This window comes from Arvicanthis niloticus, chromosome 3 (assembly GCF_011762505.2).
Source record: "Arvicanthis niloticus isolate mArvNil1 chromosome 3, mArvNil1.pat.X, whole genome shotgun sequence".
Taxonomy (NCBI): Eukaryota; Metazoa; Chordata; class Mammalia; order Rodentia; family Muridae; genus Arvicanthis; species Arvicanthis niloticus.
Window position 1 is genome coordinate 42,312,831 of NC_047660.1, and position 144,179 is coordinate 42,457,009.

At 41.2% G+C, this 144,179-nt stretch overlaps 1 protein-coding gene across 12 annotated transcripts; it reads left to right on the plus strand.

Moving 5' to 3' along the window:
* Positions 1–5,504: 5,504 nt before the first annotated feature.
* On the plus strand, positions 5,505–77,297 carry Dnajc15 (DnaJ heat shock protein family (Hsp40) member C15). 12 transcript variants are annotated; one of them, XR_013109253.1, is made up of 9 exons: positions 5,505–5,665; positions 26,059–26,110; positions 29,595–29,668; positions 37,472–37,548; positions 41,693–41,763; positions 58,460–58,541; positions 65,430–65,491; positions 71,911–71,987; positions 76,549–77,297. XR_013109253.1 is itself a non-coding variant. In XM_034498020.2 (7 exons), the coding sequence occupies exons 1-6, from the start codon at positions 5,564–5,566 to the stop codon at positions 58,531–58,533; spliced, it is 450 nt and encodes a 149-aa protein (XP_034353911.1). In that variant the 5' UTR covers positions 5,505–5,563; the 3' UTR covers positions 58,534–58,541; positions 76,549–77,297. The 12 variants fall into 12 exon arrangements, 3 of the variants coding, with proteins under 3 accessions (XP_034353911.1, XP_034353910.1, XP_034353909.1); XR_013109257.1 differs by having other exon boundaries at positions 65,450–65,491; XR_013109254.1 differs by lacking the exon at positions 76,549–77,297 and adding an exon at positions 72,928–75,940.
* Positions 77,298–144,179: the final 66,882 nt, after the last annotated feature.

The window sequence follows — 144,179 nt, forward strand, 5'->3', positions numbered from 1 at the left end:
CTCATCCTATAATGAAGCACATCTGATTAGCCCTTCATAGTTGCCCTCAGTTCTGGTTTTTCTCACTCCTTCCTTGGAAAGGCTTCCCCTATACTTTGTCCTATAGTACAGCCTCTTTGCTGACCAAGGTAAGGGTTGGTAGGTGAATTGAGAAAAATCAATTATATCTGAAATTATAACACTAATGAAACACACTTTGCACATTATTTTTTAATATCACATATAAAATGATAGTATGAGAATTTTAGTTTCTTAAAAACACAGAAATATTATAAGAATGTGTTTTCCATTTTAATCCCAAGTATGGGATACAGGGCTGCTTCAGATTGTCCACAGCAGCTGACTATGATTTGCCTTGTGCTCTAGCAGGGGCATGATTTTGCCAGCTGCAGGTAGGTTCTGTGGGTGTGTGACATTTGGAATTCTGGGGGCTCTTCAGAGGGTATATAAATGCTAGAACCTTGAGAGTTGGTTGGTCATTGTTGGTTGCTGTTGGTTGTGGTTTGTTAAGTAGTCATGAGCAAAGAAGAAACAATAACAAAGGAAACTAGATATCCTGAGGGCAAAGATCAAACTTGCCCCAAGGAACGTGATGTCCCTAATCAACAGGAAATAGTCCAACAATGGCATTGCCCCCTTTCTCCTCTATCCTTTTTTCTTTCCCATCTAGTATTGGGAGGTTGGAAGGGTAGAAAAGGGGTGGAGAAGGCTGGAAGGAAAAAGAACCCACAGAGTAGCCAAAATTCTAGGCACATGATTTTTCTTTCCTGTGTTACCACCAAGGAACACCTTTAGATATTTCTTTTCCTTTTGACATAGGGTATCATGTAACCCAGGAGTGACCTCAAACTTGCTATGTAGCTGAGGATGACTTTGAACTTGTCATTCACATATGGAGGCTAGAGGTTGGTGTGGCATGTTGAATGTTCTCCTCTATTGCTTTCAATATTTTTGTTGTTGTTGTTTTACATTGTTATTATTATTTATTACAGTGTAGTAGTTTGAATGAGAATGGCTCCCATAGACCCAGGTATTTGAATATTTGGTCCCTAGTTGGTGGAACTGCTTGGGAAGGATTAGGAGGCATGGCCTTGTTGGAAGAGATGTGTCACTGTAGGTGGGCTTTGAGGTTTCCAATTTCCAGTGTGCCTTTGCCTACTACTTATTGTTCAAGATGTGAGTTCTTAGCTGTTCCTTTTGCCATACCTAACCCTCAGAAACCATGAGCCCAATTAAATGCCTTCTTTTTATAAATTATCTTGATCATGGTATTTTGCCCCCGCAATAGAAAAGGAACTAAGATACACAGAATGTAGGGTCTTTTTCTCTCTAAGTAATTGGACACATGCCCCCAACATTATAGGTCACTGCCACCCCCCTTGGTTACCTGTCAGAACTTAAAGGTAAGGTCCTATTGCTGAAAAGGCCACAAGTCTTAGAGTGTTGGGTCCGGGATCACACAAATGATGAGGCCCATGCAGTACAAGTCAAGAAGGAACAGTTTGTTTACAATGGATTCCTAAAGCTAATTTACTAGGGACGTGGCCAGACTCAGGAGCTGGAACCATGACCCCTAGCAAGCAGCTATTGAAGGTCTTTTTAAGAAAACAAAATGAAACAAAACAAAACAAATACACAAAAAACAAACAACAACAACAACAAACCACACAAGCAAGAAAAAGGGGGCAATACTGGCAACTTGTCCTTTATGGGGATTGGCTGTGTCTGTGTCAGCAAAGAATTGATTTGCCATGGCTAGTTCTTGTAGTTTACTCAGGAAGGGTGTGGGGGTGGGGAAGGACTGATACAAGCTAAGTAGGGCAAAGGGAAAATGGAGGAGTTTAAGACAAAATAGAGTTAATTGGTCCTTGCAAGAGGAATCAAACTGGTACTGACCTAGAAGCCTCCTCCCAGAGGTCTAGATTTCATATTATTGGAAGGTGTTATGCAAATCTTGTCTAGGTCTAAAGCCTGTGAACCACAACGATGACTAGCCCAGAAAAACAATAGTGACATTTATATCTTCAGGGTTACTATCAGCTGTCTAACTGAACTTACAGCCTGCTCAGTATGAGGGTACCCCTGCCTGATACTGTCAGCTTAGCCAAGAACCCATGACTAAAGATGTAGATTTTAGAGGAAAACCCACTACCAAAAAGTTATAGTATCTAACTGCCCTCTAAGTACTTGAACTCACACCATAGATTAGTGTAGCTCTCAGCCCTCATCAAAGACAGATCTTAGTTCATCAGAGGATGCTTTAGAGATTCTTAACGTGTCAAAAGGCAGAGAATAAATAACTCTGGGATGCCTAGCCATAATTGAGACGTCTTCACCCATAAAATCCTGGTGCCTAAGGCTCAGGGAATATTCTGGAAGTTGGAGCAGCAAGATTGTAAGAGCCAGAGGACTGGGGTAATTGCTGGAAGATGGTGTCTTTCAGAAATGACGGTGATGCAGCACCCATGAACTCTCTCTCAATAGAAGTGCCTGCAAAAGACCACGCCAATCAACCTGCCAATGTGGGTGGGGGAAATTCAGTAAGGCTACCCATTGGTTAAAAGGCCAGAGGTAGTTCCTGGATTGTCAGGGTAGGAGAATCAGCTTTCTCTGGGACAAGCTTCCTGAAAGATGATAAAAGTGGTCAGCCATAAATATATCTACATACTGACAACATAACTGGATGGTGTGTGTGTGTGTACACTCGCACACACATGCAAAACAGTGTTATAGAAGAGGTCATAGATTTGAGGGTGTTTGGGGGCATGGTGTAGTTGGAAGAGTAGAAATTATGTAAATACAGTATACTTACATATGAAACTTTAAAAGAAGAAATAGTAAGAAACATGTTTGAAGAACTTACTAGATTTCAGCCAATTAGTTAAGTCCCCCCCCCCTTTTTTTTGTTCTTGTGACAAATACCAAAGAAGAATAGATGGCTCCAGGGACTTCTTTTATGGTTGGCTAGACCCATTACTATAGGTCTACAATGAGGAAGACCAAGTGCAAGCTTGTGTTAGAAGGGGTTGCTCACCTCACGGGAGCCAGACAACCTTATATAAGATATAAGCCCAACCAATCCAGTGATGCTCTTCCTCCAACCAGGCCCTACTTCAGAGTCCAACAATGGTGTCAAATTGTGAATCCACCAGTGCATTGATCCACTGATTAGTTCAGTTCCTTCATGATCCACTGGCTTCTCAATGAGTGGATCCACTCACTGGAACCAAAACCTTTTGGAATAGCACTTACATTCCAACCCGTAATAGCCATCATTCTAAGATGGCCACAAAGCCGACTCATTTAATGCATATAGTGGAGGTGATGCTGATAATCAACTTACTAAAGAGGAAGCGATCCCGAGAGGTTACGATGTGTGTTCTTTTCCTGAACATCCTAACAAAATGTTAAACTTTTGACTGAGACATTTCCAAATATATTACCAATCTCTGCTTTTGTTTTATAAGGTCCATAGAACAGACTATAATCTGTCTTTGAGAAGGTAGAATTAATTAAGAGAAAACCAATAAAAATTTAACACACTTCTCTTTTATTAGTCACAAAACAACATTCATCTTTATTCTTTGTTTGTTTGCTTGCTTGCTTGTTTGAGACAGGGTTTCTCTGTGTAGCCCTTGCTGTCCCGGAATTTGCTCTGTAGACCAGACTGGGCTGGAACTCACAGAGATCCTCTTGCCTCTGCCTCCTCGGTGCTGAGATCAAAGCTGACACCACCCCACCCAGCTATTTATCTTCCTTCTTAGGGAAGCCAGGAAAGTGAGTTGAGCTAAACCCAGAAGAGATCCTTGAGCGGTCAGGAAAGGATTTCGCTGCTTTTGATTTCATCTTTCTTGCTGGTAAGGTTGAGCCTACTAAAGAACCAAAGGCTGAGAGCAGAGTAGTCACTGGGGATGAGATTTCCCTCTAACACTGTCCACTTCTGTAGAAGAAGCAGTGGAAGGAAGTTCAGTAAAGTCTGTAAGCAGCCAGTAATGTACTCTCCATAGACTGAAGTCTGACCTGAAATGCAGCAGGCTGACTACCCCACCCCCTTGCGGCCTTCTCTTCTGCTGTGTTTTCCACCCCAGCCCCCCTTTTCTCCTGGCTTCTGCTTTGGAAGGTTTTTCCCAGCTCCTGAGCAGGTGCACTGTTCTAAAAAGAGCTGGCGCACTCCCGTCTTGTTCTAATTGCTTGTTTGCTCCAGGCTAGCAGCCTATGGCTGTTAGAGTCCAGCTGCTAGGATACATCAGTAGCTTCCCTTAGACTGTAACTCCAAGGACTTGGCGACCTTATTTGTTTACTTGATGCTAAAGGCACCGTGCCCCAGCACTGTGCCTAAAACTTGACATATGCTTCAGTAAGTTGAATACACTGAAGAAATGCATGATGAATTAATGATATGTAGGCTTCTATCCAATTCATTTGTTTTGACCACAAATAATCGTGGATTGGCTTAATAAAAATAATTTATGTAATAAAGCCACGTTTCTGAAGAGTTCCAAAGTACTTTTACACACTATTACATATCACCTTTTTAATTCTTGGTGTTTATTTCCATGTGGAATTTCTGACCCTTTTCTTCTTCTAACTGAAACAAAAAGCATGCTCCTTACTGAACCGTCAGTGGCTGAGCCTCTGAGAAAGCCTTAGTGACTGTTCTTGTTCCTCTTTGTGAACTCTGACGCTGCCTTTGCTTTCATTTGCAGCCAAGCTAGCATGCTCTTGCTCTGGTATATGGCACTATCACCGTGTTGGTGTAATCTTTCCTTCCTGACTCTAAATTCCTTCAGGCCCTGAGCACGAGAATAGTATTAAGTATATGGAAAAATTAATAGGTTTTATAACTTTTGATGTAAGAATGGAAAAAAAAAAACATTACCTTCTCGTAGGCTGGACTGCCAAGTGTATAAAGGGTAAGACAACAGCCAAGTTGGTACAGGGGTTAGAAGGCATATTAGCTTCAGTTGTTGCCTAATATCTGTTCGAAAAAGCTTGACCTAACAATTGATAATGAAGTAAGCCTTTATGTATTCAAATTAAGTCAAAATCATCTGCGGTGAGCGCAAGTAACTTGATCACTAGTTTCTCCCCAGTGATTTCACTAATATGTGAAATCATATTCATTTCTGGCTGGGAAGGTCAAGTTAGGAAGCCCCAGCCTTGTCTCTACTCCCAGGCACCACCACACGGGACTTTGGAGTCTCTTCCTGCCTGGTTTTAGAGGAAACTCAAGGTAGACCTAAGAAGGCCCTTCCTCTCCAGGCTTGGTGGTTGTAGTGGAAGGTGTCACAACATGTCCGGCCCCAGGAAAATAAATAAATAAATAAATAAATAAATAAATAAATAAATAAATAAAAATAAGCTAGGCCCTTTAAGGGTTTGACCCTGGACTTTGACAGGGTAAATTTATCGGAGATGGAGTGAGAACCGGACTTTCTGCAGCCAAGTCTTCACTAATAAAACTGAACATCTACCCAGAGCGCGAACTTAACCCGCCTGCACTAGTTTGTCCCCGCGGACGCCTCGTAGTCAGCTCAGTGCGTCCTTGGAGTCCTGCACTGCTATGGCTACCGGTGGCGGCGTGACCTCCAGAGAGGGGCTGCGCTACGCCGAATACTTGCCTCCTTCTGCCCAAAGGCCGGACGCCGACATCGACCACACCGCGGTGAGTCTGCGGGCCGCCACTGTCGCGCACCTCTAAACCCCAAGACCTCCCATTCCCACCCGCTCGCCCGGCGCCTCGGTTAAGCCCAGAGGCTGCCGGTGCTCGGCAGGGTAGACAGGCTGTCTTCCCAAAGTGACACGGACCACAGAACAGGCCGGCGCACATCGAGTAAAGAGACTCACGAGTCCCCCTAGGCAGAGGGGACTCCTTGGGGAAAGGTAGTTAAGAACCACGGCAGTTAGGACCCAGCGAAGGGAGGCGGAAAAGGCGCTTCTCTAGCATCCCCAAAGTCTGGATGGAGCAACTCAACCTGGGTCCAGTCAGAAAGTGCATGCGGTTTATTCAGGCCAAAAGAGGTGCCTTCTTTCCTTCAACTCTGTTGCTCCTGGAGATCGAACTAGCACCTCCACCGGCTGAGCCACCCCGCCGCCGCTTCAAGTCTGTAAGAGTGTATAGGAGTCAGGATATATACGTTAGGAGGTCTTTTTAATACCCAGGAATGCTAGATTGTGCGTGGGTCTTCACCAGTCCACGCCGTGGTCCTTTCTATAACAGGAACTTTAAGTAGAAATGTACCTGTGATATCCTGACATGAAATTAAAGTTTTTAAGAATCAACCGAATAGTCAAATTGAAACATAAAGGTGAAGTAGGTATCTTCTTAGTAACGAGTAGCTGTTTGAATTTGTAAATGCATTCACGTTATTACGTTAGAGGCTGCAATGAAGTGGTCATATCGCGCTTTCATTGCAACAGTTGTATGTGACAGCTACAAATGCAAGCCACCAGGATTTTATTTTTTGAAAGGACTCGCTGTATATCCCAGGCTGGCTTGGAGCTCATGATCCTTCCACCTCAGCCATCTTACCTCCTGGCCTATCAAATATTGGCATCCTATTGTTATTTTTATTTTTTTCCCCCTAAAAGGTGAATACTCTGAGGTAAATTGTTAAAAATGTCTCCTCAGTTTACAGGGTAAATTCACTTATGGAAAATTAAGCCTGTGCTAAAACAGAGTAGAAATGGTTATAAATGGTTGAAAGTTCTTAACAAAACAAAGATGACCACAAACTGGCTGTTCCCCTACTAAATGTCACTGGTATCTTGTAAAACTTTAAGAGTTAGGGATGGTTCTTTATTTCTGTGTTGGCTGGCCTTGTACATGTTAGGACTTCTGAAATCAGAAGTCCATCATCCACAAAGTACTCTTCCTCTTATGCAAATTATTGTGGAAGCTCAAAAGGGCTTCACAACACTTTCAGAATGTCCCTGAGGGATCGATGTTGACTCTGTTGAGAATACTTGGTCTAAATCAAACCAATGAGGTAGGCAAGATTATTGATAATAACGTTAGGTAACTGAAAATAATGGGGAACTGACAAAAGGGTGTTAGGAAAGGAAAAAATGGCCTTGAAAATAATCAGCCTGGTTGACAGAGCCAGTTCCAGGTCAGCCAAGGCTACACAGAGAAACCCTATCGGAGAGAGAGAGAGAGAGAGAGAGAGAGAGAGAGAGAGAGAGAGAGAGAGAGAGAGAGAGAGAAGAAAAAAAAAAAGAATTAGTGAGCAGATGGTGTAAGCCTTCAGCACTCAGGAGGCATCGGTAGGCTGATCTCTGTAGGTTTGAGGTCATCCTGACTACAGATCTAGTTCCAGGACAGCCAGGAGGACACAGAGAAAGTTTCTTGAAAAACAAAAACAAAAGAAAAAAATGGTAGATACTGATATTTATTATGAGTTAAGGGACACCTTTTCATTTTACTCAATTTACTTTTATGTAAATTGTAGACTATACCTCCGCTTCTGTACTTACCAAATAGTTCTCCTCGTGAGGCTTATGTTAATAGACTGTATGTTAATTTACCTGTATGCAGGACTAAACGGATCAGGTAAAATACATATCTAGTTACCTTTGATAAAATAATATTCTACAGTTGTTTGATAGAGGGCATTGTCAAATGTGTTTCTAGCAAAATTGCTTCTAATGGAAAAGGAGAAAAGAAACTTTAGTTAGGAAGAGAATATTACCAATACTTAAATGCTTAGATAAAACCCAATTTGAAGTGGTAGTCTTTGAATTCTATTACTTTTCCAGAAAGCATAATTTATTACATGTAAGACAAGTAGCCACCTATGTTTCATTATAACCACTACCTAAAGGCTAAAACCTATCAATGTCTTAGCTAAAGACATTGTGTGTGTTAGCAAACATTTGTTCCTCCCAAATAATGGACCACTCCAATCTTTCCATTAACATCTAAAACATATTTGAACATACTTGGACACTTGTCCTGGGAATCGCATGGATTCTCTATTGTGTATTCATATTTTAGCCTTGATTCTGTTCTTGCTTTACTATGCTACAAGTTGTATTTACAGTTTGCTGTGACTGTCCAGCGTCTCTGTTGGGACTTGATATGCAGTAAGTATCAGGAACAGAAATGCTATTTTGGAATAGGAAGAGATGAGATGAATGATTTTCTCAAGGTATAGAGAGTAAGAATTTCCCGTTGCCTATCAATGAGTCCTACAAACAAAACTACAAAAATTTAAGTTCTCTGAACTGTGATTCTTATCTGATCTGTCCTCAAACATGCCAATTCTCCTGCTATTTCCATGTCTTGATAAAGCCATCAACTCTACTTTCTCCTTTAATTCTGACCTTGAACCCTCTAGGTTTAGGCCCCTGATTTATTTCTGACTCTTCATTGTCAATCTCTTAGTCTTTATTATTTCTCCTCTGTAGCAGAGGATTCCCTGTTATCACGTACTTTTACAGTGGTCTCTTTGTCTTGATAACTTACACTCTCCAAACATCACACTGCCACCAGTTACTCAGTAAAACACAGGTTAGTCATGAGGCCACTCCTGTCTCAAACCATGTAGCTACCCAGCTCTAAACTTTAGTCAGGGTGGGATACATGACTGTTCATGTTCTGGTCCTCAGTGGCTTGCCCAACCATGTTTTCCGTCCTTTGGAGTACACATTACCCTCATGCTGTGGTTAATGTGGGTTTCAATTTCCCTTATGAAAAGTCTTACTTTTATGACATTTTTTTTTAAAGCTTTTTCTTCTGACTAATATTCTTTGCTGAATAAACCCCTCCTTCCTTTTTGAAGACCCAGGTCTTCTGGATCTAGGTCCCTAGCTTTCCCTGAGCCCAGTTTCTCTTCTGTAGTAGGAAAATTTGTCTTCTATTTATTTGCTTAGAACGTTATACAGGCTTTTATTATAGCTTATTATTATATCTTTGTTGGTTAATCCCTACTCTTGGCTTCCCTAGATTTAGGTCTCCCAGGAAACACACCTGTGGGGGTGTCTGTGAGGTGGTTTGCAGAGAGTGTTAACTGAGGAGAGAAACGTACCCTGATGTGGATAGCCCATGAGATGAGTCCTGAGCCACATAAGGAGGAGGTGTCCCAAGTGGCAACTTTCATCTTTCCGATTCCTGACTGTAGATTCCTTGGGATCAGCTGCCTCCTGTTCCCTGTACCAGCATGCCTTTCCTGTCAGGATGGACTGTAGACCTTCAAACCACGAGCCATGAATCCTCCTACCATTGAATATATTTCCACTGAACCTCTTGCCTCTAACTGCAGAGTGCTAGGATTGCAGACATGTGCCACCATATCTCGTGCATGCTTAAGTTGCTATCCTTGGATGTTTAGTCATAGCAACAGGAAAAGTAACAAATACATTATCAAAATTATTTATATCCATATTTACATAAGCACCTAAAATGTATGTTTTCTAGGGTATTGACATTGGAAGATGGTATTCAAAGAAACAGTTATTGTCTCTAGGCATGGTTGTGCACTCCTTAAATCTCAGCCCTCAGGAGGCAGGGCCGTCTCAGTGAGTTCAAGGCCAGCCTGGTCTACAAAGTGAGTTCCAGAGCAGCCAGGGCTACACAGAGAAACCCTGTCTTGAAAAACAAACAAACAAAACAATAAAAATCAAACAAAACTAGTTTTTGTCTTCTGTTACTACATAGCTAATAATGTGTGAGTATTTGAGTCTAACGTCGTATTGGTACATAATTTTTCCTGTAGGTTGTAAAGAAGGACAGAAACAAGAATAAGTACCTGTCTTGCTCAGTATTCTTTCTCCAGAACTTAGCACAAGGCCTGGCATGTTTATGTGGTAAATGCCAATAAATAATTATTTAGTGTATGTTCCATCCTTCCTTTTTCTATCCCAACTATCACTCCTTGAGAAGAAGATTTTTTTTTTCTGTCTTTGTTTCCCTCTGGCATAATTATTGTCTTTCTTGAATTCAAGTGATGCAATCCCAAGACAGATGTTTTAGCATTTTATAATACTTAGGCAATTTGTATCTATCTAGATGATAGTTATTTACTACTTAGACTGTTAGGGAGAATAAAATGCCACAGAGAATTTTTAAACAATTTTGATATCATTAAAAAAAATCAGCAGTGGCAGCTGTGGTGGGGTGGGCTGCTTTTCTATTTTTCTGATTTGCTTTTTAATTTGTGGTAGTGGAACATTTGAGTAATTTCACATCCCCAAGACTCACATAGGGAAAGTAGGGGAGCAGCCCCATGAGTTGACCACTGACTCCCACATGTGTAGTGGTGTGCCTATTACCCCCACCAAACAGAACCCCAAGTTTGCTGACTTTTGTGTAATAGATTGTTTGGTAAACACCAAATATATAAATGATAGAAACTGGGTTTGTGTATGCAGACTGTGAATAAGCCAAACTTTTCACCTCCAGGGCCAGAGGACAGCAAGCTTGTTTCATAAGCAGGGACTACGTGTTTTAGGCTCTCCAACTTTGTTATAAGTACTTTTATTATTATAGTTACCACTTAAGGATAGATGTGTTAATATTGTCATCTTTTCACTCTCAGTGCGTATTTATGAAGCCTTTACTTGGTGTGTAAGGTATCTAAATGCTTTAGTAAGTACAAAGTCAAATCAAATATGAATTTTGTCCTTAGGAGACTTGCTCCTCGTGATTCTATCTGATGCCCTTCGACAGCCCCCTGGGGCCAAGCCACCACAGAGCAGGTTGTAGAGTCTGTTTTTTCAAGGACAAGATATCGAGGAGCTGAGCCAGGTGTCATGGCAGACGCTTTCTGTGAGTTCAGACTCATTGTTTCTAGTTTAGGAAATCAACAAAGTCATAGAAAAGTCAGTGAATGAGCCCAACTTTGAGAAAGGGGAAGAAAGTGAGTTAACTGGTAAATTATTTAGCCTTGCCTGCAATTAGAGAAGCCCTTCAATCTTTGGCAGTTTGCAGTTAGAATATCATGTGATTTATAATTATTCTCATTTTTAAGTTTCAATAAAAACTATTCTTCCTATTTCTAACAGTAAACTTACTGTTTATATTTTCTCAGTATGGTAAGTATTTTTGACTAAGAGATTTTTATAGATGTTGCTTTAGGTACTTTTAGCTACTATATGTTTTTTCCCCTGATTTTGTTTGACCTAAAAAACACTTTTGCACAACTCTCTCAAATAAGTTATTTTATAATATAAAAATGTTCACTTCTGTCTCTGTGTGACTCTGTTGTGTATGGGTGCCTGTGGAGGTCAGAAGAGGGTATCAGATCCCCTGGAGCCGGAGTTAAGGCCTCCAGACTTGGGTGCTGGGAATGGAATTTGGATCCTCTGGAAAGGCAGTAAGCATTCTCAGCCAGTAAGGCATCTCTTGAGCCCTGGTGTTTCTGTTCTTATTCAGTATGTATAAATAGTTAAGGAAGAAGTAAGCCAACATTTAATAACTGTCTGCTATGCACCAGACACTGGTGGTACTTTCTCTTCATATAAGACTGTGTGGAGTTTCATGCGATTGTTCTTTGTTTTACACATAAGAAAGTTGAGACTTAAAGAGGTTAATTAAAGTCTCTCAAGGTTACACTGATAGTAAGTGGCAGGATTGGAGAAGGAAACCAGTCCTTTCGCTATAGAAATTACCATTCCATCATTTAGATAAAAGAAATGGATGGACTTCAGTTCCAAGAAATGATTTGTAGCCTTGGCATTTATGATAATTTTCAGGGTCTTCAGATAAACCTAGATATGTTTATAAGTTCTTAAGCTTCAAAGCAGATTGATTTGAAATGAGGAAGGGATGAATAATATGTTATGAAAATTAAAAGCTGTGAATATGGTCCATCTAAGCAATTCTGTCTATAGTAAAGTAGGTTCTGGGAAGGGAGGAAGAGTGGTTTCTGGAAAGGAGATAAATTCCCAAGTAAGAAATAAGAAAACCTACAAAATGCTGTAATAAGATATTTAAGGTGTTTCAGTCTTATGAAATTACCCTCAAGATATGGAGTCCTACTTTTAATTCTCCTGCAGCAAGAGATTATTCACTGGACTACTTTACTGGATTTTCAGACTATGAGCTGTTGATTAAAATGTTTTTCTTTCACTGGGCATGGTGGCACATGGCTTTAATCTCAGGGAATTTGGGGGGCAGTATGCCTTTCATTATTAGGAGGTTCTGAACTTGCACTATGACATATTGCCACATGGTACCAGCTGAAAGAACATTTCAAGGAAGGACTAGTAATGCTACTTCTAAGTGTATCTAACCGTGAGTCTGTCTTTATGTAGGGTATTACAATGTACTTTGGGTGAGGGAGAGGAAGATGACATTATAGAGAATTATAATGTGTTAGGATATCAAAGGCCAATGCTAGTCTCTAGTTTTAGTTTAGCCAAGTTGATACTGTACTCTAGGCTGCTTTTTAAAAATGACCCAGTGAAGAGTTGTTTAAGATATTTTATAAGATTTTTATGAGTGGGCATTAGAGTCAGATAGATGTTTCATTGTGAGCTCACCTTGAAAAGTAATGATTATTTAATTTTTTATAATCTATTGAATATCCTTTTCCTTTTAAGGAATGCAGGGGTACTGGTGCCAGTGTGCAATTAGGTTGAGTTCCAATTCTAGTGCAGACAGAGCTTGAGTTTGTAAAACATGACTTCTAGTCCTCAGTGTCTTTCTTAGAGATGTGGTTTGACTAGGTCTTCCTTTTGTGGCACAGGCTTACTACAGTCAAAATGTCAACAAAACAATTTGTTTTTAATTTTTAATAAAATTTTATTAAAAATTTAATAAAAATTTTTTAATAAAATGACCTTTCTGTACTAAAAATACTGCATATACTTTTTATACTTCTCAAAATAAATAGAAATGAAAAACTTCCCCAAAAGACAACAAATCAAATTTATAATTGAGTATTATGGAGCTGGGATGTTGTGGGGAGATGGCAAAAAAAAGGCTGTTTTGAATATAAGTGTATTAGTAAGCTGGTTTTGCTTGTTTGTTTTTGTTTCTGTTTGTTTTAAGGCAGTGTCTGACTATGTAGCCCTTGGCTGGCCTGAGACTCATATGTAGACTGTTCTCAACCTCAGAGATCTAGCACCCTTTGCCTTGAGAGTGATTGGATTAAAAGTTATTGGTCACCATGCCTGGCTGTATGAATAACTGTTGCATTGCTGTTGTCATGATTGGTTCATGACAAAACAACATAAGGATTATTATTAAGACCATGTTGGTTTAAGAGTTCTCAGGGCTCACCCGTGGGCACTTGGTCCTGGGTGCTTGGCAGATCAAGTTGATGGCAAGAGCATGTAGTAGAGAGAAGTTCACTTGTTGGACAAAGGGACACAGAGATCAAGACAGGAAGGGGGCAGTATACCATACTTCCAAGGACCCACTCCCTGTGACCTTTTCTTTCAGCTTGACCTCACTTCCATAGTTCCCTCAATCTAAGGGACCAACATTCAGAACATGAGCTTGTCAGGAACATTTCAGATTCAAACCACACCACAACAGTAGCAAAATAGCTTGGTACTTGGATCATAAATAATTTAGATCTATTAGTTCATGAAGACATTAGACAATAATAGTAATAATGATAATAATGTCAAACTATTAATACAATGACAAAGGAATTGGTTAGGCGAAAAAGGCCCCTTTCTTCAGATTATAAGGATGTAAGATAATAGGAAATTGAGAATAAAGCCCAAATCAGAATTGATGTTTACCAACATAATCTTTGTCCTCTCCCTGTGCTTTCTTTTGTCCAAAGCCCTTTGTCCTAACTTTGACCTCACTGTCCTTCATTTTTATTTCTACTTTTCTCAGAAGGAGTCTGACTTAGAGGCAAAACCCCATTGTCTAACCATTTGTGTATCCATTTAGGTAATTACTCTTATTTAGCTCATGCTGAGAATGAAAAGGTGAACAGAGCCTGCTTCTTGCTCTCCAGAACCTCATGTGTGTGAGGGAGACAGATTTTGCAGTGTGGTCTATGGTCAGAATGGAGAGTCCAAGGACAAGAGAATTAGAAAGCAGAGCGGTATGAACAGGGGAGGCTGGGGAGTGGCATAGGCTTTTTACTGTTTGGATGCTTATTGGATGCTGCTACTAATACCAGAAATACCAGAAATAGACAAAGTCCTTGGCTCAGTCACCTCACAGTAGTGGTGGGGGTAGAAAGGATCTTTCTTTTGATGGTCTCATAAGCAAGCTCAGGCCTATAACTTGTCTTCAGACTGTGTACAGATAGAAGCAAGTGACATCAAAAGTTTAAAAGACCATGAATCCAAAATAAAAAAAAAAATCTGAGGAATTATTATTTTACAGATGTCATACAAAGAAGGAGGTCAAAACATACAATGTAACCCAAAGACTGGCTCTTTAGCATCCCTAGTAAGCTGGACTGTAATGTCTCTCAGAAAAAAAGGAGGAGTGTGGTTCCTGGAGGGCTCTGTGCACAGTTTTAGGGATGTTTGGTCAGCCGGTCAGCATCCTTTAGATTTATGTCAAAGAGAGACATAAACCAGCTTTAGAGTGGGAGGGATTCTTCTCTGTCCTCCAGGTCCCTTTGCTGGCCTTGTCCTTTTATCCTGCTCAGTGTGAGTATGGTGTGGTTGAGACCATAGATTATCTATAGTCTTTAACTGATACTAAGTGTTAACCACACCTACAGAATTTCCCACAGCATCTTCAAGACTACCCCAGTATTTTAGTCTAGCCAAGTCCACACAGGAAATTCACCCTCAGTGTGTATTTGGGTTAAGAAAGAACCTGAAGCAAATTTGCAGCTTAGTTGGAAACTTGCCACAGCCTGTCTCTCCCTATGGCTACCATAACTGGTTTGTATGTATGTTTGTTCACTTACAGTTCAATGTGAGCAAAGAGCTTTTTATGTTACTAGGAGAAAGTGTAGGCAAGACTCGCAACATTATTTTGAATAAAGCCAAAGTAGTATTTAAAAGATTATTCCCAAGAAATCATTATGTAGTAGAGTTTTGAGTTTGGGAAAATTTCATTTATTATACTGATGAATGGACTACAACTCAACTGTGTCCTGTGTTTGACGTTTGATTTTGTTACAATGTCGTCATGCCTCCCTCACGCCCCATTTATCCATTAGTAGTGTTATAGAGTTTAATGCTTGCTTTTGGTTTAAAAGAAATTAAGTGGCTTACAGGCAGAGTAAGTCGAACTGTGCTAGCTGTGCTTCTGCTTTTTCATGGGATTATCTTGAGACATTAGTGGTCTCAATGTGGAACAGCATTGCTGAGGGCCGAATAGGTTAACATGGATCTGCCAGTAGAGATGAGAAATTCATGCAGCTTGAAAGTTTTAGGGAAGACAATTGTAAAATTTCTCTTCCCAGTGTCTGTATTTGTAAGGGCTGACGTTTTTTTGTGTGTGAACCCAGGCCCTCACACACTATGCCTGCTTTCTACCTCTGGGCTAGCTCAGCACACTGCTCTTCCATACTTAGAAGCACTCCTATGTCTGTCCCCCAAATCCTGCTGAGTCAGAAGCCTTTGTTATTCCCTCTTCATGTTTCCCCTTATACTTGATGTTGTTTAAATTCAGAGAGCTCTCTTTGTGGAAATTGAACCAAATAATAAGACAATATAAAACACTGAGTTCAGCAAAAGTGATTTGCTTGCGATTAACCCTTGAGAATTGAGACCCTGCCAGGAAACAAAGAAAGAACGATTTTGCTTAATCCTGCTCATTCTTCTTTTCCTTCCTTCTCAACCCAGTGCTAATGAATTCCAATACAATTTATCTTCTTTATCATAGCATCTATTTTAAAGGAAGCCCAGAGAGAGTTCCTCAGATTTCCTACTTCCACTCCAGCGCTTTTAGTCTGACCCCTCAGCAAAAGGCAATTTCATTTTTGTAGTTGTTCAAGACAGTAACTTTGACATTTAGATTTTTCACTCATATACCACATACAGTATCAGAAAACCCTTTTTTACATTCAAAATACAGAAATCCTGAAGCTTACCATTTTTATCACTAATCACCTATTTTTTTTTCTTAGATTATTTTAATGTACTTGTAATTTATTTCTATGCCTCTGTTTGACGGTATAGTTGTTTTTTGTTTGTTTGCTTTTTCAGCATGCTGACTAGAGCTCCTCAGAGTTCTGTGGTAGTGTTAGGTCTCTGCTGGAAATAGCAGGGCAGCTGAAGTTCTGAGGTTCCCTGAAAAGTCTACAATGGGGTGTCCACCATGGCCTTCACACAGTTTGGCCCAACACAAATTATAAACTTACTTAAAATGCAAGTTTTGTTTCATTTTTTTTGTTTGTAACTTGATTGCATGGTACTTGAATGTGAACTTTTGTAACACTTCATGTTGTGATGTCAACAGGTTGGAACGTGTGTGACACTTGACCTGTCTACATAATCCCTTATTTTTTTTCTCTCTGTTTTGTGCCTGCTGGCCTGTTTATTCCTCACACCAGCTCCTGCCTCCTTCAGCCTTGTTCCCTTAGTCTGTGGTGGTCTTTCTTAGATGTAATCATGGCTTCTTCACTTTCTACAGCTTTTATTTTTTAGAAGTCACTTGTTCAGTGAAGCAGATCTCTGGGGTTCACAAGTAGTATTTGGTGTGTTCTAGACCAGTAAGAGACCTATCTCAAAAAAAGAAAAAAAAAGTCATTGTCGTCTAAGGAACATTACCCAAGGTTGCAACTCTGTCTTCTACTTACATACACACACACACACACACACACACATTTCCACATCCACATGTGAATATGTACATACATACATACATACATACATACATACATACATACATACATTAAGGTCAAATTAATCTCCTCTGTATGAACTATTTGCCAGACTAAAGATTGACTCTCTTATATTTCCTGTTTTCTCCATGTGGAATTAGAAATGTGGCTTCCTCTCCATATGAGTCATTCCCAGGTATAGAGGATTAGAAAGAATTGTTAGTAATTTATAACTCACTGTGCTTCAGAAGAAAGACCAGGTGCTATATAGATAGTGAGGAGTACATCTGAGTTCAGTTCCTAGCCGATATGTTGAGTACCTCATAACTGCCTGCAACTCTAGCTCCAGGAGATTTACCTTTCTCTTCTGGATTCCCTGGGGACCTGCACTCACATGCACAAGCCTCTTTGCACATATACAGATAATTTTTAAAAAATAATAAAAGGACTGATGGACTTAAAAAAAACCAAGACGAAAATTTTTTATGTAGCATAAGCTGACTTCAAATTCCCTCTGTAGGCCAGGCTGGCCCTCCAACTCTAGCTGCTGCTTTGCCTCCCAGATGCTAGGATTACAGGCCCATGCCAACCATGCTCACCTCCCAATGGCAGGACCATTTTAGTGAATGAAAAAGACAGGCAGTTGTGTTTCCTAGGATGTAATATTCTATATCAACTCAGCTTTGATTTAATTCTGTTTATGTCTAACATTTTACTTAACATTTCCATATTTAACTTGGTTAAAAGTACTTATTCTAACTTTAGAGTAGAAAGCTAGTTGTGTAGGGTATATATACATTTTTCAGATTGACTTCAATTTCTATTTCCCCCTCATTAAATACTTCCTTCATCAAATTATCTTCAACAAAATCATCCACTTACTGTGGATGTGCTATCAGCTGTTTATGCTATACATAAACTGTTGAAATTAATTAATATACTTAAAGAGATAATTCAGATATTTTTCCTTTCCAATAGGGCATTTTAATTACAGTAAATAAAACGGGTTTTTGAGTAGTCATGTCATGTTTGCACAGTTTTGATCATTTACTTACTGAACGTATCTAATCTCGTGATCTAACTTGCATTTGTTTGTTAGTGTATTTAAAAGTCATAAGCCCTTTTTCACTTCTCCCTTTATAACAACTTTTGATACCTAAAAAGCTAAAAGAGACAAAAGCAGTCTCTATATACAACTTAAAGTAATAAATAGATTGATTTTAATAAGGATAGAGTATTGTAAATATTGTAACAAGAATAACAGTAAAGATCTTTGGAGACTCTCATGGAGAATATATTGGAGGCCTACTATGTGCAGGGTCCTTAATAGCACACATTTGACAGATACCCTACATATATGTATGCATGTAATAAAGTGGTGGGCACATTAGTGAAAGTTCTAGTTGTAATAAGTGGATGATTTTGTTGAAGATATTTTGATGAAGAAAGTTATTTGCTGAGGTGTGGGCAGGAGAAGCTAATAAAAAAGAGATAATAAATCACTGAGAGAAACAAGAGTTGGGAGTGTCCCTCGAGTGAGGAGGCAAGAACTGTGACCAGAAATCTGAGAGTTCAGGCGTGAAGAAACACTCATTCAACCGACTTACAGCACAGGAAGATCAAGGCAGAAAAGGAATTGGGCAGTTGTATGCTATTTCACCTTCATCCTATTGTCAACCAGAAGCCAAAGGGCGAGAGTACTGAGTGGTAGAGTTTTAGAGATAAGGGAAAATACACAACTAGACAAAGGCGGATAAAGGATGAGCCTGGGGAAGCAAGTAGGGAATAATTAGAGTACTCGATGCTTAATTAAATTAAATTGGTTTGTTACTTTTAAATACAATATAGTTACACAAATTATTAGAATAAAGTGATTGCCTGGGGGTTAATATTTTCTAATAAAATACTTTTAGTACTGAAATAAAATCTCTTTGTGATTGTAGAGGCAACTGCTAGATTTCTGAAGACATTGATAAAGAGACCAGAGTCTGACCTCACTAGATGGAACTGTTTATTGGCATACAGCACGGGGCAACCTCTCTCCCTAAGGAAACTGAGGGGTCTGCCAAGAGAAAAGCTGGTAGAATGAGGGGCTTGAGAATGGAAAACTGTTGCAGCTATGGGGGCCTATGTGTCTCTCCTTCAGTCTATCATTCTGAAATTGCTCAACCAACATTCATTTCTGTATTTCTTTCATTCAGCTGATTCTCTCAGCTGATAAGTCTGACCAAGGTCATCTGTAATCTCACGGGAATCCCTTTTTAGAATAGAAGCTTTCTGCCAGCAATTATTTGTCTCATATATTTTTTAATTCTTACATTAACAAAATGTTGCAATAATTATCATATAAAAAGTTTGAAACTAGAGTAACTCTGTTATGTAAAAGAGAAGCCAAGGAGCCCCAAATCCTTTTTGTCCACAGTATTGATTTCATGGTAAAAGAATTTATAAGTGGACATTACAGGCCAGAAAGAAAGCATTATTTAGAAAAGAACTTGAGATGTGCATGTAGAAGCAAAAATGTAAGACTCTGGCCAGCAGTAGCAGGTGGCCTTGCCAGGCAGGACCTCATTGGGCAGGTGGTGGAGCTTGTTACCTCATTGTGTCTATGAGTGGGCTTGATTATAATCAAACATTTAAATTATTTGTGCATATGTGGCTAGTTAGGACTTAGATCATTCTCTTGTTAGTAGTGAGGAAGTCACATGGACTATGCAGATGATCTTGGAGGCCTTTAAGAAACTCAGTGTAACAGTCAGATGTTCCCGGTGGAAGGTTACTGAGGGCTCATTCATCTTGAGGCTGGCAATGATTTAAAATGCTCCTCATTTGTGATTGAACAGAGCAGGCAGTTGATCTCATTAAGTGCAAAACAAGGAAGAGATGTCTTAATGGGGGAGGAGAGTTCTTTTGTTTCTGATCCCTGACTCCCAGCTTGCTAATTGTCTCACCTCATTTTTTTCTTTTACTTTTTTATTTATTTTTTATTGAATATTTTATTTATATTTTAGATGCCATCCCTTTTCCTCATTTTCCCTCCCTAGAAAACCCCTATCCCATCCCCCCTCCTCCTTTTTGCTTTTATACAGTTTTTTTTTAATGTTAATAAGTTTGGTAATGCTCAATAACAAGATGCCCATACAATCAGAAGTGTAACCCAATACCCAACCTAGATATATCAACTATCTATGATTGGCAGAGACACTCAAAGATCCACCTCCATGCCCCCCCCCCATCACCTAGCTCCTCCTCCTCTTCTTACCCCTTCTCTTCCTCTCCTTACTCCTCCCACCTTAGCTCCTCCTACATATCACCCTTCCTGTAAAATAAAACTTTTCTCTCAAAATACAATTAACTATACCAATTTGTGTCAGTAACGTACAAGATAAACCTAATACCCAGTCCATCATTTTGTTGATTAACCAGAACCTCTGTCATCTCTCCTAACTAAAAGACTTAGTTCTGAACCTGGCTTTTCTTCTTGACTTTAGAATAAATGTCAGCTGAAAACCAGCCTCTCAAATCTTTTCACTCAAAGTAAATAGCTGGGATTGGCTATGAGACTATAAGTCTTCAACCCCATCAGAAATCCAGAATGACTGAGTTAACTGAAATTATGGGAAGCACAAAGCATAGCTTCTAAAACTTAGCCAATTTATAGAGACTGCTGAACACCTGGACAGTCCCTATACTACAAAACATTGGAGCATCTTGATCTTCAGCCTTCTGGCCCAGGATCATCTGACAGACCTAGTGAAGCAGAATTATTAAGGGCTGATTACTCTGTCTTTGCAGATATAATCAGTCGACTTTTCTGCATGTGTGTCCTTTTCTGGACAGTAATTTATCTCTAGATGACAAGAGGCAATTCTTGCCTAGTGGCTGTCTCACCACACCTGGAGTTAACTCCAAAGATGCTCAATTTTTTTCTTAGAATCCAAGAAGCTGTCAGGAGCAGACAGGTCTCTAATCAAAATGAACATTAATACTGAAGTGTTTGTAACATCAATTCTGTGGACTTCTGACGTTTTGAAAACCAACTATCCATGTAAGGCAATCTGGACTGTTGTCTGTTAACTCCTCTCAGCTATTTCTAAATAAAATATAGAAAACACCCTTACAATAAACTCAGAGCCATGAATTTGCTATAGGCCCTTAACTCACAGGCTAAGCATCTCAAATTAGTTAAAAAAAGTTAAAGAAGGACTGGGTCTAAGCCTTGTATTCCTAAATGTGTTATATAGGCACAATGCCTATGAGAGTAACAATATTCATCTCACTTTTATATCAATAAGAAGCTTGTACCAATGAAAACCTTAAATTTGAAATCAAAGTAAATTTTGTACCATTTAAGAAATTATAATTTCATCTTAATAACAATTATATATATTTCTACCAATAGGTTATGGCTATACAATAAATCCTAGCTAATCCTCCCTGTTCCAACAAAACCACTACTTTTCCCTAGATAGACAGCCCAGTATTAACCACCTTAGTCCCCAATCCCAGGGAATAGGGGCACCGACTCTTCATTAACTTCTTCAATCTGATTACAGGCATTGAGATATTGGAAGAGGGGCAGGGGGAAGAGTAAATTGACAAGCCTCTGACACTGTGTCTTTACCGCATCCAGCTGGAATTCCAGGACATCAGAGGTTTGAGCTGGTCTGCTCAGCTTGCTTGATGAGTAGATTAACCAAGGCTATGCATTCTGCAATATACAATTTTCAAAACAAATTTTAGTATCAAGGTAATTTTTTGTTTGAATTCTGGAGTCTAGTCTTCTGGCGGCTTGCCTCTGTCTTGTCTAATCCGTATAATTCTGGGAGTTTCTATGAGGGTGTGCTCCCACCATCCTCCCATTCCTGCCTCCCTGCTCTCAAATTCCCCAACACTAGGGAATCCAAACTTTCAGGCACCAAGGCTGTCCACTTCTACTGATGCCTGGCAATGCCACCCTCAACTACCTATACAGGTGGAGCCATGAGTCCTTCCCTTTGTGTTCTCAGGCTGGAGATTTTAGAATGGCTACTCCAGCTTGTTTCTTAGGACCATTCCCTTAAAAAATTGTTCTCCAGCTTTTTAATCTAAGGTAGAGTCTGTCTTTGTCACTGAGGTGGGTTTCCTGTATGCAGCAAAATGCTGGGTCCTGTTTATGTGTCCAGTCAATTAGCCTATGTCTTTTAATTGGAGAATTGAGTCCATTGATGTTAAGAGATATTAAGGAACAGTGATTGTTACTTCTTGTTATTTTTGTTATTAGAGGTGGAATTATCTTTGTGTGGCTATCTTCTTTTGGATTTGTTGGAAGAGGATTACTTTCTTGCTCTTTCTAGGGTATAATTTCCCTCCTTGTGTTGGAGCTTTCCCGCTATTATCCTTTGGGTTTGTGGAAACATATTGTGTAAATTTGGTTTTGTCGTGGAATATCTTGGTTTCTCCATCTATGGTAATTGAGAGTTTTGCTGGGTATAGTAGCCTGGGCTTGCATTTGTGTTTTCTTTGGGACTGTATGATATCTGTCCAGCATCTTCTAGCTTTTATAGTATCTGATGAGAAGTCTGGTATAATTCTGATAGGTCTGCCTTTATATATTACTTGGCCTTTTTCCCTTACTGCATTTAATATTCTTTCTTTGTTTTGTGCCCTTGGTGTTTTGATTATTATGTGACGGGAGGTATTTCTTTTTTGGTCTAGTTTATTTGGTGCTCTATAGGCTTCCTATGTTTATGGGCATCTCGTTCTTTAGGTTAGAGAAGTTTCTTCTATAATTTTGAAGATATTTATTGGCCCTTTAAGTAGGAATGTTCACTCTCATCTATATCTATTATCCTTAGGTTTGGTCTTCTCATTGTGTCCTGGATTTCCTGGATGTTTTGTGTTAAGAACTTTATGCATTTTGAATTTTCTTTGACAGTTGTGTCAATATTTTCTATGGTATCTTCTGTACCTGAGAGTCTCTCTTCTATCTTTTGTATTCTGTTGGTGATGCTTGCGTCTATGACACCTTATTTCTTTCCTAGGTTTTCTATCTCCAGAGTAGTATCTCTTTGTGATTTCTTTATTGTTTCTACTTTCATTTTTATGTCCTGGATGGTTTTGTTCAATTCCTTCACCTGTTTGGTTGTGTTCTCTTATAATTCTTTAAGGGATTTTTGTGTTTCCTCTTTAAGGTCTTCTACCTGTTTACCTGTGTTCTCCTCAAATTCTTTGAGAGTGTTATTTATGTCCTTCTTAAAGTCCTCTACCATCATCATTAGAAGTGATTTTAAATCTGAATCTTGCTTTCCTAGTGATATGGGGAATTACGACTTTCTTGTGTGGAAGAACTAGGTTCTAATGATGTCAAGTACCCTGGGTTACTGATTCTTATGTTCTTATGCTTGCCTTTTGCCATCTGTATCTCCTTAGTGCTACCTGCCCTGTCCCTGACTGGAGCCTGTCTTTCCTATTATCTTGGTTGTATCAGAAGTTTGTGGGGTGGGTGTAACTACTGGGGTAAGCACTGGGGCCCAAATCTGCTCAGTGCTCAGGTGCAAACAGGAAGGCACCAGTGCTCCAGGCCAGGAGTGACTTCCTGGGTCCTAGTGGGTCCCAGTTATTCCCTGTTTGTAGTGGGTGTTGCTGTCTCCTTACCTAAGATACTGCCTGGGTTAGAGCTCCTGGGAGGCCTGCTTCCTCTGTGTTCTGTGAGATTGGGGGGAGAGCTGTTGCCCAGGATCTGCTCAGTCATCTTATCTCAATTTTAAAGCTTTATAAATGATTGTGTATTTAACCTAAGGAAGATCAATTAATTTTCTGGTGCCTTCCTTAGAAATCAGTTCTTTGAATCTTTGTGTAGTTAGACAATGTAAGGGCCAAAGGACTCTGCTAAGACTTCTGTCACACCGCTCACATTTGATATTGGAGAGTTATTTTACTGATTTTATTAAAGTGGTTGACATTTACTATTTAACATGTGCCAGCCCATTGTGCTAAGACCTTTATAGATATTCATACACTTTGTCCTAATAATAACTGTAGAGTGTGTGAAGACTTGCTAGCAGTTTGGAATGCATCAGTAAGTTCTACAAATAGTATATAGAGCTTTACATTCTGGCAAGAGTATTTTCTTACCATTTCATTGTTACTGGTATTCTCTGCTTATTCTTGAACACTGTATCATGTTTATGAGCCATTTAGATGTAAGCCCTATTCCACACAAGCACTTTGAACCCAAGACCTTTTCATGTAGGCACATTGTCTAAGAGTTTTGACTCTAAAATTTTTTAAAAAGATGAAAGCCCCTGGCCTAGTATCCTGCCTGCTCTTACTGGATTGATTCTCTTTTGTTGCTAAGTTGGAGGAATTCCATTTGTATATTGTATATATACTTCTTGTTGTAAAGACTTCTGCCAGTCTATAGAAGATTGATGCTATAGTATTATTAAGAACAGAAAGGGTTAGTGTAGGCATAAATGGGTGTTTCTAATGAGATGAAGATATAAAAACTATAAGGGTAATAGATTTTCCAAGGAAAAAAAGTAGTTTGATTAAAAGGAGGTCATTAAAGAAGATGTAGAAAGTTCATAACACCAGACACATAGCACCAAGGAAAGCTCTAAAAAATAGCAAAACCATATATGGTCTTTCAAATATGCTTAGCCCAGGGAATGGCACTTTCAGGAGGTGTGGCCTTGCTAGAGAAAGTGTGGCCTTGTTGGAGGAAATGTGTCACTGTGGGGGTGGGCTTTGAGGCTCTCCTCCTAGCTGCCCGTGAGACCAACTTCTATTTGCCTTTGGAACAAGATATAGAACTCAACTTCTCCAATGCCATGCCTGCCTAGATGCTGCCATGATAATAATGCACTGAATGTCTGAATCTGTAAGCCAGACCCAATTAAATGTTGTCCTTTATAAGAGTTGTCTTGGTCATGGTGTCTCTTCACAGCAGCGGAAACTCTAACTAAAGCACCATACCTCTCTAGAGCGTCTCCTATGTTTAATTCCCTTCTGTTTAGTAAAAATGAGGCTAGGTAACCTAAAAGGAACGTTGAAGTTTCTCTTGCCTCTGAATAGTTCAGTGCTTTTCCTCATCTGCAAAGGCGTGAGTAGTCTTTAACTAGTGTCATAGGCTGGTGGAGATTGAGGTGGGCTTGAACCAGGATGGCAAGACTAGGGGAATTTGCTTTCCTATGAAGATCTCTAGATAGCTGAATAAGTTACTGGGCATTAAATTTTGCACTATTGTGCAGCTGCCCCTTCTGATCTTATAATTATCATTTTAAAGTCAAATCATGATTAAGCTTTGATTGCTAAAGACTTAGGTGTATCTTTCCTCATAGAACTTGCAGGCTCACTTTTGTGTAAGTTTTGTGCAGGTAACCGTAGCTTTTGGTTTAAAAAACAACAACAACAGAAATCTAAGGGAGGTTTGGAATGAATTAATGACTAAAGAGAAATTCTTCACTCTAGAAGACAAGGAGATCCAAGGATACTGAGTTCAATTATTGTCTCTGCCACACCCTCTTTTTTATGGTTGACATATTTTCCTAAGATGTTTAAGGAAAAAAACTTAGAATGATATGGACATATAACCAATTTTAAGTAGATCTTTTTCATCAGAATTAGCTCATTAACTTTATGACATTCTGAATTAAAAACTCTTGCTATAAAATAATTTTACCTGTCCTAGAAGAATAGAAAATTAATTTAAAAATAGTTTGTTATTTTTACTAATTTTTGAATTTTTATTTCTTTTCTAAAGATGTATCTAAGGTTTTATTAAAATTCTAAATACAGCAAATACAATTGAGCATTCAAAGCATAAAGTATTACAGAGGAAAATATGTGTTTTTATCTTTATGGAAATAAACATTAAACCCATTATTGAGAATAGTCTATGGAAAAGATTTTAAGAGCACATAATATGAAACCCTTAGGTAGAATGAGCTCAGAAATTAAGTGAAAATCTGGAAATATTTTAGGATGCTAAAAATTAGCTGATAACTGGGAGGTGGTGGCACTCAGGAAGCAGAACCAGGCAAATCTCTGTGAGTTCAAGGTCAGCCTGGCCTAAAAAGTGAGTTTCAGTTCCAAGAGAGTCAGGGCAACACAGAGAAACCCTGTTTTGAAGACCCATGTTGGGGGTGGGATGGGGGTTTTGGGTATGGGTAGGGGAGGGGCTGGGGATAAAGAATGAATTAGCCAATAAAGCAAGCGGCATATAGAATCCCATAGACAATATAGATTTTTAAGTTGTCTTCTTCAAAGTGGCACTTGAAGAAAATTTATTTACTGTAATTATCATTGTTACTGAGGTGATTTACTTCCATAGCATTGTATGCACGACTCTAAATGATAATATTTTTTTCTTCTGCAGGGAAGAAGGTTGATAGCTGTAGGACTAGGTGTTGCAGCTGTTGCATTTGCAGGTATGTTGTTTTGGTTTTCAGACATAATACATTCCCCACTGTTGACAGGTAACCTAGCAGTAATCAGTCAAGCAAAACATAAATAAGCTTTATAGTAAAGAAAATTGTTGGTCAGTGAACTAAGAAATCTGGCTGCATAATGGTTGGTATTCCTGCATGTTCTTGTCCAGTTTTATTTACAATATACAACAATAAATCTTTAGTATGGACTGATGAGGTGGCTCAGTGGCTAAAGCACTTCTATGCAAGCCTGAAGGTCCAACTCAGACACCAGAACACATGCTAAAGTCACACAGTTACTCATGTAATCCCAGTGGATCCTTAGAACTCCTGGACCAGTCAGCTTGGAGTATGCACCAGTTAACAACAGAAAGACTATGTCAAACCAGGTCAAAAGTGAGGCCCAGCATGCTAGGTCATCCTCTGACCTCTGCATACCTGCTGTGGCACATACGTTATCCTCCCCCTTTCCCCCCCCCTCCCCCCCCCCCCCACACACACATACACATGATTAAGAAAGAAAGCCTGCTGGAGAGATGGCTCAGCCCTTTGGAGCACTTGCTGCTTGCTCTTCCGGAAGACCAGGGTTCAGCAGTTCCTTGGTTCCTTGCACCTACATCAGGCAATTCACAACTGCTCTAACTCACCTCTAGAGGAGCCAACTCTTTTTTTTTTTTTTTTTTTTTCTTTTTTTGGCTTTTGTGGATATATGCTCACAAATATACCTAAATAAATAATAAAGTAAATATTTTAAAAAAATAAAAATATTATGGTTTTTTTTTGCTATTAACTAATCATGTGTTTGTGTACATGTATGACATATGAGTCTGAGCAGGAGTACATAGATGACTTTAGGGAGTCACTCCTTTTTCTACCTAAGAAGTTTCAGGATGGAACTTGGGTTGTCAGGTTTGAACAACAAGTACTTTTACCTTCTAGCCATCTCTCTGGCTCTAAAATCTTTAATACAATGCAATATAGGTGATGGAGTTTCCTTTATGCTCTCATGTTTATATGGGCTTAAACATTTCAAGGTATTGTTTTCTTCTGAAGAATATAGCTGTTCCTTAACTACTTAGTCATCTTGTAACTGTTGATAGAGTTTTTTCTTTTTTCTTTCTTGATTTTTTTTTTATATAGCTTTTTGTTTGCTTATAAACTTGGGAGAATTTAGTTCATTACCAGAATTATCTTATTAGAAAAGGTGGTTTTAAATGTCAAAGATACTTACTCAATTATTAACTTATAACTTTAGATTACATAGCTATTCCCTCACTAAATGTTAATCTGCCAATATTTCCTTGTGTTAATTTTGTTTGCTGTTGCTTTGTTATAGTACCTTGATAAACAACTTGGGGGAGAAAGGGTTGTTTTAGCTCAAAATTTCAGATACAGTTATTATAGCATGGAAATCAAGGTGCCAGAAATTTAAAGGTGCTAGTCATATCCACAGTCAAAACAGAAAGAGAATTATTGTATGCATGCTTGTCCTCAACAGTCTTTCTCCACCCTTAATCAGTTCAGGATTCTCTGTCTAGAGAATGGTGTCACCCATAGTGGGCAGTCTTCCCACACCAATGAACATAATGAAGACATTCTACAGACATGTCCGTAGGTCAACCTGAACTAAGATGGTCCTTTATTGAAACACTCTTCTCAGGTGATTTTTAGAGTGTGTCAAGGTGACAATTAAAATTAACCATTACACCATGTTATTTAAATTTTTGTTTCTAAATTCTATGGGTTCAATAATGTTAATTGTATTTTTTCTTTGGACAAAGCTACATTCCATTGGGTGTTAATACACTTAAATTCCAATACAAAATGACAGCTTTATTTGGTTCTATACAGTATTTAGTTTTACACAGTTCTCATGACAATGACAAGAACTTGTGTGTACATCTTATAGAGAAAACGTTCATGTTACAAATTAGAGTAGCAGAACAGGCCCACAGCTTAATAAAGCTGAGTAAAGAGCTTAGGAGAAGGTTTGCTTCCATTGTTGCAACTAGATCTTCTAGTTTATGTTTAAATGAACCTTCAAATATCACTTCCTGAAATCTTTATCTTTGTGCCTGATTGTGGTTTTCAAGAACTTTGAGGTGACTTGAAAGTGATATTTTATATATGGAGTAAAATGGTAAATTGTCCTGAAAGGTCCAGGTAGTTGAATTTTCCCACTGGAATTTTTAATTTGCAAATGAGCTTCTGGCTAGTATTCGAATTTAGGTTTGTGGTATCTTACATGGTTTTCTAGCAAGACCAGTGGGAAGGGCACAAGTAGAAAGTGTGCCTTCTGATGGCATTCTTGGGGGAAACCCTCAGAATGACTTAGGATCTGTATTGCTGTAGATTCTCACTTGTCAACCCAAGGGGCTATTAGGACCTTAACAAAGGGAAATTGAAGCCAGAGTTTAATCTTTCTTCCAAAAACTCAGGTATGTTTTTAGAACAGAAATTCATATTAAATTTTGCATCTTTGGTTAATTGTTAGAAAATCTCTGACAAAAATCAGTTTAGCAATTTTGATTTAACAACTAACATTTCCTCTCACAGAGTTTCTTATTATTTCTCTAAGTATAATAAAAGCATGTGTTTTCTATTTGGTTTTTCATTTCCTAATTCAATTTTGCTTCTTAGTGATTTGATTTGATCACTTTCTAGTAATCAGATTAGAGACATTTACTCCAATATGTACACGTAAAAATGTAAGTTTGTGTTTAAATAAACTGAATCATTTTACCTTTCAATTTCAGTAGTAACTATAATCTAAAATATAATAGTAATTATAATCTTTTGATCACCTTGGAGATAGTTTCCAAACTCTTTTCAGGCACCTTGGAGCTAAGAGTGATAGTAAGTTTTATGGATGAGAAATCACTGGAATCTGGCAATTTCTAAATGAGATTAAACATTTAAAAACCAAAAAAGGAAAAATAAAGTAAGATTTTAGAGAAAGTAAACATCCCAAGTGAGGAAACAGATGAACATTCCTTTAGGATGCAGCTTTGCATGCAGTTGCCTCCTTACTCTCCAGGTCATTCTAAGTGCATTCAGTACGTGTGTCTTCAGAAGTGTTTGTTTTCTGTGTAGTTCAATGTGATTATCATCATAAATGGCAATATTAATTAATAATTAATTAATCTGTTACAAACAGTCACTTGTTCAGTTTATTGTGGAAGGAATATTAAGATGTTATTGAATTCTGTAACATTTTATAAGTATAAAATATTATACATATAAACACTGAAAACTAATTCTATTATCATGAGCTAGAACTTGATATGTGTGTTGGCTATAATAATATTAAAGTCAAAGTCTGTCTATTTAGTAAATTACAAGTTTGAAAAATAATAAATCTTTTTGATAAAATTTGAAATAGCATTTATAAGATAAACTATCAATAACTTATGTATGATAAGTACCTTAAAAGTAATGACTGACATTCATTATGAAAAATATATTTGTTTTACTTACTGTTTAGGTCGGTATGCATTTCAAATCTGGAAACCTCTAGAACAAGTAATCACTGCAACAGCAAGGAAGATTTCCTCTCCAGTAAGTTAAATGAGGCTGTCATTAGGAAGCTCCTATTGGTGTTCACTGTCGCACTGCAGAGCAACTCCGAGCAACTCCCAGCATGTCTTAGGCTTCCCGCCTGGAAGTTGGGAAAAGTAGATGTTTGCTTCCCTCACATCACTTATGAGTCTGTCGAGTTTATGGATTTAAGTTTCTTAGTCATATGATTTTTCTACATGAACTTCAAATTCTGGTTTTAATGATTATTATATTCTAGCTAGGGTTGGATAGACTGTCAGGTTTGAAGCAGGCTCTCATGTAGCCCAGGGTGGCCTGAGCTCTTTGCTCTTCCTGTTCCCATCTCCTGAGTCTCTCTGGCTGTAGACATGTGCCACCATACCTGGCCTCCGGGTTTTTGGTTTTTTGAGATAGCATCTCACTATGTAGTCAGTGTTGACTTTGAACTCTTGATCCACCAGCAAGTATTGAGATTACAGGCATGTGCCACCACACCTGGCATCTCTTCTCTCTTTTTTTGTTTTTTTTCGAGACAGGGTTTCTCTGTGTAGTCCTGGCTGTCCTGGAACTCACTCTGTAGACCAGGCTGGCCTCAAACTCAGAAATCCACCTGCCTTTGCCTCTGCCTCCCAAGTGCTGGGATTAAAGGCGTGCACCACCACTGCCCAACATCTCTTCTCTTTTTAATGACTGTTTATTTACACAATAAACACTTAGTGAGAGCCCACCACTTACCAATCCCTGTGCCAGGAAGTGAGAATAACAGCCAAATAAAGCAGACAAAACCTTTGCCCTCATAGAGCTTATGTAGAGTGTATTTCATCTTGATACCCTGTCTCACTGCACTTGACCATCTCAAACATAAAATTGCCAAATTCCAACCATGAAACCCTATAGGGCTATAAATTTATTTAACAGAATTCTAGATATTCTTCTACACTTAATAGAAGTGCAGAGTAAATGAAAATACGTATTTAAAAACTATAGTGTATTGGGAACTGGGGAGAAGGCTTACTGGTTAAGAGCCTGGTTGCTCTTCCAGAGGATTCAGGTTCAATTCCCAGCACCCACATGGCATCTCCCAAGTGTCTGTAACTCAATTTCTAGGGCATCCAGCCCCATCACACAGACAACAACAATGCACAAAACCTAAATCAATAATTTTTCTCAAAAATTGCTACAGTGTGAATAGCAGTTTGTGATCACTGAAGAATATACCATGAGGATTCACTGAATCACTGCAATATAAACATTGACTTATGGAAATTAGAGTCAGATTGGATTGGATCAACTTGGTTTGTAGGAATTTGAGAGTGAATGAGTTGTTTTAGCAAAGACATTACAAGCCGGTAGGGCTCAGTTGATGACGGCCCTTTCAAAGGATGACATAATGGCAAGTAATTCAGCCCATGTTCAAAAGAACTGCAAGAGATTTTTAAAAATCTGAATGCAGTTTATAGAATTTATAGCGTCTATAGAATATAGTTTTGTTTTCTGTTTCCCATTTATATTTGATTTGGCTAGCATTGGTAGATAGACATGTTAGCACTTTTTAGTTAGTACTCAGTGCGTGTCTGCTACATGGCAGACACTGTGGCAGTAGAGTGTACTCGTAGACTTTAGATAGTACTCACTGCCTGTCTGCTACATGGCAGACACTGTGGCAGTAGAGTGTACTTGTAGACCAATGACACTTCTCTCTAGGAGCTTACTTTTTTACACTTAGTGGACATAAACAATTTAAAACATGGAGATTTCCAAAATTATCAAGTGTCCTTAAGAAACCCAAACCAGGATAAGCACCAAGAATAGCAGAGGAGAAGGGACATGTGTATTACCCAGGCCAGACAGAGCCTTTTAGGAGATGGGGACATGGGCTGTATGAGTATCTGAAGGAACGGTGTGGTGTTCTGGGCAGTAGGAGCACTAGAGCTTCCAAGAAGGGATGTGCTTAGCAGCAAGGGTGATTCCATGGCAACCGCAGACAGTCCACCAGCCGGGGCCCAGGTCTCTCACTGCCTAGGACCATGGCAGCGCCTCTCTTCTTCTTTCTCTTTTCTGAGTATGAAAGATACTGAATAGGGGAAGGACAGTTTGACATGCTTTTTAAATATTTGTCCTGCCAAATCTTCAGAGTGTAGACCAGAGTGAGCCAGAGCTCACTGTGAAGGTAGTTGAGAGGTAATAGTGCTAGGTAATAAGGGTGTGTGACACAGTGACAGGAATGGGAACTGTAACAGGGTTCACTGAGTTTATGTCAGCTTTGTCTTTCCATGTGTGTCACTTATAACTGAAAAAAAATTAGAAATTATCTTGCTTCTGTTATGGTGATCTTCTGTAAATATATATACACCACAAATAGAAAACCTTTAGGTTTTATGGAGCATGTATTATTTGATGCTACAGAAGAAGGAAAAGGCCTTGAGAATGTCTTCATCATTGCACTGCTCAGGAGAGGCCTGCAGCAGGCCAGGCCAGTTGGCAAGCACATGCTGGAGGTTGTTCCTAAGGAGAGAGGCATGAGAGTGTTTGATGTACCATCAAACCATCCACCCTGTGGATGTGATAATGACATACAGTTATTCTACCTTTTAGTAACCCAACTTGGTTCAAAAGTTAGTACTTATCAAGTCCTGTAAAGAAAGAAGTGTCTAGCTGGCTTATCTCATTTGTTGTTGTTGTTCCTGGCTTTTTCTTCTACATTTCATAATTCTTCATTTTGCAAATCACCAGGCTGGTGGTTAGCAATGGCCATCTTTAATTCAATTCATCTGAATTTTATGTAAAGGAAATGTTTTAAAATGTCTTTTATTTTTAATTATGTGTATGTATGTGGATTGGTCCACATATGAGTACAGGTACCTAAGCAGTACAAGAGCCAGTGTTACATCCCAAGGCTGGATATGGGCAGATGTGAGCTGCCTGCTGGGAGTCTTCTGCAAGAGCCTTCCTGTTCTTAACTGCAGGCTTAATCTCCTCAGCCCCACAGGAGAAAACTTTACTTTCTAAGAGGTCTTTGTTCATTGTCGTTGTCATTGTTGTTGTTTTCATTAATTTATCTATTCACTTTACATCCTAATCACAGCTCCCCCTCTCCTCCTGCCCCTCCACAGCCCCTTTTCCCTTCCCCCTTTCCCCTTCTCCTTTACAAAAGGGTATCAACCCACCCTGACACAACAAGTCACTGCAGGACTAGGTCATCCTCTCCCACTGAGGCCAGACAAGGCGGCCAGCCATTTTTATTTCTTCTTCATGGCAATGTATCTGTTTGTTTTTTTCTTAGTCAAAAGGGAAAGCTCACAGGCTCTGGGCTTTTAGGCTAGAATTTAGTGGAGTATAGTGATGGTCTGGTTTTGCCCTTTACCTCAATACTTAAAAAAGAAATGGCCTCCGAACTTAATGTTTTTCTTGGTTTCCTAGGAGGAGTTTATCTTTACTAGTGTGTCTGTTTTGTTCTGTTTTCCTGATGTTTGGGTCTGTTGTGAGGGTTTCCCCTGTAATGCAGTCCTTCACATCTTAGATGTCACTATTTGTTTAAGCTTTGTAGCTTACTACTTATTTCTCACTTTCAAAGTCAACTTTTTTTCTTATTTAAAATACTTACTTTCTCATTTCTAAGACACTTTGGAAGGCAAAGGATCTTCATGATTGTCTTAGGGTTTCTTTTGCTATAAAGAGACACCATAACCATGGCAACTCATACAAAGGAAAACATTTAATTGGAGCTGGCTTACAGTTCAGAGATTTAGTTTATTGTCATCAAGGTGGGAAGCATAGTGGTGTGCAGACAGACATGGTGGTGGAGGAGCTGAGGGTTCTACATCTGGATCTGCAGGCAGCTGAAGTGGAGTGACACTATGACGAACGGGCTTGAGCATCAGACCTCAAGCCCGCCCCCACAGTGACACACTTCCACCAACAAGGCCACACTTCCTAATAGTGCACTCCCTGTGGGCCAAGCATTAAAACAGGAGCCATTCCTCTTCAAACTACCACAGTGATTCAGTCTGTTATTTTGAAGTAATGCCCCTTTGTTTATTATTTAAAATATATAAATGAATACTAATTGGTTCAACAAATGTCTGATTACTCCTAATTTGGGGATAGAGTCCTGAATCATTTATCTTCTTCGAGGCTTTTAATTTTCTAGTTGTAAATTTGTCTCTTTATTTGAAGTCATCCTTCTATGGTTCTATAACTCAAATCATTCTTATTAGTTTCTATGATGTGTATTTCGTCACCTCATCCTGTGAACGATAGCCACTCTCACCTGCTTTTCTGGAGGGTTGTTCCTGTTACTGACCGAATGACTAATGAAGATCTGTTCAGTTGAGCTGTGTTAGCTCTCCTTTGACAGTATGACCCTGCATCACTTTATCCTAATTTCAGAGAGAAACGAAGGTGATTCCTGCTGTTGCTTGTGTGTGCTACTTGAATACAATAACACAGAATAATAATTTGTATGTTCCAGGATGTTTCCAGTAGACGGCATCTTCTCTCCATACTTGATCACATAATTGTTACTTGTAATAATCTTGTGTTAATGGATCTGCACATTTCCATGGGATTGCAACATTTTCAGAGTAGGGACTGCAGCATCTTATCTCTACATCCTAAACAATTCAGTGTTGCTATATCTTATCTTGCCTCAGACAGCCTTTGAGTTATTATTTAATATTAGAGGAGAGAGATACTGAGTTATAATTTTGTGCCTGCTTATAATACCAATAGTAATTTAAAGATAATAGATTAGTATTTTATAAAAAAAAATATTTTAAATTGTCTAATATGGAAACCTAAACTTGATAGTTTTAGAAAGCAGGATTTTCTGTGCCTATAGTTTAGTAGTTCAGCAACATAAGCTTCCATTTTCACTTGTCTGTTTTTCTGTCTGTTGACCACGCTGGGTTAAGTGTCTGTCCACAAAACAATGTTCTTTTAGAGATGTATGATGACTTTCAGATATGAAGTTCTTGCAGACACTGGATTTTGAGGAAACTTCTGTGGCACCATTTCCACATAGTAAAAAAGAAAATAGCACAAGTGCCAGTGTTTGCTTTTAAGGGTAGTGACTTGGGACTATAGAGGGAATGGCAGTTTGGGAAACAGTTTATCTTATGCTGACTCAAAGTGTCAGAGCTCCCTAAGGTAGATAAAGACTCACTGCAATACCTCTGTAAAGAAAAACTTTATCAGCCTTAAGCATGATTTAAGACCAAAATAAGAACAAAGGTGCTCCTGTAGAAATGGTGGCTGTAACCAGCGGCTGTAAGCAACTCAAATAACCTGCTCTTGTCTAGCAGTAAGGTTTGCATGTCGTAAAGACTTTGGTCTCCTGCGAGAGCCTTTAGGCCCATCTGGTCTTCCTCTATCAAGTACCCAGTTTCTCTCCAGCTCAGGCTTGAGGCTTACTCCCCTGTCCTCTGTAACAGTCTCTGTGTGTTTTGCTTCTGTAGTGGGTTGAAAATGATGTGGTACTTGGATAGGCCATGTTCCTCCTCATTCCCTGTTTGATTTTTGGATCCGTATCTATGTGGTAATAGATAGCCCTTGACATGACTCGCAGCCAGTCATCAACATGGAGGGGGAAGTTGCTTCTGTACTAAGCACATACACTCTTTTCTTTTGTTAATATTCTTTAAACAATTACAGTATAACCACTACTTATTTGTGTGGCATTTACATTGTTTTAGGGACCTACGGGTGATTCAGGGTGTATAAGAGGATAAGGTAGCTTATATACTGCTATTATGTTGTCATTTTATGTAACATACTTGTACACATAAGCATTTCAATACAATCAGGGTTCTGGAATCGATCCCTGATATATATTTATAGTCAGTGACTATAGTTACTTATTATTCCTTATGAAAATACAGGCTTCTGTCTAGAGTTGTGTATGTGTGCAATCATATATGCCTTATGTGTTTCTCTAAAACTTGAGTTCATGTACCTACTCTGTTTAGAGCTCCTGAAAATAATTGCCTTCCCTTGCTGTCTCCTCTGATTTCTTCTCCTCTCCTTTCCGATCTCTCCTTTTCTCTAGTTTGAGACAGGATGTTGTTCTGTAGCCAGAGGGAGCAGTGGTGTGTGCTTCTCCTGCTTCTCCCTCTGAGTGCTTTGATCACAGCTGTGCACCACCATACCAGCTGACTCAGTTGGCTTCCTTTGCTCCTGGTTTCTGAGACGGATCTCTATACAGCCCAGGCTGGCTGGGCTGCACCTCAGTTCTGCTTCTCTGTTGACCTTCTCTTTGCTAATTTCTGGTGTTTTCTTGGATCACATTCTCTTTTACCCATCAGAAGCATTTGAAACCATTTTTCATTACCTCACTTTTGGCTTCTAATTTTCTTTCTATGCCGTAGTGTGGTCAGTCTTAGTGTTTTTTTAGTTTTCTTTGGTTTCAAGCTTTGATGCAGACGTAGGCTCAGTCTCTGTACTTGCACACCTTTGGGAGTCTGGTTCAATCTCTTCACCAGGCACTGATCACACTGAGAACTCTCAGGACTTTTCTATAGCTTGAACAACTTCTCCACTTAGAAATTTGATAGAAGCTTCAAATGCATTGGAACCCGTTCTCATTATACCTATTTCCCATGACTGACAACTGTCCCTTCCTTCAATCTGATGACAGCTCTAAGCCAAAAAGCTTGAAGCCATTTGTGTGGTTTGGGTTCGCTGAAAAGTAGACAATTGGGGCAAAAATTGGAGAGATAGAACTTTAAGGAACAGTCTCAGACTCAGCATCCTTCCAAGCAAGACAAGGGTAGAGGAGCAAGCTGGGTGGCAGTGCAGACTTAGCGAAGGCTTGTCCACAGCAGCTCCCATTCCGTGTGGTCAGAAGAGGGCTATAAGTTTAACTGTGGCCTAGGAAGTAAGTATAACTGCATCCAAGGTCTGAACCACGGTGCACACACCTCTCCCGGTCACTTCAGATATGGGCTGCTCTAGGAAGAGGGCATGGCCAGCAAGCAACAGCCCTGTATCTGAGTCCTTCAGTACTGACAAGGCATCTGGACAGCACATAACTTGTCTTCTACCCCATTTAAAATTCCTCTTTTTGTCATATCCCATATTAGTCTGCCAAGCAAATGTTTGCTTTCAAGATACATGACAAATATCTGTCCACTTTCCAGCACATTCTCAGCTACCAACTTTCTTCGTCCCCAGTGTCTTGCTAGTTCACAGTCATGTTCTTTACCTGGTCTCTGACTTCCAACCTTGTACTTTTCCACTCTTTAAGCTACTCCTTCCCAACAAAGCCAAATGATGTTACTCCAGCGCTCTGGTTTTTCATTCCATTTAGAATAAAAACTTCTCTCTATGGCTTACCAGGCCTTTCACAATGGGTTTTTACTACTTCTGACTTGTACTTTCCTACCTCACATCAGCAGCCACTGTGGCCATGACTTACTTTCCCAGCTTCTCTTGACTTTCCTGTCTGTTACCATGACACATTCTTCTTTCTCTGTCATCCAGGATAGAGGGGAACAAAAACCTGCCATATCAATATAAGTGACCTGGTCAAGGTTATCCAGTGAGAAAAGCAGTTCTTTGCTTAGGGAAAGCATTGGCTTTTGCTGATCCTTCAGTTATATTTCAGTAGAGAAAAATTAATGCATTGAAAAGTTGAAAACATTGTTAACTTTTTTCTTACATTCATCTTGGTTGGAGTTTCATGAAAGATCATCGTATAGTGCATTCCCCTGCAATTTCAAGTTTATTTCTAGTAAAATGCATTGCTCTTATTGTACCAGTATGAGGGGATTGAGGTCATGCTACTTTGTGCATGGAACTAATTATTTCTTGTTCTTGTCCATGCAGAGCTTTTCATCCTACTATAAAGGAGGATTCGAGCAGAAAATGAGCAGGAGAGAAGCTAGCCTTATTTTAGGTGTAAGGTAAGTGCTCCGTAAGTATTTTTGTTTTGTGGCCAAGATTGTCTTAAAAATTGGGGAGGGCAGTTAGAATGAGTTTGTACTCATATTTAAAACTTAAAAATAAAGCCCAGAAAAGAACATAGCATGTGTTTGCCTTTTAAAACTCGAGGTCTGGGTTAATTGAAGCTATTTATGCTCTTTGCTCTTTAACAAGGATTCCTAGATTCCAAGTCTATCCTTCACAAGATCCTCACTGTGGTGCTGATTTCTCTCTGGACCAGTTTTAAAATTTGATGTATATCTTTAATTATAACACAGATTTTGTTCCTCAATTCTTTTTTTACTTTTGTAGTTTGCTGTCTACCATATATTATTTTACATTTTCCATTTTACCATTCATTTACTATTTAATATTAGACATTATAGGGAAAAAAGCTAATGAAATTGTGTGGCTGTGGTTAACGGGAGTGTCGGGACTGTTTTCTTCTATCATAAATTTACTAGAATCTGTGTTCATGTGGCTCTCATATTGTCCATTAGACCATATTCTTAAGTGGTTTTGGGTTGTTTGTGGGGTTTGTAGTGCTGGGAATTAAATCTAAAGCCTTGAATATGCTAGGTAAGGACTCTACCACTAAACTATGTCCCCAGCTGTTAGATTTTTGTAACACTGTAACCTAGGCTGGCCTTGAACTCATGATCCTCCACATTGCAGATTCCAGGGTTAGTATTATTTACTATACACAGAAAGATAGTTACAGTATATCATCTACTGCAAATTTCCTAGTGACTTAATCAGTGTGATTAAATAGAGGAGTTAAAGTGCTATACTGACAAACCTTATACATCAATACAGTCTGTATTTATGACCTGCTTTAAACAAACAAACAAACTGTGGGCTACCTAGATGGTTTAGCCCATAAAGCATGTGCCACCAAGCCTGATGACCTAAGTGAGTGCAGTGCATTTGGACCTGGAACCACATGAACTCAGTCCTAAAAGTTGTTCCCTAACCTCCACAGACATATCGTGGTGTGCACATGCGCGCACACACACACACACACACACACACACACACACACACACACACACACACACGGAAGGATGGATACAAATGAATAAGTGCAGTAATTTCAAAAGACTGGGGCTTATTTTTGCTTAGTGCTTTATTTTAATCTAAGAGATGGGAGTTTTTCTTATCGGAGAGAGTAGTGGATTGAATTAAGCAAAGGGGCCATGTTAGTAACTAACCATTCTGTGCTCAGCACTACTCAGGAAGCGTTGTCATCCCTAACCGTAATGGCTTTGTTCACTCAAGCTCAATACTCTTCTTTTAGGCATAAGAATGCCACTCAGCTCCACAAATCTTATTTCTTCCGCCTACGCCCACCCTCACCCTCCCTTCCCCTGCCAATCAAACATATTACAGGGAGCAGTTTGAAATCCATGGGGTAGGCAACAAATAAATCTATTAAAATGTAGCAAAGACTTAGAGTCTTAATAGAGCTAAAGCAAAAAGGGGAATAAACTGCATGTAAATGAGAATCCTCCCCTCATCTTCAAAGCTCACCACTAAGATGATAATTATCCCAAAGGCAGTGGTGTAAATTACTTGTGGACATGAACTCCCCTTCCATGCAGTTTTACTTTAATCTAGTTTGGTGGGTAGCAGACCTCAGAGTACACAATGCTTCAGAGTTTGTGTAAAAAAGGAAAAATGTTACTTTTTGTTTTTAAATAGGCATTGTAATTGATTTTCAAGGATGTTATAACATGATTTTTAGACTTTGTTTCATATGTTCAATTAAAACTTAATATCTAAGATAAGAGCCAATAATACTCCATGTGACTTCAAATATGCACAATAGAAATTTGTATTTTCCTAAATCTATGTCTTTATTAACTAGTGATAGCTTTCTGACATTTTCTGAAGCTCTTTTTATGGGTTTTAATTTGAATAATATAACAGTCTCTATAATGTTAGAGTTTGCTAGGGTAGAGCCTTCCTTCTTTTAAGGAGTTCACTTTTTGTGATTATTATTGTTCTTGGTTGTGGGTTCTATTGTTTTGTTTGAGGGTACTGTAAAATCCATCAAGCACTCACTGCATATTCAGTCTGAGATAGTATTTTAAGGTACCTGTAAGTCATTTATATAAGCTTAAGGAGACATGTCAGGCATCTGGAACAATGCGTCGGCATAACTAGTCTGCACATGCTGAAGAATGGGTTCCTTAAACAAAGGATCCATGAACATCAGCCACAGGAAGCAAATTTGCTCTGGGTTCAGAATGATGTTTTTTAATTCTTAATAAGAAATTACATAAAATAGTCTTCTTAGATCTTGTGAATTCTACTTTGCTCTCTCAAAGCTCAGTTATCTTTGAAATCAAACAGTATCTATTTGGAGATAACTAAAAGGTAAGTTTAAAAAATGTTCCTCTATAAGACTTTTTTCTTTGAACAATGAAAAGAAGTGTTCTTGGGTCCTTTCATGAAGGACTTTGTTTATTTTATTCATAGAAAAATGTTTTGTGTATTTATTTAGCCAGTAATTGGGTTTTTTTTGTTTGTTTGTTTGTTTGTTTGTTTTTTGCAGGAGAGTTGTCTTTTTTATTTTTTTGCCTTTTAAGTTCAAGATCTTTGTATTTCAATTTCCTGGCTGCTAGTTTAGGCATGTGTCACTATTCCAGGCCCTTAATGGGTGTCTTACCACGTGCAGCAGTGTTATTTCCCTGTAGAAGGTTAGTGGTAGTGTGTAATTGGCTAGAAGGTGCTAAAAGCTGGAACAGGATGGGATCAAGGATTGACAGCTGATAGCAAGGGGAGTTGTCTAAGCAGGAGGAGGGTCTTCAGCAGCATTCTGGGCCCATTTAAAGGATCCGCCAGCCTCTGCAGAGTCTCAGAGTTGCATTTAGTTCCTACTCAGGCTAATGCTTCTGAGTCATTCAAGAAATGTTGATTGTTTATATTCCATTCTTTAAAAGTACAAAAATGTATAATTTTTATATACATCCTTTACTTTTTAAAGTAATCTTTGGAGGTAGGCTTTTTGTGTATATGTTGCATATGAGAAATTTATAACTCGGAGTTTTAGGTGAGCAAGACAAGCTGATAGCTGAAGAGCTGTAGAGTTCGGAGTTTTGAATTTAGACTTGAATAACTCAAACCGTGTGCTTTCCTAGCATGCAGTTCATCCATTCAGATTCCTTTGAGCTTCCGGCTAGCGGCAGACTTCAGGCTGGCTGTTAATTTACCCGTTTGAAACCTGGTAAAGTGAAGTTGTTTAAACCCAATGGCCATTAGTACAATAGAGTTTACTGTTGGTACTAAAATTATTTTCATGCTCAGCAAATGTGCTAATGAGAAACACTTGGAATTCTGAAAACAGCAGTTTGCCATAGTAATTTTATATCTATTTAAACTGTCTTTTCATTCACACTGTACACTGTACTACCAAATTTTCCCACAGGTTTCTTACAAAGCTAGATACACTAGATGGAGTGTGAGACTACTTGTTGAAGGACTACAGAAGGCAGCTCTTCTGGAGCACTCATTTCCTACTGGGCCCATCCTAGAGCTTGGCATTGTCCTTGCCCTGTGGGGAGTATGTTGGCACCTTGCAGTAAGGAAACTGAGTGCAGAGATTCAGACTTTGACCAGCATCACCCAGTACTTCATAACAAAACTGACTCAAAGGCTAGTAGGCTAGTTCTGGAACTCAAATCCTGATGACACACATCACCTTCCTCCAGGATGACTTGAGAAGCATGAGCTTGCAGTCCTCATAGTGTGCATTCTGTGACTCTCCTGGTCTGTGTATGTGGGTGCTTGTTGGGTGTAGTGTTGTGTTAGTTTTACTGCTGAACCCCGGGTCTTTCTTGTGCTTGTTAGTCAGGGTTCTATGATGGAACTAAATCTTCAATCTGTCTTTTATTTATTTACTTTCCAAACCCGAGAATGAAGATTGACATTATAAAGGACTGAAGAAAATACAATATTGTCAGGATGGTTTATTTTGATGGTTAGTGGGATTAAGCATAAAGCTTGTAATTTTGTATTTGTCCACAAGATGGTGAAATTCTCATTAGTTTTTAATTTCTTGTAGCCCATATAAATCATTAATTTATAATCTGCATTTTGTACTCTCTATTAATTTTTTTACAGCCCATCTGCTGGCAAGGCCAAGATTAGAACAGCACACAAGAGAATTATGATTTTAAACCATCCAGACAAAGGTAGGTAGTAGCTCCATTTCCATGGAGTGGTCAAATGTGCTGTGGGCTCCCTTCAGTTTACTCAGACTCACATAAGTGATGCATAGCTGGAGGGCCAGTGATGTGTCACCTGTTGAGATTTTCCTAATACACCAGTGGGCTTGTGCTTCAGAGTTGAATGGCCAATCGAAATAGTGGATTTGAACTGTTAACTTTTAAGAACTTAGTCTCTGGCTTTAGGGATGAGTATCTGAACTCAGAGATGTTACCACATTGTGATCGAGAAGGAAACTATGAGCTATGGGGCCATGGGGGTGGGGCAAACTGATTTGTGCATTTTCTGTTATATCTACTAAATCCTAAAGATCAAAGGACAGGATTTAGGGATTTCATCTACATATCTGTAATTTGTCGTAGACAGTTGTGAATTTTTAAATTTTGTATAAGAAAGCTCTGATGCTCAGCTATTTATTTCCACTGGCCATGTTTTTAATGTAAATTTATCTTACAGAAAGACAATTATTATAACTTTAACTACACTACAGCTGCTTGGTAGAGAAAGCCCCATATGGTCATTACTGTTTCTGCTTTAAAAGAACAGCTGGCAGAAAGTTGCACTGTATTTCAGAAGTCAAGGGGGGCAGGAAAGTAAAGGCTTTCTTAGATTCTTATTTATAGACTTTCTGTCTTGTAATTATTTTGGAAAAAATTAAAAACAAATTTCAGATTCCTATTCATCTTGACACCAAAATAATGCATTCTTTTCCAGCTTTCTCAACTTAATTACTTACTATAAAAGTTCTTTTCACTGAACATTATCCTTTTTGGGTTTTGTACTCACTGTTCTTTGGCGTGAATAAGCAAGAGAATAAACTTTGAAAAGAGGTTTTGCTTAAAAATTTTAAACAGCTTCAGTAGTTACTGAAAGATCCACTCAACTAATTTGCTCTTTATTGTGTACTTTCGGTGTAATTGACTGAGCAAGAAATGTGTTTAAGTGCCTCCTTGAAGTCCCTTTTCTCCTCAGTGTCCTCTGCCCTTGCTGGGTCAAGTGTATGCTCTTGGGTGGGATTGATTGCAATCTTGTTAAGCACTCCTGTCTGTCAGATGATTGACGAGTTGTTGGTTGTCTCTACCATGGAAGAGGCAAGTTCTAAAATGTATCCAAGAGAGTGTGTTGTTTTACATAAAAATTAAAATGTCTTCATGTGTTCAGACCCGGAAGTACCCAAAATAATGACTGGATTCTTTTCTTAGCTAGTATACTTATCAGATGTGGGACTTGCTGCCAGTAAGCGTACCAGGCCTTCCTGTCTGGTTTTGTATGTACAGCCTAGTGAGAAAGGACAAGCATGCTGGCAGGAAGCTAGTGTTTTCTGCCAGCATCACAGCCTCAACATTACCTTCATGTCTCCAAAGTTTAGCTTTATCATATATAAAACCAAGACAGTTATTCTAAATTTCTTTTTGTTTATGCAACTTAATGTACTCATATTTTATACCTATTTATTTAAGGAAGGAACTCTCCTCTGTATTTCTCTTCAGATCACACATTTAAGAAATATCTCTCTGTCTTTTTGTTGTAGTAAATATTTTTAAAAGCAGCTGCTGGTCAAGCCAACTGGCTAAGCTGCTGTGTCTCTGCCTAGCTCAACCACCATGTTGAGTGGCTAAAAAGCACATGCACGCAGCAGCTAGAAACGGCCAGCCAGAAACACCAGCCCTGCCACCCATGAGACATGGCAGAGCCATCTCCCACGCTGTCTCTGCAAGGCTGGGCATTGCCCAGACCATCCTGCCAACCACGAGGGCCCAGTACAAATGATACTCTAATGCTTAGATTATCCAAAGGCTTATATATTTAGTAATGATCAATAACAAGATACCCTTACAATCAGAGGTGTAACCCAATACCCAACCTAGATATACCAACTACCTTTTACTGCTACAGACAAACAAACATCAGCCTCCATGCCCTCATCTCTCATTCTCCATCTCTCCCTTACCTCCTCTTCCTTCTCCTTCTTCCTTACTCTTCCTCTTCCTCTTCTTACTCCTTCCATCTTAGCTCCTCCTACATCTTATCAAAAAAAATTTTTTTTTAACCATTTAGGAGTGTATTAACACTGTGGGTTATTATCCCTCAGAGAATTGCTCACCCATTCAATTTAAAACATTTGGAATTTCCTACATTCATGGACTTCCTAAATCCTATCCATGAACTAACTATGATGGTCAGTGTTGTCAACTTGACAGAATCTAGATTGTCATGGAGAACAGACCTGCAGGCTGTTACCCACTGTGGATGGCTCCATTCCCTAAGTAAGGAGTTCTAGGTTGTAGAAGATATGGAACCTGGCTGAACACTGCATTCATGTAGTATTCATGGTGACTTGTGCAATAACAGCCCTTGAACTATGGTACTAAACCCTTTCTTCCCTGAGCTGCTTTTGTCTGAGCATCTTCTCACAGTAACAGGAAAATAGAGTAAGTCACATTTGGGAAGAAACAGCAAAGAACTAAGGGAATATTGGTATCTACTATGTATGATGAAGTTGGAATCCTGCCTCATAAATCTAAACATTATCTTTGGGAAAGTAACAGTTTTTTAAAACAAGAATATTTCATTGACCTTGGAAAGACAAAGCTAGGACTATTGCAGAGTGTGGCAATGAGCAGATCAGTTCTGTCCCCATCTTTTCTGTTTCTCTACCACAGTTGTTCTGGCAGGCTTAGTGTCAGGTGTTGTAAGCTCTAACAGATACTAACTTCTCCCAGTGTAGAGAGCCGAGACTGTGCTCTCCCAACCTTGCCCATAGGAACTTCTCTGTTCATTTGTTACCAGCTGGTGGGGTAAACTTGGGGGTCCCATAGGAACTTCTCTGTTTGTTTGTTACCAGCTGGTGGGATAAACTTGGCAGCACGTGCTTGAGCTGTGACTTCATTCATACTTACTTATCAGGTTGTGCAAGAAAAGGACTGCAGGAAGTGAATGTGGGATAAGACTGAAAATAATGCTTTTGTAACTAGTTTGAAATGAGCGTTCGGGTGTTTTTGAGTAAAAAGTACAGTTTACTCCTTCAATATAGTGAGCTAGAAGATTATTGCTGTAAAAAATTTCCTGTCTTTGATCTGATGATTTAAGGCTAATGTCTTAGTTTGTCAACTTTTTTTTTTAACTGCTGAGAAGAGGAATTATGCATTATAAAGTCAGTAGTTTGATATAATGTCTGAGAACATCCAAGAGAGAAGACAGACAGAATTTGAAAACCATAGGCTGCAAGCGTTCCTTCCTCTCTGGTCTCAAACCTATCAGGCAGCTGAAGATAACCATGAACTTTATCCTCCTGTCTCACCTGATTACTGAGGTGCTAAGGATCCAAACCAGGGCTTCCTGTATGCTAGAAAACACGTCAGCAGTTGAGATACATCTCCAGCCTGACTGCAGAGATTTGTTACAGGCTGTCTAAATGCTATTTCTTAGCACTTTCCTGAGTGGGGTGTTTGTGTGTGTGTAAAACATAATGTAGATACACACTTGGATCTCCAAATATGCAGTGCTTTGTGTTATGTAATAAAGCAGCAGTTCTGGGCTAGGTAGACCTCATGCACTGGGCTTCATCTTCATCACCCAAGAGTCCAGGGGACACTAATGGAATTGATGTTGTCTCTTGAAACCAGACATTTTTATCTTGGGGAAAATGGCCTGTGAATTCTGTTTAAAAGACTTGGAATGGAGGTTTTCCTGGTCTCAGTGAGGTAGACAGCTCCAACCACTGCACAGCTCTTCTTCACATTTGTGTGCCTGCTTACACTGGAGAGAGTCCCAGTTCTTTTACATTTATATCCCGTTCAATAAAGATTCAATATTCTCATACATTTATATGTGTGAAATCAAAATTAATATATTGGGTTCAAAATATATGGTCATTGTGTTATTGAATGGATTTTAATTACTCTCCCAAAAAGCCCATTTTGACACGAAGTTCTAGGATACAATTACAACTTACTGTAATATTTTATATTTAAACATGTATAAACATCAGAAGGAGAGGTGTGTGGTCACTGGTCATATGGATTCTCTAAGGAAAAACAATGCCTAACTAGTTTGATTCTTATTTTTTTGTTTTTGTTTTGTGACAAGGTCCTACTATGTACCCCTGGCTGGCCTGGATCTCATTATTTATATAAACCACACTATTCTCAAAATGGTAGAACCTGCCTCCTAAGTGCTGGGATTAATGGTGTATATTACTATGCCCAGCTTATTTTCTTTTATAATCTATGAAATAGACTACCTTCCTCTTCCCCCTATCACACAGGGGTTTTTTTTTTTTTTTTTTTTTTTTTTTGTCTTTATTGCCCTATTTTGCTTTAAGACTGAGACTTTTTTTTTGTGAACAGATAATTTTATAATACACTTAAAAAATAAAGTGAGAGACTAAAAAGATCATGTTTAATGGACTAAAAAGGTGGCTCAGTCAGTAAATTAATTACTGTGCAGCATAAGGACTTGATTTAGAATTTTAGCACCTGTGTTGAAAGCTGGGCATATATATACAGATATATGTGTGTGTATGTATGTATGTATATATATGTATGTATGTATGTGTGTATGTATATGTATATATATATGTGTGTGTGTGTGTGTGTTTATATATATATATTTTTAAAAAAAGCTGGCATTCCTGTCTGTGCTCCTAGTGCTGGGGAGGCAAACACATGGCAATCGCCAGTACTCATTGGCCAGCCAGCTTAGGCATGTGGGTGAGCTCCAGATTCAGTAAGATAGAGCCCATGTCTCAAAAAGTAAAGTAAGCTGCTTATGTTGACCAACCTTGTCTATCTGTGAAGAGGTCCACTTGTTCAGAATGTATTGTCTTCATATGTTCCTGAATCACGTTGCAAATATTTTGTTGGGAATTTTTGCATTTGTCTTCATTGAAGACATTGGTCTGTAGTTATATTGTTACATCTTTATATGGTTTTTTTTATCAGAATAATTCTGGCTTTATAGAGTGCATTTGGTAGTGTTCCTTTGTTTTCTATTTTGTGAAACAAGTTAGTAACAATTGGTATGAGATCTTCCTTCAAAGTTGGTAGAATTCAGCATTGAGCACATCTGGCTTTTCTTTGAGGGAGACATTGTTTGCTGCTTAGATCTTTTGAATGCTTTTGATTGGTCTCTTTTATTTGTGTCTTCTGGCATTCACTCTGGTAGATATATATTTAGAAATTCTTCTATTCCTTCTAAATGTTGTTGGGAGCCGACTTTTAGCAGAAAGCAGCTATCAGCTTTGCAGCCATCTTGAGCCATATACCCTGACATGAGACTTGGATTACAATAGCCTATAATAGCCAAGCACACTCTGATAACATCTTGCTTTAGATACCCAGGACTTTCCTTGGGTGTGTGAGATTAAAGGTGTGTGACTTAAGAGTGTGACTTAGAGATCAGATCTAGAGACAAGACCTAAGGGCATGATTAAAGGTGTGACTTAGAGGCATGGCTTAGAAGTGAGACATATAAAAGAGAGAACAATTTGGAGTAACAGAGATTCAGACACTAGGAGTAGGAGTAGACATTAGACACTCGGGAAGAGAAGAGATTGAGTACAACTAGGAACTAGGAACTCAAGACGTAGGACTTGGACTAGAAAGAGAGACTGAAGAATAAATGGGGTTGAATCACACTCTGTCTGGTCTCCATTCTTCGAGTCCATCCTCACTCTCTCTCTTGCTGAACCCCGACCCACGGACCGGAGCGGCAACTTGGGCCAGGATACAGTGGCCACCAAGTGCGGAGTGGAGAGGTCCTCAACATTTTAGGCCGCCCAAAGTGGGGCAGCCTAGGCCCCAACATTTTTGGCCGCCCGAATGTGGGACTAGTGCGGTTCTCAACAAAGTGTCCCTGCCGTTTAGAGTATACATTTTGAAAATGTTCTCTGATCATCTTATGTATTTTATTGGCGTCTGTTGTAAGGACACCCCTTGGTCTCTAATCTGTTAGTTTATGTCTTTTCCCTCTTTTTATAGATTAACTCTGTTTTATGTATTTCTTACCTAATCTCTTATTTCTTGCCATCTAATAGGTTCAGGGTTATCTAATTGTTGAGGTTCATTATTGGGTTGTTTATTTGAGATCTCAAGGTGCTTGCACATGTGAACTCCTATCTCTCAGATTTTTAAACTTAAAACTTTAAACTTGCCTTGATTACCTTGGCTGTGTCCCAGAGATCTGAGAAGTTGTATTCTTACTTGTTTCTAGGAATTTTTTAAATTTCCTCTCTGGTTTCTTGAATGCCAAACTGTTCATTTAAAAATGTTTTGTTTATTTTATAAATATTTTTATAGTTTCTATAGTTTTTCTTCTTGTTAATTTCTACTTTTATTCCACTGTGCTTCAATAGGATTCAGGGGATTATCTTGATGTTTTCTGTTTTTTAAATAGAGAACTGTTGAGAGAGCTGTTGAGAAAGATGCCTATTTTCTATCTATTGAGAATATTTTGTATATATCAAATAAGTCCAAGTGATTCATAGTGTATATTTGTTTTTTTTTTTTTTCTTCTCCCATATTAGTTCTCAAGTTTGCTGGATTGCTGTGTCGGATGTGTTCTTTCCAGCTCTACTATGTTTTTCACTTACTTTCATCAAGTTTAATCGTTCCTGTTTTCCTAAAGGGGACTATCCTCCTTCTTCCTCCCTGTAAAGTGTTCCATTAAGAAGTTTCTTCAATGGTGACTCCTGTCATTAATTGGCTTAATTTGTGTTTATCTTAATATATCTTTAGTACACATCAAATTGGAAAGATAGTTTTGCAGGGTATAGCATTCTTGGGTCCCTAGTTGTTTATTTTTAGAGTTTGAAATGTTTCATTCCAAGCTCTTCTGGCTTTTATTGTTGCTGATGGAGAGTCTGGTGCGATTCTGGTATTTCTGCCTTTACATATGAGTCAATGTCTTTCTCATGAGGCTTTTACAATTTTTTTCCTTTACTTTATATTTTTAACATGGAGCTCTGTAGATATCATGTGTTTGGATATGTACTTCTTTCCTCTAAGTTTGTAGAGTTTTCTGCTATAGTTTTGGTAAGTAGTCTGTCTACTCCATTTTATTTTACCTCTCTGTTCCTTCTATACCACGAATTATCAAGTCTAACCTTTTCAATGTGTCACAGATTTCTTGAAAATATCAATTATGCACCTTCATTTTCCCCTTAAATGTATCTGTATTATTGTGTTGGCTCAGCTATCTACCACCAGACTTTGTTCTTCTGAATAGTCTTGTTATTACTAATGGTATCTTTTGTGGTTTTTACTTGATTAATCATTGCATGAAAAAAAATGTAAACATGATTGTTCTCCAGTATGGGTGAGGAGGAGGTTTATGCTATATATGAGGGAGAGCATAGCCAGAGGTGTCTGAAAGAGTCCTGACTGAACCAGGGCCATAATAAGAGAGAGAAAGTGAGAGTAAGAAAGGAAGAAAAAGAGAGGTGAGAGAGAGAGGGAGGATAAGGGACCAGGAGCCAAGAGGCCAGGAGGGAACCAGGAGACCAAGAGACTGAGAAGTCATGTAGCCAGATGGCTGAGGTGATAATGATATAGGACTCAGAAAAGCTGGGGAAGGGCAGCAAAGAGGTTTAGGGTAGAGGGTGGACTGAGAAGTGCTGAGAGGAGCCAAGGCTGTGTATTGGCTGTGCTGAGAAAGAATGGTGCCAGAGTTTACTTTGATATGTTAAATAGGCACCAATGTTGTCCTGAATTTCTTAAGACCTAGCCATCCTCTTCATTTAGTTCAAATATTTGCTTGGCTCCTTTTCAGCAGTTCACTCTGCTAAGTTTTTACTTACCATTTTGTTCACTTTATAGACTTGCCAAGATATTGGATAAATTTCCTTAATTTCTTTACCATTTGTTCTTCTATATGATCATTGATTCTTTAAAAAGTGAGCTTCTGGATTTTTTTTTCCTCAGGCATTTTCACTGTCTTTAGTTTCAGGGTCTTTAATAGGGAGTTGGTCGGTAGGGCATGGCATGGTGGTATTTGTGTCATGTGCCTTGTGTTTTCTTGTCCTGTTTCTGCTTCTGTTAGAGTGGGTTTGTCCTTCAGTTTGAGTTTCTCACAAGAAGGATATGGGGAGAAAAAGTAGTGTTCTTGAGAACATGAAAGAAAACGAGGTAAAGGGTACGGTATGTAAGCACTGTTGGCTCTATAGGAGATGCCCATTTGGTTTTGTGGTGCTTGCTGTCAAACCCAGGCGCTTTAGTGCTTTACAGAACTACTCATGAAATTAGTTTCTCTTCTTTTCAGTCTCAACTTATGTATTTAATTATTTTTAAATGGATACTAATAGAAGTAATATAATTCTTATAAAATTTCGTTTTTGTTTTTTCCACAACATAGTGGCAAATCTGAGTTCCAGGCCAGCCTGCTCTTCAGAGTGAGTTTCAAGATGGCCAGGGCCACACAGAGAAACCCTGTCTTGAAAAAACAAACAAACAAACCCAAAAATGAAACAAACAAAAACAGAAGAGGAGAAGAATCTGTGCCCTTTAAACAGGTTCAGCTGACACTGATTTAGAAACAAAAACACTAAACATTTTGTTGTTGGTTTTTTGTGAGGAAAAGGCAGAAAGAAATGGAGTAACTGCAGGAGAGGATTGAGCACTTCAGAAAAGAATGTGGGGGAAAACTTGTAATTTTGAGCAAGCCTGTGCATCAGTGAAATGACCAACTAGAGAGACTGATAAGTTAGAAGGCATTTCACTTAAGTCAACATAATGTTCTTTTATGAATCAATTATATAAATGTAGGACAGAAATCTGGCAGTGTTTGTGTGGAAAAGAGCCATGGGGTATTCATGCTCTCAAAGCCTACATGCTCCTTAGTATTAAAAACTACAAAAAAGTTTATGCAGTCTTGATCTGTGTGGAGGATGTACCGCGTCGTCATTAAAAACCAGGTATTCCAGTCTTCTGCTCTCATTCTTCATTCAGCTCACATCTGTCTAGCCAGTGCTGCTGAGCCTGCGTCATTGTTTTAAACACACCTTGTTGAGATAAGATATTCATATTTGTTTAGCTAAAGTGTGTATGTCTCAGTAGAGTGTGACAGAGCGGCAGATATTTGCAGCCATCATCACAGCAAACTTTAGAACATTTCGGTCACCTCCAAAAGAAACCCTTTTCCTGCTTAGGTTGTTTCTTTTTTCTTTTTTTCTTTTTTTTTACTTTACTTTTTTTTTTTTTTTTTTTTTTTTTTTTTTTTACCTTGATACAAGCGCTAGAGTCCTCTGAGAAGAATCTCAGTTGTGTAAATACCTCCAGCGTGTTGCCTGTAGGCAAATGGGTAGGGCATTTCCTTGAATGATGGGTGATGTGAGCAGTTCCTACCCATAACATGGGGTTTTAGGTGCTATAAGAAACAGGCTGAGCAAGCCAGGAAGCTAAGGTGCTCTGCGGCTTGCTCCACCTCTTGTCTCCAGGTTCCTGCTTTGCTGGAGTCCCTATCTTGACCTGTGAATGTGATGTGACATTTAAAGTAAATAAACTCGTTCCTCTCTGCATTGCTTCAGCCATGGTATTTTATCCCAGCAGTAGAAAACAGACCAAACAAACCCACACTTCCAACTTTTCAGTTTTATTCCATTGATCATGTCCTTGTGTCAGTACAACAAAGCCTTGATTGTAATTGCTTTGAAAGAGGTTCACGTTGTGCAGTGTTAGCCCTACTTATTCTTGTGTTGCAGGATTGTTTGGGGTATTCTGGGTACCTTTCAATTCTGGGTGAGTTGTACTATCAGCTTTTCAGTTTCTACAAAGGAGTTTTGATGGGAATTATCTGAATCTGTAGAGCAATTTGAGGAGTGTTGCTGTTGTAACCGTGTTAAGTGGTCTGATCATGGTGTGGGGTGTTTTTTGTGTATTTAAATATTCTGCAATCAGATCTATGTTTTGTGATTCTAATTTCCTATTTGATGTTGCAAATGGGGTTATTGTCTTGGTTTGGTTTTTGAGTTGTTCAGTGCAAAATGTATAGAAATGCAATGATTTTTGTGTTTTGGGCATATATTCTACAACCTTGAAATCATTAATTCTAATACTTTTGAGTGTGGTCCTCTTGGTTCTTCGTATATAAGATCGTATCATCCCTTTATAGAGATTTTGAACTCTTTCTTCTCTGCTGCCTTTGTTTCTTTTACTTACCAAATGCCCCAGTAAAATGTTAAATACAGTTGATTTTTAAAAAATGGACATCCTTGTTTTTAATTTGATCTTAGGGGGAAACTCTAGTCTTTTGCTATTGGGTGTGGTATCAGCTCTGTATTCTGGGGGTATCCCTTATCAGATATGGGAACCATGTGCCAAAACAGTACACTCTTTTCATTGTTTCTACTTCATTGGCTACATTTATCATGAGAATTGCATTACATTACACACTTTTCACCTGTCTTCTATGTCTAGGGGAGGGGCTTTTGTGGAACCCAAGGATAGATAGTGTCTACAGTTTCATTCCTTCCAGCAAAGAGGTGTCCCTTCACCCAGTGGTATGAGTAACACAGAGAGACCTAAGACATGGTTACTTCCTAACAATATCAACCAACCAGAACCCCAGAGCTCCCAGGGACTAAACCACCAATCAAGGAGAACACATGGAGGGACCTATGGCTCCAGCTGCATGTGTAGCTGAGCATGGCCTTGTTGGGCACCAATGGGAGGAGAGGCCCTTGGTCCTATGAAGGCTTGATGCCCCAGTGTAGGGGAATGCCAGGGTGGGGAAGCAGGATTGGGTGGGTGGGTGGGTGGATGGGTGAACACCCTCATAGATGCAGGGGGAAGAGGGATGGGATAGGGAGTTTCAGAGGGGAAACCGGGAAAAGAGATAACATTTAAAATGTAAATAAAGAAAATATCCCATTAAAACAAAAAAGAAAAAAGTAATTAAAAAAAAAAGACATGGTTACTTCCCAAGGAATTTATTATCTAATGATTGCCAGGCTCAAGCTTTACAAGATTATTAAGAAGGAAATGATTTCAGTCTTCTCAGTAAGAAAGAAGACCAGGGATCAGATTATGGGTTTGAATAAAATAAGAAAGAAGTAACCAGTATTATTATGGGAGGAAATTAGTCTGAAATGTAATCAGGCCACATGGTGTCGACATAAATTTTAAAATGAAGTACATATCCGTGAAAGTATATAAATCAATAAATTATTAGAGTGGACCCAGCAATGTAACCAATACCTAGATTAAGAAATGGCCTCAAACTCCTTTTGTACCCAAGGATGACCTCTTGGTCCTCCTCCCAGTGCCAGGATCACAGGTGTGTACCAGTATGCACTCCCAGCGTATCTTTGATTATTGACATTTGGGAACAGCATATATGAATGTTCCAGGTAAGAGTCCTTTGTATTGCAAATATCTCCTCTCTGCAGCTTGTTTTTCTATATTCTTAGTGATGTTCAGTCACGAACAGAAATCTTTAGTTTTAAAGTGGCCCAGTTTGACGATTTCATTTTCAATGGGTTACTTTTTGTTTTAAGAAATGTTTGCCTCTTTCAAGGTCATGAAAATCTCAAGGCTATGATGTTGTTTTTAACAAAATCTCAAATGTTCTATTTTGCCAATAAAGACTAGGGAACCAAATGCTGGGATACCAGCCTGCTAGTTCAGAGAGACAGAGAAAGCACCCAGCTGACCTTCTTCTACAGCTGACATCCCAAAAGGAAGTTCTCTTTCACCATGTGGTCTCAAAAACTGAATGTCCCTCCCTTCTATCTCCTGTCCATCTCTCTATCTAGTAGATGGCTACTGTCCCTTTTCTTGTCCTCACCTCAGAGACCGAGTTCCCAAGATTTCACTACTGGCTGTGTTTCTAATGGCTTCAGCACACAAACACACTCCCCTCTATTCTTATTAATTAAAAGTTTATTACAAGTTTTGAATTATCTGTGTCTTCTGTGATGCATATGTGAAATGTGTGCTTTGTTTCATCTGTTAATACGTTGAATTACATTGCTTAAATTGTGAACGTTCATGAAAGCCAATGTTGCTCTTCTGATCCAAGCTTGGTTGTGATATTCAGTCTAACTGGAGAAGTGAGCATAGTGTTTTTTAATCTACATTTGTGAGAGATACTGGGCTATAGTTTTCTTTCTTGTGATATCTCCATCAAAGTTTCTTATCAGCAGTTATTCTGGGCATAGAAAATGATGAAATATGTTCTCCTGTTCGTCATTTTGTTTAGTTTGGTTGGCTTTTTGCTGGAGCTGGGATTTGTTGATAAAATTCTGGCTAGTAATTTAATTACAAAGTCAGTTCCTTAAGTAAATACGATGCTTTTGAGTTTTCATATTTTCTTTTAATTGGTTGTGATAAGCCACATTTTTTTCATTTTATTTTTTTCTTTTAAAAATTTCAGTAAATTTTTCACTTTAACATGAAAGTGATTTTTTTTTTTTTTTTTTAGTGTGTGTGTGTGGGGAGGAGAGGCTAGAGGGAGAAGTGAGCGTGGGTCACTGTTGATGTGGCATATGTGTGGAAATCAAGTTTCTCTTTCTACCTCCTGAGTCCTGAGGCTAGAGTGCAAGCTTTAGCAAGTGCCTTTACCTCTGTGCTTTATCACAGGTCCTTTATTTCTCCTCCTCTTCCTCCTCCTCCTCTTCTTCCTCCTCCTCTTTCTTCTCTTCTTCCTCCTTCTTGTTTTAAAAGAAACTGAACTTTGAATTTGTTGAATCTCTCTTGAATGCTAATTTATTTTGTGACATTTTATATTATATGTGAATTATTTCTAAACATTAAGACCCTCTAGGTGTGTTGTTGGTTTCTATCGTAATTCTACTCGTATAGAGTTGTGTGTCAGTGCTGTCCAAGCACATGACTTGCATTTTTCCCTTGACCTCTGGTGATTTTTAAAAAGTTTTATTTTTGTAATTATGTGCAGGTGCTTGAGTCTGCATGTAGGTATGTGCATGAGAGGGAGGGGTCTGCAGAGCACCCAGAGGCATTAGATCTCTTGGAGCCCGAGCTAACAGGCTATCAGCTAGGGATGTAGGCTTCTGGACCTAAGCTCAGGATGGGCAACAGTGTTCTTCATCTCTGAGCTCTCTCTCTAGCCCTAGTGTCTTTTGTAAAAATACAACAAATAAATTGACTAGAAAATTGAAGTATATACCAGAAATGATCTATAACATTTTGAAATAATTCTTGGTTTCTAAACTTGGCTGGCCACTGTCAACAGGACACATTTGTGGGGCAAGTGGACTGTGCCAGCAGAAGGAATAAATGGTAAGATTGAGTGAGCTCAGACCCCATGAATTTCAGAATTGAGAAGAGTAGGAGTAGAGCCTACTCTTCCTGCCTACCTGTACCTGCTCTGGAACACATAACCATGACACCCTACAGAGAGGACCGTGACAATCAGTCATATAGGGAAAACACCTGGAGTTCTTCCCCACCCAAATAGAACATCACTTACATCTCAAAGTAAGCCAATAGGAAACATCTATCCCTGACTCCCACCCTACTTCACAATATTTCTATAGTCCCTGTCCACACGGAATAAAGCACACAGTTATTTCACAGAGGATCGTCTGCGAGTGGCTGTTTTATTGAGCTGTAACATTTGGGGAAGAATTCTCTTTCCTGAAGCATTTATCACTGGACCTTGGACCCACCTGGCATGCGCTGCAGGTAGTGGACCCAAACCACCTCTCTTCTCTTACAAGAACTAAGAACGGTAACACTCTGGCTTTTCCTGCCTGACAGAGACCCATGGAACCTGTTTGTCCCAGTTCTACTTCACCCTCAGGGCAGACAGAGGGTGACTCACACTGCTGATTTTTATTTATTTTACTTTTTTAGTTTGCTGAGTCTTTCAGAAAGTGTTACAAGTTTGCAGATTAAAAGTTGAATGTGCTTTGTAGGGTGGAATGTTTTATGTATATCAGTTCAGTCACATTTGCTCATCCCGTTATTTATTTTGATGTTCTAACTCTTTCTCTAGTTATTTCAATGAATTATTGAGAGAAGTGCCTTAAACTTCCCAGTGATTATAAGCATGTGTTTTCCCTTTTGGTGCTGTCAGGGTTTTCTTTATATGCTCTGATCCTAAGATGTTAGGCATGTACAAAATCTAGATCTCATTGTTTTATCCTATTGACAAATTTAAAACACGGGAAATCTCTATTACTTCATTTGCCTTAAAGCAGTTTTCCTGTGATAATTAGCAAAGCAATGCTCACTTTTTTTTATTGATGTGAATATATTACTTGAAAACAACATTTCCTTTAGCCAACATCTCCTGGGCTAATGTTTTTAATAAAGAAACCATATCAGATCATCTACATCAAATATGAATGTAATATATGGTACTATATGACATTTAAATGTGCAGTGTGATGAGTTTGGGCAAAGACTTCCACCCAGGTAATCCTTGACCTAGCAGGCCATAGATCACATCCATCACTCTAAAGGTTCCATCTGTATTGTTCCTATCCATTACAAGCCTTCCAGGAAGCAATGACGGCTCTGCTCTCATCACTGTAGATTAAACATGCCTTTTCCAGAATTTGAGGAGAATGGACTTGCATAATTAGTGTCTGGTCTGTATAGGAAAAGCAAAGCAAACTGATAGATTTACACTGTGCACTTTCCCAATCAGATGTCTGTAGTGAAGAACTGCCTGACTTAGAAACCTTCTGGTACTTTTATACTGATGTATTTGTTCTTTTCTCAGCTTTCTTATTTGTTTTCAGAAGAAGGGTTGATCTTAAACAAGAGAGATAGTAATAGCAATATTTAGTGGAGGTACAAACATATACAAATTATCAGGAAAGGAGAGGTATGTAATTAGTAGAATCGAGGGGACTCATCCCCCCAAACTGAAACGGACTGGAAAATTAAAGAGTGTATTTTTTTCTGTTAGTTATAGGCTATGCATCCTATATCTTGCTATCAGTCAGGATTTGGGGCAAGAAGCAGATATTTTATATAGGCCACATAAGAGTGCTTCTAGTTGATAAAAACTCATTCTGAATTAAACTACCATGAATGGGGACATAGGAATTATAGCTTTGGCTTAGGGACTCTTCCAGGTAAAAGGAGTACATTGAGAGTCATGAGAGCCAGTGTGAATTTTCTACCTAGTACATAAGTTACAAGCCTGGTGTCTCCATACTTCAGAGGAGTAATGGAGAATTCAGGAGTATTCTGAATAAACGATCACTGTTTTATATGACATTAATTACCATCAATAAATATAACGTTTAATAAGACTTTTACTCTATGGGCCCTTTTTTTGGTTTGTTTATGTTTTCTGTTTATGAGCCTATAATGACTTATAATTTAAATAATCAGAATGCATATTGCTCAATTAAATATTATAGCTAAGATCACTTAATATTTTAATATTTTTAGAACACACAAAATGCCTCACAACTCCTTGCTAAGTCAAACATTTAAGCAGCTGATAAAGACGAGCCTTGCATGCTCCAAGGTCATTATTAGAGATAATCATGAAATCAACTTACAGCCACAAGGGTTATGAACTTCCTTTGTAATTCTCATTGTGTACTCCGGGTCACTGTGTGATATATTCCTTAAATGTTTCAGATCTTAGTATGAAAATGTCAGTGGTATCCTCAAGGGCAAATGCTATGTATAGCCTTCTCCAGCTCTACTGCAGCCTGTGTGTTGATCTGTTTCTCTGCTTGCTTTTTCCTTTGTAAAGTGTTGGGGTAGTAACAGTAGAAGACCTGACTAAGGCCAAGATAGTTTATACCTGTACTGTCTAAATGTTTTTGATTTCTTAAAAGTTATTGAGACTTTACCATGTTTTCAACAGCCATAGATAGTTTGTACTTAAGGGAATATTACAAAATAAAAGCAGAGACTGGGAACTGCACTGTGGTCATTAGCTCAAGCATTAAGCAATGGCAGTGTTGTAGAATAGAAGTTAGGGCTGTGGGGTAGCTTTGATGTGACAGTTTGTGGTGTTTTGAATGTCAAATACGCATTGTTTATGGTTATGGACTCTGTATTTGAAATTCACCCCAGTTTGCTGTTTGCATTAAAAAGAATTCATTGCAAAGAACTCTAAAAAAGAACTGATTTAATGTTATTTGAGGACATTGTAAATCTAAGAATCCATTATAAATGTTGTACTAGAATCATTTCAGAGAACAGGGAGAATTTTTTCTAGCATTATTTTTATCACTGTTATTGTTAGTTCATTTATCATACCACTAGAAACTATGCGTTTGCCTTTTATGCATGCATTTATTTTTTTGAAATTATGATAAGACATGAAAAGACCCCCTTAGATGGATTTACCTCTTTCTTAAAGGTAATGAATATTTATTGCTTTTAAAATGTAGCTATGGAGAAACTGTTATTTTGTTTACTTAATAATATACTTAATTTTAGAAACTATTCTGGCCAAATATCTATATGGTAACTATATAACCAGTGAGTATTTTTCAAGTGATTATAACTTAAATTTTTCTCATAAAATGTATTTTGATTGTTGGGTACCTGTAATACTTTACTAAATAAGTTTAATTTGTGCTGTTTTGATTTCTGGTAATCCTATAGTATAGTTTCTCTAGAAAAAAATGTGTGAGAAAATCCCTGAGTTGTTGTTTTCCAGTATTGACTTTTTAAAATGTCAGTAATAACATAAACCTTAATCATTCATTTCTCTTTGTCCTCCCAGGTGGATCTCCTTACTTAGCATCCAAAATAAATGAAGCAAAAGATTTGCTCGAAGCGTCCAGCAAAACTAACTGATGTTGAAGGTCCGTACCAAGGGAAAATGAAAGGCAAGACTTTAAAAGTCCCTCAGAAAAATGTGGAACGTAGTCGTGTCTCATATTGACCAAGTCTGTTCTCTGCATTAAGTATGCAGCAATAAAGCCTTGCAGCCTTGCTCTGGAAGTTTCCTCTGGAAGGGACTTCATATGTTCTGTAGCTGGTGCTTTTCTATATCATTTCCTATGTGACGTGTTACTTGTAAAGACCTTGGTGATGGTAGTCTAACCCTCTCTCTGCCCCTAACACACACAGAAAGGTCCGACCTTCACGATGGCATTGGGATTTCTGGGCAGAGCAAAAGCTTCCTTCTTAAAGCTTCTGCCCTGTCTCTTGCTTTAGAAGAATTTGAGACTCTGCCAATGCCAAGGCCTTTAGGTGTTTTTGAAATCAAACAGTGACCACTACATCATGGGGAAGAGATCCCAAATGTATGTAATTTACTAAGTGATGACTTGTGGTGAGTGTTTGGGACTTTAGGGGAAACTCTGCCCTCTGAGATTCTACAGCTGAAGCATGAGGACATGGAGAGCCACTAACATGACTTAAGATTTACAAAACTAGCCTATGAGGAAAGGCTGGGAAAAGCTGTGAAAATCTAAGGAGGTTTGCATTTGATTATGGTGTTCTTCCTATGCTGTATATGTATTCAATAATTCATTCCATGAATATTTATTGACCCAGCTATGATGCATAAGGTAATGTAGCGGGTTCCCTGAGAGTCACATGTATAAACCACTTAAACCCAAAGTTTTACATAGAGAAAAGATGAATTATGAGTAATGAACACTACCAGACAGGTACATATCATTGCTGATGAAGTGCAGTAAGAGAAGTGTGTTTTAGATCTCAGTACTTGAGAGGGTCTTCCTGAAACAAATGGTAGAACCCTGGGCTTAAAAAAAACAACAACAACAACAACAACAACAAAAAAAAACAACAACAAAAAACAAAACTACAAAACACTGTGTAATCGGTGAGTTTGTATTGTTTCTCCTGAAATCAGAATTAGCAGAAGCAGGCATGCCAGTCGCTGTGACTGGAGCACAGATTCTCAAAGGTAAAAATGATGGACAGAGTGGCTGTGAAAGCAAGCCGTTTCTGACGGAGAGCACGTTTGAGTCACCTCGGCAGGAGCTTGGCGTCTCCTTCACTTCACCTCACCTACGCATAGCCTTGAGGTCAAATTTCCTTTTGAAATTTCTCTTCCAGTCATATAATCTTGAACAGTTACTTGGTTCGTGAGTCTATAACCTTCATCTGCAAAATAGAGAAAATAATCACATCTAGGACGGAGGTTGTAGAGAATAAAGGTATATAAGTAATTCAGCATGTAGCAAATGTTTAAAATATATCCCTCACTTTACTGCCCTCACTTTATTTTATCTTTTAGGAAACCTCAGATGAAGCTTCTGTATACATTCCAGTAGTTCTTTATTCTATCCTTGACCCTGATTTGGGTCTGACATAGTGGGCATGCTCATCACCATCCCCTGCAGCATCACTGTGGCTAGAGGAACCACTTCATGGGGTTGCAAGGCAGAGCTGGTTGTTGGCTGGATCCTCCTTCTATGGGCTTGTCCACAGAGCTGCAAGAGCATGCTCACCCACAGCAGGAGACAGTTGTCCAGGAAACAGGAAATAGAAGCTGCTCACTTCATCCTTGGTCTGGAATCTGTCAAGGCACCATTTCTGCATACTCAGTTAGCTAAGAGTTGTAGAGCCTGCCAGATTTGTGGGAGCCCTTTGTATCTCTGTCAGAGGACTTTGACCCCTTTATCATATCAGTTTTAGGCATTTTTTTTAAATCGGTCATGGAGAGGGGGCAAATGCAGTGGGACACACCTTACCTTAGCAGGTTAGATAAGAGGATTGCAAGTTCCAAGCCAGCCTGGGAAATTAGAAATACTTGAGAATGAGGAAATGATACAAACAAACAAGAACCCAAACATAAGAAGAGCTGGACCTCTGAGAGAGCACAGGATCTGTGCTGGATCAGTTAATTACAGGCTCTGGGCCTAAGCTTCCAGAGTTTCAGTTCACATAACTGCCATTTGGGGTAAACATAGATCAGTAGTAATTCTCTGAATGGTAGTACAGCTTTAAAATTGGATTTTGACCAACTATTTACCCTCAATTCCTCGTCTGTAAAAAGCTTATTTGAATGGTTACCTATCTTCAGTAAAAACTGCTTCTCTGTGTTTCCTGTCACAGCCTATTCTGCTCAATTAGGCTTTGTTGATATTGCAGTTTCTGTTTACCCTAAGAGGTTAAGTCTGAGAATAAGAAAGACCTTTTAAAAACACAATTACCGGACAGAGAATGTGTACTTCTGATGAACAGCTAAAGGGGGTTATGCAGGGACAATTAGATCATAGTCAGCGGTGCCAATCTGCAATGCAATGTGAAAGGTGGACCGTGTGGTGCAGAGGAAAGAATAGTGACCGTAGCAGACATTGTTCTGTTCAGTCTTCAGAGCATGCCCTGCACTTTTGAACAACATTTAAAAAGTTTTCCTTGGTTGGTACTGAGTTTTACCACTGTGATAAGGATACAAGACTACATTCATTCTTAAAATGCTCAAACTAAATAGAAAAAAATACTTTTAAACACAGGTGACTTTTGCTACTACTTTTCTATTAACAAGGAAATTCAAGAGTTGTGTTACTTATACTTATGATTACCCAGCAAGGCCATTAAAGATTGAATATCTATGTGAGGAAAAATTTTGGTTGTCATGGAAAACCTTGAATACAGACAAGAGCTTTCTGCAATTGATCTTCAACGCCCTTCAAAATTAGCTTAAAAGAGTTTAATGACATTTGTGGGGACAGATGACTCACCCAGATCCGTAATGTCAAAAATTTCTGGGGCTTGGTCTGCTTAAGGTGAGCTGCAGAGACCCCTTTCCCGGAGAACTGTTTCTAGGGAGGCTGCTCCACTCCACAGTGGGAAGTGTGCTGCCATCCCCATCACTTCCCAGCTCCTTCCGGGCACTGACCTCTGACTGTGGGAGAGTCTGATGGATGGGTCTCTGTGTGCCAGCATCCTCCCTTGCTTTTAAGGAAATGCTACCAAGCAGCATTGCAATTAGCACTAAGTCAGTATCATCCAGTCATCAAAAACATTTTGTGAGTTATGGGCCAAAATTTTATTAGTGGGTAGTTACATACATTAGGAAATTAAAATCTCTGTCAGTAGAATTTATTAGCTGAAGTTTTTGAGGAGGTTCTCTGGCCTCGTTTTTATACGTAGACTCTAAGTGATCTGGATCGTAGCCTCCAAGCAAAATGGCTAGGCATGGTAGACAGGAGAACATTCCTTCTAATGCTGCCTTAAGAGCCGAGCAGCTATTGTTCCCAACTGAGTGCTTCTTGCTTCCTTTTATTGTTGCTGAGCAAAAGAACTTATAAAAAGCCTTTTTATATAAATAAAAACCTTGCTCAATTGAAATGGAAGTTCATTAAGTCATACTCAGTTTACTTCCTGCCGTGATAACCCATCCCCCGTGCTCTGGTCAGCAGGGCCAAGCAGCACCTTCGCCTTTGACACTGAAATCTGAGCTGCCGTCTCCTAAGAAACCCCTTCGTTTTTACAACCATTTATTTATTTGGTTTTAGATTAATTTCTTTATGTATGAATATTTTGCCTGCACATATGTATATGCATGTCTAGTGTCCAAGGAGATAAGACTGGGCTGGAGTTATGGATGATTGTGAGCTACCATGCAGGTAATGGGAACCAAACTCGGGTCTTCTACAAGTGCTAGTAACCCTGAACTATCTATCACTCCAGCTCCACAAACTAATATTATAATTATACCTATTTGCTAAACATCACCTGTTTGCTAAAATTATACCTATGCAAACATTCTACTACTTTATCTTTTAATTTTCAGAGCTAACCTTAGACATGGGTGTGACACTTTTTTTTCTCATACTACAGGTGAAGAAACAGGCTCGATAGGACTTTAAAATTCCTTTCAAAATGGCAATTTCTTTCTTAAAAGGTGAGAGTAGGGTCTCAGTCCTGAAGCGATACACCAGGTATGTTGGAAGGAGTCAGATGATGGAGTTTCGATGACTCCATGATCCACGTCACAAGAACAAGCATCATTCTGACTTGTTCTTGTGACCTGGATCATGAGTGTGAAATAGGCTTGTGTGTGGAAGAAACTAGTTCCAAGCATCAGAAGCAATGGGTAACTGCCCAAAAGCCTGTAATCTTCTAATTGCACTTAGCAGTCTCAGCTGTAAGGTTGAACAGTGTGAGTTTTCTCCAGCTCCGGACTGGGGGAATCCCTGATGAGATTTCATTTGAAGCATTCTGTTGAAAGCAAATGATAATGTTCAGGACTCAGAATAAAAGGCATGTCACAAAAGGAAAACCTGACTTTGGGGAATAAAGGTAGTTCAGTAAATTAACAAAACCAGACTGAATTTATTGAAAGGAGCAGAGAAGCAAGGAAGAGATGAGAGAGAGAGAGAGAGAGAGAGAGAGAGAGAGAGAGAGAGAGAGAGAGAGAGAGAAACCAGAAGAGAACTTGGGCAGCTGGATGCTTTTGTAGAACTTTAAAAGGTGGTTTAGGGTGCACATGTGCCTTGGTGCTAGAGCCCCTCCCTAGCCATGTGGAAGGTCCTGGGTCCAATCAACACTACAAACACAAAAAATAGTCACAATGTGTTTTTTATAACTGAGTTATATACCCATGCCATGCTTTTATTCCAAAATTAAAGTTGCATTTGCACACTGAGGAAGTTTCCTGGTAGATTCTACAGAGCATCAGCCTCCAGTAGGAGACTGTCTTGAGAGTAAACCTTAAATGTCTGCAGTAGTTATAACCACAGGATGAAATGGTTTCAGTATTCATAGCAAAAACATGAGCTCTTGAGTGTCAGGTGCACTCAATGTCTTAGTCACCATTTTGTTGCTGTGAAGAGACACCATGACCAGCGAGCACAACTCATAAATCATTTCATTGGGGCTGGCTTACAGTTCATAGGTTTAGTCCATTATCATGGTGGCCTGTAGGCAGACATGGTGCTGAAGATAGACTGAGATCTTTCCGTCCAGATCCACGGGCAGCAGTATGAGAGCGACACTGGGATTGGCCTTGGCTTTTGAAACCTCAAAGCCCACCCCCAGTGACACACTTCCTAATCCTTCCAAATAGCACCACTCCCTGGTGACCAAGCATCCACATCTATAAGCCTATGGGGGCCGTTCTTATTCAAACCACCATAGCTATGCTCGGAAAGTGTGCCCCACAGCTACTGCATTGACTTAGTCGTGTCATCTGCATTGCTGGTGCTTTTGCCCTTTGGCTCTGTGAATATGGATGTTCCAGCTTTGAGTTTGTAGGTGTTTATTTTTGTTCCATGCCTCTAGGACAGAATGAGATGACCTAATGTTTGTTCTTGGTGGTGAGCTAGGAGATTCTGTGCATTGTTGCCTCTCTCGGGATATTCTGAGATGCCGTACAGGGCAGTGTTGCAGAAGAGCGGCATGAACACAGAAACAGCCTTCCCTAATTAACCCCACATGGATCTGACGTCTGCTGTTCACTGGCTGCCTGATACTTAGCTAGTCAGACTGTCTTCTCTGATCCACTTCTTGCTCACTTACAGACTGTATTCCTGCCCCGCCCCACACACATACCTTAAAAGTAGGGATTTAAAAACAATGTAAAAAATGCACTATTTCTTTCTGGATAACAAAACTTATTTTTTTAATACTAAACTATAAAGAAATGAAATTGAATGCTCTTATATTTGCTTTCCTTTAAACATCATAAAGGATAAACTGTATGATGCATCTATATGTTTTTTCCCAATACAGTTAAAATAAAATCTTACTTGCCAAAATTGAATTTACACTCAATTTTTCTGTTGTAGAACTCTGGAAAAGTACCTTGTGTATTATATAATCCCATCTACGTTGTGTGTTCTTTATTAAAAGACTGAGGCATTTATCTATTTGAACTTTTCCAAATTTCTTGAGCTACTCAGAACAGGTGCCCCTGCAGACGAGATATTGACTGGTTCATTCTAAAGACAGCTATTGAAGCCAGGCAGTGGGCTGCAGTTTGTAATCCCAGCACTCAGGATGCTGATGGAGATGGGAAGTTTTAAACCAGCCTAGGCTACATAGCAAGACCCTGCCTGGAGGGGGAATGAATCCAAAACATGGGGATTTTTAGAAGCTATTATTAAAACCTGGGTTTTTTCTTTTCATGTCAATAATCTGGGGGCAGGGGGAGGCAGGGAATAGAAATCAGCCCAAAAATACTTTAAAATTTATTTTCTTAACTGTCTGACAATATAGTACAACCAAAGTAAAGTGTCTGGTTCCTTGGTCTGTTTTCTTGTTCATAGTTTCTGGTATTTTTACCAGTTGTTAGCCCTCAGCACTTTTAACTACAGACGAAATTTCACAAATAGACATGTGGTAACAGAAATGCTGACACAACTGAGCCGTCACCCCCAGAATGTATTAATAACTATGTCTACACAAGTAGATCTTGCAAAGAGAAGACAAGGGCAACTGCGCAGCTCTCAGCTGAGGGGAGTCTACACACAGCCGTTTCTCTTCTTTGGCCTCCCCTTCTCACCTCTCATGCTTGTGTGCATGGAAACATGCCTTTGCATGTATGTGTACTTTGCCTCTCAAACACACACATCCATACAGTCACATTCACCATGGACAGTTGGACCCGCAGCGAGCACTACCTGTGTTGCTATGTTTTACATAGCCTGGGAAGGTCTCGTTGGTGCCATTATGAGCACGTGTATTCACATCCATCAAAGAAGGGGATGGACATTATTGGGCTAACACGACATGAAGGGATAAAGTAGAAGCTTGATTTGTTTTAACAGGAGGAATATATTATTCACAGCTGTTTGATGAAGTAAAAGCAAAGCACAGAAAGAACTACACGGTGAGCATCTTTTATCTGACCATTCATGGGATTTGTGTAAGGAGCATCAGTTTTCTGTACAAATATTACCATGATATGAAACCATGTGGCAGTCTGGCATGGGGGATGTTAATTATTAATGAAGAGGAAAATCAGAAAACTTAAAAACAGGTAAGAAGTGATGAAATTATTTATTTGTTTTTGTTCAAAAGGTATGTTAAAGCAACATCTTCTTGCATGTACTAACAGAGATCCATAGACACTGAATATCACTCTGTTCCTTTTTTAAAACAAGACAAAGATAGCTAAGGGCAGATGCTCAGATCTGCTACGTGGCTCAGAAATGCCCTCAGCCCATTCCAGCTTCACCTCCAAGGCCTCTGAGTAAGGTCAGCAGGTCCAAGGGCCTTTGAGATTTAACAAGGTCACAGGAGTAGGGGATCTTCCCTCACAGCCTCATGGACAGTTACTCCTAGAGAATGAACAGTCCAGGTAACAAATGTGTCCTTTACCTTTCCTGACCAGAAATATCTGGATCTGAACACCTAGTTAGTTGGAGGTCAGCAGTAGGTCAGATGGTAATTGTTCCAAGCTTCACTCACAGGGGCAATGGGAATTGCTGTGGTATAAATTGGCCTAGGGGACAAATTGATCAACCTAAGGAGGTTTTGTAGATTTTTCGTGTTCCAGTTGCTGACTTTCTGGACTGGTTGAAATGCAATGTAGCTTTCCATTAGAGTTTGTGTCTCTCCCCATCTCAAGTCTCCTCCTGAGACAGTTTAGCCTCAGGGGCATCATGAATCCATAATGGCAGGAAAATCTTTCCTTCTAAGAAGTCCCTGGTTTTTTCCTACACAACTCTTGGCCTTTTTCATTGTGCTGTACTAGTTCCCCCTGCATCCATGAATAGGCACAGGACATGGATAGGCACACTCACACACACACACACACTGGTGATGGTTTCTGCTGACCCACACATGTGTTGCATTCTCCACCCAGCTTACATAGGTGCTTTATTTCACCTTCTCAAGTACCATTCATCTGCCTGCCGAGAGTGAGTCAGCCTGACAGGAAAGGCCTGCTTGGGAATAATTAGGGAGATACATACCATGCTCTGGACTCCTTGAGAAGTGGTGTCTAGTTAGGGTTTCTGTTGTTGTGATAAAAAACAAACAAACAAAACAAAAACAACAAAACAAAACAAAAACACCACAACCATAAATAACTTGGGGAAGAAAGAGTTTATTTCAGCTTACAACACTCAAGTTACACTCCATTGCAGAGGAAAGTCAGGGCAGGAACTCAAACCAGGCAGGAACTAATGCAGAAACCAGGGAGGAGCTCTTAACTGGCTTGCTCCTCATGGCTTGTCCAGCCTGCTTTCTGATATCACCCAGGACCACCAATCCAGAATGACACAGTCCACAGTGTATCACAGGCCATTCTGGTGGGGGCATTTTTTCTATTGAGGTTTCCTATTCCCAAGTGATTCTGGCCCGGGTCAAGTTGACATACAACTAGCCTGCACAGGAGGTGCCCTGTGTGCATCTTTATGAGGCACAGCAGTGTTGGCTTCTGCATCTGCAGAACTGCTGGTGTGGAAGCATCCTCTCCTTATGTCTATTCTCTGGCTCTGTTTGACTGTACAGTCCAAACGGCCCTAGAGCTTTGGGTCTTTCTGCCAAAGCTTTTAGCATGCTGGGATTACAGGCATGTCCTTACCCCATCACACCTGACAAGGTCTCTGGTCCATGGGGAAGCAAGCAACTCATAGAGCCTACTACAGAATTCTGGTTTGGGAATTTTCAGTTGTAGTTTGGGTTTAGAGTTTTATTTCTAGCCAGTCTTTCACCATTTTGCAGGTGGCTGAGAAGTCTGTCTATTGAAGTCTACCCTGGGTACTACTGAAACATTGTAGTACCCAGGAACTATTTGGAGCTTCTTCGATGAGTTAGGCAATGCCAAGCAGATGGTCCACAGAGTGTAGAGAGCTGTGTGGGCGACACGCTGCAATCCTTCCACACTGAAGGAATGAGGTTTTCTTTGCAACCCAGCCAGTCAATAGTCTGACTGTACCTTGAAGCCAATTAGTGAGTTTTCTCTGAGCCAGGTAGAAGCAGCTGGGTAGCATCTGTAGATGCCTTGGCTCACTGTGGTGGGATCTGCTCAAGTTCAGCTCTCCAGGAAGATGTTTTTCACTTAACACAGCTCTCTTTGGTCATGCTTACCCAGCATTCCATTAGGCAGAAATGCCCACTTGTATTGCCACTTTGGGTGGGGGGTGGGGAGGCAGGTATCTAGTCTTTTCTTCATATTGCTATTGTTTATGATGATAGCTCTTGAGAAACTACGCTCCCAGCCAAGGTGCTTTGGGAGTGCAGAGAGAGCAGCCTTTGTGTTCTCATTCAGGCCCTTTCTGAAAATTTGGAGGTCTAACTTAATTGAAAAATTGTACATGGTTTCTCCTCCCTAACCTCTCCCAGATTCTCCCCAGCCATCCAATTGCACACTCTCTTCCTCTATAGAACAAACAAAAAGGGCAAACAAACCAGAATAAAACAATGAAAAAGTACAAGAAAAACATACACACAAACAAAGCCCATTAAAATACAAATTAGAAATGAAAACATTGGGGAGATTAAAAATAAACAAGGCAATATGAGATTTAAATATATATATATACAGAGCACCAATGAGACTATTCTGTGTTGCCTATCCACTGCTGAACATGGACCTGCCCTTAAGTGTGGTCTGCAGACCCTGTGAGACTCTATTGAGAAAACTAATTTTTCCTTTGCAATAGCTTATCAGTTGGAGATAGCTTCTTGGTTAGAGATGGGAGATCATACCCACTTTCCCCTCTCAGTTCTAGGACTCTAGCTTGAACCCCATGTAGGCCCAGTGGCCCAATAAAGATTATCTGAGGACTTTGTGTTCCATTTTATAACATCTGTATGATGGCAACACCTGAGTCTTAACCAAGAAAAAAAAATTTTAAACTTGAGTTCTGGTCATCTGTCTCTGGAGCTCATGTACAGTTTGGCAAGACAAAGCCTAAACTGTTTAAATTAGATACTCTTATTTAAACAGTCATAAGAAGTGTGTTCTCCTGAGTCACTGGACCTATGTAAATCCCTGGTCACTTTCTGCTAACAGTGATCTTGTGGCAATTCTGTCAGCTGGCTTTTGGATCCCTGACATAATGACATGGACCTTAGGTAATTGTCTAGACATTAAGGAGATGGGCTTCCCACCTGTGCACAGTTGCTTTTCCAAAGTTACTTCTTTTCCCTGTCATTCTTTAAGATGTCCTTGTTCAGCTTAGTTTACATTTCAGAGACTGTTCACATATTACAACAGCAATAAGTACATTTTAAAAGAATAATATTACCAGTGAGTAACTCCAACATCCGTTTCATAACCATCTCATATTTAGGGAAGGAGTAATCCCTTTAGTACATATAAAGAGGCAGGGCTTCAGGGAATGTCTGGAAACAAAGATGCCAATCACCAGATCTGAAGCAACGACAACAAAGAAACAGTCATCTTTTCTAAAATAACATTTGCCAGTGTGAATGGCCAGCAGAGAATGCCTGCTTAACAGCCAACCAAAAGCAGGTTTATAACAACCTGGGGAAGGAGACAGTCATGGCTGGCAGTCATTGAGTGCCTAATGTGGCTACCATTGTTCCTGTTCTCGCTTTTATCGTAACAAGACTGTTAGCTATTTTTAACCTCATTTTATACAAAGTGGGGCTCAAGGGCCAAACTACCTTTCACAAGTCACACAATCACTAAAGGAAGAGTGGGCTCTGTTCCCAGAGTCTAACCCCAAAGTCTCTCCTTTTGTTGTTTCTCAGGCCAGTGCCAAACTCACCCTTATACCTTTCAGCCTGCTCCTGAGTCCTCACTCTCACTTTAAATTGGAAGCTGGTAATTTATTAAACCTACTCAAGGTAGTCATTTGTTCCAGCATGAGCACAGTCAAGGACCTCCCTGCTTCACACAGCATTTGTCACCTGTCACATTACATTTAGGGCACCAAGCAGGCATCTGCTGAGACAGACAGGAGTCACCTCTGTCACAGAAACCTGAGCTGTAACTGGAAGAAGACACTAGCTCTGAAACCATCCATGGGTGTGGCCTGATGGGTTTCCAGGTTTGCAGCATCTCTCCTATGCTTGACCACCCCAAAAATGATCAACACTAAATGAAAAGGAAAACTTCAGATCTTGGGTTTTAAAATGAAAAAAAAAAACCACTTTTATGTCATTTCTCTTTGGGGATAGACAGAATTCTGTTCATCTAGGCTCAGGAAACAGACTAGCAATGATTTCAATTTCTACTCATATACTTGCTTGTTGTGTGACTTTGGACAAGTTACTTATGCTCTGAGCTTAGCTTCCTTATTTATAAAGTAGACCTAAGATCCCCAACTAGGGATTTCTGTGAGGATGGGGGAAGTGCTACATGTGACTCATCAAATAGTGTCTGGCATGGGGCTGGCCCTCCACAGCCATGAGCACAGCTGATTCTCTTTCACTGAACAAGCAATTCTTGGCTGTTTCTTAGAACCATCTGGTTTAAAAATCCTAAAACCAAGACAGACTGTCCAGCTTTCTGGGGTAGAGCCAGACACAAGCATCAATTAAAGCTTTATTGTTTCCCTGCCCAGCCTGGGTTAAGTATCAGTAGACTAGATTTGAGCCCAGGGCAGGCCTCTCTGCATGGGCTTCTTATCTGCTTGGCTCCCAAGGTAGCTGGGCTTCAGGTTGATGTGGAGTATGAGAGGGAGCCCTCAACTATCTTGGACAGGGCAGACAGAGGCATCTCCAAGACCTAACAGATTAATCACTCTGGGGCTTTCCCTTCTCCAATATTTTACCCCAAGCAAGAACAGCTTAAAATACAATGAGATGGGAGCCTAACACAGCATCATACCCAAAGATGAAGGGAGAAGGAGATATTCGAAGAGGACAGGAACAAAGCTTACCCTGTAGATGCAACCACGCAGGCAGCTTTACTCAGTACACATCCTCAAAGTGATCGGCTCTTTGCACTGGGGTCCCCTACATCACCATCAGAGGATATCGTATGGCCCTGGTTCCCTGCATCAATATCAGAGGATATAGTATGGCCCTGGCCCAGTAGCATAGGATCACAGTGAGCTAATCAAAAATGCAGAATTTCATACCAAATACTCCCAAGCAAGCAGACTTCCTGAGTCAATCTCTAGCTGAAAGCCAGCTTACACGCTGCAAGATGGTTTCCAAGTGATTGGTAGCATGCTCATTAAAAACTGCTAAACACAGCCAGTGGAAATGGAACAAGCTGGAGGGGCAGAGAACTGCATGATCTTTGAAAGGTTACTCAGTCTCTCTGAAGTAGTTTCTTCATGTGCAAATTAGGGACAAAGCGATTTACCTTGATAATGGACCATTGTGGATGAAACAGAGGAACCTATTGTTTGGTGTAAGGGGAAATCACTTTTATTTTTTACTTGTCTCTTAACTGAAACTTAGCATCTCAGTTGATTCTGAATGTTAGCAGCATTTGTTAGCACCTGGTGTCTTTGTCGCCACAGAACAGCTGTTTCAGTGCTACCTGAATGTTGTTTGTAGAGGTCTCTAAGTAGCATCTGCATTCAGGTGCCTCAGACTTACCACCGTTCTTCAGACTTGCTGCTGGCTCTTGATATTTAATGCATTAATAATGAGACGTGGGAAGCTTTTTAATTTTATGGAATTGTATTTTAAACTAATTGGTTTCCTTTGCAATTGTTATTATTGTGGGTATGCATTTTAAAACATTATTCTGAAACATGATCCATAGACTCAGGGTACCAAAGAAACCCTTCTTGCTTTGTAAGTTTTTGCGATGATTAAATGCAGTCAGATGTGCCCAACACTTGGCAGAGATGCAATAGCAGAACCCTGATTGTCTTCAGCATTGTGTGTCTTGCTTTGTCCCAAACCTGGCCAAAGGGCCCTCTAGGCTTCTTGAAGGTGGTGGGTAATCGATATCAAAATTTATACTGTGCAGTCTCTTTTTCCTGGAGGCAGTGTGTGTGTGTGTGTGTGTGTGTGTGTGTGTGTGTGTGTGTGTTTAAATCAAGTCCTATTAAATGAATGATTTCTACATCTTCTAGAGTCAAGAAGGTGGCAGAGGGGACAGAGGTACACATCTGCTCTCCTGGAACTCTGAACCCCTGAGAAACGTGTACTACTGCATAGCCCCTTGCAGTGACTGCAGTGACGGTATATCTAGCTCAGTGTACTCAGTGTCGGTTCTTGGATGTTAACTACTGGGAAACAGGAAGTCCTGAGCTTAGATGAGAAGGGAAAACAGGAGAGTACTGTGCATGTTTTGTCCATTCTGACTTGATTTTTAAAGAGTTGTTCTTATTAATCTTAATTCTATGTATGTGCTTATGTGTGCAGGTAACTAAGGAGGTCAGCTGCCCAACATGAGTCCTGGAAATCAAACTCTGGTCCTCTGGAAGAAGGACTATCCTCTGGTATCTAGTATCTCTCTCTCTCTCTCTCTCTCTCTCTCTCTCTCTCTCTGATTTACTTATTTATTTTATGCATATGAGTACACTGTAGCTATCTTCAGACACACCAGAAGAGGGCATTGGATCCCATTATAGATGGTTGTGAGCCACCATGTGGTTGCTGGGAATTGAACTCAGGACCTCTGGAAGAGCGGTCAGTGCTCTTAACCACTGAGCCATCTCTCCAGCCCCCATTCTGACTTCTCAATGCCAACTGTAATGCAAAGTACATAGAATGTAGAATCATCCTCTACTGCACAGACAGAGGAACTGAGGCCTAGAGAGTAAGACTGAAGTCAACACTGATCTCTAAACCAAAATACCTGTCTCATACAAGAAACCCAAAGCTAGACTCTTTAAAACACAAGCCAAGGCTTCCCTTTCTCAATGCTAGGCTCAGGGAAGAGGACTCCCCACTCCTTAGGCCAAAAGAGCTTCCCACCACCAAGGGCTCCCATGGCCACAACAGTCCCTCCTGCAAGAAATTTCACATCATCCTGCTTAGGGCCTATCAGGAAGACGGTGAATCCTCACGTAAAGGGCCCTCAGTTCTCAGCAGAATCTTTGCAATAGTCTAGTTGGATCCCTAATGACAGGCTGGTTATAGCTGGGGCTCAGCATGTAGATGGTCAAGGGCCACTTGCACCCTATCTCTCACTCCCCTCTGACCTGCAGTCCTACTGAGCTCATGAATCCGTCACCATGTAGAGTGAGGAGCCTGCCTACAGCCTGAGAAGTGGCATCTGGCCCTTGTTTCCTTAGCTATATATGCCTATACATGCTTCCTTTCCATCTGACAAGGAAGTGAAACTGTTCTGGCACCATCTAATCTCCAGAAAGCTATGTTGGCTGCAAAATCCACCAAAGAGAATGGATCGATTTGTGTGATTTTTTTTTTTCCCAGAGTGAATGAACAGACTTCAGAACTGCCCACAGTGAACTGAAGGGTCTGGCCACCATGCCCGGCCCACCTGTCAGAGGAGACAAGAGCCAAAGGGGGCAGAAGGCATGGAAAGAGAACCAGCAGAGAGCCCATTAGTCCTCTCCTGGCAGCCGTGGTCTGCCTGGAAACTAGTAAAGCACAGAAGGCAAAAATATGACCCACATTTCTATGAGTGTGGGCATTTAAAGGCTCTTCTCCAAACTGTAGAGCAATATTCCTGGAAACTAGAATCTATGTTGGTTTTGTTTACATGGTGGGGGGGAGGAGTACCCTTTGACTCATCCTTTTCACAAATGGAGGCCTGCCTGACTGTCCTTTGAAGGCTGTGTGTATCCTTAGTCCTGTCCCATGGACCCTCCTCAGGAAAAGCCCCTGCCTGCTGTATTCCTAGGTCACTGGAAGCCCTGGGAACTTCTAAACTAATTTTGGCTAACACTGTTCATCTCATTTAACATGCTACAAAAAGGAGTTAAGGAGGGTCACAAAGATAGGGAAAAGACAAAGTGTTTACTTTAAACTTGGTGATAAAATGAAGGCAAAGGACCCAGAGAATAGAACAGGTTAAGGAAAGCTGGGAATTCAGCTGAACAGAGGGTGTGTGCTTTCTATGTGTGCGATCCTCTGTTCAACCCTCAACACTGACACAGTGGAAGAAAAGGAAAGCAAGTGTGTGTGAAACACATGCCCGTGGGCTTTTCCTGGGCTGCAAGTGGCTAGCAGCTTTGGCCCTAAGCCTTCCAGGATCCAACTGAAATCAGTACTCTTGTTTCCTTGATTCACACTGATCCCCTTGGTCAGAGGAGGCTTGCTTCTCTGCTTATCAAGACTGAAGACAAAACTCTCCCATGGTTTCTCATAAAGAGGAACTTGTAAGTGACCATGAGCAATGTCTTCCATTCCATCTAACAATGTTAGGATGCACATGCAGTTTAGGTGGCAGTGGCACATACAACCTTTCTATCTATGGAATTACACCACAGGGCCAGGTACAGAAGAGGCCAGTCCAGTAAGAGCTAGTTGTATGACTTTTTGTTAGCTTGCTTTGTTTTGTTTTTGTTTGTTTGTGTTTTCTTTTGTTTTGTTTTGTTTTTTGAGACAGGATTTCTCTGTGTAGCCCTGGCTGTCCTGGAACTCACTCTGTAGACCAGGCTGGCCTCGAACTCAAAAATCCACCTGCCTCTGCCTCCCAGGTGCTGGGATTAAAGGCGTGCGCCACCACTGCCCTGCTTTGTTAGCTTGCTAGGTTCATCAGTTACCTTTTCTGGATCTAATGGGATGACAGTTGCTTGTTTTGATGAAAATTTAGTTAAGTGTCCTATAGTAGTCATGAATACTATGAATGAGTCCTTTTAGGCTTTATGGAATTCCTTAAATCAGTGGTTGTGACCCTTTTAATACAGCTCCTCATGGTGACCCCCAACCATAAAATTATTTTTGTTGCTACTTTATAACCATAATTTTGCTACTGTTATGAATCACAACATGAATATCTAATATGCAGGGTATTTGACTCCTGTGAAAGGGTCCTTTGTTCTCCGCAAAGGCTCACAACCCACAGGTTGAGAATCACTACCATAAACTAACGCAGATCTCACCTCCTGTGCTGCAGCTGAAGGTAGCAGCTACTACCTTTTCTAGCCTCCCTTGCAAATAGAAAGTGAACAGATGGCCCAGGTACCACCAATCAGAGTGACAAGGAAGTTGGTGGTGGCTGCAGACACTAGCAGCCATCCTACCTGGTGACATCCAGTGACAGGAATGTCATATTGATGACATAAATTGTGACCCCCTCACTTGACCCAAACCCCTATTCATGAAGCAGAAGCCCTGAACCAGGTCCTGCCCTCCTGATGCATCTAAATAGCCTTCTAATGAGTTTGTTTGTGTTTGGATCAGCCTGCTAGAGACTGCCTAATGCATTCAGCAGTATGTCTCTGCCTCCTGTCCACCTACATCCAGAATGTAGGCTAGTCAAATTTCTGGGAAAACAAAGGATGTATACAGATACAGGACATAAGCCAGATCTGCCTACATAGTCCCTAAGATACACAGACCAAACCTCACAGGCCCTGAAGCACAAGCCCAGATAGAGAGCTGACTCAGAACTGGCAGGCCTGGAATCTCAGAGCCTGGGATGATATTGTCCAATGTGGCAGCAGTAATCACAGGTGTCTGTTGAATTTAAATCAGTCAACACTAAACATAATTAAATTTAATTTCCTAGGCACACTAGCCATACATTAAATACTCAGTGACTCTTACCCAACGACTACCATTTTGTGAGCACAGACATCGAATGTTTTTTGTTATTGCAGGAAGCTCCACTGGGCAACAGTGGCCTGCTTACTTCTGTGTGGGTTATAGCCAACATTTCTGGCAGCTAACCGTGCTGGGAGCACAAAAGCAGAGACAGTAACCCTACCTCCTCCATCCTCATGGACCCCAAGTCTACATGAGCTGTCAGGACTGTGACACTTTGGGAGTCTATGGGGACAGATGGAAGAGCCCCATTTACCCCTTTGCAGCCTCCTCTATGTCCTTTCCTCTTGCGTCTAGCAGGATACTTCAGGAGAACAAAAGTTAAAACAACCTTGAATATAGACCTCTCCAGCATGGTCATCAGCTCTGGGCCTGGACCAGGCTCTGCAGCCTGGGCTAATGCAGAAACCATCTCAGTGTGTGGTCATCTTAGTCCATTTTCTGATGCTAGAACAAAGTACCCAAACTTGCATCATTAACAGAGGATAGGCTTCTGTCTGACTCTCAGTTTAAGAGCATGGCAGCACATCTGCTTAGCATTTGGTCAAGGTCATATTTTGCATCTTAACATGACAAAAGGCAACATGTGGTAAGTCAGAATAAGCATAGGTCAGCCCAGGGCTGGCGCTCTCTCTCTCTCTCTCTCTCTCTCTCTCTCTCTCTCTCTCTCTCTCTCTCTCTCTCTGTCCTTTCCTCCCTCCTTATGTCTGAAGACCTTACCTAACCACGATTATTTCTCAAAGACTCTACCATTAAATACTGTCTACATACAGGTTTGAAAATTAATTTCCAACATTAATTTTGGAAGGAACATTCAAAGCATGGTACTAGGGAAATATTATTTACATCCCCTGTGTTCTGGATGGAGAATGATCTACAATAGCCAGGCTTTCAATATCAAATGAGTGAGCTTATTAAGTATATAGCATACCACAAAAAGAAAACCAAAAATAGCAAATAGAAGATAGATAGATAGATAGATACATAGATAGATCATAGATCATAGATCATAGATCATAGATTGTAGCTAGATAGATAGCAAATACACTAAATAGCACTTATGCTGCAGAAATGACAGGAGCATCCCAGTAAAGAGAACAAAGAAAGCGGCATTAGGTGACTAGGGAAACCCTGCTGAATGAACTTCTGGAACTTCTGACAGAAAGGCTCCTGGGCAGAGCATCTCCACAACACAGGCATTTTTATACCATGGATAAACAGCAGAAGCCTCTGTTGGAAATGGCTCACTTGATCTGTTCTCAGGGGCGCAATGTTTTCTTAATGCCTTAGTTGTTTGCTGTCCTCTTTTTCTCTGTGTCACAGGGTTTGGGGACCAGCCTGATCCTAGACAGGGAGGATTGAAGAACACTTGAAATAAACGTGCTTAAATTTGAGGCAAGGGAGGGCCTCCTTGCTCCTGGAGTCAGATTTCAACAACAATGACAACTTACCAACATGCTGTATATTTCCCTGAGATCCAACCTGAGCAGGGTCTTTGCACAGCATGCTAGCCTCCTGCTTGCTGCATCAAAGCTCCAAGTACATATTTATTGGAGCAGCTTGGGTCTAACATAGATTCAAAGGGCCAGGTGTAGGATGATGAAACAATTTCTGACAAATGTCTTTCTTGGAGCTTGAAGAAACTGCTGTGTTAATGAATATCAGAGCATAGTCCATTGATGAAGCTGTGTGGGATTTCTGAGAGCTTGTGAGAAAACTCCAAGTCAAGAAGACAAGAGTCATGTGATCTCTGTTTCTCCAAAACATGGAGAAATGTGCAATGTGCTTTCATGACCCTCCCGGGTGTAGTACACAGGAGTGGGTTTAGATGACCCATCACTATCATTCAGATGACATTTCTAAGCATGAATTGTCCTCATCATTGTACACAGAACTAATGTGACTTTGCCCTCTAAACTATACACAGCCTAAACCCATGTGACCTTGCCCGTGTGACTGTATACAACTTGTACTCAAGTAAACTTTACTCACATAACCTTGCTTAACCCTTCCAAATGCCCTCAGAATATAAACTGTCTGATGCTCAGAATAAAGTTGGCTATTGCATGAGACTTTAGTCCACCTCATTTTTAGGCTTCACTCTCCCAGCGTCATACTGCCAAATAGAGTGGTAACAAATGAGGACAAAAAAGGTGTTAGTAAAATATAGAAGATGCAATAAATAGAATTGTGCAAAAGTAGGTGACACATGAGGCTATGTGGAATTGTGTGTATATTTAATCTGAAACATTCCAAAAATATTGTTACCCATATGTCTTAGTTAGGGTTTTATTGCTGTGGAGAGACACTATGACCAAGGCAACTCTTATAAAGGAAAAGATTCTTGGGGCTGGTGTGGTGGGTTTGAATAGGTATGACTCCCATAAACTCATGTGTTTGAATGATTGGCTCATAGGGAATGGGACTGATAGTGGGTGTGGTCTTGTTGGAGTGGGTGTGGCCTTGTTGAAGAAAGTGTTGGGGGCGGGCTTTGAGATCTCCTATGTTCAAGCTACATCTAGTGTGATATAGTCTGCTTCTGCTGCCTTTGAATCAAGATGCAGCCTTCTCCAGCACCCATGTCTGCCCGGATGCTGCCATGCTTCCCACCATGATGATAATGGACTAAACCTCTGAACTGTAAGCCAGGATCAATTAAATGTTTTCCTTTATAAGAGTTGCCTTGGTCATGGTGTCTTTTCACAGCAATAAAACGCTAACTAAGACAGCTGTCTTACAGTTCAGAGGTTTAATCCATTACCATCATGGCAGGAAATGTGGCAGGCAGACATGGTGCTGCAGAGGCACTGAGAATTCTGCATCTTGATCCACAGGCAACGGAAGTGAACAGTTGTGCAAGAACGTTTGGAAAGACCTTTGATGAAGGATAAATGCTAAATATGAAATACTAGTTATTATTGCCCTAGAAATAGGTGGCTGACAAAATGACAGGACTCAGCATTCTCACAGACGAGAAGAGGAAGATTCTATGCCCCAAGGACAGAATTCTGAGACCTATTGCCCCGCCCTCTTCCAGCAGAGCAGCCAGGCCACACCCACCCCGCCAGCACCCAGGGAGAGAACACTGCCACACCCACCCCGCCAGCACCCAGGGAGAGAACACTGCCACACCCACCCCGCCAGCACCCAGGGAGAGAACACTGCCACACCCAGCCCGCCAGCACCCAGGGACAGAACACTGCGGGCCTCTACTATTTCTTCATACTCGGTTTAGGAAACTGTGAGGATTTGGAAAACTTTTATTTTTCACTGTCATTCTAGGCCTGTCATGTTGCAAACGAGCTTGCCCTTTGAGCCAGATCTTCGGAAAACAGGGCCTTCTCCAGTTCTCTTTCTGATGCTTCCTTTCCTGCCTTTAAGAAGTCCTCAGCTGTTAATGAGGGCCTTGGTCAGCTTCCTGGGAGGACAGGAGATTTACAGTCACTCTCTGTTCTCTCTCTCTACCTCTCCCCCTCTCTCCACCTCTCCCTCTCCCTCCCTCTCTCTCTCCTTCTTTTTTTCTCTTATCTTCTCACCTTTCCTCCCCTCCCCTCCTCTCCTCTCTTTTCTTTCTACTTCCCTCATTCCTGTCTGGAATCTGCCTGTTTCTTGATGACTGGCTACTACTGCTGGATACTTCTTATCAATTCTCCCTATCTCCATCTTTCCCCACACCACTCGTGTGTGTGTGTGTGTGTGTGTGTGTGTGTGTGTGTGTGTGTGTGTGTGTGTACATATACATTTATTATGATTATTAAGTAAAGTGGCTTGAAAATACACTGAGGTTTTTATTTAAAATAAAATAAAATCATGTGACTCCAGGATCACCACCCCCTCAATGCAACTAGAGAGCCTTTGTGTTGAGGATAGGTACTCCGGCCCTAGTCTACCCACTAACTTCCCTGCTGCAGAGGGGGCTCAGACAACAGCATTCTCTATAAACAGAAGATGCTGTTTATGGAGACTCTTATAAGAGGACCCACCTGCAATACTCCTGGTAGAGGAACTCATGTCTGAGTTCTTACAAATCCTTTCGAATACCAAGTGTAGGAAGCTATGTCTCTGTAGGTGTTGGACTGATCCATTCTCCACACAGAGATGCTGAGGAACAGGGGGTAAGGACTTATAACATAACTAGCTCTTTCACAGCTGGCTTCCCCATACTTCATCCTACTTACTCATTAGCATAATCGTTGTATATTAGGAGAGATTGTGAGATTGTTATCTGCATTTTTTGACATGGGATTAGGGGTTCAGAATGATTCAAAGACCTGTTCTCTTTCATGAGGGGTTTCAATGCTACCAGACCCAAGATAATGCCTTCTCTGAATCCACTAGCCCTTTGGTGCCCTTGTCAATGCTAGGACTGATTCCCAGTAGAAATCACTAACATCTCAGATTAAAGGTATCCAAGAGTACCTACAGGTCTCTGAGACACATGGTGTCCTTTATAAATCACCTGTGCTCCAGGTCACCCAGCCAAGGAGCAGCTCAGAGATCTAATCAGGGCCCAGGACTCAGTCCCAGCCGTGAATCTTCCAGCCCCACAAGTGTAGAAGCAGAAACACTGTGACAAAAGGAATTCTCTGAGGGCACACTGAAATATGTTACTCGAGCAGAGGCTTCCACAAAGCAAGGGAACTTAATTCCCGCTATGAGACTGGGATAAACAAAATATAATCTACAACACTGTTGTGTTCATCCAGGCCTTTCTCTTCTTTTTCCACGTAAGTAACTTGCAGGTAAATGCAGAGACTTTTAGGAGCATTATTGCATTTGGATCTCGTTGTAACTGTTAACTGCAGCCATTTCTTGGGGGAGGCAAGTCTGCTGTGAACACTGATGGGCTCCAAGGTAGAGTTACCCCCTGTGCAATCGAGAATGCAAATGCAATAGCTACGCGACAATTTCCCCATTGCAGCTGCCCGTGTTATTCGTTGCAGAACTCGTGATGATGCAAGCGGGTGATTATGGTTCACAGTGACAATAAACCTCTCAGAATTGGCTGTTTCCAAAATAAATAGCCATTCTGTTAAATGTTAAATAACAAGTCATAAAGTGCAGAAAACAGCCCATTTCTCGTGGATTATTGCCTTAATAAATTTCAGACGGGAAGGCAGATCATTAAGCTGTGAACACCGCAGATCAAAACCATTGCATTTTTTAAAAAATCAATCAACAAATTCATCAAAGGAAGCCCATCTGATACTGAATCACACCTTCTATGTTGCTGAATTCCTTGTGGCTATTTCTTTCCTGGTTGTGGCTAGTTCTTGTTCAAAAAAAAAAAAAAAAAAAAAAAAAAAAAAAAATCCCTTCTGTACTTATTCAGACATTAAATGCTACCCAGAAAGAGTTGTTAAATTGACCCCTTCTGAGTGTGTTCGGAAAGCCCAGCTGCACTTCCTGGGCACTGCATTTAAAGGCTACAGTTTCCTAAATTGATAAAACACAGACCTGTCCTCTAAGTTAAACACTTGAGTCAAAGCTCAGTGGCAACTAGATTTCAACTGTGGCTCTAATGTAGGCCGTTCTCGTAAAAGGAGCCAACTTCATTGTGATGATTGACAGAAGATTCCTCACCATAGCAACCAGGGTTATCTCTCTGGAATAACAACATTAACCTCCTTCATAACCAGTTTCTCATCCTTAAGGATAAAAGGCAGCTGCATGCATCTTCTGTGATCTTTTTATTTTTATTTTTGAATGAACTGTTAGCAGCTACATAGAAACAGGACAGGTCGCTGGGAAGCCGAATTAATTTTGAATTCCTCCTGAAAAAAAAGAAAGAGAGAAAGAAAGAAAGAAAGAAAGAAAGAAAGAAAGAAAGAAAGAAAGAAAGAAAGAAAGAAAGGGCATTGCAATGTATCTTGTAGGCAGAACAATTAAAGGGCAGGAAGAGCCCCTGTCTCTTCTGCACACGGGGCAATGGCAAGATTTCTATTCACTGACTGCCTCTCCTATAGCCTGCTGCATTGATTTGCTTTGTGCTGTAATGGGTATGTGGTGGGAGACCAAGGGATCACTGAGAAATGTTTCTCAGATATTATTCTGGCCTCATTTTTTGACCTTACAACTACTAACACACACACACACACACACACTCCTTATCAGTGCTCTCAGGTGCACAGGACTGAATCATCTATAGTAACAAGCATATTTTCCTATGCATATTCTACCATCTTTTATGCATATTCTATCACCTTTTAAAGAAATTGTTAAATGGACCCCAAACCACCTCCTGTCATACATCAAATGCTTGGTGGAACTGCAGACATCGGTGACAGGAAATGTTGCTCGCTGAAGCATCTCCCCAGCTCCACCAACTGTGCCACGCTGTGGCCCCAGCTTCCAAAGCTGGCATCTGCAGAAAGCATCCAATTCCAACCAGTGTGATCAAGTAAACAGTGTAGCATTGGTCCCCAGGATGCAGGATGGAGACAGGGCTGAGGAAGTCTGGCCTGTAAAGCTGACTAGGCCACTCTCAGCCCAGCCATGCTCTGTCCTCTTCCCCATGTCAGATCCATTTTTCACTGGAGCCAATTTCACTGCACCTGCTGCCTTGGAACACTGAGCTATCTTTTCTGGGCTTCTGTATCAGTCAAGGCCACAGTCTTAAGTTCTTAGGCATAAACACTGAGAATTTTAGTCCTCTGTGGAGGAAGGAGGCTGGGTAGAAAAAAAGAGGTGTCACCTGGACAGAGCAAGCACATTCCAGGAACAGGACTCTCTCTCTCTCTCTCTCTCTCTCTCTCTCTCTCTCTCTCTCTCGCACACACACACACACACACACACACACAGAGAGAGAGAGAGAGAGAGGGAGAGACAGAGAGAGAGAGAGAGAGTATGATCTATCCCCAGCACACAAAGAAAACAAGATCAATTCAATGATGCTTCCGTGTAAGTGTGGGTGGGGCAGTCAAACTCTTTCAGAGAAATCCCTGACCTGGTTTGGATTTAACAGAGTAACTAGAAGGCAAGGCCACTGGTTTTCAAAACAAGTTTTGTGAACCAATTTTGTATTAAGTTTCAGAGTTGGAAAAAGTCTGTGAGCCTCCTCACTGTACAGGACACAAACCTTGAGGGGCTCCACAGACTCCCTTCTCTGCATATCCATCACATCTGTCCTGCCTACCAACACCATCACTGGCTGTGCCAAGCTTTGGAGCGCCCAGATCCCCAAATCTAAGCCATAACCCTGAGTATGTGACACACAAGCCCATCACTGAACACAATCAGTCCAAATTGCTCTTCTACTCCAGGTCTTGATAAAACACCTGGAGGGACAACTGAAGACAAAGGAAGTGTGGCCTGGAACTGAGTGTGGACCCCAGGGAGGAGCTGGAAGAGAGCTGACCTATGATTTCTCCCCGCAGAAAATTTGCTGCCTCTTACAAACTGAGGAGACACACCCAGGAGCAGCCTGGGAGTATTCCTGACCATCAAGCAGTGTACAGGGCAGCCAAGCTATAGCAGTGTGTGTGTGTGTGTGTGTGTGTGTGTGTGTGTGTGTGTGTGTATGTGTGTTCACGTGCCATGGATGGACATGCAGATGCAAGGGAATGATATGCAGCCGTCAGAAGACAACCTTGTGGAATCCATCCTCTCCAAGCTTTACAAGGGCTCCAGAGGTCAAGCTCAGTTCACCAGACTTACGCTGCAAGCACTTTGCCCAGCTCACTGGCTCCAGGGTTTATTTTTGAAAGCTTTCCTTTCTCACTCCTTCCTCACATAACCTCCTGGGTGTGGATTCCTAGTACACAGCTGCACTATAATTCTTGCCTCTGGCTCTGTATGAGAATGAGCGAGAAAACTACCCAGGTCAGCCCCCTCTGGGACTCTTCTCTAAGGGGCTTCTGAGCAGCCTACTTGAAACAGCTTCGTAGAAAAAGAATAGATGGTGAAAAGCAAGGACCTTCTCTCTCTCTCAGAAGCTTGTCCATTCCTCGTTGTTTGCTAAATGGTCCCTGATTTTAGAGCCAGCAGTGAAAGCTTCAAATTTCCTTAAAGCTGGGGGTTGACAGATTGTTGGGGCCCGAGCAAAATGTTGAGGCCCGGGCTGCCCCGAGTTTGGAGGCCACTGTATCCTGGCCCAAGCTGCCTCTCCAGTCCAAGGGTCGGAGTTCAGCAAGAGAGAGAGTGAGGGCGGTCGCGAGGAATGGAGACCAGACAAAATGTGTTTCAATCCCGTTTATTCTTCAGTCTCTCTTCCTCTCTCCAAGTCCCAAGTCCTAAATTCCTAGTCCCTAGTTCCTAGTCCCTAGTGCCTCCAAGTTCCAAGTTACTTCTTCCAAGTTCTCTTTCAAGTGCCTGCTTCTCTGTCTTCTCTCTGCTGTGTCTCCTAAAAGTGTCTCCTCTGTCTATTTCTCTGCTGTCTGCCTCTGCCTTTTATATGTCTCACTTCTAAGCCATGCCTTTTGGTCACACCTTTAATCATGCCCTTAGGTCTTGTCTCTAAATCTTATCTCTACACTTCTAAGTCAAACTCTTAAATAACACACCTTTAATCTCACGCACCCAAGGTATCTAAACCAAGATTATCGGAGTGTTCTCAGCTGTTGTAGGCTATTGTAATCCAAGTCTCATGTCAGGGTATATGGCTCAAGATGGCTGCAAAGCTGATAGCCACTTTCTGCTAAAAATCGGCCCCCAACAACAGATTGCTTAATACTCCCCTAAAAACACACACGCACGCACACATGCACACATGCACACTCACACACATCTTTTCCCCCTGAGGTAAGCTCTGGATATGTGTTTCCCAGGCTAACCTCAAGTGACCCTGTAGCAGAGACTGACCTTGAATTTAATCGTCTTGCCCCTGCTTCCCAAGAGCTGGGATTACAGTCATGAACCACCATTCCCACCCAACCTGAATATGGACATTTAAAAATCTTTTATAAGAAAGAGCTAGGTTCTCCTGTAGCCCAGGCTGGCCTCACAACATGTCTGAGTAACCAAGGAGGACTTTGAACTCCTGCTTCTCTTTCTCTATCTCCCTCCCCTACCTCCTAAGCGCTAGGTTTACAGGCTGCTATTACTCCCCGTGTACACAGAAGGAGGGGTGAATCTGGGGCTTCGTGCTAGTTAGGCAAGCATTCCCAGCCTTCAGTTGCTTTTGAGAAGTGGTGAATCTGTCTCTTTTGTTGTTCTTGTTTTGGGCCAGGGTCTCCCCATGTATCCCATACTGACCTTGAATTCACAGTCCCCCTGTCTCAGCCTCTTAATGGTTAGGTTACAGGTGAAAGCCATTACATTCATATGGGCCTTCTTTCTTAATTGAAAAAAAACCCAAACTAGTAAAAAAGAAAGAAAGAAAGAAAGAAAGAAAGAAAGAAAGAAAGAAAGAAAGAAAGAAAAGAAAAGAAAAAGCCACCTACATCTAAGACACTTGCATTCGTTCTCGCTTGAGATGAATAAAATTTATTTAAATAATTTGTATTCCAAGTCACAAATGTCCATGTAGTCGGAGTGGGAGAGGGCTCATACCTACCTAAAAACATCAGAACACCCCACCTTGACCAAGAGGACAGCCAGCCTTCTCTCCTCAGTACTCCCTCCTCTCGGTCTTGCTAAACCTTCTGCTTCCTGTGGTATTTCATTATTTACAGGTGTGCTGGTTGATTCAGACGCCTGGCTCAGCCATTCAGCTATTTGTGTGCGAAGTCCTTGATGTGATTGGTTAGTTGCAGCTGGTGCTAATAAACCAAATTCTGGGCTCCATCCTCAAGGGAGCCAGTTAGCTTCTTTCTGCAGTGATCTGGGGCTGCACTCGCACAGCTCTGGACAGAACGTGGGCTGTGTTCCACAGGGCAATAGGGCCTTGGGGGAGTGCAAAGAAGGGCATGCGCAGTTCAACATGCAGACCCCACCTCTGTGGAGGAAGATGAAAGGCAGCAACGTTCACCCCAGGGCTTGTTATTCAGTCTGAAGGTATGCATGATTTTCAAATGTACCTTTTGCATCCAGTCACTTAAGTTTACCACGCACTTATTGTGTTTGAAGGACCAGGACTCACTGCCACCTAAACTCTCTTGAGGTATTGTTCTTCAATCACAGAACAGGTAGTGCTCAGAGAGGACCTGTCCATGAATACCAGAGAATAGATAGGTGGAAGTTACCCATTTTCTTTGTGTGTGTGTGTGCTCGTGTGTGTGTGTGTGTGTGTGTGTGTGTGAAAATATACAAGAAAAAAATAATGTATTCGCTCAAACATGTATAGGCTGCTTATTGTATTCTTGGAGACTGGAGACACTGGAGAGAACAAATTTTAAAATCCCTGATCTTTGGAGTTCACAGTACAGTGGGAAGAGGTGGAAGAGTACACAAAAAGTTATGGGGGAAAGGAGAGGAAGCAGGGTAGAAGTTTCCAGGAGGAATCTAGCCAGAGAGCAGATACTCAGGGACGACCTCCATGTAGGTGTCATTTCAGCAAGCACCTGAACAACAAAGGACAGAAGGAGCAGCCATGGCCTTGAGGAGGTGGCCTGCTTGGTATATGGTGTATTTGCTGTACAGTGCTGTTGGGACAGGGGGCAGAGAGGAACAGTGACAGACATGGCAGGGGTAGTCTCTTGCCTTTCGAAGACCTTTCTGGGACTTTAGGTGTCCACTAATATTGAAGGAGTTTTTTTTAAAGGTGTTTTCAAAGCTATGGCCTTTGAAAATCAAAGGCCAAGTGCCATCTGTCCGTTCCTGAAAACAGGTGCCTTTTGAAGCTGCAGGAACAGGGACAGGGAAGGTGAGCTAGCCTCTGCTCTCATCTGACTTCCGAATGCTGTACAAGCTGCCGGTGTGGAATTTACAAGGCTTATAGTTTCCATCAACAAAGTCTAAGCAATGACAGAAACTATTTCTTTCATTCAACCAATCTCATGGCTGAGGTGCTCGGAACAGATGCAAAAATCTAAGTGTTTTGCTTCTTACAAAACCAGAAAGCTGTCCATTCATGCTTACCAAGAACCATGAAAAGCCCCTGACAATACAATGCCAGGGCAAATGAGTGAGAGACCTAAGTTCAGCTTCTTAGCCTGCAGGTATGCCAGCACACATGGAGAACCCCACCACCCTGTATAGGGATGAAAACAGCAGAGGCCCTGGCTCTCATCGAGCAGCCAACCAAGCCAATCAGCAAGTTCAAGGTTCAGTGAGAGACTGTGTCTTAAAAGATAAAGGGGAGCCCATCTAAGAAGACACTGGTGATCTCTGGCCTCTACAGGCATGTACAAACATGTATATGTATAACCCCACCACAGCTTTACATATTTACAATGAACACACACACATACACACACACACACACACACACACACACACAATTATTTTTAAAGAATGTCAGATGATCCAGGAATGGAGGTAACTTGCAGTAGAGTGGTCTTAGCATTTGGAAGGCTGAGGTTTGTTGGAAGTACAAGGCCATTTTGAGTCACGTAATGAGTTTCCAGCCAGCTTAGGTTACAATATGAGACTCTGCCTCAAGAACCAAACAACAAGCCTCAAATGAAAGAATTGAGGCACAAATACAGGATGAAAACATACTTCTGCATTTCAGATTGTTGGGGTCCACACTAGCCCCACGTTGGGTGCCAAAATAATGTTGGGGTCCACACTAGCCCCACGTTGGGGCTGCCAAAAAACATCTCGGCCCAAGCAAAATGTTGAGGCCTGGGGCCGACCCACGTTTGGGCGGCCACTGTATCCCGGCCCAAGCTGCTGCTCCGGTCTGGGGGTCGGGGTTCAGCAAGAGCGAGGGTGAGGGCAGACTCGAAGAATGGAGACCAGACAGGGTGTGATTCAATCCCGTTTATTCTTCAGTCTCTCTTCCTCTAAGTGTCTCCTTCTCTGTCTTCTGTCTGCTGTGTCTTCTACCTAATGTCTGATGTGTCTGATTCTGATCTGGTCTGTCTCTGCCTTTTATATGTCTTACTTCTAATCCATGCCTCTAAGTTACACCTTTAGTCATGCCCTTAGGTCTTGTCTCTAACTCTGATCTCTATACTTCTAAGTCATACTCTTAAGTCACACACCTTTAATCTCACGCACCTTTAATCTCAAGGTATCTAAACCAAGATTATCGGGGTGTGCTCAGCTGTTGTAGGCTATTGTAATCCAAGTCTCATGTCAGGGTATATGGCTCAAGATGGCTGCAAAGCTGATAGCCACTTTCTGCTAAAAGTCGGCCCCCAACACAGATAAGCTGTAGTAGCACAGAGCCAGAATCATGCAGCACACATGTAACCCACAGAGCCAGAACCATGCAGTGTACATGTAACCCACAGAGCCAGAATCATGAAACATACATGTAGTCCATAGAGCCAGAATCGCAATGCACACATGTAATCCAGCACTCCGGAGGCAGGAGGATTGGGGGTGATTGGGGGTGGACATTCAAAAGGGTAGCTTTGCTACATAGCAAGACTCTGTCTCAAAACACAAAACAAAATATTAATCTAATTATGTTCCACATAACTCCTGGGACATAGTTGTACTCTAGGAAAAAGAAGTATCTGTAAAATTCAATTTGACATCACATAATTTGCTTGCTAACTCTGGCAACTCATGGATGCTGCAAACATAGGCACTTAGCCGCCCTGCCACCAGGGAGACTTTCCTAGCCAGCCTAACTCTCTGATGGCCCTGGTCTATATCTCACTGTATCTGCTGTTCTGAAGCCTAAAACAGTCTGGAGTCCGGAGTTTTGGGGACCAGAATGGCAGCAGCAGTGCGAGGCTAAGAGGGTACAAGGCAATGTATGTGAGATGGGCTGGAACTTTAACGAGGACCCCAGCAGTATTGTTTGCGTGCACAGCGCCGGTAGGCCAGCTGGGCAGGATGCTACACCTGGCTTTTTCTCTTCTCATAGGAGTTGAGGGACTCCTAAGTTCCCCTCAAAGACTGAAGACACAAAAGGAGAACAACAAGATTTTTCCTTTCCTTAATGCCATCCATTCCTTGGAGAGCTGGGTTGCTTTTTCTTTTAAAATGCCAAGCAGGGCCACTCCACCCTTCCCCATGTTGGGATTGTTTTTAAATATCTGGTTCGTTGTATCCAGCTTAGAATCTAGCTCCCAGTCTGCAAACCAATAGAGGTCACACTTTATTGGAAGGGGCATTACTGTGAATACTATGTATGTTTTGAGGTGGATTTCTACACTATGAACTTCTCAAGTTACAAATTTAGGCAGAGGTCCTCTCAGGCCGTGAGGTGTTCAGGGCCTGCTTTCAAATCCAGGGCACTATTGTCTGCCCAGGGAACCACATCTCCTGCAGTGAGTACTAGGTTGTCACCGTAACTTGTCCTTTAGAACTCATGAGGGATGGACTGTCTTTGAGGAAGTAGTTCTGGAAAGTATCTCCCTCGCAGATATTTTTCTTCCCTCCTGAGCTATAGCACTTCCCCCTACGTGACAGAAAACGTTTATTTTTCTGTGTCCTCTTCAGCCCATGAGGTCCTGAAGAGCAGAGCCGAGGCTCTTTTCTACCAAGCATTTGCCTGGCCAACCTCATTAACACTCCACAGCTCACAGCAAGTCACAAACACCCTCCACTGGAAACAGCTTGAGGATCCCTTATCTAAAATGCTTGGGGCCTCAAAGCTGGAAAAAAAAAAAGACTTAGAATCTTTGAATGCACAGAATGATAGCATGAGTGCAGAACGGTTTAGATTTGGGTGCAGTTCGGACTTCAGATTAGGGGTATTCAACTTTACTATCCTTAATTCTCTTCATTAAGAGAGAATTCTTTTTTTTTTTTTTTATTAGATCTTTCATTTACACTTCAGATACCATCCCGTTTCCCCATTCCCCCCCCCTTAGAAAACCCCTATCCCATGCCCCCTTTTCCTTTTTGCATTTATACATTTTTTTAAATAATGTTAATCATAGGCTTTATAAGTTTGGTATTGTTCAATCAGAGGTGTAACCCACTACCACTACCCAACCTAGATATATCAACTATCTTTGACTGGTGGAGATACATGAACATCTGCTTCCCTGTCTCCCCCCTCTATCTCTCTTTCATCACCTAGCTTCTCCTCTCCTTCTTCTTCTCCTCTTCTTATTCCTTTTCTTCCTCTCAGTACTCCTCCCACCTTAGCTCCTCCTACACATCACCCTTCCTGTTAAAAGGAAACTTTTCTCTCAAAATACAATTAGAGCATAATTATGCCTATTTGTACCAGTGAGGTACAAGATAGTTCTAATACCCAGTCCATCCTTTTGTTGACTAACCAGCACCTCTGTCATCTATCCTAACTAAAACACTTAGTTCTGATCCTGGCTTTTTCCTTGGCTTTAGGATGAATGTCAGCTGATGACCATACACTCAGATCTTTTCTCTCAAAGTAAATAGCTATAAGTTTTCAACCCCATCAGAAATCCAGAATGACTGAGTTGACTATAATTGTGGGAAGCACAAAGCATAGCTTCTAAAACTTAGCCAATTTATAGAGACCTCTGAACACCTGGACACTCGCTCTACTTCAAAACGTTGGAGCATCTGTTCTTCTGCCTTCTGGCCCAGGATCATCTGACAGACCTTAGTGCTGCAGAATTATTAAGGGCTGATTACTCTGTCTAGGCAGATATAATCAGTCGACTATTCTGCAAGTGTGTCCTTTTCTGGACAGTAATTTGTCTGTGGAAGGAAAGTGGCAATTCTTGCCTAGTGGCTGTCTCACCACAACTGGAGTAACTCCAAGGATGCTCAATTTCTTCTTAGAATTTAACATAGGAAGCTGTCCGGAGCAGACAGGTCTCTAATGAAAATGAACATTAATACTGAAATGTTTGTCATGTCAATTCCAAGGATTTCTGATGTTTTGAAAACCAGCTATCCATGTAAGGTAATCTGGACTGTTGCCTGTTAACTCCACTCAGCTATTTCTAAATAAAACATAGAGAACACCCTTATAATAAACTCCAAGTCATGAATTTGCTATAGTCCCTTAACTCACAGGCTGACCATCTCAAATCAGTTAAAAAAGTTAAAGAAGGACTGGGTCTAAGCTTTGTATTCCTAAGTGTGTTATACTGGTACAATGCCTATGAGAGTAACAATATTCATCTCACTCTTATATCACTAAGAAGCTCATGCCAATGAAAACCTTAAAATTTGTAAACAAAGTAAATTGGTGCCATTTAAGAATTTATATCTTCATCTTGATATTAATTATACAGATTTCTACTAATAGGTTATGGCTATGCAATAACCCCTAGCTAATTCTCTCTATTCCGACAAAACCACTACTTTTCCCTAGGGAGACAGCCCAACATTTACCACCTTAGTCCCCATGCCCAGGGAATAGGGGCACTGACTCATCATTAGCTTCGTCAAGCTGATTATGGGCGTTGAGATATTAGAAGAGGAGTGGGGGGGAGAGCAAGTTGACAATCCTCTGATGCTGTGTCTTCACTGCCTCCAGATGGAATTCACGGACCTCAGAGGTTTGAGCAGGTCTGCCCAGCTTGCTTGTTGAGTAGATACACCAAGGCTGATCATTCTGCAATATACAATTCTCAAAACAAATTTTAGTATCAAGATAGTTTTTTTTTTTTTAAAGAGGGCTGACATTTTATTAAGAATGTTGGTTCTAACCGCTTTTCTATTTTTCCCCTCTTTTATTGGATATAATATTTACATTTCAAATTTTATCCTCTTACCATATTTCCCCCACCACCCAGGAACCCCTTATCCCATCCCCCCTCCTCCTGCCTCTATGAAGGTGTTTACCCACCTACCCCCAGCCTCCCTCCCCACCCTCAGATTCCCCCCCCCTCAGTGCTCAGCCTTCAGGGTACCAATGATCTTGTCTCCCACCTATGCCCAACAGGGCCATCCTCCCCTACATATACAGCTGGAGTCATGTGTCTCTCCCTATGTGCACCTGGGCTGGTGGTTTAGACCCTGGGGAGCTCTGGCTGGTTGGTATTCTTGCTCTCCTCACAGGGCCACCAGCCCGTATGGTTCACGGTTCCTTCAATTTACTCTCTAACTCCTCCATTGGGAACTTTGATCAGATTAATGGATAGCTGTGGGTATCTGTCTCTGGGTATGTCCGACTCTGAGAGACCTCTAAGGAGACAGCCTTATCAGGCTGCTGTCAGCTTTCCCATCCTGACATCCCTATCAGCATCTATTTTTGGTGACTGCCCATGGAATGAATACCCAGACACAATGGTCTCCCTACAACCCCCCCTTCAGATTCTGACCCACACTTTGTCTCCATATTTGCTCCCTTGGTTATTTAGTTACTCCTTCTAAGAAAGACCTAGACATCCTCACTTGTTCTTTCTTCTTCATGAGCTTCGTGTCGTCTGGTAGTTGAATCTTTGTTGTTTCAAACTTTTGGGCTAATCTCCGCTTATCAGTGAGTAAATACCATGTGTGTTCTTTTGTGATTGGGTTACCTCACTCAGGATGATATTTTCTAGATCCATCCATTTACCTAAGAATTTCTCGAATTCATTATTTTTAATAGCTGAGTAATATTCCATTGTGTAAATGTACCACATTTTTTGTATCCATTCCTCTGTTGAAGGGCATCTGGGTTCTTTCCAGCTTCTGGCTATTATAAATAGGGCTGCTATGAACATAGTGGAGCATATGTCTTTGTTATTTGTTGAGGCATTTTCTGGGTACATACCCAGAAGTGGTATAGCTGGGTCCTCAGGTAGTGCTATGTCCAATTTTCTGAGGAACCGCCAGACTGACTTCCAAAGTGGTTGTACCAGCTTGCAACCCCACCAACAATGCAGGAGTGTTCCTCTTTCTTCACATCCTCGCCAGCATCTACTATCACCTGAGTTTTTTATCTTAGCCATTCTGACTGGTGTGAGGTGGTATCTCAGTGTTGTTTTGATTTGCATTTCCCTGATGACTAAGGATGTTGAGCATTTCTTAAGGTGCTTCTCGGCCATTCGAGTTTCCTCAGTTGAGAATTCTTTGTTTAGCTCTGTACCCCATTTTTTAATGGGGTTATTTTTGTTGTTTGGCATCTAATTTCTTGAGTTCTTTGTAAATATTAGATATTAGCCCCCTATCAGATGTAGGATTGGTAATGATCTTTTCCCAATCTGTTGGTTGCCGTTTTATCTTGTTGAGAGTGTCCTTTGCCTTACAGAAGCTTTGCAATTTGATGAGGTCCCATTTGTCGATTCTTGATCTTAGAGCATAAGCCATTGGTGTTCTGTTCAGGAACTTTTCCCCTGTGCCTAGGTATTCGAGGGTTTTCCCCAACTTCTCTTCTAATATTTTCAGTGTACCTGGCTTTATGTGAAGGTCCTTTATCCAGTTGGAGTTGAGCTTTGTGCAAGGAGATAAGAATGGATTAATTTGCATTCTTCTACATGTTGACCTCCAGTTGAGCCAGCACCACTTGTTGAAAATGCTGTCCTTTTTCCACTGGATGAATTTAGCTCCCTTGTCAAATATCAAGTGACCATAGGTATGCGGGTTCATTTCTGGGTCTTCAATTCTGTTCCATTGATCGTCCTTTCTGTCTCTGTACCAATACCAAGCAGTTTTTATCACTACTGCTCTGTAGTACAGTTTGAGGTCCGGAATGGTGATTCCCCCAGAGGTTCTTTTATTGTTAAGAATAGTTCTCGCTATCCTAGGTTTTTTGTTATTCCAAATGAATTTGTAAATTGCTCTTTCTATCTCTATGAAGAATTGATTTGGAATTTTGATGGGTATTGCATTGAATCTGTAGATTGCTTTTGGCAGGATAGCCATTTTTACTAAATTAATCCTGCCAATCCAGGAGCATGGGAGATCTTTCCATCTTCTGAGATGTTCTTCAGTTTCTTTCTTGAGAGACTTGAAGTTCTTGTCATACAGATCTTTCACTAGCTTTGTTAGATTCACTCCAAGATAATTTATTTTATTCGTGGCTATTGTGAAGGGTGTCATTTCCCTGATTTCTTTCTCTGCCTGTTTATCCTTTGAGTAGAGGAAGGCTACTGATTTGTTTGAGTTGATTTTATATCCAGCCACATTGCTAAAGTTGTTTATCAGGTTTAGGAGTTCTCTGGTGGAAGTTTTAGGTTCAGTTAAGTATACTATCATATCATCTGCAAATAGTGAAATTTTGGGTTCTTCCTTTCCTATCTGTATCCCTTTGACTTCCTTTTGTTGTCTAATTGCTCTAGCTAAGACTTCCAGTACTATATTGAATAGGTTAGGTGAGAGTGGGCAGCCTTGCCTAGTCCCTGATCTTAGTGGGATTGCTTCAAGTTTCAAGAGAGAATTCTTAATAAGAAGAGAATTAATTCTCTTCTTAATTCACCAAGTCTGGAGAGAAGAAAAAAGAAACTAATGAGAGTGTGAGAGATGGCAGAACGGTCCCTCCTTACCATCTCACCCAGTTTTCTTAGGGAAGTTATTTTGTAGCAGAGAAGAGCACTTGGTCCAGGAACCACTTCCTGGAAGCAGACAGGCTTGTTTCACAGGATCCCACTTCCAGGAAGAAGCCTGGAATCCTGTGTCATCACACGTTGTGCCTTTCTCTTTGTGAATAAGTGTTGAAGCTTCGGCTGAGGTACAGGGACAGGCATAGCTGTGAGGCCTACGTGGAGTCCTGGGAAAGTCTATAAATGGAGATTATAGGATTTAAGATGCTTCAATCCTTGTGTTCTGCAAACCTTGGGCCTTTGGAGGGGGTTTATGACTAACCATGATTGCCTGCCTCGTCAGTTCTCACACAGGTCATTTTTCTTACCAGTCCCATCTGGGGTGACTATGCCATCGTCCTTGCTGACAGAGCTGAATTTGGTCTGTGTTTCACTAGCAAAAGAACGAAGCCTGCACTGTAGGAACAACTGTCTCGAGGGCACATCCAGAGCTGAGTGTCTCTCTCTTGTGTTCCTCCCTTTATTGCTTCTGTTACTGTACATATTTCAATGATGTCAGGATTTGGAATGGAACTACCTTAAGGGGAGCCAAGAAATCCTCTCTCTGTGTGTGTGTGTGTGTGTGTGTGTGTGTGTGTGTGTGTGTGTGTGTGTGCTCGTGCGCGCGAGCCTGCCCACAGCTGCATGCACATTCACGTGAGTATATACTGTCAAGACCAAAACAGTTTTATGTATATCAGCCTGGCTGTTTATTGATCCCATGGAGTAAAAAACAGATTGGATTCTCCTGGCTGTAAGAAATATAACCCTTGACCAGCTGCAGCCATTTTTCTGCCTTCTCTGGCCAAAACAAAACAAAAACATTCATTTAAAATACCTCACCTGGGAAGCAGTTGTTAAGAGTATTTTATGCAAATGTGTAGGTTTCTTGGGCTGGACATGCAATTCAGATTAGAGGGAAAAATTACCTATTATGTCTGAGCATGCCGGAAGCCATTTTGTGAACAAGAGAACGGATTACCCTGGTGTTCTGGAATGGCTGTGCCTTGTGTGAGGTTTGTGGGTATGTTTTGTTTTACTTTTCTTCACAAGATTTTGAAGCTTGGTGACAAGAAGTTGATGGAGTGCTGTACCTTGCTAGGGAAGAAGCCCTACAAAAGCTTGGAAATAAAGTGTTGAAACACATGCTTAAGAAATATAGTAGTGTGTTGAATTCTTCTCTTGAAAGCTTTGTGAACAGAAACTGAAGGAAAAAAAAAAAAAAAAAAACTCCAAAAGTTAAAATCCAATGGATATTTTGTTGATGTTTTGAGTTTTGGAGAATGTTCTGTAGAGTGAAAAATTATAAAAATCATTTTATAAAATATATACAGGCTTTTCTTTAGGCTTTTCTTTAAAGGACATAGAAAATTTTCTCTGAAGCAAGCTAAAAATGTAGACTGGCCAGTTTCAGGAACGGGAAGAGAGGAATGCAAATCATCTAGGTGGGGCTGAGAAACTAGTAACCAGGATGAGAAGGCAACAACTGAGAAATATTTGAGCAAGTGACAGGGCAGCAACTGAGAAATAGTTGAACAAGTGACAGGGCAAGACCACATTTTTGAGAAGAATGAGTATACAGAGTGTTTTCCACATGACCCTGACTCACTTAGGTTGGGTTCCTCTGGAATTCTCCGCTATTTTTATGTTATATTTCCTTAGCAACTCCTCACTCCCCTGGTTTGTGGTTTTCCCCTTTAAAAAGCCCCTCAGCCAGCCAGTCTTTGTCAATTCAGCTCCTGAGTGGGCAAACGAATTGACTGTTGGCCGGCCAACTCTCCCTAATAAAACCTCTGCTGATTGCATCCAGGTACGGTGTCTTGCGAGTTTTTGGGTGGCCATGACTTCCTGAGACTTGAGTGAGGGTCTCCTGAGTTTGGGGGTCTTCAGTTCCATCTTCTTTCCAAGGTCTCCGTTCACATTTTAAACTAGGTACAGTCTACAAAAGAATTCTCTGAGAATGCTGAAGAGACTTCTCATTGGGATTTTCAATTTTCATAGTAAATTGAGGTAAAAGCACGGTAGCACATACTTTTAATCCTAGCATTTGAGAGGCAGAGAGGCAGAGAGGCAGAGAGGCAGAGAGGCAGAGAGGCAGAGAGGCAGAGAGGCAGAGAGGCAGAGAGGCAGAGAGGCAGAGAGGCAGAGAGGCAGAGAGGCAGAGAGGCAGAGAGGCAGAGAGGCAGAGAGGCAGAGAGGCAGAGAGGCAGAGAGGCAGAGAGGCAGAGAGGCAGAGAGGCAGAGAGGCAGAGAGGCAGAGAGGCAGAGAGAGAGAGGCAGAGAGGCAGAGAGAGAGGCAGAGGCAGAGGCAGAGGCAGAGGCAGAGGCAGGCAGATCTCTGTGAGTTTGAGCCCAGCTTAGTCTACAGAGTGAGACCTTGTCCCTGGAATTTTCTAGTGCTTTCAGGCACCACTGTTTTCTGAAAGTTCTTACAACCTGCTTCACACAGAGGCCTGTGCCTGAGAGGACACTGACCCACTGACCGTGTGGCATCTGACAGCCTTGCTGGAGAGTAGGTTTCCAAAGCCAGCTGAGATCATGTGGGTTCTCCCTGCCAGGGACTCGATCTGTTTCAACCATATGCTCTACTGAAAACAGATGAGAGAGGATGAATGCAGAACCTTTAGAAACTAATTTTTAAAATTATGTATAAGTCATCAGATAACTTTTAAGAAAATACCACCCGGAGAATTAACCAAAAGGTTAGAAACTATTTTGAATCTCAAGGCTTACAAACAGCAGATGGGATGTAGGAAGTGGTGTCTAGTCTTGTGCTTCTCTGATAATGTCAATGACATCAGCATAGGAATGTGACCAGACAACCCTGTTCCTTTCTGATTACTACTGAGAGAGAAGAGCCTTTCAGATGTTAATGAGCACATGGCTGAGGGTAGGGAAAAGAGTTTATTAAAAGTGGGTGCTTTGGTTCAGTAGTTGTAGGTAGGGCTGAGGCTCCTTCTCTTTGCCCCCAGGTGGTATTCAGAACCTCCTTTCCCCCATTCTAGAGAAAAGAATACCAGGTCTCATTTTTCTGGTGTCAGCAGGGTTGAATCCCTCCTTTGCACCTGGGGACTGTGTGGCTATTCAAGCTTCCAACCAGAAAAGGAACTTCTGTGCAGAAACTCCTACAGGGAGGAGCAAACAGAATTAGCTGCCTTAGGAGAATAGAGGATGGGTCACCTAGAGGAGTTTGCTGCAAGGTGGCAGGGGAGAGGGATGACATTACAGGAAGTACTTTATGACACTCAAGGCCATTTATGAGATCTGGTGGCTAAATCCACATAGGGCTAAGCCCATGATGCTACTTCAAGCTATCCCTGGCCCTTCAATAATTAGACTTCTACTACCAACATCAATGTTGACCTCCAAAAGGGTCCTTTTCTCTTCTCAGAGTCTCAGGACCAATGAGACCCTACACCAAGTAGGCAAAGCCCAGAGAAAAGGGGAATGGTGCACCTTCGATATGGAGAGGAAGTTTATTACTGTCTCCAGGGGGAAGGGAAGTTCATCTCTGAAGCAAGGGACATTTCTTTGATTCTTATGTTCCAGTCTAGGTTGGAAGTGAAGACCCTCATACTCGGGAGACCCTTCCTCAAGTCTCAGGAAATTACGACCACCCAAGAATCACAAGAAACCATACCTGGATGCAATCAGCAGAGGTTTATTGGGGAGTTGGCTAACCAAGGTCAAAACTGCTTGTCCACGCAGGAACCAAATTTTGACAAAAGGCCAGCAAGCTGAGGGGTTTCTTTTATAGGGAAAGGGAGGAATTTTCGTGCGGTTACACATGATTGGTTGTATTTTCGCGTGGTTACACATGATTGGTTGCTTTACAAAGTTTAACCACCAACAGGTTGTAACACTGGAAAGACCAAGGGGGGGGGGGTAACCCAGAACAGTGGGACATTTCAGAAGAACCTACCCTAAACAATCATTACCAACTATTTCAGGTAAACTATTTTTCACTTCTTCCGGCTATAGCCCCACCTAGATGGCTTGCATCTTTCTCTGTGGTCAGGAATGAATCTTCCTGCCTTGGGCTTTTCCCACCCACAGGTGGAGTCTACTCCCTGAGGCTTGAGGAATGTAATCCAGTAAGTGTCCTCTGATTCAGGGATAATGTCCTCCACCCGGAATGTGTCCTGGGGCAGTGAAGGCCTGAAATCTTATTTTCAGTTCCGCATTCTGGAACCTGCACTTTTTCTGCCCAGGTCTAAGGGCAAAAAAAAAAAAAAAAAAAAGTCTACATATTTCATAAAATGGTCTTTATAATTTTTCACTCTATAGAAGCAGGCTGGCTAAGATGGCACAGGTAGGTAGAAGTTTATGAGGTTATACAGTGGAGTGGTGTGGTAACAAGTCTGAGGTGAATAGTTTGCTGGGTTCCATGCTGAATCATTCTTAGCAGATGTAGGATATAACTGACGAGGAAGATATTTTACTGAAGCCTCCTTCTTGGCCTCACAAACGCTCTTCCTCCCTGGAAGCTGTACATATACCCTGACGTGATACTTGTTTTTCAACAGCCTACAACAGCTGAAGCACACTCTGATATCCCACATATTTTGTTTTGCTGTTTACTACCCCCAGCTGCAAGGTGCATGGTATCCATGCCTGCAAGGCATGCGGTTCACGTGCTATCCACATGCTATCCACGTGCTATCCACGCCATACATGCCTGTAAGGCTTATGTCATATCAACACCTGTAAGGCACGTGGTATCCACGTGCCTTGCCTATAAATACCCCAGATTTCCCTTCAATATAAGAGAATACGGGAGGAGAATATGGGAGACAATGAGAGAGAGAATACAGGAGAGAGAGAGACAAAATAAACAAGACTTGATCAGACCCTCTGTCTTGTCTCCATTCTTCGAGTCACTTGCCTCTCTCTCTCTCTCTCTCTCCCGGACCTGTGGAAAAGAGTGGGTCGTTACAGTTTGGCCACCCAACGTGGGGCAGTTCGGTCGTTACACCCCTCGTCACACTATAAGGATCCTTTGATTATTAAATTGGTCACACTTTAAGGATCCTTTGATTATGTATTAAATTGTGTATCCCTCAAAGACAGATTGAAGACTCAGCCCTGATACCTGCATGTGCCTTTTGTTGGAAATGGAATTATTACAGCTTAAGTCAGTTACAATAAGATCCTATCATAGTAAGGCAGGCCCTTAGTTCAATATGACTGGAAATCATACAGGAAGAACATAGGTACATGGAGACACAGTGAGAAAATGACTGATGGTGAGGGTGGAGCCAAAGGAAGGCAAGGATTACTGACTGACAGTAAACAGAGTGGGAAGGGACAAGGAGGCATCTTCCTCAGAGCCTGCTGTGGGAGCATGGTCTGTCTGTGTCATGATTGTGGAGTTCTGGCTTATATGAACAGAAATAGACTCCTGCAGTCTGAAGCCACCCAGTTTGGTACTTTGTTACACTACCCTAGGAAACTAATGCACCCTCTGATGGCCCCTCCAGTACCACTGTAATTGCATTTTGTGGTGAATATATCTGATCTCACTTGATAGACTTCTAGTTCTGAAGAGTCCCCTGAGCCTAGCACAGGACACAGAGCATGCCAGTAAATTTTGGTTGAATGAACAAATTTTAGGGCTTCAGATCTTAATGGTGTATTAAATATACACAAAATATAAGAATTAACAAGGGAGAAATTCCTCCCTATATCGGTGCACGTATTTTACTCATAGCAACATTCTATAATCTCATTTTATGATTTGTGTAAATGAGCTATTATGGGCATAATTTGATACTCGAGTTGCTGACGTCTTTCTATACTGTGCATAAGGCAAAGCAGAAGTTGTTGTCTTCTCTCTGCACGTTAGAAATGGTTGTTTCACCAGCTAGATGGCAAGCCTGGTCTCTATAGCTTCACTGCTACTCAGCTTCCTCTCTAGTTTTTCCACTGGAGCTGGAATGGCTGCTAAGGGACTGTTCCTGTAGGTGAGATTTACATTATTTGAGATTTAAAGCAAACACTATTTCAAAACTAGCAGTAACTTCAGTAATTGACTGAAGCAAATGCCCCAAGGCAGAATCTCAGGTCATCAATTTTACCTACCAGGAAGAGGCTGGAACATTGCCATCCCCTAAAAGAGGCCATGACAAGAGGGTCCCTGTGCCCTGAAAAAGACTCATGATGATAATCTCAATGGGTATTTATTTCTTCATGGATTCCCTTCTGGATGGCCATTTAGAGCATGCACTGTTGAGAGGAACAAATGCAGTGTGTGTGTGTGTGTGTGTGTGTGTGCCTGTGTGCGTACATCTGTGTATGTGTGCATGTGTGAATATGTACATGTGCACTCACACATATTTACACATGATCCCAGACTAACAAAGGTGATGAAAAGTGAAATATAAGCATTGTAATTACAGGAGGATATGTAATTTAATACCTAGGTGATAACAAAGAGAACCCGAAAACCAGAGAGACCTTCAATTTCTTTAATAACTTTGACTCTCTTTACAACCTTTTATTTATTCTCTGTATCTAAAAGCTCTTGTTTTGTTTGGTGGGTACCATTTACTTGGCATTAAAAGGAGCTGACTAGTGATGGTTTGCTGGGGGGGAGGGGGGGTTAACTCTCTTTAACCTTGTCAGGCTATGGCCTTCAACCTCATGGGAAATCTACACAAGCATGTCATGTTCTGTCTAGCTTTAATTCAGACTCAATCAATCTGAGTGGATTTTGCCAGTCCCAGAGCTTAACAGTTCAGCATAAAGGTAAGTACCACATAATTTCAGATTATGAAGAGTTTGTAACTTGGCAGAAGATAAGAGCTATGGATCAGGGTGCTTTTTTTTATGGATCAGGGTGTATTTTTGCCCTTCAGAATGAACTTTGTCAATCCTTGGAGTGCAGTCTAAAGGATTTTTTTTTTCTGGTGTCTCTTGGTCCTAAATCTTTTCCCTCCTGTGCAACTGATTCCACATGTGATCCCAGAAGTCACACCCCACAGACAAGGACAGCTAATTTCTCCTTGACTCCCCTTGCTTTAGACCCTACCTATTAGAATCACCTGAGCAGAGAGCATCACCTGAAAACCTGTCCTACTTGTCTCTTGACTGATCCTGTTGTAGGCAGGACATTGTGAATCAAGTCACTGCTAGCAGAATCAGTGTTTCCAAGCTTTCATAGTAGAACAAGGACCAGTGGCTCTCCAGGAGCCTTCTGGGCTTCCGGCACTAGGTAGAGACTACCGAGGCACTGGCTTTGTGGACTGAGTAACTACCCCTCATCCCCTGTCTCAGTAAGAGGCAGCTATTGAGGACCTACTCTGACCATTGAGACTTCCAGCCTCAAGGATCAAACTTTCAGCTTCTCAGGTATTAGTCTTTTGTTGTTACTATCTTAAAACTTATAATATATATACATGTACATGTATATATATGTATATGCATATGTATATGTATATTATGTATTTCCCCTTTGTTCTGTTGTTCTAGAGAACCCTGACTCAGGCACCTCTTATCTTTACCAGCTATTTTCATAGCTCAAACCATTATGTAGTCACATGGAGTTCTTTCCTGGAAAGTTGGATTCTAATGTCTCCAGTGTAAACCTTTAGTGGGATCCATTTTACTGTGGGATGAACAAGGACCCAGACGCTTCAAGAGTAGGGCTGTGTACTGTAGTTCTGTGGAGTCCTTGGGAACAGAAGATATCTTACTCCCTCTCAGAAGTGAGCTTGATGAGGTTAGTCACTAGAGGCTTAGAATCAAATGCCTCTCATGGCCTTCTAGAATATGTGTGTGGTTGGCAGCACAGTATGGATCAAAGACAGCAAAGGATCCACTGACCCTGAGCATAGAGCGGTGCTGTTTTACTTAAGGCCAACTCTCTCCCCTACTAGTATACAGGGCAAGATGCCAGAATTTCCTGCTTCTCTTGAATCATGGTTTTCCTCTCTTCTAAGGAAAGTGAAGAGAGAGTGACGCAGAAGCCACAGTATGCGTTCTTATACTTCTTTCAAACATCGGAGTAAAACCTTCCTTCTATGAAAATGAATATGTGCACGAGGTGGGAACACAGTGGAGAACACACCAGCAGTGAAAAGAGAGCCTCCCACTTGATGAACCTTCAAGAATCCTTTCCAACATGAAGGCTTTGAGGAAGTAGTATACCATTTCCTTCTCCCATCCTCTGAGTCCCATTGGCAGTCCAGCAAGCTCTGTTCTTGACTTTCTTCCCTCTGGTCACCTGCTGTGCAGCTACACTCCAGACCTCTCTGTGCTTGAACCATGGAGGTTTGATTTTTTTCATTTAGGAATCCTAAAATGGAGAGCCACTGGGCATGTGCAGTGATGGTTTCTGCTCAGCCATCATGGCTGCTGCACAGGCAAAGGCTGGCAGCTCTTGACTGTGGACTAGGGAGCTACTGGTAGGTTCATCACCTATTAGGTCAGACCTCTAGGGTCTTCTATGGAGAAAAGATTCACCACTTGCCTATTTTGCATCTTGTCTCTATTTACAACTCTCTGCCTATTTATAAAATCTCTGCCTCTGTTCCACCCCAGACTATTTCTCCCCACAACCTTCACCTTGCCTTTTAAGGCCATTACAAAGAACTGTCTCGGGACACTGCATCAGATTAAGTTGTTTTGATTTAGGTATTCCTATAAAGAAAGGGAAGATAAAGGGTTTTGCCCAGCCCAATAAAGAGATGGATGGATCAGTTTATTTCCTGGGAAGAGGAAGGACCCTGTGGGAAGTGTGAAATGCTTTGGAAGGGTTCAGAGATGGAAAAGCCACACTAACAGGCACCAGACAAAACACCTGGAGGAGGGACTGGTGATGGGAGCTGTACATTGGGGAAGTCCAAGTGAGATAAAAAGGGAGGACAGCTCTGTGTGTGTGTGTGCGTGTGCATCTCTGTGTCCATGTATATGTGTGTGTGCATGCACAGGTGTGCAGAAAAATGGAGAGCCACCATTTGACTATGGTGTGGGAGATAAGTAGGGGCAGGAGAAGACTGGGAGAGGAGACAAGCTAGGAGCCAGCGTGTGGTGTTCCCGCTGCACACATAGGAGGGAATGCCGCAGTGACTGGGCACCTGAGACTAGCGAGATGACCAACAGCTCTTTTGGAAGACTAGATCTGCCACAGTGGGTAAGAGGATAAAAAGGTGGGAAGAGGGAAGACCAGCCAGGATGGAAATGAGAATGAAAGACGAAGATCAAGAAGACAGTGGAAGGTGAAGAGGATGGTTTATTGATCGCTAGTGGCATCCTCTGTTCAAAGCACTTTGTTGTTGTTACCTTAAGTCTCCCCTCCCCCACATCCTACAGGGAAGTGAGAATGGTGTTTTTACCATTTTGCTGGTGATGTATGATAGAAGGGGGATGGATAGTGGGAGATAGAAAAGGAAAAAGGGTTGACCAATTTGTTACCCTCTATCATTGAGGAAATAGCAGCGATGCTGATTAAAATACCATCCAGAAGAGCAGTTTCTGCAACTTACCCAGTACACTGGGCAAGCCTCCGGCATTGCTACTCTGCACTGCACTAGTCTTGCCTCTGCGTTTAATCCCATCTGCAAAAGCCCCCTTTCAATGTACGGTGACAATGAAATGGACATCTTTAGGGGCCACTACTCAACCTCCCATGTTTCTCGCCTCTATCCACGACCAGTGGAGGACAGCTGCTGAAGCCTAGGTATGCAGAGTCACACCAGGATATGGCACATACTCAATTTATGAAGTGTATTTATGAAGCAGGTAAATCAATGCAGCAAAAGTTATTCTATTCCCAAAGGTATGTTTTTCTGATATGCCCATAATTTAATAACAATGCACCATACTCTTCTCACTTCTATAACAATAAAAGCTATGACTATCATCTTACATAAATGAAAACATGATTTAATGAAACGGCTGCCTTATGAGCTCTGGGCACATAAGACATTTGAATTATCTTGTTTAAATTAAATGGCTCTTTTGTGCTCAGAAGTGAGCGTCACTAAGTGTGTCTATCTTGCTAATACAGCAGCAGCATCGTATTCTAAATTACACAATTTAATCACACATAACTAGAATTTTAAGCTGAAGCACCGTTAAGGTGCAAGTGACCTTTATAACTCAGGAATATTTTTCCAAATGATGTAACAGGAAAAAACTGTAACAAAGTTTCGTTTTTGTCCTGCCCAAAACACATCTCCCAGTACATTTGGATGGGCCATCCAGCCATCCAGCCATCCAGCCATCCAGCCATCCAGCCATCTCCCCAGCCCCCAGTACTCCTTCCTTCCTTCCTTCCTTCCTTGATAGTAATAACCTACTCTCTGTGCTCAGACACTCTCATTGTTCTCCTCCTGGCTTGCCATCCATACCCATTGATGATTTCATAGGAGTGAAAGGGGATCCTTAGATGTCAGACAAGGTGTTTTCTAATGGATGAATACTCTTCTTCCCTCCCTGGTGACACTCCTGTACTAGGATTCAGTGATGCATGTGTTCTGGATGGAACAAGACTTTACAGTGTAGCTTTTAAGGCAGTAGATATGGATATAGAAAAATCAGAGAGAGAAGGGAAGACGAAATTGGACACAGGTGTGGCTGTGTAATCCACTGCTTTTCATCACTTCCTGTCTCCTACTAACAGACTTTATCTCCTCTCTGTGGAGACATCTCCTGACTCAGGTCTAGCCCCATTACCATGACCTGTACCCTGACATGGCTGTTGGCCAGTCCTGGGTATGAGACCCACGGTCCATCACACTCTGCTGTGGGATTAACTAAAAGCTTTGGAAAGAAGTTTTTCTTTCCTGTTGGGTTTGTAAAGCAAGAAATCTCTGTCAGTCATGCTGTGTTCAATGTGGACAAGGGAACAGATGCAGGCTGCAGGTACCAGTTACTTGTCCAGGCCTCCTCCATTGTCACTTGGTTGAAAAGGATGCTATTTCTCAGCATCCTTTTCAACAACTGGAGCTGGTAATGCTACTGCTTTCAGTGAATCTCTGATAGGTTCTGACACTCATGGCCAAAACACCCCACCTACTGCCCTTTCTCATGTCAGTTTAATTTGTTAACAAAGAAGAGGTGTCCCCCTAAGGAGTTTAGGAAATAAATAACAAAAGAACTCTTAGGAAGACTCACATCCTGCAGGCAACTGAGGAGATCTCCTGCCACAAGGGTTTTGATTGCAGAAGGGAGAGGGAATTATGACCTTGTTTTTGTTTAGTCTGTTTCATTTTTTTAAAACAGGGTCTCACTCTGTAGTTCAGGCTGAGCTTGTATTTGCAGCAATCCTCCAGTCTCAGTGATCTGAATGTTGGGACTATAGGCAACGAGGCAACACACCCTAGCATGAACTTGGTCTCTTAATGTAGGTTCATGTAACCTGGAAAGCACCACCTCCATCCTTATGAATCCATACAACTCTCTTATCCAAAATGGCTCATGGATGGACCCTAAGTGTCTTTCTGCCCCACAATGCAGGCCATCAGGAACCATGGAGATCACTTGAGCTTGCCACACTTCCTACCTCACCACTCTTCCAGTGTTAATGGCCAGTGAAGTGTAGAGGAGCAGGAAGAATCAAAAGTAACATCAGATTTGAGGTTTGGGAGTCAGGTATTCAATAAACAAGTGATTAAGGAGTGAGCAGACATGTGGGCGGGACAAACTCACGTTTGCACATATTATACCGACAGTGGATGCACAGCTCCGACCATGAATTTGTGTTATTTTGTGAAGTACTTGGAAACATTCTAGAATCCAGAGCAGAGAGCTAGAGTAGGCCATAAGAATGGGTGGTATAGACGCGTATATTGAATTGTAACCACAAGGACTGAATAACCTCCTCACACAAAACGATTACTCATAGATTTCAAAGCCCATCATGACAAATGACCACGGGCTAAATGGTAAAAAGCAGTAGCAACTTCATCTCCTACTTCACGAGGCTAGACATCTAAATCAAGGTAAGATGAGCTCCCTGCGAGGGCTACGGGGATGTTTCTGCCCTTGTCCTTTCTGGCTTTATTAGCTATGGACCATCTTTAGCATTCTTTGGCTTTCAGCTGTATCCACATCTGTTTTCATAGCCCATGTGCCCATCTTTCTGTTGTCCACTACCCTTTTACAAAAACACCAGTCACCTTGGGTTTAGTGCCCACTGTTACACATATAAGGCTTTTTCTTCACTAACTGTATTCACCAAGACCCCTATTGTAAGTAAGGTCATGTTCTGGGGAGGCATGCAGAGGTGAGGCACTACTCAGTCCAGGGGAATGGGCACCAGCAATGAAAGAGCTAAAGACAAAATGATAGGAAGCCTTGGCATTCTGTGGGTTAGCTGAAAAGACGAAGGCGAGAGTTGGAAGAAAAGTGAGAAAGACCGACTAACAGGGGAACAGTCAGGGGCAGACCCTCACCAGTACCTGCTGTGAAGGCAGGTTCTGACCACACACAGGTCACTGTGTGTGCCCTCCAAATAATCTTGGTAACCTTAGGTACCACCTATGATGTGTCTGTGTGTCTATGGACATCTATGACATATGTCTATGTCCAGGACCCAAAGGGGCAGCCCAGACCATAGAGCTTTCAGTCCTACAGTTGGACATTCTCAGGACCACAAATGTGGCATGCATGTTAGGGAATGGCTATGGTTCCCAATCCTCCATTTCCTCCATCTGGGTGTCCAGGTGCTGCTGCACACCAGATTGGAAAAACGAGTCAGAGTCTGAAATGTGTGGGCCCTGCGGGATCTCAGGCTGGATCCCAGGGAAGGCCTTCTCCGAGGATTCTAGTGTTAACACTACTCTTTCAGATGATACTCAATGAAACAGCTCTCTTAGACAATCTTCAGTCCAATAGCTGGTGCACATACCCTTCATTTGAGGTGAACAGAGGCCATATATGAACCCTGGAGAATGGGAAGGAGTTTTCAAGGTGAATGTAAACCATTGGCTGGAGTTTAATGTACTTCATTTGTATGAAGAGGCATTCCAAGAATCATACGTATGTGTTAGTGGGTTCTTATCAGGAAAACTGGATGTTTAACTTATAGGTTTGCCGAAGGCTACATGACCTTCCTCAGGTAGAGGCTGTGCGGGGTGTGTGTGTGTGTGTGTGTGTGTGTATCCCCAGACAAGGTCAGAGAAGGGGAAACCCTGCTGGAAAAGGAAGTCCTCCATTTTGTGCAGAGCTCAGAGGAGCATCTGGACATGGTAGACTCCAGCCTTAAGTAGCAGGGTTTCCCCATACACAAGGATGCTGGCTCTCCCTGACAGCAGCAGCTCGGTTCTTATTGAAGGTGGAGGACTGATCATGCAGGAAACCTTCAGGGATATGGGTGTGGCTCTCACGCTGACTTCTATTCCCCACCTCATGATTTTGCCACATCGGGAAATTCTTAGGATGCAGACTTGTGATTTTAGTTCAAAGTACAGTTTTCAGGCTATATCTGCTCAGTCCTTAGCCACCTGACATCAAGGAACAACCAAATTATTGGAGATTAAAGTGTCCCTCAAACTTCCTGAAAGGCCCTCTGACCCTCCTTATCTGGCAAGGCACTCTAGGACTCGCTATTTAAATGAACCCAATTTCAAAAGCGCACCTATCTCTACTGAATGTGATAGTTATCTTGCTCTGCCTTGGGGGTGCTTATCTTCAAAGCATTCAGCACGAGGCGCGTAAGCCTTGATTTTTTTTTTCTCCTCAAAAAGAAATCATCGGGAAATCTGCCTCCACACAGACCTTTGGCTGTGTGATTTCATTATTCATGGTTGGCATTCCTCTCCTGGCTTTTGATCTGTAGTTTACAGAATGTGTTACACAGGAAGGTTCTCTTCTCCATAAACTGATCTCTTTAGCCTCTCAGCCTGGAATAACTTTCCATTTATTCTTCAGATAAAGCACTGATGCTGTGAGCAGGCATATATTAAATCTATCATGCCACAAATGTAGCCCCAGACTCTTCCAGCCCCGATAAACAAGATCCCCGGCAGCACTCAGGTGAGTGTTGATGGCGAGCAAGGAAGAGAGGTGGAGGGGGTGGGGGTGGGGGTGGGGCGGGCTGTAGAATTTTCCACAGCCATCAGAGCTGGATCCAGAATTCTTCTGAGACCAATTTTCTGACTCTATCAGCAGTATCTCATTCTATTCTTAACTTGCTGACGTAGTTAAATAAATAATCTCAGGCCTGAATCATGAATGAGTGCTTTAAAATACTCACCAAGGAAACCATTCAACTGTCCATCTTTAGCGGCTTTCTGCCTCTCTTCTGATAAAGACCAGTACCGTAAGCTTCCCTGCCGAGGACCTGCCTTCCTGTCCAGCTTGCATTGCTTCAGGCTCTCTGTCCCTGCTGCTGCTTTCCTTTCTCAGCTGTAACACTTTTCTGCTACCTCCTGGGAGTTACATATTCTAAACTGCCTGCTCTCCGGTTCACATCCTTCTCGCCCTCCTTGACACCTCAGTGGCCATTTTCTCTTTATAAACTACATACTGTTCCCCTACGACCCACTCCCAAGCCCCAAGCTAGTATAGGATCCTTCTGTGCTTGCAAAGAACTATTATTTTCAAGGAGAATACTTGAATACAAGAAAGACTACAAGGAAGACACGTCTATTATAATTTGGTTATAGACTATGCCCCAAGGGACATATGTTGAAGCCTCGAATCCCACCTGGTGACACTGCTGAGAGTTGATTACCAGCATACTCTATTGAAACAGGCTATTGGGTATTAAGGTAGATGAAGGCATTTGGACATTGAGGGACATGGCTTTCGAGGGCCCTTTGTCTCTCGCTGTCTGTTTCCTGGACACAGTAGAGAGCTCCTCTGCTCCACCATTCATTCCCCACCCTGAAGTTCTTCCCTGCTTCAGACCCATAGCAATGCAGCATATCAGTAATGGCTGAAACCAAGAGCCAAAATAACCCTTGTTCTCCTTGAAGTTGACTTTCTCAGGTGCTCTGTCACAGCACGGGGAAAATGATGAACATCTATCAAGTCAAGAAAGGCTGAATGTGTGACCACAGCCAGCAGCATCAATGTCTCAGGAGGATGAGGGAGGAGCCACTGAGCTGAAGGCACTCCTCTACTCGGACTCAATGCCAAGTCCGTAAACTACCTTTTCTCTGGGTACTTGCTTGCATGTGAGTTCATGCATACATGTTTGTGTCTTATAATCTCTATGGCATAGTTATTTGATACAGACATAGATCCTTATTTCTAGAGAGCAAATGATCCCGAGAACATAAGACATGGTATCTACTTCATCTTTGAGCCCTCAAATGAGCTTGGTTATATACTAAAAGGAGCTACTTTGATAAATTATACTGAGTTAATGTATTGGTTAAACTGTGCAACTTATTTTAAGGTATTTTTGTATGTATCTCTGGGACATGGCCATCTTCATCACATTTCCAGTAGTGTTTGTAGAAAACATAATTTCCAATGTTGCTGCTAATAATGTAATTGCAAAGACATTTCTCTAAATCTACGTAAGACTATGGTGCTTCTGACCCCATAAAAATGATTCCATTCAGTTCCACTCAGCAAGTGTTAATTAAGTACCTGAGATGTCCAAGGCCCCAAGTGTGTCAACACAGAACTCCATTTCAGTGGAATAAGTCTGACATTGTCACTGACAAAGCAATGCTTTCATTGTTACACCACAGCATGCGTACATGCGTGCATTCATTCCTCAGAAGCTCGCTGGATTTTCTTTAGGTATAGTTATGATGGATCTGTATTAAATGCTTTGGGGACAGCAATATTAGATAAGAGAGACCATGACTGCTCTTCCTCACACTGAAGGATCTCAGTAGCATAGAGACCTGACTGACCTGAGGAGACTTGGGTTTAGTGTCCCAACTCTGATCTGTCATGACAACAGCAACATGAGTTAGCAGCTCACCCACAGCCCTGGACCTCAACTTACTGTCTGCACAGTGAGGGCATTAGACTGGATGATAATAGTATTTGGTATTAGAAACTTGTTTCAGATGGTTTCCCATGCCCCCATCGACTAGAGCTGTATAACACAGAGGTGGCAGACCAGTTCTCCATCCCATCTGTAAAACTTCATTCTTCTTGTAAGGCAAGCATGTGGGAAGTGGTTCCTTCTAAATACCAGGGGCTCAGTCCTTCTACAGAGCTTTTTTTTTTTTTTTTTTTTTTTTTTTTTTTTTTTTTTTTTTGGGTTTCTCTGTGTAGCTCTGGCTGTCCTGGAACTCACTCTGTAGACCAGGCTGGCCCCTCGAACTCAGAAATCCGCCTGCCTTTGCCTCCCAAGTGCTGGGTTTAAAGGCGTGTGCCACCACTGCCCGGCTCTACAGAGCTCTTGTATGTCCATCACTTAGGGGGTTCAAGCACACTACTTTGGATCTCAAGTGGATAGTGCACTTGCATTTCCAACTAAACCAGTGACTTGGGACTTGACAGCATAGGACTGCACAGACTCTGGGAATTCCTTAAGTAATGGTTATTCAGTTTCATAAAAATGAAAGTTCTCAATGTTAGGATTTTTATTTTACTTGAAATATTTATATTTAAAAATCTAAATGACTGTCGATAGAAAACCAGGTAACTGCAGAAGCTGAATTCTCTTTCAGGGAAGTGGCGATTCGATCACTGAGCCACACTGTCCCAGGCAGCTGGAAATCCACTTAGCAATGACTGAAGCCCAAAGTTGTTTACCTACCAAGTGCTTGGAAGCCCATGGCTCAAGGTGTTCAGTGTGGCCAAGCAGAGCTTTCCCTGCTCAGCTCTCCTCGTTTACCAAAGGGCAAGCCCCTTCCTAGAAGCCTTGCCAGCCCACTCCTCACACCCACCTGCCCTACCAGCACCCCCATCTCTGAAGGTGGACCAAGCATTTGTTTCACCTTCACTGAAGTAGTAATACAAACTGTGACAATGGTGAGCCTGTCTGTGGCAGACTTGCCAAAGGACTAGCTGGAACCCATCCCCTTGGTTGCCCACCAGCTCCAGGCATCATCCCGCCCCATCACCTGTGGTAGGATGATTTTTCCATTGTTCGAGGGAGGAGTGTGACTGCACAGGCTCGTCCAGACTGTAGCCTGCACTAATGAGTGATTTCCTGTCTGGACTCTGGTATGTGTAAGTCTATAGCTAGCGACACGCTTCCGGCTGCATGTGCAGCCGTGCAGAGGGAAGGCACCTTTCCATAAAACTCACACTTGACAAAGTGGATGAGAGGAAACTCGCTAGACTCATTAACATGATCCTAATCGTGTTGCTCTGAAGAAGAACGAGGGGGGATTTGGTTCCTTGCTGTAGCCTGCCTGGCATTTAAGACTCTGTTCTTCAGAGAAATGTTCTTTGCTTATTATCCCCATGGCACACCTGACACATTAAGGAAGAAGCTGCTGATAGAAGCTGCAAGCCTTTCCAGGTCACTTCATTTTCCATCAGGTTTGGGAGGTCTTGATGCCATATTACAAGTTAAACAGGGTTTACTAAATCTTGGTTTTCTCTGATAATACGGTTGCCTCAAAACCATAGTCAGTTTTCTGTATCTTGGCTTTCATTCAATTTCTGTTCTCAGGGTATAGAGTTCGGTCCTTTGGAAAGCAGAACAGTGTGGGATCTGGAGGGCAGGATGGGGTGAGTAGTCTGCTAGTCATCTCTGTGTTACTCTAGCAAAGTCTCTGAGAGAATCAGTTTAAAAGGGGTTAAGTTTTTGTGATAGTTTGTTTGAAAGAGATGTTTCCCCACAGTCTTAGGTAGGCATTTAAACACTTGGTCCCAACTGATAGCACTGTTTCAGAATTTTAAGAGGTATTGTCTGGGAGGAAGTATGACACCAAAGGAGGGCTTTGAGAGTTTAAAGACTCACACCATCCCTCGTTCACTCTCTCTGCTTCCTGCTTGTGATCCAACATGTGAGCCCTCAGCTTCCTGCTCCAGGTGCCAGGCTTCTGGGCCATCCTGGACTCATCTCGATGGAACCGTATTCCCAAATAAACTCTTCTTTCTCCATGTTGCCTTGGCGATGGCATTTTACCATAGCAATAGAGAAGTAACTAATACAGTTTTATTTTGGTCCATGGTTTCAGAGATTTCTACTCGTATGACCTGAACCTGTTTCTTGGGGTGTGAAGCACACTATGTCACAAGGGAAGCATGCAGTGGAGAAGGCAAAGGGGTAGGAAATAAGGAGCCAGGGTCTCTAGATCTCCTCCAACTGATACAACTTCCTTCTATGTGGCTCCACTTCTAAAGAGTCTACCACCTCTCATAGACATCACAATCTGGAGAACAAAACTCTACAAGTGGCTTTGAGGAACGTTCAAAAGCCACATGATAGCAAGGAGTAATATTAAAGATAAGAAGCAGAGAAAGCACTAGAAGGTAAAAGTGTGACTTAGCTTTCCTGTCTGGGAAGAGAGGAGCAAGCAAAGGGGGGTTGAGAAAAGCAAATCTCACACCCATAGGGACCGGACAGTGGACAGTGTTTACTGACCAAAGGCTTATTAGTAGAGTTCCTCCCACAGGGATGCAGTCAGCCCCTAGATGAATTCCCTGGTGACCAGAGTCTCCTCAGGCAGAGTGTGGTTTCAGCTTCAAAGCAGGAATGAAACACATTCCTCACAAAAATCACCCTGCCCACTCTGGCTTGGGCCTATTAATCCCACAGGATTTTGAGCCAATTTTGAAGCAAGTTTGATTTTTTTATTGAAGTGTACCCAAGAGCTGGCCGGCAACTGCCTCCAACATTGGGTTAAAGAGAGCAGCTCCAAGTCCATGTCTTAGGGCCCTTTTGAAGGAGTTTCAAAGCAGGTTTATACAAGACAATGGAGTGGTACAGAAAAATCTCAAAAACCAACCAAACAAAACAAGAGCCGACAGCCACGTGTTTGCCATGTGGCTGGTGAGGCTTTGGGTGTTTCCAAAAATCAAGTCATGATCACAGGTTGGGGGAGGTCATGTTTCAGGAAACAGAGACAGAAACTTAACTTTTAACAATGCAGTGGAATGGCTCCTGCCTTCAATATGGAGTCAGGCAGTGCTCAGGCCTAGGACCTTGCACTGTATCCCCAACACTTACTTACAACACTTGACAGCGTTTAGCTTAGTTGTCCAGGCTGGGCCTAAACTTACTCTGTAGCCTGGACAGCCTTGGAACTAATGATCCTTCTGCCTCAGCTTCCCAACTGTTAGCTTTGTCTTGGTTTTTGGTTTTGTTGTTATTTGTTTTTGCTGTTTTGTTTTTGGTGTGTGTGTGTGTGTGTGTGTGTGTGTGTGTGTGTGTGTGTGTGTGTGTGTATGTGTGTGTGTGGTGTATGTTTTGTTTGTTTAGAGAGTGAAGATTCTAGTAGCCCAGACTGACCTTCAGCTTGATTTGTAGCTGACTGATGATACCCTTAAGCCTCTACCCTGCCTGTCTCTACCTCCCCTGTGCTAGAATTACAAGCATGTGCCACCTAGTTTTATGCAGTGCTAGGGATCCCATCAGGGGATCTTTTATATTAGGTAAGCACCCTACTATCTAAGCTAAGTCCCCAGACCACAATTCTTCCTTTTTAGATGGGATCTCACTATATCTCCCTGGCTGTCCCGGAACTCACTAAGTAGACTAAGCTGACCTCAAACTCACAGAGATCCTCTTATCTTTGTGTTCCAAGTACTCAGATTAAAGGCATGGGTACCCTCACACTTGGCAGCAACTTCATTCTTAAAAGGAGATCTGTGTGGAGCATTTCCTGGTTGTCAAACTAAAGTCCTGCTCTTTATGAGTTTAATGATGGTGCCCCTGGGTGGAGAGGCATCATCACAAAATGGACCTTTCCCCTCAGGCTAGTCTGTTTTGCTGAGGATGAGCATTGAGGAATATGGGAGTGTGGTTTCTAGTAAGCAGGTTTATCTCTTCTTGCTAAGTGTACAATTCTCTGTTCAAGACTCTATCAAGTTTCCAGAAGTTTGAGCCATCTCAGACATTGAACTATCAATGTGTTGAAATCAAACAAAGAGTAACCTTGGTGTCACACAAAGGAACATATGAACAGAATCAAAGTAGCTGAGCAAAGCAATTTCTTTTTTGCAAACAGATGCACCAGAACAGGAACATAGCTAGGAAGCAGATGGGCACAGGAAATTCACTTGGTTTTATTTTAATGCAGGTAGTAACTCTGTCTTTTCCCTACTAGCTAGGGTCTGACTTCACAGTCTTTCATGGTTGGCTGGTTCTAGAAGAATCACCATAAAGCAGTGGTTTTCAACCCTTTGGGAGGGGTCGCATATTGAAGATATCCTATATTATCAGACATTTACATTACAATTCATAACAGTAGTAAAATTACAGTTATGAAGTAGCAAGAATAGTTTTATTGTTGGGGGTCACCACACCATGAGGAACTGAATTAAAGGGTTGCAGCATTAGGAAGGTTGGCGTGAATCACGACTTGAAGAAAATGAAGGAGTGAGAGAAGAGGTGGACATTCCAGTCCATTAAGTTCTCAGAGCGAAGCTAGGTCTTGGTGTAAAAGTACATTTTTCTTAGGTTGGAGAGATTAACGTGTTTGCATGAAAGTTTTACAAAGTGGGAGCTTTATAGAATGTTGTCCCTTGGAAGATAAGTAACCTTGGATAGAAAGTTTTTCTCAACTACAGAATATTTCAGGAAAATCCCTCTCCTTCCTTGATCATCTCTGACCCACGTTCATCTGTTACTGTCACAGCTTGCAAAAAGTAACTCTCACAACTTATTCTAAAACTTTCCAGCATTTTCTCTGATACTACAGCCTCAGGAGGCACGTGACCTAAACAGGGAAGCATGACAAGCAAATCTCTCAAATAAATCTCTTGCTTGAATAAATCCATCCTGCAGATGTTACCAACAGACAAGCCTATAATATTCAGGTCTTCTTAGATCTTTTCTTTCATTTTTGATCCAGGGCCTTGCTGTACAGCCCAGGCTAGTCTCAAGTTCAAGCCCCTCTGTCTCCTGTGTGCATGACTTTTTAACAAATGAACCTTAATTGCCCACTGCCCTGCCACCTGGGCACATAGTTCTTATTGACAATGCTGCTCTGTTTACCACAGCTAAATTCAAAAGAATGATGCAAAAACCACAGGTCTCACTTCAAAGGGAATGAGACGGTTTATTCTGGAGCCAAATTTGTGTGACCATGGCCGAGGAACACAGCTAGGTTTCCCCAGGCCCCACGTTCCAATGTGGAAGCACTTTCATGGAGTTTTTATAGTAACAGAACAAAGAAGGTTATAAATCAAAACCTTTTTAAAAATACACCAATGGAAACATTAAGTGGGCAGTCACATCGGGCAGAGGAATCTCAACAATAGGCCTCAGATGCTATCTGATAGCCTTCAACCGTTCCAGTGGTGGAGAACAGGGTTTTTAATAAGTTACTACATTCCAGAGGTTTTGTCTATTTATCAAAATGTTAGGTCTGATACAGAGAGGGGCCAGGAATGGGTGTTTAAGGAGCTAAAAATGGTCCCAAAGAAATTGTAATTAGGCTATTGGATCAGTAATATTCTCCATAGTTACTGAAGTCATTTTTGTTTTGTTTTCAGGTGATCAGTGTCTTAGGGTTTCTATTGCTGTGATAGAACATTCTGATCAAATTCCAGCTTACATATCCAGATCACAGTCCATCATGAAGGGAGGTCAGGGCAGGAACTTAACCTGGAGGGAGGACTCTAGAGGCAGGAGCTGATGCAGAGGCCATGAGGGGTACTGCTTACTGGTGTGATCCTCATGGCTTGTTCATCTTGCTTTCCTATAGCACCCAGGGCCACCAGCCCAGAGGTGGCATGACCCACCATGTACTAGGTCTCCATACAGTAATCATCAGTTAAGAAAAGGCACCAGAAGCTTGCCCACAATCTCTCTCTCTCTCTCCCTTTCTCTCTCTCTTTCTTTCTCTCTGAGTGAGTGTGTGTGTGTGTAGGTGGGTATTTTCTCAATCGAGGTTCCCTCTTCCCAAATGACTCTAACTTCTGTTAAGTTGACATAAAACTAGCCAGCACAACTGGCCTACGCAGACAGCTTCTTTTTTAGGAATTCTTGTCTGCACTCCTTATGACCATAAAAATGCTACCACTGCTATAAGCACTGTATTTCATTTAATCATGTCCAAAGACAAAAGGCCACAGTATATAAACATGTTGCCATGGATATTTGGGAGCACGACCAACAGTGGGCATCATTGGTTACAGAGGAAATTCAAGATCACTTTTTTGGGGTTATTGACCTCATTGATAAAAGTATTTAAAAGTTGATTTGAAAGAAACTGGAGAACAATTTTACTAGAATGTGAGAGGGAAACAACAGGGCAGGCAAACTCTTGGCACACATGAGAGAGTAGAAAGCATGTTTAGGCTTTAGTCAGTTGCGTTTCTGAGTGAGGGTTCAGACCATCGAGAAAGCTCTTCAGCACTGCCTGATGGACAGTTCTACAAATATCCATAAGTGTTTGCACTGAGGGAAGGCTTCTGGGAAGAAGTACACTATTTTATTAAGGAAGTAATTAGTCCTCCACTATGTCACATCTTCAGGGGAATAAGATTTACTGGGGTGCAGGTAGGGAGAGTTCGAATTTTAGCCAGGTGATTGACAGGCAAAACTGAAACAACTTTTTGCCAAGTCCCAGAGAAGCCAGGGACAAATCTCACTCAGTACCTGTGACTCCTCCCAGATTTCTCAATGCCTTCTACCCTAAACCTCTCCATCTAAGTGACTGGGCTTTCCTTCCTCCAGCCTCCAATCCCTACATAACCTCAGCCATTTCTTTTGGTCTCCTGGCTCCCTTCTGGCCTCTTGGCTCCAGGTCCTATCTCCTGCATACATATTCATTCTCATTCATTCATTCATTCATTCTCTCTCTCTCTCTCTCTCTCTCTCTCTCTCTCTCTCTCTCTCTCTCTCTCTCTCTCTCTCCCTCTCCCTCTCCCTCTCCCTCTCCCTCTCCCTCTCCCTCTCCCTCTCTCTCTCTCCTTCCCTCTCTCTTTCTCTCTTCCTCCCTCTCCCCCCCTCCGTCATCCCTCTCCCTCTCCCTCCTCCTCTCTTCCTCTTTCCCCCTTCCCCCTCCTCTCCTTCCCTATCTCTGTTCTCTTAGACCCCCTTCCCCTGCTCCTAACTCCTCTCCTTTTATGACCAAGTTCAGTCTGCTGGCCCAGTTCAGGCTGGATTCTCCCAGATGTCTCATAGCTACAACCACACCTAGGAGCAATCATAGCCTCATTTGTCATGTACTTTTAAAAGGAGAAAAAAGAGTGTGTGATGTTTGGGATACCTTGGGATGTCAGATCTACACCCACAGCCAGAGGTAAATCTTAGATTTGCTCTTCTTAGCAGGAAGAATGCTGTGCCTTAAAGGGCCTCACAGAAACCCAATTCCTCTAACTTGTTCTGTGCTCATTTAAATACTAAGGAGGATCTTCCTTTTCTAGAGTTTCCAAGGAAACAGCAGGTGGAGTCCAATTCCAATGGCCTCCAAGCCCTCTGACATCTGTCTAGCTTCCTAATGAGAGAATTCTCCTTATGTGTCTCCCTTCTTTGATCAGGGAGGATAGATCCTGGAAGTGTACAACAACTTTCTGTTACTCCATTGTCACTTGTAAAGGAACAGGAGCCTCTAGCACTTTCAGTCCTTGAAGCGGGAGGAGGGCGACTGGAGCCCAGCCAGGCATTGTGTTCATCATGGGATCATACCTATTGATCTTAGTCCTTCAACCTCCAACTTGGAAATAGATAAACCATCTGCTTTCTCTTCCTGTGGAGTAGCGGGATATGAATAAATTATGCTTCCTCAGCCCAAAGAGTCCTTAAAATAAAGTCCTGCCAGTCCAAGGCCCTCATCTCATTAAAGCCATATTAGTTTCTACGGCTCATTTGATAGCATTGGATGGCTCGCCAGCATGGGAAATACTGTGAAGATGGGAGAGGGAGAGAAACGTATCCCAAGTCTGCCTTCCACCCCCTTCTCCAGTGCTGAATAATCATGAGAACCTCCAGGGATCCCAGTTATATCTGGAGAAACCAGTGAGCTGAGTGAACTAGTCCAAGTCTTGGGAACTGATGTGCTCCAGAAAACTGCTGGGATCCAGAGACTATTGGGATGGGAAGACACGTCATTCATTGCTGAATGAATTCAATTACAAGTGATTCCAGAGACTGTTGGGATGGGAAGACACGTCACTCATTGCTGCATGAATTCAGTTACAAGTGTGTAAGCTGTGGAGTATTTGAGAGCACAGTATCTTCATAACCCCCCCCCCCAAAGTTTTGCCCTTGTGAAGCTATTGGTTAAACAAGTACAGCCTTTTCTATGGCCACCCTTTTTCCTGAATAATGACAGGGAGACCTGGTATATTTATTAAAAGTTTCAGGCACTAAACTGGGTAGGGCTCTGATCTATTCTCACCCAACTATGCTGGCCTGGCCTACTTCCCAGCCATTTCCTGGCTATGTGGTGTTACCTGCCATTCTGGTCTCACTCTGGCCACCTCCTCTATCCATGTCCTCATGGTGACTCCCCCTGTGTCCACACAAGATCCTTTTTTTCTCCCTTAGAGCATAGACGTCTCACCTAAGCCTCTCCTGCAGAGCTACAGGATGATCAGCTCTTTATTTGACCAATTAGAAGATGATGGGGAACAATGCTTTATAAATCACTGAGTCAGGAAATGCTTCATAATAACAACAATACCAAGTCTGGACTGTACCCAGAACTGGGTGCAGAAATCAGTTCCTAAATACAGAGTGCACAAAAACATTCCACAACAATGGGTCACCTTCCTGCCTGAAGTGTTATTCTTAGTTTGCTATAATTTTCTCTTCCTTCATGCTTTTACTTCTCCTCTTCCCTTCTCTCTTCCTCCTCTTCCTTCCCCTCTCCTTCTCCCTCTGTTTCCCTCTTGTATTAGGGTATTCTAGAATAAAAATTTATAAAATTAATCTCTATCTATCTATCTATTTATCTATCTATCTATCTATCTATCTATCTATGAATGAAAGGGATTTATTAGAATGATTTACAGGCTGTGGTCTATCTAATTCAACAATGGTTGCCTGTGAACAGAAAGCTAAAGAATCCAGTAGTTTCTCAGTCCAGGAGGCTGGATGTTGGTCTTCAGTATATGCTGGAATCCCCCAAAAGTAGATTCTAATGTCACTGAAGGAGTGGACATGCTAGCAAGGTAAAAGCAAGCAGGCAAAGACCAAAGCTTCCTTCGTGTGTGTGTGTGTGTGTGTGTGTGTGTGTGTGTGTGTGTGTGTGTGTGAATAGTCTATATATAGTCTATATATAGGCTTCTAGCAAAAGGTGTGGCCTAGATTATAGAGGTGGGTTTCCCCAGCTCTAATGGTTTGGATTAAAGGTAGGTCTTCCTACCTCAAAGATCCAGATTAGAAGTGAATCTTCCTAGTTCAAATTAAGCAAAAATCTCTTGCTAGTGTTCCCTCCATTTTGGGGTTTTAATCCCAAATGTAGTAAAGTTGACCATTGAGATCTTCTTCTTCTCCCCAACCCATCTTCTTCCTCTCTTCCTCTGCTTTTTCTGTGTTGTTGGAGATCCAATTCAGGCCCTGTAACTGCTAAGCAAGAGTTTCCACTACAGAACTACTACCCAAACTTGTAGTTTTCTTAAAGTTCCAAGAAAATGTTCTTTTGTTTACTGAAGCCCCTTCTCTGGAAGTGATAGGAGGTCTTCATTGGGTTTGTTTTCTCTGCCAGTTAAAGAATTAAAAAGCAGGAAAAAATTCTCAAGCACAACAGCTAACAGTGGAAAAAAATCTCAAATACCACAAAGTGGAACAGACAGAATAGGCAAATGAAGAGAGGTGTTTGTTGGAGGTGAGGAGACACCCATGCAGCAGACACAGAGAAAAAAGACTCTCTGAATAGCAGAAGGGGAAGTCAGAATGCCAATAAAAACCTAGTCACCTCTTGAGGGCTGGTATTTTAAAATTTCTCAGAGTTTTCCTCCCCTGTTGAGGGTTGATGAGTTTGAAGAATGATAGGATGGCCGATTGGCCCCCAATTGTTGTGTAGTAGATCCTTATCCAGCTTGAACTTGCCGAGCCACCCCATCACCAGGGGTCCTGCTGGTGGGAGACAGAAGTCTACAAGGCCCTTGTTTTAAGCTGGCTTTTCTTTTTAATAAATGAGGAAAAAGTTGACCATCTTAGAAAATTACTACCTTTATTGCTTAACCATGGCCCATCTCCCTATCTGTCTGCCTACCAGGGAGTCTGTCTAATTCTATGTAACTCAGAAGCAGGCCTGACTTTTGGCTGACTGGTCTAAATCAGGAATCTTATCAGAGTACACTGAGGACCAAGGGCCATGGTTTCCACCCTTGTCGTGCAGTGGACGGGCAGGCAAATACAAGCAGCGATTTGGACCTCTGCCTCCTTGGTCAATCCTGCCCCCAAGATTTTTGCTTTCATCTTCCTTCCTTGGTTCTCCTTGCTTTGCCATCATGGTTCCACTATTCCATTCTCTCTTAAATAGTTGGAATAGTTTCTTGCTTGCCTCCTGGTGCTTGAGATACACACAGAGGCCCCCACTGGTCATTCCCAGTTCCTGGAAGCCAAGCGTATCATTGAAAGATATTCCCTTAAACTTTCAAGGTTCTAAACTTGACCTAGCTTCTTGAGTGTTCTGGATCTGGCTCTTAACTTTTTATGGAGTGGGGTCAATTCTTGTACTTCCTATCAGACTTCTAAGGTCTAGCCATGCCGGTCTGGTCCTCAGAGATGGGAACACGGTATTTGCTCTTCACACAGGGCTATGGCAATGGGCTCTTAGCTCTGGAAACTCTTCGGTCCTGATGTGTGAGCACTGACCCACTGTCTGATTTCCACACACTCATATGGACTCACCATATGAGTGCCTTCATAGCTCAGCTCCACCTCAGTTTATTAGTTTGAAAACTGTTAACCACGACATATTTGTAACTCACATGTCAGCTGGGTTCTCTATGGTTTTAGATTAAAGAAACAATCGGCTTCAGACCACATAGATTCAACTGTAGACCGTAAATTGTAGGGCCTCTTCTCACTCATTATTTTATCTTCTGCAGGGGTCTTAACCTCTAGGTTTCTTTTACAAGAAAATAAGCATAGCACCTTGAAAAATAATGGAGAGTGGTTCCAGGAGCTGTCGGCTCCTTGCCAGCAGGTGAAGGCTAAAGGAGAGAGGTCCCAGTCCCACTGGGTCCCACAGGGTCTCTCCAGGGCTGAGCGGGATGGTGAGTGTCAAGGGCCTAAAACAAACACAGGGGCTCCGGGAGTCTTGTTGAAGCAGGAACTCAACTTCAATGTATCAGCCTCTTGCTTAAATAAACCCGAAGCATAGGAAGGAGGAGTTTGGGTGTGGTGAGATGATGCAGAGAACGGGAAAGGGTGATGGAGGGTATGCGGTGACTGACAGGGCCAATGGTAAACAGAAAGACATCTTTAGGCTTCTGTGTACTCAGCCATATCCCTCTCTTTTGGACATTGTCCACCGCACTGCTATTTTGGGGGACACTACCTTGTACCTAACAGTAAGATGTCTTTACATTTTCTGCAGTCTTCAGTCACTCAGGATCTTGCTATAGTAAATGGAATCTAGCTTCAAGGCCTGCTTTCATGTCACATAAGTTTAAACAGAGTCGATGCGTGAGGCGAATCATTCACTATTTGCCTCTCTCTTCCTGCCTCAATTATGCTCTTGTGACCTTTTCTCCATTGATGGTTGGTCCCCTTCTGTTACCATGTTCTATATACACGTGTTGTTAATGGTGTTTATGAGCACTTATGTAACATTTACATTTCCAAGTCTGGCTTATTTTACTTAATATATTGACCTCTGGTTACACCCATTTCCTTATATAAATATTAAGGTTTTGTTCTTAACAGCTGAATAAAACATTGATGTATCAATATGCCACATTATCTGTATTCATTGATGGGCATTTGGGTTGATTCTACCGCAAGGCTGCTGTGGGCAGTACTGTAGTGAACATGGCTACGTATATTATTATATCCTGACTGTTTTTTTAAGCTATATATACAGGAATAGTGGATCATATGATAGTTCTGCTGTTTGTTTTTGAGAAACCTCCAAATAGGTTGTACCAGTATTTGTTGTTGTGTGATTTTTCTGATGATATCCCTTCTAATTGAGATAGAATCTTAATTTAGTTTTGATTTGTATTTCCCTGATAACTAAGTTTGCTGAACATATATGTATATGAGTATGCATGTATATGTATAATGTGTATATGTACGCATATACATATATACTAGATATCTTTTGGCCATCTGTATTTTTCCTTTGGAGAACTATTTGTTCTGTACATTTGTTCCCTCATCGTATTGTTACCCATTTGTTACCAGGGCTCTCTCTGTAAGGTGGTTTGAAGTCAAGCATTCTGATTTCACCAGCATTGTTCTGTCCCTTTAGCTTTGTCTATTTGTAGTCTTTTCTGTGTCTATATGAATTTAAATTGCTTTTTTAGAGCTTGAGGTCTTTTAATTTTTTTAGTTGCCTATGAATTCTAAACTTTAATCGCTTGTCTAATGTATAGATGGTAAAGATTTTCTCTACCTGTAGGCTATGTCTTCAGTCTGTTTTCTTTGCTGAACAGAAGTTTTTAATTCCATGTGATCTCCTGTGTGTTTTCTTAGTACGATGCCCTAAGCTACTGGGGTCCTTCTTTAAAAGTCCTTTTCAATGCCTTTACCTTACAGCATTTCCATCTAGTGGGTTCAAAGTTTCAGGTCTTCCATTAAAGCTGTTAGCTACTTTGATTTTCATGCAGGTAGAGATGTAGTTTCATTCTTTTACATATGAACATCCTGTTTTCCTGGCAACATTAGCTATAAAGATGCTGTCTTTTCTCTAATATTCGTTTAAGAAATATCTTTGTAAAAATGTCAGAGGCTTCTTTCTGGGCCCTTATTCTGTGGCTCTGTTTCTAGGTTTCGTCGTGCTAGGTTTTTTTTTTTTTTGTTTGTTTGTTTGTTTTTTTTTGTTTGGTTGGTTTTTTGTTATTGTTATTTTGTTTTTAACCTGGGCTCTGTAATACAGTTTGAAATCAGGTGTTTTGATTCAGCCAAGACTGCTTTTTCTCCTTAGCTTTGTCTATTTGTGGCCTTTTTTGTATCTACATAAAATTTAGGATTTTTTTTCCTTATTTCTGTGTATAATTTCATACAATTTGGGTGAGGATTACATTGACTATATAGATATATTTTGGTATAAAAGCCATTTTTATATTGTTACTTTTGCCATTTGTCATAGGGTTTTATTGATGTGCAGAGATACCATAACCATAGCAATTCTTATAAAGGGAAATATTTCATTGAGGCTGGCCTACAGTTCAGAGGTTTAGCCTATTATCATCATGGTGAAGAGCATGGCAGCATGCAGGCAGGCATGGTGCTGAGAGTTCTACATCTCGATCCTCAGGCAGCAGAAGGAGGTTGTGTATTACACTGGGTATAGCTTGAGCATAGGAGACCTCAAAGGCTGTCCCCACCCTGACACACCTCCTCCAAGGCCATACCTACTTTAACAAGTCCACACCTCCTAATAGTGCCACCCCTATGAGTCTGTGGTGGTTATTCCTATTCAAACTATCACACCAATGCATAAGCACAAGAGGTCTTTCTGTCTTCTAGAATCTTCATCTTTCTTCAGTGCTATAGAATTTTCACTGTGGGCTATTTCCCTCTTGGTTAAGATTTTCCTACTCACTTTATTACTCGATGAGATTATTTTCTTGATTTCTTTCTCAGTGTGACTTTTTAATTGAATATAAAAATTATTGATTTTCGACACTGAGTTTATATGGATCGTGCTAAGGATCGTTCATGCTGGTCTTTGTTTCCTCAGAGATTTTTATCATGAATGGATGTTGAGACTTGTCACAGATCTTTTCTTTCTATTGAGCTGATCATGTGATTTTTGTCTCTGAATTTTTCTATACACTAGATCACATTTATTTATTTGTGTACACTGCACCATCTTTGCATCAATAAGGGGAGTTTATAATTTGGTGTTACACACTGAAGCTTTACATTCAAGACATCTCATCTTTGAAATCCAGAGTTCCTACCCTCCCAACCTCTCCCTAATTGCCAGTTTCTTTACCTTTTCTCTGTCTCTTTAGGGAAAAGTCCTTGGGATGATGTTATTATTACTGTTATTATTTTGAGTCAGAATCTTTCTATATATTCCTGACTGTCCCAGAACTTACTATACAGACCAGGTTGGTCTCAAACTTACACTGATTCTTTTACCTCTGCCTCCCGAGAATTGGGATAACAAGTATGCATCACCATGCTAGTCTTTGGAGTTTTCTTCTGTATTAAAAATCTCAAGTATAGTATTTGTAAATATTAGATTTATTTATTTTATGTGTTTGAATGTTTTGGCTGCATGTATGTATGTGTACCACATGAATGACTGGTACTAAAGAAAGTCATAACAGGGTGTTAGGTCCTTTGAATCTGGAGTTACAGATGGTCATGGAACAACCACGAGTGTGGTGGGAATTGAACCCAACTTGTTGCAAGTGTAACAAGTACTCCTAATCACTGAGCCATCCCTCCAGCCCCTAAATACAGCTATTTTAAAAAAGATAGTCCTAGAATGAACTCAGTTTGTAGCTTTCCATAGCGAAGTCTCCCCTGTTTATATGTTGATGATAATCAATTGCAATAATCAGAATTTTTTTTCTATCTATTTGAGAAAGGATTGCTCTACATTGCCCCAGCTGGCCTGGCCCTTACTGTGTCACTCAGGTTGACCTTGAACTTCTAGTGCTCCACTGGCCTTTGCCTCCTCACACTGGATTAGAGGTGGTCACCACCATCAAGGATTCATAATTTCTTTCATTTTACTTTATCTATATGGATGCTTTAAGTGTATGTATGTCTGTGTACTATGTGTATGCCTGGTGACCCTAGAGGTCAGAAGAGGTCATCAGAGCCATTGAAACTGGACTTATGAATGGTTGTGAGCCATCATGTGGGTGCTAGGAATCACACCAGCAACAAGTACTCTGTCCACAGAGCCATCTATCTAGACCCAATCAAAGTATTAAAAATGGATGCTAATAACAAAATGGCTAACAACTGCCAGTGGCCTGTTTTATTCATAGTTTTTGCAAGCTGTTTTCAAAGTTCTTATTATTCTATTAAAAGGCAATTCCTTTTTGTGTTTACACTTGGAAGGTTTGCAATGTGTACATGTAGCTCTGCTTTATATGGCTCTGTGATGCTCCCTAAGGCTCCACACGAGACAAGGCCAGGATCAATTCGTAGACAAGGTCATTGGTACAGCATGTATTGATCCTGAGCCCTGGGCTGGAAGCTCCTGACATGGGGCCACCATGACAAGATATTACAGTTGTCTTGTCTCAGTGAAGACACGTATTGGATTTCTGAAAATTCAGAGAAAGGATAGGCTTGTCTTCCTCTGGGATTGTTGAGTAATTTCTCAGCATGTCCACAGCCTTAGCAGAATTGAGGCTCTGATGAATCACACTGAATATCTGCAGCTCAAGCAGGAGGAAATCTAAACAAAGAATTCACTACTTCTAACTACACAGCCTTTTCCTTTTTAAGGAACTAATACATGGTACACATTTCCATACACCTTCCAAGGCTCATGTTTCCTTCCCTGGACCCACAATATTTTAATAAATCAGGGGTCCAGTGACACAAGTAAATTCATTCAGTGGAAGAGTTTGCTTCACCCATTTCACCAGGAGAAGCCATTTCTATTTTGTGCACACATGCCTGTACATCCATTTGATATTAGAAACCAACAAGTAACAATACCACTAGAGCCATGCAGAGGCTAATGGGTCAGCTGGTCCAGTGAGGAAGATAAATGAGGACCATCTTATGAAGTCATTAAATGGATTTTACCTTGGCAGCATCTGCCTGCAGCTGTAGGCATCTCAGGTTTAGGGCTTGAGCTAAGCCTGTGGTTATCTTTCAGTGCATCACCAGCTCAGTATGGCATGGATCGTCACCTTCTGGGGAATCCTGCCTTACCTGTGATGGGAAGTCACCAGAAGGCCAGGTCATGGCCAGTTGTCACCCATACTTTTCAGACTGTCCCAGAATAGTTATTGAAAGGGAACACACTCAGGAATGTCCTCAAGAGTCTCACTGCTGTCAACTTTTAACACTACAGTGTCATTGCATTTCATTTCAGTGCTGGAGATTAAACTCAGAGCCTTGCACATGCTTAGGCAACTGCTGTATCACTGAGGTACATGCCAAGCTCCCTGTTTTATAGAGAAAGAAAATGTATTTTCTTGTAGCTTGGACTCATGGCTGAGGCCCCTATAATGAAAGACAAATTAACAAAAGACCAGGGAGCATATTTAGAAGTTTAATATGACATAGGCGCCTCCCTAAGGGAAGAGGAACTCAAAGAATTGGTTAAACCTAATCTTTTTTTTTTTATGGCAGGCTTGATGTGGAGTGGAGAGTCATGGAGACACATAAGAGGACAAAATGTATGGCCTAGTGATAATACACTAGGGGGGTGGTTAGCAAGACCTGTGTGTCTAAGGTATTCTAGTCTCTACCTGTTTGAAGGTACAGATGTCATTTTCTTGGGGGATCAGAAGGTCACCTCTCACAGAAGGTTCTTGTGACAACTTTCACAAGGAGGATAGGAAGGTAGCAGGGGACCATCCTGATTCTGAAGTTTTATTTATTTCATTTTAATTTTTTGAAATTAAAATATTACATCATTTCTTCTTTCCTTCCCAACCCCTTCCAGGTAACCACCACCACCACCACTATTATGTGTTCTCTCTCAAATTCATGTTCTTTGACCTTTTTTTTCTTTAATTGTAATTACAATAGGCTCAGTCCATAAAATGTTATTTGTATGTATGTCATTTCAGAGCTGACAACTTGGCACTGGATATCGAGTAGGGGAACTCTTCTCTGCGAAGACTATTTTCTCCCTCTCTCTGATACTTCCTTTGTTGCCTGTGAATCTGTTCTAGGATTTTGGCCCTGCGAAATTCCTCTCTTCCATGTTATTATGTCTTTTGGCATTGTTCAGGTCTTGTCTAGGCAGCCACATTGGTGTGACCTCATAGGTGTGTGGTAGCTTCCCTAACATTTCTAGGAGACATTAACTCACGTTAAGAGGAGTCAGAAGAAAACTTGTGGGAGTTAATTCTCGCCATCCATTATACAGGTCCCAAAGATCGAGCTAAGCTCCTCAGGCTTGATGTGCCTCTACTAAACCCCCCCCCCCCCCCCCAGCTCTGAGGTTTTCTTAATTCCCAGCTTAACATATTGTGGGATAGTGTGTCCCAATCCCCATTAGACTGGTCACTTCTCAGAATCCCCCATTAGAACACAACCTCTACAAAGACAGAGACTTACAGCCACATGAACACTGTGGTAACTAGCCTGTATGTTTGCTGGTTGAATGGATGAGAGCCCTGTCTTGGTAGAAATAAGGATTTTTTTTTTTTTTGTTTTTAAATTCAAGGTGAATGGTTCCCTCATGACAATGTTCATCTCCTCTAATTTCCTTTCGACCAATTTATGTCTCTTGAATTGCATATCAGTGATAAATATTGAGAGCATTTACACTTTATTTAGCCATTCTGTTCCTAAACAGACATGACAACAAAAAAGTTCATCATAAAACCACATAAAAGAAGAAAAGAAATTATTATGGGTGGAGCCTAGGGAAAGGGATGCCTACGCTTTCCTAAAGCCAGCCTAATGGAGTATCTGATTATCCTCAGCTGAGAGAGAATGCCAGCCACCATCTTGGCAATTTGAAATGTGGGTGGCTGTGTCCTATCTATTAGAGGAAGCTGGTGTCCATAAAAAAGTTAGGTTCAGGGCCTCTCCACATTATGGAACAATTGAATTCACCACATAGGGAGAAGAATTTTCTTCTCAGTTGTCTTTACTGCTTAAGACTGGAGCCATGTTTTTATATGACATGTTGGGTTAAGTGCAAGAGAGCCCATGTCTTTCCCCCCACCTCTTTCATTCTTTATCTTTCCCTACAGCCTTTCTTTCCTTGCTTGCTTCCCTTCCTCTACCCAATATCAACTGGATACAGTGATACAGAATGTATAGCAAAGGGGATGATGAAGACGATGAATCAAAGATGGACTTGATCTAATGTGACAAAGCATCACAGGGAGACTTCTGTCCTGTGCTTAAACACTAGAGAGCAGACAGAAAACAAAACATGAAGAAGGAAGGCAAAACGTTAGGTCTGAGGATGGGGGAAAGTCCCTGGTGTTTCTGACAAAATGCATCTTTAAATTAGTACCTGCTGATGGTTTCAAGAGCTCTGAAGTCTATGAAAGCTGTTCCCACGTATTTTGTGGTTTATATTAATCTTTGTAGTAACTCTATGAAAGTAACTTTTGCTCTCAGCTTTGTTCCTTACTGGTTTCTGCTTTGTATTATGTGTTAGTCGGAGTACTGGAGAGAAACAGAAATGATAGAATGACTCTCCCTCCCCATCGCTCTCTCTATATTTATATCTAATATATTAATAAAATATAAATATAAACACCTATTATATGTAATAATATATAATATTTTATAAGTCCCATACATGTGTATGTGCATATATATGCATATATGTGATATATATATCACACAAAGGGGATTTATTAGAATGGCTTACAGGTGTGGTCCAGCTAGTCCAACAATGGCTCTACCAATGGAAAGTTCAAGAATATAGTAGTTCTTCAGTCCACAAGGCTTGGATGTCTCAGCTGGTCTTCAGTATCTACTACCATCCTGAAGAAGTAGGCTTTACTACAAGCAAGAGTAAGGATAAGCAGATACAGAATAAAAGGTTCCTTCTCCCATGCCCTTTATGTAGGCTGCCACCAGAAGGTATCACACAGAATAAAAATGGATCTTTCTACTTCAAAAGATTTAATAAAGAAAAACCTCTCACAGGTGTACCCAGCCACTCAGGTTTGTTAATTCCAGATAAGTTGACAACCAAGAGTAGCCATTACATTGCTAACCTCTTGACCCTGCAGACCCTACGCCCATATTATCTAGTGTCTCTACCTCTTCTTTCTTGCTTTCTTTTTGAGTAGTATGACTTTCTGTTGCTAAAAACATCTGCTTTGCCTCCACCCCTTTTGACTCCCAGAGTCTCCATCACCACAGTGAATAATCTTTTGTATTAAGGTCTATGTGTGGTGATCATTTAAGGGGATTTTATTTTTCTACTCAGAACCTAAGCAGAATGGAGGCTTTATTCTTAGCCATTTTAGAGATAAGGAGACAGTTAAGTAACTTTGCCAAGGTCAACCAATGATAAGAGGCCGAGCCCACAACTGTCTCCTGACTCCAAAGCTGTCTGCTTTGCACTTCCAGAGAGATAGTACTAATAAAAATGTGTTTCAGTTGTGGGCCACATAATAGCATTTTGCTCGGCATGGGACCACATATGCTATGGTGGTCTCATAGATTATATTGGAGCAGGACAAATGTTTATTGCCTAGTGGCATCACAGTGTAACTTATTATTCATGTGTTTGTGGTGATGCTGTTGAAACACAGCTACTAGCACATGTATAATTAGAGTACATGCAATTACATATAGGATTTAGTGCTGGATACCAGTAACTTATACATGGTACTAGTTAATGCATTATTATTATTATTATTTTTTATAAAGCAACACAACCTATCATGTTAGTTGCAGCCTTCACAGCTATTTCCTGGGTCTCTTGAGCTTAACTTATTCCAAGTTGCTTTGCTCATCACAGCTCTAGCAACTGTCTGTCTGTCTGTCTGACTGTTTGTGTTTTATCTAGAAGTCTATCTGCCATTTATCCTAGGTATGACAGGCCATTTATACCATCTAGGTTTCTGCAGGTGCGCTCTATAATCTTTGCATATTGAAATCACCTATTGGTGCTTTGCTCACGGTGCCCTTCTCGCTTCATGATATGTGACTATGAAGTCTTTTCAAGATCAGTTGGAAGCTTTGTGGGGCTATTGTTCTTCCCTGTGCATACTTGCATTTGAAGGCGCTCCAAGATTCTGTGGTGTGACTTTTGCTGGAATGTTCTTGGGAAAAGTTTATGTATGAGCGAGCTGAAGCGAGTGCCACACGGGCGCAGGTGGATGTCAGTGGGACACGTGACAAATGTGCTCATCCCGCTAGAATCACCGTTTGTTAATATTTTTTAGGCAATATATTTTGACTATATTCTTTCCCTTCTGCAGCATCTCCCAGATCCTTTATACACCCAACCTCAGGTTCTTTCTCTCCTTCTAAAAACAACAAAATAAAAAGACAAACAAACAATACACACATATATATACACACAGAGACAGAGTCCATTATGCTGGCCTGTTCTCATAAGCCATGGGGTCTGCCATGGAATGTGACTGGTATTTCCTATTAGAGAAAATTGATGTTCCCTTACCCAACAGGTCCCACTTGCCAATAGCTTTTTGGTTGGGAATAGCTTTGTTCCTAATCACCTTGCTTCATGCTCATACCCCAGAACTGTGAAAAGGTGCTTATTAGTAAACTGGCTGGTTACCTGAAGAAAGAGCTGCAGCGGTACCTGACCAGGTTCTGTTTCTGGCCTCTTAATGACCTGATGTAGAGACTGGTAGTGGTGTCATCAAATTGAAAACTGATAGGAAACAAAAAGGACTTACCTTATATACCTAACAGTGCTCCAGGACAATGCAGGTATAGTTTATAAAGACTAGTTAAGTTATTGTGAAAGCAAAGAGAAACCTGATTTAGGATTGTCCAGAGTACAATCCACAGAGGGACTTATGGATGGAAGTGTGGTCCTGGGCATGAGGAAAGCCAATCATTTTGCAATTTAGACCAGAAAGAAGAGAGTACAGCACATGTATAAATTAAGACAAAAGTGACTCTATCCTGGCTAGAATATATGTGGTTTCTTTTAGGGTAATATTAAAGAGTTGGATGCATCCCTGGAGACAGGGATATATATAGCTATACAGCTTCACATGCCCTTCTTTTGTCTTCTCTCTTTAAAAGTTGTCAGGTAAACATGCAGGAAAAACTCACCAAAGGGTCTGAGGAGATGCTTCATCCATAGTGTTTCCTGCACAAGCATGAGGTCTGAGTTCAGCTCTCCAGCACCCATGTAAAAAATCTGGGCATGGCTTCATATGTGCCTATAATCCCAGTGCTGAGGAGCTAGAGACAAGAGGCTCTTGGCAATCAGCTGGTCTAGCTAAATCAGTGCAGCTCTGGGTTCAGCATGAGAACCAGTCTCAAGGAATAAAGTGGAGAGTGATTGAGAAGACACCCAGTGTTGGCCTCTGATCTACACACACACACACACACACAGTGACGCATGCATGTGTACCAGCACACATGTGTACACACCCACAAACATGTAAAACATGTACATACATACACAATTGCACTGCTAAAATTGCATAGGGAATCCATGGTGATTACAACTCAATATGGGTGCAGACCTGTCAGGCTGAACTGGTACACATGGAAATCTAAGAAAAACGAGACAACTTGAAATCGTGGGCTAAAAGCAAAGGTGTAAACTTCTATAGTGCTAAAGGAGATTCCTGCACATATATCTTAAAATCCAGTCTTACAGGTTCAGAATCAATGAGATATAAAAGGTGTCTTCAAAGTTTAGCATGGTAGTAAAATTACTGTGTTAACATGATGCATTTATAAGGCTCTGGCTTCAGCTTGTTAATAGGCATGGAGTCTGAGGCTGTAGACATCAGCCCCATTCTGTCCCACAGTGATTAGACCAATGCTATACTCTATTTGCTTCAGCTTTAATGTTATGTATGTCAAATAGAAAAATAGTCACCGCTGTGTAGGGCTTTGGATTAATGGTCTGGGGAATGATTGAAAGCACTGGTTATAGTAGCTCTAGTGCAAACTTACAGGGTCCTTGAAATCACACACACACACACACACACACACACACACACACACACACACACACACACACACAAGATGCAGTTGAGATGTCATAAAATTCACTTTAAAAATTATACAAGTTATGTATTTTGATTTTTAGTGTATTCACAGGGTATGGAGATAGTCCTGACCAAGAGTGCTTGCTTTGCTCAAGGAGAAACCTCATGCACATTGACCTCTTGCTTCCCCCTCCCAAAATCTCTGGCAATCACCAAATCTTTATGTATCATGTATTTGTTAAACTTTGATATTTCATTTAAATGGAATCATCTAACACACGACATGTGTCTGATTTCTTTCTGCATATTTCCCTTGGTCATCCCTTTTCTATGATGTATCAGTACGCCATTTCTCTTGTGCATGTATAACATATTAAAGTATAAGTCATGCTTTATCCACTCACTAGTTTAAGGACACTTGGGGTTATTTCCTCAGTTATTAGAACCAATGCTTCTGTGAATATTGCTGTACAACATTTTGCATGACATTTGTTCTTAGGGGTATTTTGGGTTTTTTTGTTTTGTTTGGTTTGGTTTTTTTATTTTGCTTAGAAATGAAGGTGTGGTGGGATCATGTGGTGACTCTAACTTTCAAGGGTCTGACAAGCTGTGTCGAAAAGCAGCTGCATTTTTTTTTTTCACATTCTCACCAATAATGGCAAAGGTTCTAGTTTCCCTACAAAGTAGCCAAGAGTTGTTGTTGTTTGTATCTTTGCTTATAGCCTCCCAGGGAGGACAAATGGGTATCTCATTCTGATGTAATTTTTATTAGTTTAGTGATTAATGATGTTAAACGTCGTTTATGTGCCTGCTGGCCACCTGAGTGTCTTCTTTAGTAGAGAACTATCTGGCAGATTGTTTGCATTTACGACATGCTAGAGGAGTGGAAGGGAAATGGGTCTGTGCTGAAGAACCAAGCACGTCGGGTACACGGGTAGCCTTGACTTATACAGTCACACCATGATGGGCAATGATCTCTTCAGAGGACAAGATTTCAATGACCTAATTCCTACCCACTAGGTTGTCCCTCTTATATGTTCCATCTCCTCTCACGTAGCCAACACACAAGCATTAAGGGACAAACTATATCCAATATACAGCGATGTCTTTGGACTTACAAACATTTTTCATTTTGACGAAGTTCGACGTATCTCTTTCTTGGGTTCTTATGGTCTAGGTCTCCAATGCAAGGTCATGATGATTTAATTAAAAAGCTTTTCACAGCCGAACACACAAGCCTTTGCTTTCTTTTGAACAAACATGTTTTGATTCAGAGCATGGTGTGGGGCCAAGTTTCCCTTTGTGCCTGTGAATCTTTGGCTTGCCCTTTGTTGAAAAGACCATTTTGTCACTGAGGGATTTCATGTCGTTTATGTACACTCGGATGTATTGTGTCCTGCCTTGTGTTTGCTTTGGAATTAATTTGGTTTTCTTTGTCCATTTTCTTAAAGGGAATGTTTGGGCTATAGAGCTGCAATCTTTCTTCTTTTTTACAATTCTGCCATTTTCCTTTGAGCATGACTTGCAGGGCCTTCTCTAAGTTTTAATACCTTGGGTTTTGTCTTGTCTTATTTTCAGACACCTCTAAATATTTTCTAATTTTTAAATGTTTTTTTCTTGCCCATTGGTTATTTGGGGCTATGGCATTTCATCTCTGCATGCTTGTGAATATTCTGAATTCCCCTAGAGATTTCTAGTTTTACTCCATTGTGGTCAGAGAATATACTTGGCCTGATTTCACAATAGATATTTTGTGATGGATTGATTTTTATGGCCTAGTGTATGTTGTATTTAGCAGAAGGCTTGATGCACATTGGCAAGTAATTTTCTTTCTGTAAGTGTCTCTGTGGTATTCGCATTCAGAGTCTTCTGGGTGTGTGGCCAGGAGTGGCACAGCTAGGACGTATGGCTGCTCTATCTTCAGTGTCTTGAGCAACATCCACACTGGTTTCCACTGTGGATACAGAAGTCTACACTTCCACTTGAAGTGAACACAAGTCGCTCTTTCTCTACATCCTTGCCAGCATTTGTTGCTGTTTTTAATTTTATATTTTATTTAAGTGTGTGTGCGTGCATGTGGACATACATGTTATTGGGTGTACGTGGAAGTCAAAAGACAATCATCAGAAGTAGTTTTCACCTTCTATTTTGGATTCTAGGGACCATACTCCGGTTGTCAGGCTTGTGTAGGGAGAACCCACTGAACCATCTCACTGGCTCTAGTGTCAAATGTTTTGCATTAAAAATGGTGGATACACATTGTGGCTCTGGGTTGCGTTATCTTCTTGCAAAGATGAGCCTTTGCTTCTGGGAGGCGTTTAGACTAAAGAAGCTGATTTTATTAACCCAGTCAAGTATTCGTAAGTATTATAATGTGTGGTGTGTTTCTGTTTTACTGTACTCTTGGCTCCTAGTTCTGAAAGCCTAGGGCAGTTCCCAGGGTACCCCTCCTAGGTGTGACCTCTCATGAACCTGCTGATGTTTCTCCTGGCATTTCAGACTCTTCGCTTCCATGTTTAACACCAGGAGAAACCAAAAACATACGCCATAAAATATAAGCCTCTAAATGCTACATTTATATAGTTTTGTTCTTTCCTTTTCTGAATCTTTGCATCCACCAAATATTTTACTAGGTTTTATGCCTTTAGAACTGCTTGTTTTAATGTATTCATGTAGCTTTTCTGATTCTTCTCAGGTAGAAGGGCTCTCTCTGAAACAATCTAAAGAGCCAATGTGGGAAGCAGAAGGCTACTTACAGATTTGTGAAAGGAAACTTTCTAGGATTCACCAAAGCAAACCTTTTTAACACATACACAATTAAACCAGTTTACTACACCCCCTGTGAAAAATGTACCCATTAACCCATGGCTCTTAGACCCCAAAACTCCAATTTAGAAAAAAATCAGAAATTGCTAGTGATTCAGAAAATATTTTTAATTGCAAAAATATTCAATATAACATCTAATAGGTAAAACTGGTTGTGAACTAACTATTTAATAACAACATTGAGGCACATTTTTGGATGATCCAAATTTATGTATTGAAAAGTATTTAATGGTTAAAGAAAAATAGTTACAAGTAGAAAAAAGATATAAATATACTTTACTAATAAATAAATATGTATACTTTACTAATATGTCTCAATTACCCTTACAGTTTCTAATGTATTTGACTATGAGGGATGAGTCACACATTTTTAAAAAATGGGTTGTGTACCTGATCAAAACATACACATGTATAAAATTGTCAATAAAAATTTGCCTCTCTGTAGTTTTATCAAAAGTGCTGAAATACACACACACACACGTATATATATATATACACACGTACACATACACATATATTTCTTCAATCTGGAAAAATATATTTAAAAATAAATAATTATTTTAACACAAAGTCCTTAGCAATCCAGAGCTTCTTCATACTTTAAAGACTTACCTGCTATATTTTACATCAAAGAGTAAGACATGGATGAATGTAGGAAACCACATAAAGCCTATATATAGGATAGACAATTCCTTAGCAGTCTCTGCATCTTCATTATGTTCCATGGAGCAGTCGGCTTCATGATCCCAGTTCTCTTTCATGGTTGGCAAAGGCTTCAAACTGCACATTTTGTGGTCTTCAGATGTTTATTGATTGAAACAATACTTTCCCTAAAAAACAAACATCATTTTATTTGGAGCTTGGGCTCTAGCTCCGTGGTAGAAGACTTGCCTCACATGTTTGGGCCCGACTTCCAATCTTCTCTATGGTTAAATCAATTTTTTTTTTAATGTGTAAGTTTTTGACTGCCATTCCTAAACTATTTGCACTGACAGGGTTGAGCGTGATATTTTCACACATACATGTGGCACGCACGACCTGACTAAATCTATCCTTCTTTTTTGTCCTATGCTCCCTCCCTCCCACCCTCCAGCAGTCCCTATGCCACATTCAGTCGCATGGCTCTGAGGCTCTGTGAGGAAGGGAGAACATACGATATGAGTCTTTCTGTATGTGTAAAATATCACATAACACAACGCCCTTTAATCCATTCGTTTTGTTGCAAATGACAGACTTTCATTTTCTTCAGAGTTGAAGAACTCTCTTTTATGCGTCCACACTACATTTTATTTGTCTATTTGTCCATTCGTCCACTGATGGGCATGGAGTTTGACAAAATGGCTCAGATCAGTCTCTCTCTATAATACACACACACACACACACACACACACACACACACACACACACACACATCATAGTGAAAGGAATGCCTACAATCAGATTTTATTAACTAACAATTCATTTTGAGAAGAAAAGAAGATCTTGGCAATATTAGGAACATTCTTTTCTTGAATTTCAAATTGGCTTTCATAAGACCCAATATTTTCCTCCTACTGTGTATAAGGTGGCAAGTCACTTAGGAGTATGTGCCTGCCTGAGGTGACATTGCCATATGGGATGTCTTATTCACCTTGAATTGATTGCTGCCTTGTCCTTCATATGGGCACATTGTCTCTGAAATGTTGATAAAGTCATCTTGCTACCCCAGCTGAACCCGCCCCATCGTTCTGCTTCCTTTCTGAGCTTTGTTTCTAAAGGCTGCGAGCTTATTTTGTTTATTGCTTTAGAGATGGATGTTCTGGGACCTTTGTGGGGTTTTTCATTGTTCCTCTTGGCTACCTCTTCTCCTAATATCCCTGGAACCCTAAATTCTACTGCAATGCAGTAAAATGCTCTGTTTTCATATTTAAGCATTGACCTGCAAAAGTAGGCCTTCTTAATACAGCTGGGGAAGGGGGGTGTCTGCTACCCTGAAATGTCGCTCAAAAGCATATATCAATTTTAGTTGAAAGCTCTTTTTATGTGTATTCCCCCCAAAGCACCTTAACTGAAACCACATTCCACGTTAGAGCTTTATGTACAGACCGATGTCTCCTGCTTCCAGTATACCAATAAAACCATGTATTTCGATTTAACCTCAATCTGCCTGTGTTTAAAGCATAAAGCTAAGGTTAAGGCTTTTGCTGATAGCAACCCTACCTAGACATCTCAATTTCTAGATAAGACCTTTTACAGAGAAGGTTTTATTGGCCCCACTGCTCACGCCTGCCTTATATACCAGTTTGTTCTACTAATCCCGAGCTGGAGACATACTCAAATCATTTATGCTTTAGCTTTTTAATTTTCTCATCCTTTGTGGAATTACTTTAGTTTGCTTGGCTTCTGGGATTCCTTCCTGCTCCAGTATCTCAGAACCATGGGGACCAAAAGGCTTTAGGAACAACTGCTTGGAGACACTGCCTCTTGGTTCTTAGGCCTTCAGCCTACCTTGCTAGCTGTGTCTTGGAGGAAAAGGAGAGGGGTGAATGTAGAGGGTGCAAGTTCCTTGAGCTCACAGATAAACACTAAGGCAATCAGGAATGATAAACACACAAGGTTGTCATTTCAAAGGAAGAGATGTATAATCTCTTTTCTGCCCAGAAGGCTAGGATCAGACGTAGCTAACAGTATGGTGAGCTTCGCACTATCTGTCGGGTCAGGGTATATCTGGCTCCCTCAGACTTTTACAAACATGACTAGAGGTGGTTATAGCCTGGTGACCTTAGTTTTCTCTGTACAATTAAAACCACACAAGATTCTCCCCTTGGCCTTTAAGATGCCTCATGTAGACTATTGATAGAACTCACCTTTATGGAAGAGGTGGCATGCACTTTGGAAAGTGTTTCAATCTAATTATGCCTAAGCTTTATGGTACACGTGGGATTGTGTTACACCAGGCAACTTTTTCCAAATTGTATTGTACTAAAAAATAAAATAAAATAAAATAAAATAAAATAAAATAAAACCAACAAACCAACCAACAAACCTAGTATCAGACTCTCAAAGTTTGAACCAACACCACAGAATGAGGCATGTTGAACTTCTTGTTGCACATGGATTGACACTCTTCTGGCTGTAATGTTTGCAGAGACCCGCCTCAAGTGAGGCCTGTGGGCAGGAAAGCATCTGGAGGGACTCTGACTGGTTTCCCCTTGTTAAAGGTCCCATGGTCTATCTGGGGGAAAGAACATCCCAGAGAAACCAGCCTACTACTACTAGCTTAGGGATTAGTTAGTTCTAAATCTGGATGCCCCTCTGTTGGGTGAGGAGAGAAGATACATCTTTTCTTTTGTGTTGTTCTTCCAATTCTGGACTAGCACACCAACTGGCCTCCTTAACACCCCCTGTTCATTAGTTTATGCTGTACATTCCGGGTTTTCCACCAGCTTAGCACAGCACATGGGATTCATCTTGCTCACACTGGCCCTTTTTAGCTACACAGAATGAAATGTTTTTTTTTTTTTTAACTTCTCTTCTTATTTATAAAATGACACCTTACATTCAGAAGCCATATGTAATGTTCACGCCAGAAAAATTTCCAAGATTTGTTCTCTGCTCATGTAGAAAAGCTACAATTGGATTGAGATGCTACAGCACCTGTGAACTACTGTCTGGATGAGTTATCCAGCTGGCGCTCTGATGACTCAGTTCTAGGCAGTATGTTCATACTCAGACTTTACAGTGATTCTCACATTAGATAAAGATGTGTAAGTCTTTCAGAGCTGGGGGAACCCTACTCTGGGGATGACTGCATGCTTTATTACTGATCCACAACAGTGAGACAGACTAATTATGGACTCAGGGACCTCGTTATTCAGAATACTTTTGCTCTTACCAGAAAAGCCTCCAGGTAGAAACTTGGCAGAGTCCAGAATTTGATGCATCAAGTCAGGCCTCAATTTAAGCTTGGACCTCACTGGTGGGCTTGGAGAAGTTCAGGTCACCATCAGATCTGGCAGTCCATGATATCTCTGAAGGAAGACCTCAAGCCAACTGCAGTTCAGACAGACGTGTGGATTGTTCTTAAACATTTTAGATCTAAGCCATATATGAATCTGAATACCACCTTGTCTTCAGTACTTTTCTGATTCTATGGTTTTAAAAAAAAAGAAAAGAAAACAAAAACATGACCAAATTAGAGAAGAAAAAGATTTATTTGAGTATATCATTCCAGAGGGGATACAGTCAATCATGGCAGTGAAGGCGTGGCAATGGGAGCATGAGGTGGGTCAGGAGGCAGAGAGATCAAATTTCACATGTGCATAGGGAACAGAGAGAGAGAGAGAGAGAGAGAGAGAGAGAGAGAGAGAGAGAGAGAGAGAGAACAGGAAGTGGGCCCAGGCTATAAAACCCAAAGTACTTCCACTAATGTACTTTTTCCCCTGAGATGCCATCTCCTGAAGTTCTAGAACCTTTGTAGACAGTGCCATCTACAGGGAACAAGTGTTCTGATACATGAGCCCATGGGGACATTCTCATCTAAACTACCACACGCCTTCTAATGTCTTCAGAACCCAATATCCTCTCACTAGCATCCATTTGCACCTTTTTAAACAGTCATTGCGGGTAGACAATTTCCCTGGCCGACTAGATGACCCCGACCTGATGAGATGCTCCCTTCCCCGTGGCCTTCTCTAGTTCCTCTGCCAAAGAAATCCAAACGATCATGAGAAACTTTTTCATTAACTCCTCTAGTATTCTCCATATCCTTCAGGACCAACTTCCAAGTTCCTTAGTATCCTATGGAGTCCTATGCGCTCTAGCCTAAGGCTTGACTGACCTCACGTGTAGCTTCTCTCTTCTTTGCTCACTTTCTGGAGAAGTGTCAGCTCTAATGTCACACTGAGGACTCTCTATTTCAGTGCCTCTAATTTCCTCACCTACGGACAAACCTCCCTGTACTGATCTTTCCCCCACAACTACATAGCCCACCCTTATTCTGTTCACCTGGAAACTTGGACAAGTCACTACTGACTACTCCATCTGAAGCACTCTCTGAATTGCTCTTAACTCCCTTACCCTGTCCTATTTAACTCCATAGAGCTGGCTATCACCTAGCAAACAATTGCCCTTCTATCCTTCTGTAAATGTGAGCTCTGTGAGAACTGGGATTTTGATAGATTCATTCCACATTGCCAGAACCAGAACAAAACTTAGCATGTGATGAGCATGTTAAGTGAATGAATGAGTGAATGGATGGCCATAGGTCCATTCATTTCTTCAAAGTAGACTCATAGAACTTCCTGTAAGAGCTCATCATAAAGAAATAATGCCCAGCAAGAGTGTTTCTTCTGAAGACTGAGTAATGACCATCCTTAGTCCAAAAATCAACTAAAGAAATGTCTGATCTTTGGGGACCTTTGGGAAAAGGTGACATTATAAATAAAACTGGATTCATTTGCCTGAACTGTGCAGTACAAGGGCAGGAACAATACTGTCCTGAGCTGTTGAATGGAAGCAAAGATGGTTTCTCTTCTTTCACAAAAAAACTGGTTTGCTGTTCAGTACAACAAAATATAGGAACCTAGCAGGGCAATACATAAACTCATAATCTCCAAGTCTGTTGTCAGAAGTCTGTGTGGAAGGGGCCATATTTAGGATCTTACACACCTGTTGTCAAAGTGTCAATCACATTGGGCTTTTATCTGGAAGCTCTACTTCCAATCTTACCCAAGTTAGAATTCTGTTCATTGCAATTACAGGACTGTGGCCCCCATCTTTCTTCTGGCTTCAGCTGGGGGCTACATTTCACTCTTAGTGGCCACATCTCTTGCCAGCTTGCCCCTTTATCTTCAAGCTGTCAATAGCACCTTGGATGCTGCTCATATTTTGAATATCTCTGACTTTTCTCTCTGCCATGAGATGGAGAAAGCTCTCTGCTGCTACACAGCTTATCGGGTCTAGGTTACAGAACATCCACCTTCTCTTCCTTTTGCCAAATACAGTAACATCATCATGGGGGCTGTGTGTTGCCACGTCCACAGATTCAGCCCATCCTCAAGAGGCTAAACTCTCTTTACCACATACTGCAGTACAGCTTGGCACTGAGAAGAGGCTTACATCAGAAGTAGTAAGACAGAGTGGTCCTACGGTATCTGTGGGACCAGGACTAGAACTGGTAAGGACTGCTTTGCTCTAGACAATACTGGAAAAGGGTAATATATTCCTGATAGTACAGAGTCTGTTAAGCCTGATAGGCCAGTGCTACTTGTGGGGATAAACTTCTTTATTCTGAGTCCATGAGGGTGATCCCGTGCAGTTCTGCAGAAGGAAGGGAATGAAGGAGAAGAACTTCCCAAGGGAGGTGATCCTGCAGCAACCCATGGGGACTGCAAAAACGTGCAACATAAGTTGTTGTTTGTGATTCCAGTGAGCATGTTCATGCTATAGGATAGACATGAGTAGGGAAATTCCTCATAGCTACACTAGACACGATTCACCGAATCAGGTGAAGGCTTGAAGATTCCGTACATGGCTTTTCTACAGCCTTATTTTTTTCAGTTTTCTGATTATAAACCAGTTTTTTTTTTTTTTTTTTAAAGCTCAGGTTTCAATCCCTTGTTGACAGGCTAAAACCCCTATAGAGTTTCATAAACTCTGCCATAAACACACAGCATGCTTCCTGTGACTCCCTGGACTGCTGGCCCATCACTGAAGGACCGTATCACTTCTTCCTCTCTAGATCTGAAACACTCCTCCATGGAGCAATGCTGAAACCCAGCTGTATCATTACGTTTCTTGTCACCATGACATGGCAACCTAAAGGAGGGAAGATTTGTGATGACGCATAGTGTTTGTTCATTGTGGTTGGGGGAGTGTAGCTGAGCAGAGTGGTTCTTACCATGGTGGATAGAAAGCAGACACCAGGACTGCCACCACTCAGATGCTTTTCTTTCTCCTTTTTCCTTTTATTCTGTCTGACTCCCTGCCCACAGGATGGCACTGCCCACATTCAGAGTCTGATCCTTATAGACACACCCAGAGATGGGCTTCACCAGCTTCCCACATGATTCTAACTCTAACTTTGACAGTGAAGGTTAATCATCATACCAGGCCAGAACTCCCCCACCATCCTTGGAGATTACACTGAAACCTGTATTTCAGTAATCCCAGAAATGCCATGGTTTCTACCCATGTCTTATGCTAACTGTAACATTCTATACTGCATTTTCAGAAAGACACCTCAATCCCTCAACTCTGTACAATCGGTCAAGAAAGGGAAGTGAAAAAGGATTGGAATTTTTCGTGCATTTTCTTTTATGATCAAACTCAATTCAGGGAATCTCCTCTTCAAGCACCCCCCCCCCCCACACACACACATGTTTCATTGATTAAGATGAATACGAAATAAATTAAAATAGTTAAATGGGAGACCTACATATGTATTCAAAGAAGATCTAATAAAGCCATTTGAGCTATTTAACCATCTTAAAAAGAACTGACAGCATTAACATTAAGAAGTTGTGCTCTGTTCCCACAAAGGACAGGGAAGCCTTAGGCAAGCTATCAGGAAGCCAGAGCTGCTAGAAATAACTAGAAGCTTCATAGTCCACTGCCAAGGGAGGCTAAGAGGTTTCTCAAGTGGCTCAGCACCTCTGACTGGAGCTGGGAGGTTAGAAAGGGGACTGCAGGAGCCTGGGGTGAGCTCGTGGTTTGAAAAGCTAAGCATAGCATCTTTTTTATTTAAAATTGTCCAGATAACTACTTTGAAGTTCTAAACCTGCCTATTGTATTGCATCTATGCCCTTTCATACCCTTCTGTCCCCCTTCTCATACTTCTTCCCATTAGTCCTCTTTGTCCCCAGACAATTTTGTTTCTATGTTTAAGCCATACAGGATCTTATGTGTTTCTTTAAAATCAAGGAGCCAGAAACAAGAGACATTCCATTGGTCTTTCTGAGATAATCATAGTAAATGAATCAAGGGTAACTGCACTCTCTAGAGTAGACTTATAGTGCAGCCAGTTCACAGGAAAGATCAGGTATGTCTCGCCAGACAGCTGAGCTCTGGGAAGAAGCCATGACTCACTCTAACACAGAGAAATAGAGGTGACACTTTAGTTGGCCTTACAGAGCCCAGTGACCTGCCATTGTCTTGCACCTCCATTATTTCTTATGATCTGAGTGGAAATGCTGGCTTCAAGAGGGTCTGCCTGGGCTCGTATTTCCTGTGGTCTGCTCTTTCCCATGTCTTTGTGTGGCTCAACTCCTATTCATCAGATCAATTGAATAATTAATTATACTATTATTTATTTTAAATAGGACTGTAAAGCCCTTAAGGCCAAGATTACAGTGTTCTCTTCCTATATCTACAGAACCTGCCTCAGTACCTGACACCCCAAACAGCAAATGTGTGTTGGCTGAAAGACTGCAAGAAACAGGATTCTAGGACCTCTTCACTCAGCCTGGCTGTGATAAGAGCATATGGGTCTGCTTTATTCTCAGCAAACCTCCTCCCTCTTGGCTCATGTATTTTCCCATCCCGGGTCTTCACACATCCTGGGTCATGTGCACGAGGCTCAGTTCTCAGGAGGCTGTTTGTTGTCTCCTCAGTCAAGCAGCTGGCTTCACAATGGCTGGGCTCCTTGGAGTTACCACTGGAATGATGCATCTAAGCTCCAGTTATTTAGAAGAATAGCCACGGGTGCTGATATTGGAAATGATGCAGTCAAGGAATTCCTATCTAGGAACCTCCAAAATTGGGTCACATTCGAGATGGGCGTGGGTGGGTGGAAAGGAAATTTTGTTATACTGTGAGTAGAGAGAGGATGAATTAGAGATATTTCTTAACAGAAAACTGGGATGATTGAAGAGGCCTGTGCAATACAGAGCACTTTTACTAAAGTCCTGCAAGCACACACCTCAAAAAAAAATATGTCGTGCAGCTAAGGGCCTTGCATGGCTGGCTCATGGTCAGTTGGTTATTTGGTTGATTAATTGTTTCCTTCTGTTTTATTTTGACTTTTGAAATAAATGTCTAAAAATAAAAAAAATCATAATTTCTTGCTTAAAAGGGTTTATTTGGGTCATAATAAATCACACATATTTGATGCCCCCAGGGCAGCATCTACATTTTAGTTTATCTCATTCTAGGCTTTTCCAGGAATAGGTGTGCTAGCATGAGATCTCCCAGATCTTTGACCAGTTTAGTTGTGGAGCCTCCTGAGAGTCAGTCCTTATACAGATGAACTCATTGAAATTCAACTGAATGCTCACACGGGTCACCTGGCCTGCCTTCACCAGCACGGCCAAGTGTGGTAGGCTGACGGGAAACAAGTCATGCCCCTTTCTTTTTGCCTCTTTGCTCTTTTTTTTTTTTTTTTTTTTTTAATTTTTTCCCTTCCTCTTGCCCCTTCCTCTGTTGATACCTCAAGGTTTCTTTTTCTAATGATGACTCCTTCATTCCTTCATTCCCCTTGATTTGTCCATTTTCCTCTTCTCTCTTCTCTCTCTCCCTTCTGTGAGCCAGAATGTCTGGGTTGTTAGGTATACACAGACTCCTTGTCTAGAGGGCTGTGAGGGCAAAAGTTCAGCCTGGACTCTGTGATAGGAGCTGTGTACACTGCTGTAGGAGGTCCATCTTCCAAGAGGAGGCATCACACTAAAACCTTTTAGGGGCACCCTAGCTCCCTAAAATTCAGTTCTTAGGATGAACAATCATTTTTAAATTTTTTTTCTTGTCACATGTTTCTTCTGAAACTCTGTCAGAACCCCCTTTGCATACTGACCAGTCTGTGCAGGCTAGAATCACACAGGCAAC

Coding starts and splice junctions, on each gene's coding strand:
- Dnajc15 (XM_034498020.2), top strand. CDS start 5,564: ATGGCTACCGGTGGCGGCGTGACCTCCAGAGAGGGGCTGCGCTACGCC. Junction 26,111..29,594: donor TGCAGCTGTTGCATTTGCAG/GTATGTTGTTTT, acceptor CTTACTGTTTAG/GTCGGTATGCATTTCAAATC. Junction 29,669..37,471: donor CAAGGAAGATTTCCTCTCCA/GTAAGTTAAATG, acceptor TTGTCCATGCAG/AGCTTTTCATCCTACTATAA.